We start from the raw sequence: 144,179 nt of genomic DNA, 5'->3' as shown, positions 1-144,179 counted from the left end.
AGAGGGTGTCCATAGGGTTAGTTATTTTGAGGAGTTTCCATCACAATTCCCAGCTTGATTTACATAAACAGAAGATGCAGGAAGTCTGTCCTCTCGCCCCCGATCTTGTTGCTGTGCGTCTTTCTAGACCGCCTTTCTTTCCCCCTTAATCAGTTTCTCCAGGAGGGCCTGAGCTCCGACGCTGTTCCCAGGACGAAGGAAGCCCTTGCGCAACGGAGCGCGGTTGGAGGGATGTAGTGGGTGGCGCGCTCCTCGCTCCTCGTCCTCTCTCACGCCTTCTCCTTTCCTCTCTCCCTCCTCAGCCCAAGCACAGTCCAACCTGCTGGGCAAGTGCCGGCGGCCCCGCACGGCCTTCACCAGCCAGCAGCTGCTGGAACTGGAGCATCAGTTCAAGCTGAACAAGTACCTGTCCCGGCCGAAGCGCTTCGAGGTGGCCACGTCTCTCATGCTCACCGAGACGCAGGTGAGTGTCTTGCTGGGGAAGGGAGGAGGAGGAGGAGGAAGAGAGGAGGGAGCTGGATTCAGCACAGGAGGGGGATCACCTGCAGAGGAAGGGGCTTTTGCCTTGCTGGGTTCGCTGCGCATCTTCCGCAGGCAGGAGGAACCTGCGTAAAGAAGCAAGCCCCCTTGAGGTCCAATCCGCTCACCACCAAGTTAGCGCTCGGGTCCGCATTTTTGAGTCCACGGCTTTCCTTTCTCATTTCAGCCAAAATATTAACATGGGGGAGCAGAATAGTGCTTCGTTTCGTTTCTGTTTACATTACAAACCCCCCACCCTGCCATTCCAGTGCTCCAGGCCCTTTTCGAAACTTGGAAATGCAATAAAGGTTCCTGGCTGGTAGCCAGATTCTGCACCCAGATTTGTAGGCACAGAATAAAATAGCTTACTAGGGAAATGCTGAAGTCGCCATTTGGGGCGCCTCAGGGTCAATTTTTATGGCAGCCCAAATCTCAGTTGTACGGGTGTATGTATATATCTCAATTTTAACTTATGAGCTATTGCTGCAATCTGCTCTGATTGTATATTTTATCTTTATGAACGCTGTTTTTATTGTGTTATGCAAGCTGGTCTTTGACCGTAATAAATTATCTATCTATCTATCTATCTATCTATCTCAATAAAGGCTGCAATCCTATTGTCACTTATCTGGCACTGAGTCCACTGAATTCAACAGGGTTTACTTCTTAGGGGGAATGTGTAGTATTGTACTGGGTGCTATTTTGTGGGGGGAAGGCCTTGAGTCAGTGGTGGAGCAGCTGCTTTTCATGCAGATGGTCCTCAGATCAATCCCTGGCACCATCTAAAATCCTGGAGCACTGCAGCCAATCACTGTAGACATTACTGAATGAAATGGACCAATAGTCTGACTCGGTGTAGCTTACTATGTTTCTCTGTGTCTCCCTTCCTTCTTTAAATCTAGGGTGGGTTTAATTTAAAGGATTCTTTTAGAACAACACACAGGCAATATAGGAAGCCTCTGGACATTATGGGAGGGGGGGAAGGCATAGGGATTATAGTTGCAGATCATAAATGGGAATCAGTTTGGCACCACCCATCCCTATGAACAATTTCTGCCTGTCTGCAGGAGGCTTCTCTCAAAATTATGTTTTGCTGGCACTGGGCTCCATCATGTCTAGCCAAAATAAAAAAACAGCATCTCCCTGCTGTGCTGGAAAGGCTGTGGAGAGATAGGCTCATGTTTTCATGCATTTGTGGAGTTGTACGTTGCGTTGGTATACTCCGTTTTCACATAATTTCCACAATTACACAGCAACGCCTCCCACCCAAGTTGGCTCTTGCCTTGTTATCATTAGACTCAAATTTAAAAAATAACCTTAGATGCTGAAATTTAGTATCCCCCCCCCCCCCGGTTACTAGGAGCCCTATTAACAATAGCCCAATATTGGAAACAACCTATAGAAATCCCCAATGAAATCTGGTTAAATAGTATTTGGAATGTGGCTCAGTTGGAATAATAATAATAATAATAATAATAATAATAATAATAATAATAAATTTATTATTTATACCCCGCCCATCTGGCTGAGTTTCACCAGCCACTCTGGGCCGCTCCCAATCAAGTATTAAAAACAATACAGCGTTAAATGACTTACTTGCCACAAAAGACTTAGAAGCACTTCAAGGACAGACCCTTTTGGTGAGATTCGGTTTCTTTTCTTTTCCTTTATAAATGAGACTGAAGATACTGTTATTCCACCCTCAACACAAGAAAATCTATGGGGAGGCTACTTGAATTGATAATACATAAACAAACAAACACATTGCTTGTGTACTATGTACTGCATATGAAGCTTAATGATGTATCACTGGACAAGTTACTGTAGTTATATGTTGTTTATTTGAATGGAAAACAATAAAAAATATGGGGGGGGGAATGGGAGTCTGTGCCCCCCTAGCAGTTGTTGAACTTCAACTCCCCCAGCCACGACCAGGGCTGGATTTAGGTTTGATGAGGCCCTAAGCTACTGAAGGTAATGAGGCCTTTTATATGTCCATCTGTCCTTTGTCAACAACAAATTGTCGCTGTTTTTTGTGTGAAATATATGCTATATTGTAATTTATGGACCGAATAGGTATCTAAAGCCATTTGCGCATAACAAAATATGTATTTTATCAAAGTAATTGTTGAACTGAGATACAATTAAGAAGTAGTATATTAATAGTGAAATACAATTAAGAAGAAGTATGTTTTGTGGAGGCCCCCCAAGAGAGTGGGGGCCCTAAGCTACAGCTTGTTTAGCTCATACCTAAATCTGGCACTGGCCATGACCAACATAACCTGTAATTGGAGATTATGGGAATCAAGAGTCCAGCAACATTGGGGGGGGGGGGCACGTATCTCATAGGTTTCTCATTCCCACTCTCATAAATTGCTGAAGGTGGCCTATATGGAGTTACTCCATTTTCTCCCTGTGGGTGGAGGTGGTGAACTACCCCAAGGTCACCCAGTGAACTTCCTGGATTAGCAAGGACTTAGACCCAGATCTCTCTCTTCTAGATACACTTGTGACTATCCACAACACATCATGCTAGAGATCTTTGCCTTTTGGTTTTTCTTATTGCCAGCTGTTGTTAAAACACACAACAGCCGACTGATTAGTTGTGCCATTTGCAGCGTGCGAGGTGGTGCTCTTCCTACCCCATCTTTAGGAGTCTGGGGCGCTGTGAACCAGGAATGCCCTGGCTCAGATCTAAGTTCTATCATAAATTTTCCAGGTGGCCTTTGGGAAGCCACACTCTGCTTTAGCCCAGGGGTGATAAAAATGGCTCTACTTCTAGGGCTGGTGTAAGGATTGCTGACATCATGTTTGTGAGTGACTTGGGACACTTGAGAGGTAATCCCACTACTGCCACTAGTCTCTTGATTAGTAAAGTGCCCAAACTCATGCTGTCTTGGTAAATGCAGATGCCGTGTGGGAGCCTTCACTTGATAGATTTATTAAAATATTTACAAATTATCTTTCCAGTTTTTTCATTCTTCAAACAGTCAAAGCTGGCAGAGAGAAATTCAGAATCAAAGGCAGAAGCTGAAGCGGGAGAGGATGGAGGTCAAGAGGCAGAGATGAGTCAGGCTGGTGAAGAGTCCTGGGTGTCTCTCCCTCCTGCTGCAACCAACTCCTCTCCCCATTTGTCTCCCAGAACCAGAATGGGGTTGAAACGGGCAGAGCAGTGACAGGCTGTATGCAGGCATAGTCTCTGATTGCTTGGGAAAAGCCCTGGAGAGGAGGGGACTTAGATGGCTGTAGGGTACCAGGGACTTTCAGTCTCAGCAGCTGATTTTCATGCAGTAAGGCCACCGGGAATTAGCTTCTGTGCTTGTCAGGCCTGACCCTCAACCAAGTCTGTGGAGATTGTGTTTTTGCTAAGAAAGAGTTGACTCCAACTTTGAACGGTGTGATTTACTGCCAGCTCATTCTATGACAGACCTTGTTCCTCATGCTATAGGTCTGATCCCATGTATGTCGCCTGATCACATTGTGTGTTATTTCCACCCTCTCCTCTCCAGGTGAAGATCTGGTTCCAGAACCGGCGTATGAAGTGGAAGCGGAGCAAGAAGGCCAAGGAGCAGGCGGCTCAGGAGGCGGAGAAGCAGAAAGGAGGCAGTGTTGGGGAGGACAAAGTGGGGGATGAGGTGCTGCCTGCAGGGGCCCCAGAGAAAAACAATGGAGGGCGCCGCTTGCAGGAACTCAGGGACAGTGACCGGGAGGAAGAGGACGATGAGGAAGAGGATGACGAAGAAGAGGAGGAGGAGGAAGATAGGGCCGGACACTGCTGCCCCTATGGGTCTCCCGACTGCTCTGACGGGGATGAGGATGGGAGGCAGCCCCATGGACGGCATGGGGGAGCCCACCCACAATTGCCCCCCACCTCGGCTCCCTGAACACTTGGATCCCAGAGCCAAGAGCTGCCTTCCTTGCACTGGTTCAGGAGAAAATCCTTTCCCAACCCCACGTGTGTTTGTTGCTCTGTGTGTAAGCTGGTGCCCTGCAGGTGTTTTTGGACCACAATTCCCATCAGCCCCAGCCAGCATGGCCATATGAGACCATGGTGATGCTGGCTGGGGCTGATGGGAGTTGTAGTCCAACACATCTGGAGGGTGGCAGGTTGGCGAAGGCTGGTCTAAAGTAAAATGCTCTCATTGTCCTCCATGCAACTGACTTTACTGGCCCCAATGGCGCTCCATGTGCAACTAACCCTACTCTTCCCAGTTTACACAGTCATGTTCCTCAGTGTCCTGCCTCCCCCCCCCCCATGGGCTCAGGCTTAGTGTCAGGGCTCGAGTCAAATGTGGGTTAGCATGTCTGTGCAGTTAACAATTCAAGGAAATGGCATACAACTCAGCAACACTGCCCAGTAGGTCTTGCCCCTATGGAACAGTAGGCAGAACTGAAGGTTCTCTGCCTTCCAGTCTTTCTCCTCTCCCAGATGTTTCACAAACAGTCTCAAGCTGCGTCTACACACCTGTGGCCTCTTTCCTGCTCTCCTCATTTATCTGTGCATTCTTGGGGACCAATGGGGAGGGGAGGTTGGCGCAACAGGAGAGGGAGACTCCCTGGAGTCTTCAACAACCTCTTGACCCCCCCTCCACTGCTTCAGTCTCGGAGTCTGAACTGCTCCTAGTCACAGGCTCTTCCTGATCACTTTACCCTGTTGCCCCTTCAGCATCCAGCCCCTCTGACCTCTCTTCAGTGTTCCATCACGGATTCCTGGGCTCTGAGCCTTCCTCTTCTGGGGTTTCCCTTGAGGATTCTTGGCTGGTGCCTTCCACCATTCCTCTTCGCCCAGCCAGTCCTTGACACTTAGCACATGAGAGTTCTCTTAATCTAATTGGTATTGTTTAAAATTGACTTTTAATAATTGTACGGGCTGCTCTTTGAGAGCTTCCCCCGACACATCTTGCAAACAGTATTAAGTCACAACAACATTGCAATATATAATAAATAAAACCCTTCCGTGACCACGCTAAATAATTCCAACAGCCAGCAATGAAACATATTTTTTAAAAGAATCAAAGGCCCAGCATGGTTGTATAAATAGTATAGAAGAAGAAGAAGAGTTTGGATTTTATATCTCACTTTATCACTACCCGAAGGAGTCTCAAAGGGGCTAACATTCTCCTTCCTCCCCCATAACAAACACTCTGTGAGGTGAGTGAGGCTGAGAGACTTCAGAGAAGTGTGACTGGCCCAAGGTCACCCAGCAGCTGCATGTGGAGGAGCGGAGAAGCGAACCCGGTTCACCAGATTACGAGGCTACCACTCTTAACCACACTGGCTAGAAGCTTCTGGGCCTTTAAGGAAAAGGGTTGACAGTTCACTCCTGCTTAATCAGCCTGTGGCTTGACCTCCCCATTTTTGCCCTGCACTATTCACTCCTTTAGCTCCTCCTCAGCAATGCTCAATGATCAGGAGTGTAAAACCACATTGTCCTCTAGTGGTTGGTTGGGAATGTTAAGTCGCCAGCTCTTTGTCAGAAGAGCCAACCTCCAGACCTGGTAATGTGTCTCAGTGAAAAAATTCAGTTCGCAAGGCACAGCTGATGGGCCCAGTACACAACCCAGTACAGATAGTACCGAAAGCTAGAGTTGTCTCCTTTCTGCATCCCTGATTAATGATTCCCTCTTCTATTATGTCAGTGCCACCGTGTTGAAAGCTGACACTGGACATGTGGCTCTTTGGACACTTTGCCTCTTCTCTTCGACAGTATTGAGAGTTTTTATGCTTTATAAGAAGCAATCTGGGAAACCTACGACCACGAAGCTTGGAACTGCTGGGAATCTTGGGAGGACTGTATTGTCTTTATTTTTGTACATTGTATTTATAAAAAGAGTTAAAGAGAAATACCTCTACTTATGCATGCTAAGTTATTAATCGGCTTCTCCCAATGTCCCAAAGGTTATGTAAAATAAAACGGTTTTGTACTTGAGATCTGCATGGATTCCTTGAACCAAAGAGTTGGCTTTAAGGCTCTGTGTGTCAATTTTTCCTAGGCTTTATGCTCAACAAAACCAATTCACAACTCAATTAAAATGAAGCAGATAGAATTAGGATTTCCAGGTTTTTTGTGCATGATCCTGTGCCTTAAGAACCGTAGGTCAGGTATAACGTCAACCAGCGATGACATTCCTAGTGCAGAGGTTGAGGGTTGCTAAACGGCTTCATATCACAGAAGGCTGAGAACCTTAAGTAAGGAATTTTCCCTATTATAAACACACAATTCTTAACTCTAGCTGGATCAGACTAAATGTCCCTTTGTGTTTGATTTTTAGCTGGATCAGGCCCATTGATTTTAATGCTGCTTTCTTTCATACTGCATTTTAAAATGGGGGCATTGATCAATATTGATCAAACATTGCATAAATGCCTCAAATTAAATGCATACATATACTGAGTGTGCACCGAAAATGCAACTCCAAACTTCTGAGATACATAAAATCTATGTTTTTATAGTATTTCAGTGTTAGAGGGCTGTATGCAGGCCTTTAATTTTGCAACTGCAACCAGTTACAACAGACTGTGTTTATTTCCTGTGCACTGAACTGTGTTGCTCACTGTACAGCCTGGGAGCCGTCTGGAGAGAAAACAGAGTGTAAAACTAATGTGTGGATATTTTGAACTAGCAGGAAACTTGCCATTCCACCCCACACCAGAGGCCAAGGGAGCAGAGAAAACTGATCTCTGCGCATCTCACTAGCTGGATCAGGAACTGCAGGCGTAGATCAAATATATGCCCAAATGCTGATGCTGCACTACTTTCAGCACACTTGACTGTCCTTCCCCATTCAGATTCTGTTTCTGAGCCCAGATAATAAAAAAAAACCCTTCCCAGCTCTCTCTGCTGCATTCTAAACTTGTATTTTCTTTCTGTATTACCAAATGGAAAAAGAAATATTGAAGTAGATGTAGGATTCAGGATTTTGCTGCACTGTGTAACACTGGATATAGAAACACAGAAATGTAGAGATGGAAGGGACCCTGAGGATCATCTAGTCCCACTCCCCAAAGTGCAGGAATATGCAACTGTCCCATATGGGGATTGAACCTGTAACCTTGGTGTTATCAGCACCATGCTCTAACCCCCCCCCCACACACACACAGAAAGAATGTCATAAATGGACCAAGCAGTACAAGTTGTATGTGACAAGTTGTGTGCAGAACATATTTCATATTCTTTAAGAAGTACGTTTGGGTAAATAATTAAAAATCATTCCCTTTAATAGCGGGGTTAGGTGGTAATTGTCCATAGCTTTGAAGCAAAAACAACGAGGTCATTGAGAAATAAGAGAATAATGTCAGGGGACGGACAGGGGGAACCCTCAGGTTTACAGAAATACAACAAACTTTTTCGCAACACCAAGACCTCAGGGGTCAGCCCCCCAAGCAACTCAGTGAGGTTAGAAGTCCATAGCTGAGGACTGCTGTGTGTCAGTTGGAAAAGAAAAATGGAAAACCTGGAAAAGGGGATAGAAATACTTGCCTTTTACTTTCTGAAGCACCAGGTGCCTACACTGTAATATTAAGCTTGCAATCCTAAACACTGGAAGGAGGAAGCCCCAGTGCAATCCTAACAATGTCTACTCAGAAGTAAGTCCTATTGAATTCAAGAGCACTTGCTTTCCGGTAAGTGGGGTTAAGAATGGAAGCTTTGTTCTGAGTTAATATGCACCCTGATCCGAATAAACAACCCAACTCTTCCCACCACGCTAGAAAAATACCGCTGAAATCAGTAGAACGCCTCTGGAGTAAACGACTTCAGGCTAATTAAAAGCATCTTCTTTCTCCTCTCGGGTCAATCTCCGATCCTAAAACTCCCTTCGTCGCGCCATAGAAATCAATAGGTATTTGCTTCCTATCAAACATGCATGCAGTGGATCTCAAAAAGGAGCGAGCGTCTTCAGCACCTTGGTCAGCGGCAGCCCTTGGCAACGTGGCGCCCTCCAGACGCTACTACAACTCTCATCTGTCGGCTGGCGCTGACGGGAGTTGTAGTCCCAAACATCTGGAAGGCGCCACGTTGCCAACTGCTGGACAAAGGACTCGGATTTGTGCAAAACCCAAACAATCTTCCCTGGCATTCCGGCTCAAGTTCTTGATGGATCGGCCTCAGGCTTCCCAAGTGCAGTCAAGCACAGGGTTGCTGGCTCCCCCGCCCCTGTCTTAATTTATATATATATTTAAATTAAACGTCTTAGTCAGCAAAAGCATCCCCGCTCCAGCCCCTTAGCAGCCTTGGGATTTATCTGGCTAATAAATTGAATGATCAATTCCTCCTTGTCAGCGAGGCGCTTCCCCAAATCAATTATGGCAGATTCAAATATCATCACCGGCTCATCGATGCTAACTCTGGGCCGCCGCTCGCCATTCATTGCCCGTGCCGTGAATTACTGCCGGTCGGCGATCTGGCCTCGGTCTCCCGCCATCCTTCACAAGGCGCTTCTGGGTTCAAACGAGCCGGAGCCACTGCCACCGAAGAGGCGACGGAAAGAGGGCCCCGCCTCCCTGAACGTAGCGGAGTGACTCCGGATCTCCGGATTGACTCCAGGTGTGTGAATGAGGGAACTCTCCCCCCCCCCCCAGGTTGTTGTTTCTCTTCTACAACCCCGTTCAATTATCCCTTTTAAAAATGGATAACAGCAGTGATGTAAAAGAGGGACAAAAGTGGACTCACTTGCGGAGTTGTTGTAAACCAAAGAGGCAAAAGACGCACACTTACTTGGGGTAAGCCCCATTGAAATGAATGGGGCTTACCCCTGAGTAAGCACACACAGAGAGGCAGTCTGCAAGGACGTGATTGAATTCAATTTATTTATTTATTGCACACATACCACCTTTCTCTTAAGAGAACTCAATACATGATTCTCCTTCTCTTCATTTATTCTCTACAACAACAACAACCCTGTAAAGGTTAGACTGAGAGGCCCAAGGCCAACCAGTGAGCTTCATGGCTGAGTGGGGATTCGAACCCTGGTCTCCCAGGTCTTAGTTCAACACTCTAGCCACTACACCATGCTGGCTTTACTGCTGAGAGAACCTCCAGACTGGTGTTTTATTGCAGATATATTCCTGCAATGTGTTTTTGACATAGTAATAGTGCACTGAGATGGATGTGTCTGTATTTAGTTTGTTCTGCGATGCTTTCCTAATGCAGCCACATTATTACAATAGAAATAGGGGGGAAATAGAGCATTTGTGGCATGAAAAGTTACAGGATCTCAGCAGGAAGTTATGGGATGTGCTCTCCTAGGAAATGAAGCTTTTGCAGGCAAAACAGTGTTGAAAACAGTGTTGAAAATGGGTTCGTATGTGGCTGCCCTGATAGCATCGTGAGTGCAAATCATCATGAATGTGCAATAAGGAGGAGATCTGGTGAATAAACACAGATGGTCGCAAGCAGTGAGGTGTCAGTACTTCCCTCTCAGAAGTAAGGTTGTTCTTTTTTTGCTTGCTAACCATACAAACAACACCTTACAAATACAAATGTAGAGAGAAAGTCTCTACAGACTGATTTTCTGTCCTTAGCCATTGCATATGTCACAAGCCTGTATCCACTCTGTTTGGCATTAATAGTCTCCTAAACTTTTAGTTGCCAACTTTTTAAAATACTCTGCTCCTGTGCTTTTAACAGCACTTAGATTCATTTAAAAAAATGAAAAAAATGTTTTAAATGTTTGATATCTTATTATGTCTTAATATGTGCTGCAAGCTGCCCAGAGTGGCTGGGGAAACCCAGCCAGATGGGCAGGGTATGAATAATAAAAATTATTATTATTAGAAAAAGAGCCAAATGAACTTTTTAATGGCATAGAACAAAAGGGGGTGGGGAAAAGTGCCAGGAGTTTTAACATCTGTAACATCAGGCAAAGGAACAATGGGAAAAGTTGTCAACCTTGAACCTTGCATCAAAGTCAACAGAATATAATCTGTGTCTGTCTGTCTGTGTGTGTGTTTGTCCTTGGATTGTTCTGGTCAGTTGGGAACCCTTGGAATAAGGGAGGGATTTGAGGGTTGCAATACAAAAAAAAGTGCTACACCAATGTAGTTTTAAAATGTAAATAAGGTTCCAGCAAGCTGGAGCACCAGTCTTCTTATGATGCAATTCTCCTGTGTGTCTCAAGAGGTGTGTGTATTCACGTGTGATTCAGGACTGTAAATAAGACTGTAAATAAGACTTGTAGCAGCAGGCCACAGGCTGCAATGGCAAAAGCCTACCAGTGTATTGTGCCTTTTGTATAACCTTTATCCCTTTAAAGCCTTCCCTGCGTGTCCCAAGAATGCTTTCAGCATGCCAGATTACTAGGGTAAATATGGTTTTCAGATCCCACTTTTTATGGGCGGATTAAAGTTCATTTTCCATAATAGGGCACCTCATAAAAACGTATAAAGCGCTGTCAGTCTTAGCAGCTGGCGGCCTCATTTAACACTTTCACTTCATAAATCATTGCATGGCTCTCCAGGTGTTTCCAGAAAGTGGGAAGTAAACAAATACTACCCCCCTCCCGCAAATGAAAAAAAGTTGATCCTGGTTGATAAAGATGTAAAAAGGAGGTTTATTTGGTTTGTGGGTGTGCAAACTATGCAGGAGAGAGAGGGAGAGAGAGAAAAGGTCACCAAGGGGGCTGCTAGAAAACGGAATGTGTAGCTTTTTAGATAAGATTTCCATCCCTGGAAGGAAGCCATGGAACATACTTTTCACTTCTGGCGCAGAAATTAAAGTGATTACAAGGGAGTGATTACAAGGGATCCTATTAACAAATGTACATTGGAGGGTACTTGCTTGTAGATGATGATAGACCCTTGCAGAAGGCACACAGGCTGCAGCTGCTGCTGTGAGTTTGATTGTGTGTCAAACACTCAGAAGTTCTACTCTCCTGAATATCCACAGACTCCTCGCTGCCACCAGCATTTGATATTGAGGCCAGGGATAGAGAATCTGTGGCCCTCTGGATGTTGGTGGAGTCCAACTCCCCTCTACCCCAGCCAGGTTGGGCGTGGGGGGGGGTTGGTGAAGTTCAGCAGCATCTGTCGGGCTGCAGGTTCCATACAGCTGCATTATACAATTGGAGCAGTATGATACCACTTTAAATAGTCACGTCTGCAGCCAAAGAATTCTGGGAGCTGCAGTTTGTAATATACTAATGCTAATGCTAATTTATTCAGATGCCACCCATCTGACCGGGGTGGATCTACACACAGGGAACCCCCCCCCAACTATTAATAAGTCAGAAATTAAATCATTATTAAAAAAGCGCTGTGTAAAAATCTCATAGATTTTTATTTGCTCTCTTGCGCCATCTGGTGTTGCATGTTTACAACTCATTCAAAACACTGTTGTTGTTTTACTAATGTAGCTGAGTCCTGGACTACACCAGCCACTCTGGGTAGCTCCCAACAAATACAACAACAAACATTAAAAACTTCCCTATACTTAGGGACAATTAGGGATGCGGGTGGTGCTGTGGGTTAAACCACTGAGCCTCTTGGGCTTGCCGATCAGAAGGTCAGCGGTTCGAATCCCCGTGATGGGGTGAGCTCCTGTTGCTCGTTCCCTGCTTCTGCCAACCTAGCAGTTCGAAAGCACGCAGTGCAAGTAGATAAATAGGTACCGCTCCGGTGGGAAGGTAAAAGGCGTTTCCATGCGCTGCTTTGGTTCGCCAGAAGCGGCTTAGTCATGCTGACCACATGACCCGGAAGCTGTATGCTGGCTCCCTCGGCCAGTAAAGAGAGATGAGCGCTGCAACCCCAGAGTCATCCACGACTGGACCTAATGGTCAGGGGTCCCTTTACCTTTATATCTTCAATTGTCTTCTATATCTAAGAGAGTTATTTATTTTCCTGACATCTGTTAAGGGTGCTTAGAGGTGTTAGGAGACCTCTATGCCCCTACGTAGAACTACAGTTCCCAGAGTGGCTTAACAGCCAATCCCTCTTCACAGGGAACTCTGGGAATTGTAGCTCTGGGAGGGGACTAGGGTCCTGCCAAAAGCTGAGCAAAGCATAGCAGACAGTATTGCAAGGTGGGCGGCTTAACCAAGCGGTCCCTTAGTCTGCATGAAACTCTTGTCATGTGCATCCTCTGCTCTAATCAAAAGTTAATGCATGAGGCACACTTCCACCTGGGGAGGGGGCGCTCCACCACCTGCATCCATTCATTTTCCTTTCCTATTTGCTTAAGGTACATTTAACCCCTCAGTAGCCTCGGCTTGCCTTGAAGTCAAACAAGAAGCAGGGGAGGGGGGTGGAGGTTCCCTCTCAGACTGGGATTGTTCAGTAGTGGCCACCCAACTAAAACACAGGCCTGGTTTATATGAGATTTAGCACTGCCCTTGCAACTTATTTTGGTTTACTCAGCTGGAGGGGAACAAAGGTCCTTATCTTGCTATAGCCCCCAGCTGAGTCCTGCCAACTACCTTCTTGGGGCCAATAGGGCAGAGTCAACACTGGTTCAAGCTAGAGGTTCTGGAGACAGCAAGGAAACAGCTGGGTCTGGGAAAGAGCCTGGCTCAGAGGGGTCACAGGGGAGCTTGCATGCCCAGGAAGAAAGCAAAGCCCCTTTATTTAGCTTTCCTTGGTGTGAAAGTGTGTGAGCTTTCCTGTTGCACAGGCTTCTTCATTAGGCACCACAGAATACTGATAACCCTTAAAGGCTTGGGTTTGCAGCCCATTGGTTAGAGAACTGTAGCCTAAGATCAGAAGCTTCAAATCCCCCCCTTCATAATTTGGCATGACAAAGTGACCTGTGCAGCTCTAAAGCCTGCATGCACTTTGAGCTGCTCCAGAGCAGCCAGTTTGTGGGCTACACACGGCTATAAAAAGTTTGTGGGTGATTTATTAGTGTTAAATAAAAATGCTGAACAACAACATTTCTGTCTCTTCTTTGGTCTTGTAACGTTAACATGCATACATAAGTCCGTGCCTGTAACCTTACACTTTTGTTTTTAATGTTCATGATCCAAAGACTTATCTAAAAGTCAATAGATAACAAAGCCTTTAAAAAAAGTTTTTTGGCACTCTGCTGGAGAGGCAGTGAGTAGGAACAAGGATATAGTGTGGCCCTTAACACCACCAGATGAATGTCATTATGAACAGTCTCATAAAGATTAAGGGCTATAACAAATAAGCCCAAATAGGATCCATGTGTTCTAAGGAAAACTGTTCACTGATGAGAAAACCCTAACACATAAGCGCTAGACCCTTCTGTCTTGGAAGCCCTGTGAACAGACAGTCTTCATAAATGAAGGGATCATCACAGAGCCAGCTCCATCCTGGAAGGCTCCTTGTTTCGTGCTGTAGGTCTGCTCCATTTGTCTGGCACCTACTGCCTAACACCGCAGTCCTAACTGTGGGATTTGCTCCCACAAGGAGCAGTGATGGCCTCCGACCAGGATGGTTTTTGAAGAGGATTACAAGGCTGATTGCTGAAGAATTGATGCTTTTGAATTATGGTGCTGGAGGAGACTCTTGAGAGTCCCATGGACTGCAAGAAGATCAAACCTATCCATTCTTAAGGAAATCAGCCCTGAGTGCTCACTGGAAGGACAGATCCTGAAGCTGAGGCTCCAATACTTTGGCTACCTCATGAGAAGAGAAGACTCCCTGGAAAAGACCCTGATGTTGGGAAAGATGGAGGGCACAAGGAGAAGGGGACGACAGAGGACGAGATGGTTGGACAGTGTTCTCGAAGCTACCAGCCTGAGTTTGACCAAACTGCAGGAGGCAGTGGAAGACAGGAGTGCCTGGCATGCTCTGGTCCATGGGGTCACGAAGAGTCAGACACGACTAAACGACTAAACAACAAAGACAAACTCATGGCTGTGTCAGTGGTTACTAGCCAGGATGGCAATGTGCTCTCTCCACTGTTGGAGGCAGTATGTCAGTTGCTGGGAATCACAACTGGGGAGAGTGATGCTGTGGTTCTCAGGTCCTGCTTGTGGGCTTCTCAGAGGCATCTGTTTGCCCAATGTGAGATAAGGATCTTGGACTAGATCAGTGTTTCCCAAACTTGGGTACCAGCTGTTTTTTTGGACTACAGTTCCCATCATCCCTGACCACAGGTCCTGTTAGCAAGGAATGATGGGAGTTGTAGTCCAAAAACAACTGGAGACCCAAGTTTGGGAAACACTGGACTAGATGGATCTTTAGTCTAATCCAGCAGGGCTCTTCTTACATTTTAACCATGTCTGCTCAGAAGCAAGGGGACGTGGGTGGCGCTGTGGGTTAAACCACAGAGCCTAGGGCTTGCTGATCAGAAGGTCAGCGGTTCGAATCCCCATGACGGGGTGAGCTCCCGTTGCTCGGTCCCTGCTCCTGTCAACCTAGCAGTTCGAAAGCACGTCAAAGTGCAAGTAGTTAAAAGGTACTGCTCTGGCGGGAAGGTAAACGGCGTTTCCGTGCGCTGCTCTGGTCTGCCAGAAGCGGCTTAGTCCTGCTGGCCACACGACCCGGAAGCTGTACGCCGGCTCCCTCGGCCAATAAAGCGAGATGAGCGCCGCAACCCCAGAGTCGGACACGACTGGACCTAATGGTCAGGGGTCCCCTTTACCTTTACCCTTTACTCAGAAGCAAATCCTATAGAATTCAGTGCAGCTCACTCCCAGGTAAGTGGGGTCACGATTGTGGCCTAAGCCCCCAGATCCCATATTTACTTGTTAGCTGATGCCAAGTTGCAGAACATCTGGTTTCTCTTTTGACCAGGATATATGAATTCCTTCAGGGCTATATCATGAGACAATAAAATGGATGGAGTTTAACCCTAGACTCCTGCTGGCCTTTGGATGGGTGGTGTGGGCTACTTTTTCAAATGATTAGTAACAGGATACAAGACCTTTCATGGTCAAGGAGGTCAAGAAGAATTCAAATGCAGTTACAGTTACCTTTGGCTCCTATATGGGAAAGGGTGGCAGCCAGCCAGCAGCCAGCTATCCAAAGCCACACGTTCTGCCAGAATATGCCCAACAGAGCTGGACCGCTGCTAGGAGGTCCATGCTGTGTGTTTGTGTGTTTATGTGGGCAGCAGCCACCTGGCTGTCCTATACCATCAGACCATTGATCCATCTAGCTTAGCACTTTTCACACTTGTGGTCACAAGGGGTGGCTCCTAAGTTAACCTGCTACCCTCAGGTTGAGTGGTAGATGCTGTCCTCATCATCACTAGTCAGATTTATTTGCCTGCTCAGTTAGCTTCTTAGGTTGGCCCTGCCTCCTTAACAAGATAGACACATGTATTCAAGCACTTCTCTTCTTGTGTTTTGGCCTCTGGAGGAGGCAGCTAGTGTACTCACCAATGGGTGAAGTAGCCACGTCCAGCGGTATTAACCAGTCTGCTGAGAACTTAATAAAAGTCCTGCTAGATCAGGCCACGGGATCCAGCATACTCTTCTCTCAGTGGCCAGTTAGCTGTCTCTAGGAAATGTGAAGCAGAACCTGAGTGCAATAGAACTTCCCACATTTGTGATTACCAGGAAGGCTTCAGGAGTAAACTCTGAGGAAAAACCCATAACTGCTGCATTGCAGGACATCTTTAGGAGAAGAAAAAGCTAAGGAGTAAACACTACACAAATCCAGAGTAGAGTCCCTAAGGTGGAGCCTTGTACGCCTCCTTCTGGCAACTCCTGCAGCCCAGCTTTTGCCAAATGTATTACTCTGCTTTCCTTTGGACTACATCAGCAAGGTTGAGAGGGGGGGTCTTGTGGTCTGGGCAGCCCAGGACCTCCAGACACACTGGCCAGGCTTGTACCCCATAGAGGTCGCTTTGGTGCTGCTAACACCACAAAAACACCACAGGAGGCAGCAGTTACGAGTTATTGGTCTCTGCAGCCACAGCAGGTGCTGTGATTCTCCAACGGTATGACTTCATCCCCGGAAGTGCAATCCATTGTCTCTCAAGACAGAAGGATGCCAACAAACAAATACCCATTCATCTTTAGTGATGACTGAAGAACAAGGGACAAGCAACCAGGTTTCTATTAACTTCTTTTACGTATACAGCAAAATCTTTCCATGTCTTCCGTTATCGAAATCAGACCGCATTTGAACTTGAGAACAAGCTCTCCTTCCCAAACCAAAGGAAATTACATTACTTGCAGGTCCACCCTGTCCACAACCAGTCACTGACTATCACAGACCCAAAGTATAATCAAGTTTTGATGCTGGACTGGAACTGTGGTCATTATGGTACGTTAGTCCTTCTAACCATCTATTTTGCTGATAAAGTAAGTCAGTTTGGTTATCAGCTAGAGCAGCCAGCCTTGGCCCTAATGTATATTTTATTTATGTGTTTCAGTATGATTCAAAACATGAGCTATTCACAGCACAGATATTCTCTGTGGACAGGATAGGGCAAAGGCGGGGAACCTTTGGCCCTCCAGACATTGCTGCACTCCAACTCCCATCAGTGCCAGTCAGCATGGCCAATGGTCAGGGATGATGGGAGTTGTAGTCCAACAACAACTGGAGGGCCAAAGGTCTGCTGTACCTGGGCTAACCGCAGGCTCCTTTTTTAACAGAGCACTTTATCTGCAGGAATTAGCGGGCAAAGCTGTTCACTTAATAGATACAAACATCACCTGCTAGTTTTTGTAGATTAAAATGGCATTTAAGTCATTGTAGCAGAAGCTTACTGAAAAGTTGGCAACTCTTGGGGGTAAGCACCCAGATCGATGCTAGAGGGAGGCTACTGTGGCATACTTGCAGTTTCACTTAAGTGAGAATGCAGATCCTAGCAGGTTTTGGTGGCAGAGTAACTGTTTTTATAGAAGCAGGTGTGATTCATATGCCTCTGGGGCGAGAGGTAAATTAAGCTTTATGGGAAAGAAGGGCCTTTAGGTTTAGGAGATCTGAAATTGTGAGAAGTGACAGCTGGTAAAAGAGTCCCCTACAAATGGTAAGCCCCATCTATTGGGGCAAAAAGGTGGTTGCATCTGTATTTGAAATATCCACAAACCTATCTGATGTCACAACATTGAACAATAATAATGTGATTTTAGACCATGACCTCCCCACTTGCCAGATGTTGCTTGGTTTGTTTTACACTACAAAAACGAAAATACAGTCAAGTGCAATAATAGGAACACCATTTCAAAGCCACCTTTTAGAACCGGTGACTTGATTACAACCAGGCCACGCCCCCTTTGGGACCCTGTAAATCAACAATACTATATTAAAATAAAAAACAAAACACCCATACCTTTGTTCTCTGTGGGCTCAGGGCAAATGCTTGATCACAAACCATACAAACTGGGAGACTGTCAAAGGCCTCTTAGAAATAATATGCCACGCAGTGGTAAGGGCAAATGCTTGTGGTCTGAAGTCAACAGTGCAGCCATTATTCATGCTGGGCTCTGGTGACCTCTGCTATTTTGGACTTAAGAACATAAAGAAGAACTTTGCAGGATCAGATCAAAGATGAACCAAGTCTGGTGGTGTGGGATCTGTGCCCCCTCCAGAACTTGTTGGACTCTCAACTCTCACCAGCCTTGGTCAATGACCAGAGATGATGGGAATTATAGTCCAACAATGCTGGGAAGGCCAGAGGTTCCCCCATCTAAGCCAGAGGCCATTATTTCTGCTGTGTGCATCCTGGTTTTTAATGTACCTATTAGCTAATAATTACCTAATTGTAAAGGTCCGTATAGTACAGTAAAAGCTATGGTTTTCCCAGTAGTGATGAATGGAAGTGAAAGCTGGACCATAAAGAAGGCTGATCGCCGAAGAATTGATGCTTTTGAATTATGCTGCTGGAGGAGACTCTTGAGAGTCCCATGGACTGCAAGAAGATCAAACCTATCCATTTTTAAGGAAATCAGCCCTGAGTACTCACTGGAAGGACAGATCCTGAAGCTAAGGCTTTGGCCACCTCATGAGAAGAGAAGACTCCCTGGAAAAGACCCTGATGTTAGGAAAGATGGAGGGCACAAGGAGAAGGGGACGACAGAGGACAAGTTGGTTGGACAGTGTTCTCAAAGCTACCAGCATGAGTTTGACCAAACTGCGGGAGGCAGTGGAGGACAGAAGTGCCTGGCGTGCTCTGGTCCATGGGGTCACGAAGAGTCGGACACGACTTAACGACTAAACAACAACAACAATCTAATTGTAGCCTTCTGTTACTAAGCACTTTTGACATTTTGTAAAAATATTAAATACTTTCAGCCCTTAGCGTTACTTCTATACAGAAAGCAGTCGCAGAGTTGTGGCAAAGTCCATTCGGATACCATGTCACGAATGAGGGCTTTTGCGGAAAGAACTATATACGTTCTGGAATCCAGTGTGGGATTGAGATATAGGGAATGTTAGCGTTAAACTGAACACATGCATCTTCCCTGACAATATGTATTTGATTGGCACTGTTTGGACTCCCAGCCTCTGACAGTTTAACAGATCAAGTTCTCTTGAACAATGCAAATCAAACGATTCCAGATGTTTCGAGGACAATATTAAGTTGCCAAGGCAAAGCCTGGCTGTCACGCCGACGCACTTGCACATTTGTGGAGAAGTGCTGATATCGAACTCATCCTCCCCCTTTCATGCAGCACAATGGAAAAAATATAATGCTAAAGAGTTCTGCAGAAACTCAGCTCTTTTCAGGTGCTGCAGCGTTAAAGCTCTGCCAAAGGGGATTGTGTGTGATTTATCCACGTAACACTTTCTCTCAAGCTACAAAACAGACTTCTTTGTGTTCTCCTGTTAACGCTGATCCAAAAACCAGAATGGTGGGTTTAACATCTCATTGCCCCGACTTTTAAAAAAAGCTACAATCCACGACAATAGCTCTGTGTGGAATGTACGACTGACAGCTGCACTATGTCTTTAATCAAACATTATGCTTACATCCTGGACCAGGTCTGAGGGACACTTATTATTTGAATTAAAATGGGTAGCATAAAATATGGCCCTTGCTTCCCAAAAGGTTAGTTTCACAGAGGAGGACAACTGTTGTGCTTCAGCCTGAGTCTCCGTTCACTTGTGTCCTCCAAAGTATCAAGGTATAAAGGCAAATAAATGCATGGTGGCACAACATCCAAAAGCAAACGTTTGGAACCTTTTATTTCATGGAAGATAATGCTACCAATGGCTACTAGCCACGATGGCTATGATCTGCCTCCACGGTCAAAGACAATTAATAAATGTTGGTGCAAGTAAAAAATAAAATATAGGAAGAATAATTCCTGGATGCCAAGATCCAGCTTGGGGCAAGTACTCTTTGGTGAGGAAACCCCAGCAGATTTAAAATCACAAAATATTTTATTCTGTGAACCACCCTGAGATTTTATGATGAAGGGCGGTATAAAAACTAGTTCCCCCCTTCCTCTAGCATAGAAAAAAAGACCACACTTTGGGTAAGTTAAAAGTGGTTTACTTACAAACTCTCCAACGGTCAAATTCATGTGCCTTCCCATGAAGGATTCAGAAAAAGTTGCAGAGGCAGTAAAACTTGGCTTAGTTCAGTGATAGCCAAACTTGGCCCTCCAGCTGTTTTGGGACAACAGTTCCCATCATCCCTGACCACTGGCCCTGTTAGCTAGGGATGATGGGAGTTGTAGTCCCAAAACAGCAGGAGGGCCATGTTTGGCCATCACTGGGCCTTAGTTACAGTGGTGCAAGTTCCTAAATTATTGGTAAAGGACAGGGGTCAGCAAACTTTTTCATCAGAGGGCTGGTCCACTGTCCCTCAGACCTTGTTGGGGGCCGGACTATATTTTGAAAAATATAAATACCCTGCAAACTGGTCCCGCAGCTGCCTCAGGACCTGGAGGAGGAATGCACTCTGCACATGCTCAGGAATGCGTCTTGGCGCTGCCCACTCACTGGCGTTGTTGACAAGCAGCAGCTGCTCCATTGGCCAGTCCTCACGGAGCTCCCAGGCAACGTGTACTGCTGCAGCCCGCTGTCCACGGCCAGGTTGGCGGGCAGGTTGTGCCTGCTGACCCCGTGCTGGGCAGGGCAGTTGTAGTCCCTCCAGCTGCTCCAGCGCGGCCACCGAGCGCGCCACCAGCAGCAGCTCCGAGGTGGGTGCCAGGCGCAGGGCCAGCAGGCGTGCCAAGCCCCGGCTGAAGCCCCATGACATGCCCGTCACGATGCCCATGGCACGGCCCAGACCTGCCACCCGCCCGCCGGCCTCCCTGTCCATGGCCATGCTGGGTTTACCTCAGTGCGCGGGTGGCGAGGCTTCGGATTGGCTGCAGGAACTTCCTGCAGCCAATCTGAAGCCATGTTAGCAGTGGCACCTGCCCAGAGGCATCCACGCTTCAGATTGGCTGCAGGAGCTTCCTGCAGCCAATCCGAAGCTGCGCCAGTGTTGCCGCCCACACAGAAGCCGTGCCAGCATTGTGGAAGTCAGTCCCCATGCGGTGAGGCGTCTGCAGCATGAGGGGACTGACCAAGTGGGTGGCAGGGTCAGATTTATGAGCCTGGGGGGCCATATCTGGTCCCCAGGCCGTAGTGTGCTGACCCTTGGTATAGGAACTGAAGAGTGTCTTGTAAGAGCCAAGCAGTCTTAAGTTGCAGCAGGCAGTCAAGGCCTCCTCACACCTTGAGCTTCTCTTTTAGATGGGAGGGTGAATAAAGGCTTGACTACCTAGTCCCTCCCAAGGTGAGCTAAGCCTGGCATGACAGCTTACTCTATGGTTTTAACCCCTTCATACATTAATTAGACTTAAGCATGTTGGTTATGTGAGGCTGGCTATCCCACAATAAATACCCTGGAAAGAGAGATTGACTGTTAAACCACTCTGGAAACTGGAGCTCTGAGATGGGAATAAGGGTGTACTGAAAACCTTCGGCACCCTTGACAAAATACAGTTCCCAGGATTATTTGGGAGAAGCCATAGCTATTTAGGGTGGTACGATACTGCTTTAAATGTGTTGTGCAACTCTGGTAGTTAGCTCCTCATTATTCTTACAATAAGTCTCTGAGACAGGATAGACTGTTGGGTCCAGGGACATATAGCAAGCTTTACAAACATACAGGGATTTGAAGCCACATTTCCCTTGGCCACAGGGAATTCTTATCCATAGGGAGAGCCAACCTGATGTTCTCCATATGCTGTTGGAGAACAAGTCCCAGGGTCCCAGGCAGCATGGTTGATGGTCAGGGATGACAGTTACAGCCCAAAACAGTTACAACCCATCTCTTCACCCCACAATAGGAAATATAAAACTGAAGTCGTACTGCAATTCTATATTTAATTCCATCTTTTATTTTTGGTGCCTGCTGAATACTTGCTTCTTTAACAAGACCTGTCCTTCAACAAGACTTCTAAGTACTGAATCTTATCTTGTCAGTATCTGAATTTATTTGAAATTGTTTTTATATGCATAGTTGTTTTGTAGATGGTTTTTATTGTATTTCAAGATTAGCGTACTTTGGCATGCCTCATTGAAAGAGATTCATAAATGAGTTGCAGTTCAATGACATCTAAAGGGTTAGAAGTTCCACACACTTGTTTCATAGTATACACAAGACAAGCGAAGACCTAATTTTTGTTACATGGACATTCAATTTACCAAATGAACTGGTTGAGCGATTCTTTCACAAATACTCCAAACAATGTATTGCCTTTTCTTATCCTGTGTTTGGAAGGTCTGGCAAGATACACTGACTCATGAAACTTAAGTGACAATGTAAAGCATTGGTTCTTTTTGGGTCACAAACCCCTTTTGAGAATCTGATGAAAGCTATGGACCCCAGAAAAATGCATATGCACATAAAATTCTGTATACAATTTATTTAATCCCAATGGAAAAGTCATTTTTTTGCACCTGGTATATGAACCCCTAGAGATCCATGGACCACAGGTTAAGAACCCCTGCTGTAAAGTAAAAAATCCACTTGGCTTGCTTATTATTATTTTACTCAGCTCGATTTGATGAGGTCATAGATTTGTGGACAGTAACCAAAATCAATAATTAGTGGCACTTTAAAACTAATAAAGCTACTGCAGCAAAAAGCTTTTGTTTTGCACACACAATGAATTTCATAGTCTTTAAGGAGGCACATGTTTCTGTTGCTTTTGCTGCATGGGGAAAGTGTGGCTACCATTTTGATTTTTGTCCTTAAGAAGCTACTCTTGATCAGCTTCTGTGTAAGCACAGGCAGAAGAAAATGCAGCAAATGGACCTGAGAACTGTGACGCCCTAGCAAAAACTTCAGTTTAAGCAAATGTAATCCATAAGGTGACAGCCGACATTTGCCCTCATCTTACATTTGGCTTCTATGGAATTTAGTAAGGGAAAGTAATGGGGTTTTTTTGTATGTATAAAAAGTGTTTGACTACATAGAAAGGAACTTTCAAGGGGGGGGGGACTTCCAAAGTATTTGGAGTGGGTAACATGGAGTAGCAATGTTAGTTTCTGCACTGATTTCAATAACAATAGTGAATGGACTGTCAGAGAGACATTCAATGTACTGTTTGCATTAGCTATCAAAATTTTAGTAGAATGAATTGGGGGAGTGGGGAGTGACAACCGACTGGCATGAGAATGAAGAATTTAAATTAGCACTATAAACATGATGTGGCAATACCACCCGCATAGCTGAATTTTTAAAAAGAAGTTCAAATGCTACATTAAAATGCAAGGGTACAAAACTTTTATTTTCAAAAATACACTGTATAGATAATAATAGACTTCACTAGTGACTGTGTTTTGTCTTTTAACAGAAGGATAATAAATACTAGCCAGTTTGAATATCAAACCTCGTCCAGCTCCACATTATTGTGAAGGAACTGATCAGAACATGAAGTCTGCTGTTTATGAAAGACCATCCAATTCAAGTCATTCCCAGCCCCCATTAAGTCTGCATTTCCCATAAATAAAAATTATTGGACCTAACACTATAATTTTAATTTAGATTCTTTTGCTTTCAAAGTCCTAGTCAATAGTTCAATTCTCTCTTTTAGCAAAGTGGCTTCTTCAACATTTTTGTGAGCTTGATTATTCTTCAGCAAGAAATGGGTGAGGAAAAGCTTCAAGCCTTCATGCAGCATTCCCAATTTTGGGTTGTCAGCCAACCTGGAAAAGCACAAAGAACTGCAAGTTAACCAACCCTGTGTTTTCTTTAGGGCAATGTTACATCACTAATAGGGTACAGCCAGGCAAGCAGGATAGAGCCTTACAAAATATTCTGGGGCATTGTATGGCTAGGCTGGTGACACCATAAGGAAAACCACATTAGGGCTCTGCAGCAGAACTGAAATGTTCCAGCTTCTAGTTCCAGTTAAGCTACAATAATGGGGAGAAAAGACAGAACCCCTTTTTGACAGTAAGGTGATGGTTTGACAAATTCTACCTGAGACCAGGGTATGTGGGTGGCGCTGTGGGTTAAACCACAGAGCCTAGGACTTGCCAATCAGAAGGTCGGAGGTTCGAATCCCTGCGACGGGGTGAGCTCCCGTTGCTCGGTCCCTGCTCCTGCCCACATAGCAGTTCAAAAGCACATCAAAGTGCAAGTAGATAAATAGGTACCGCTCCAGTGGGAAGATAAACGGCGTTTCCGTGCGCCGCTCTGGTTCACCAGAAGTGGCTTAGTCATGCTGGCCACATGACCCAGAAGCTGTACACCGGCTCCCTCGGCCAATAAAGCGAGATGAGTGCTGCAACCCCAGAGTCGGCCACAACTGGACCTAATGGTCAGGGATCCCTTTACCTTTACCTGATACCAGTGTTTGAAACTCCCATTCTTCAAGGTGCATTTTGCGACAGGGAATTTCATTAGCGCAAGCAGTTTTCTGAGCTCTGGGAGCAGGACTACACCTAAGATTTCAGATTAAAACTGCAGAGTGGAAGGAAAGGAGGACCTTTTTCTGCATCCCCACGTCCAGCTACTCTTTGAAGACTGGAGAAGAGACCCTCTTAAGAATATTGGGGGGTGGGAAGGTGAAGGACTAGACCATGTGGAAAATGAAGATACTATTTTAGCTGCAGTTCATTCACTTTCAGCTTTGTATTCTTGTTTTTAAAAAGTGCACCTAGACATTCTGTTGTTGCGCTCATATCCTAGGTATAAGGTGCCGTTTAGCTCCCAGCTTTCATATCTTAGTTTCTAACACTATCTGAGACAGAACCCCTTTTATCATTAAAATGATGGTTTGGCAAATTCCACCTGGAACCCCTAGGATGACTTACTTTCCAAAGATGTGGTTCAGTTCTTCTGGATCTGTTTTCAAGAACAGTGCAGACAGTACTTGTCGTAAGAAGTGGACTTTTGGCTTGTCTAATTCACTGAATTCAATTACCTAGTTAAAAAGCAATGAAATGTCAAAAACTCTTAAGACACTCTCAAGCTATTAAGCTGTCATGAAAATGCTAATGTTATTAGTATTAAATAAATCACCTGTACACTATTACCAAAAGAACAGTCATTAATAATTCCAGAGAGCTCAGCTCACAATGGGATCTAAAGCTTAATTGTGAATTCAACGCAAAAAGACATCTGTTTATTGCACATACTGGCCAATTAACAAAGAAGTGGGAAAGATTTCATGAAACAGCATCACCCTGGGTACTCCTGCATGGATACTGTTGCAAACCGAGATTTCCCCCCATAGAATAACCATTTGCTTTGCCTTGCTTGTTAGGTGACGTTACATACCAAAGAACATGCACATTATGCACGAGTCCATCAGGAGATCTAAAAGTAGAGTTTTTCAAAACAACAACAACAAGAAGAGTTTTGCTTACCTTGAAAACAGTGAGGGACAGAGACTTAGTCTTCAACAGATGAGCCAAGAGATTAACTAAATTTGATACAGCAGTAGTGGACAGGTTCCCCAAATCTCTTATTTTATCCCACATACTGAACTGGAATGTCATCTGGTTTAAAAAAAATAAAAAAGAGAAAAGCCTGTTTATTAACAATCCTATTCTCACAGGTAAGCTGCTTGAGGGCCCTCAAAAGGCAATCTAAGTGCTGCTCTGCAAGCAGAGAGGAAGGTAACACTAGCAGGTTGACATTTGTATCACTGGAGGACCCTGCCCTGCCTTCAGAAAGCTTACGAGGTAAAGCGGGGAACGCTGGGGTGGGCACAGGGGCACTAAATCTAAGCCTCTTTATTTCCCCTGGACATGTCCCAGAAACTGGCACAACCCTATCCCAGCTCAGGGATTGGCACAATTCATTCTCCTCCACTGCAATCAAAGCTACCCACCTTCCCCAAGGTATTATGGCAGGTCACAGGATATGGTGCTAGCTTCACCAGCTGACCTCCCCCTCCCCACCCCAAATCATCAATATAAGGTAGGATCACTTTGTGCAGTTAATTACTTGTTGCAGCATTGTAAGTTATGTGCAGTACATTCTGACAGGCCAAATAGTGATAGCCTCTGACTCCAGAGAGGAACTTTTAGACGTAAAGTAGTTGGAGGATCAGTAGTGGAAGAGAGTAGGGTACAGGAGATAGATCTTCCCTTTTTATCTCCCCCCCCCTTTTTTTTTTTTTTTTTGCTTTTTCTTCTGGTCTGGCCTCCTTGGAAAGGAGGAGAGATCATGCAGACCATGCTTTGCTAGAGAATGGATTTGTCCTCTCCCTGACGCTTGCATCATCAGTCATTCCTTCCCTTGCAGTTGCTTCAAGGAGAAAGAGGACAGAGGGGAGAGGGAGGGTAATTTGTGTGAAAGGGCAGACAGCGTCTCTTATGCCTCCAGCTACAGGTTCCTGCCTTATGGTGCCCTTGTCATGAGAGACTGTCCCTTACTAAATACAGAATTGAGGGTTAATTTAAACACTGGAGCACACTGGTCCCAGAATGTGTATTTGCGCGCTCTCTCGCTCTCTGTCTACTTTCATGTGTTCCAAATCATTTAAATGGATATGGCAGGGAATGACTCTGAAATATTTCCCATACAATCCATCACTAAGCTGTGGTTCCTTTCTGAGACAATGCTGTTGTTTGGCTTTACAAGCAATATGGAAGGGTTATGGCTCCCCTACCCGAAACGTATTTTCTACATAAATGCAGCTATTACATTTAGCAGTCATGTATTTAACTACCATATATTACCATTTGATAACACCACTTTCATTCCCAGAAATTTAAAAGGTGCAACCAGTAAAGAGAAAGACAAGTTCTCAGCTTACCTGGAATCGCTTTTCATATTCGCAAAACTTGGCAGACAAATATGCATAGAAGGGGTTATAAGTCTTCTCTTGCAGGCAACAGTCTATGAGGACATGGACAATCTCTCTCTCCTGCTGATCTTTCAGCCTAAGCCTAAAACATCAATTGCCATTATGTAAATTCCATTTCCTGAATGTTTAGGCTGAACTACCATAAAATGGAAGAGTTACTGCCACCCAATTCATTCTTGACTCGAACTCAATCCATTACGCATCAAGTTAAAAAAAAAAAAAAGGATCTAAATAGTTTATGCCAAACCAGTTTCTTCATTGCAGTGTATTCTGCATAATGATTTCAATAATATATGGACAACAAGATCCATACCGTGGGTTTCTGGAAAAGAAAGCATTCTTGACTGTGTGCTTTGCATAACATACAGTTGTGGAACGATTACTAATTTTTTTATAAAGAGAAAAGTCTTGATAGGAAGGGTAGGTAGGACTACGATCCATCTTTGAATGCAGTGGTGTGCAAAGGAATTGGGAGAGGGCATCCCTTTGTATGACAATATGTAGATAGCTCAGTTGTAGATAGGAGTGTGGTGCTGCTAACAACAAGGTTGCAGGTTTGAATCTCATATAGGACAGTTGCAAATTCCTGCATTGCAGGGGCTTGGACTGGATGATGCTCAGGGTCCCTAGCAACTCTACAATTTTATGTTTGGCCTCTGTTTTACAAAAATCTGGGTTATCTACAACCAGATGTCCTTCCTGGGGCTGATGAGAGCTGTAGCCCAAAGCACCAGGCTGAGGGGAGGCCAAGCTATTCTGAATTAAGAAATTGCTAGTGAGTGACCGAAGGAAAAACTACCCTCTCAAGTTTTTCCAATTCCTAATTGAGGGTGTTGGGGATTTCAACCAACCTAATTACAAAAATATAATCAGCATTAATGAGTTCCCACTGGCTGTCTCAGCAAAAAGTCTGGCAGGACTGAACGGCCTCCTTACTCACAGAGCTGGACCACGCAGAGGATTAAGACGCTGTTGGCAAGGAATAGTCTTAACTTGTGCTGTACCTGTTCTGTCAAATAAGTCTGATTTAGATTCCAGAGCTGTCAAATGCTTGGCAGCACTAAAGCCAATTAAAATGAAAAATGCTTAATATTATAATGCAGAGAGTGTCAAGCACAAAATTTGCATCCTTTCAAAATGAGGCTTTCATCTACATGGCTGGGATGGCCTGATTTTGCTAAGGTATAGATAAAATGCTTCATTTTACACCAAGCCACTTTTCAGTGAAGTCAATGGAACAATAATGTGCAATTTGTAGCAAACAATGCCACTGATCGCCCCACAAGATGTTATTAGTCAAGAGGATCAGAAGTAATGCAACTAATTTCTGTAGCTAGCGGCAAGGGTCACCAATGGTGCTCTCCCTATCACATGAGACCCTCCCTGTCACACACCACTCCCCCGCTGAAATTATGCTTGAAAGAAGCATCCTTTTGTAGCCAATATAATAAATTGTGCTTGGTTGAGGTGCCCACAAGTTTCTTCAGTTTGCAGGTGTGCCCACAGAGTATAAAATATTGGCAATTCCTGACCTAAGAGCTGAGAATGAACATAGGGAGATATGTGGATGCCAGAACACTAAGGTTCTCATATATTTATTCCACAGGATTTAGTACCATTGTTCAAATGTTTATGACAGGTGGCCTTTAACCTGAAGATGCAGCTGAAAGCCCACTGAAATCCATGAAGTGAGTACCTCACATTTCATACACAACAATGATTCATAGCTGAATTTAATTTTAGATAGTGGGGTCTATGGGACCTCCCGTTACATTTGTGCACATATGCTTGCTTACAGTAATAATGTTTTTGTAAAAAAAATTTGAGTTTAATTTAAGCCACCTGCAGCTGAGATGGTTAGTGGGTCTTAAATTTTCAAGAAACCTCACAAGCACACAACAAGGGTGCATAGAAATGTGTTCCTACTAGGCACTCTCCAACTAAGAAACTTGATTGAGCTTCCATATTCACTCTTTCAAGTGCTTCATTGTTTGGGCTTTCTCTGATTGGGTTTAAACAGAAAAGGATTCCTTCACTTGGTAAGTGTGCTATTTGCCTATAATTTAAGGCAAAAAGCAGCCTCTCTCTCACACACCCTTTAAAGAGATATTTTGCTTTTCTGAGTGGCAATTGTTTCTCATCTTTTCAGACGTAGGGTCTACTCCTACATCAGAATCTTAAATAATGTTGCTGCCTACTTGTTCAAATGGAAGATTCTTGCCGCTTTCTTGAGCAGTGATAAACTCTGGGACCAACATTACATATGAAAGAGCACTGGAGACTTGTGTTGTGTCATTATAGTATATGTTTTAGTTAATATACAAGCAAAGCATATTGGACAGTAACAGGCAGTCCACTGGGCAGCAAACCTGCAAATGTTGCATCAGATCCCAGAGAGCACCTCCTTCTGAGGCTTTATCTCAATTTAGACAACTCTAGCTAAAAATCCCAGGTCTCATCTCTAAATTCAAATGACCTTTTCTCTCCCACCCTCCCTCATATGTATACACCCTGCGGAGTCCTGGTTTTGGACCCCACCCCCTGCAGGTAGATTGCCCATTCAAGAGAACATTCATAGCCATTATAGGAACATTAAGGCGCTTTTGTCAGATCCCATCAGGGGACACTTTAGGGAAAGCCATAAAGACAGACCATTTACAGTAATCAGATAGATGGACAAACTCATACCATCCCCTCTCTCAAAAGTGGTTCAGCTACCATTAAATAGCTCCTGGCTGAAAGTTCTCTCGGGAACAGAGAACTGGAGAAGTTAGCAAGTAGCCAAAAACATACAAGTGAACCATGATTAGTTATTTACATAACAGAATATTTCCACACCAATTATATTTACTTCTCTAGACAAAAAAGAATTTCCAACCAGTAACAAGGCCCCCAGAGCATTCCTACACAGGCCCTCGTTTGGCTCCGTTTCTCAGAACATGAATCATAAAATCCTTAATCATAAGCAGTTCCTCCTCTGTCCTCCATTACATTAGGAAGACTTCTGAGATGAATGGCATTTCAGCAACAAAAGCAGGGTGAGGTTTACTCTTGCTATTTACCTAATTTGTCAGTGCACTCAAGCACCAAAAAGTGATACCTACCTCCCCACCCGAATTGAACAAGCAGCTTGGCAGCTAACATTTGTAAAGCATTTCTACCTAGGCACCCCAAATCCCTGAAGTAGGGAAGATACTAAAACAGCTGATTCCAAACACACCACTCTACTGACACAACACACCTTGCCCAAGGGCTCCATAGCACTCAAATGTCTGTAGCTTTTACGCCTGCTTGGCAAGCCATTTCTAAGCATGCTTCCATAAGGAACATGTGAATGTCAAACAGTCTCGCAGTGAATAGTTCTTTGCCAAGAAACCCCTGAGTTGTTCAGCAGGAATTGTAATGGGCCAGGCTCATGAATCTCCTGCAGATTTGTTACCCCTTCCGCTTTTTACTACACATGCACTGAATCCTGTTCCATTACAATATGGCTTTATCTAGGAGCAATATTCCACTAAGACTGACTTCGCTCCAGGGAGCTGCCATGAAATCTTCCTCTCCTCCCATGCCCCCAGTGGTAGTGGACAGGATCTCTAATAGAGGCAGATAAGCTTCTCCATGAGGACCGCGGGTGGCACTGTGGGTTAAACCACAGAGCCTAGGACTTGCCGATCAGAAGGTCGGCAGTTCGAATCCCCATGACGGGGTGAGCTCCTGTTGCTCGGTCCCTGCTCCTGCCAACCTAGCAGTTCGAAAGCACGTCAAAGTGCAAGTAGATAAATAAGTACCGCTCTGGCAGGAAGGTAAACGGCGTTTCCGTGCGCTGCTCTGGTTCGCCAGAAGTGGCTTAGTCATGCTGGCCACATGACCCGGAAGCTGTACGCCGGCTCCCTCAGCCAATAAAGCGAGATGAGCGCCACAACCCCAGAGTTGGTCACGACTGGACCTAATGGTCAGGTGTCCCTTTACCTTTACTAAGCTTCTCCATCAGTTTACTTCCCTGACTTTCAGGCTTCTGAATTATTCCCACTGTATGGTGTTGCCTCTGGGGTGTGCAAATTTAAGGGCCTGGTCCAACCCATTTAAACTTTCATGGCACAGAGAAGAGGTGATAAGAGGCTTAAGAAGAGGTTGTTCTTGCTCATGGCTGAAGGCTCCTGCTGGTTTCTCTGCAAACCACTCACTTCCTGTGTGGAGAGCATTTTATCTTGCACAACTGTGGCAGAGCTTTTCCCCAGCAGCTTTACTAAAAGTTTCCAGCTTTTTTATTCTCATCACTGCTGACAGGCTCCTGAGCAGACAATCCCTCAGCTGCTCGTTCATCCCACCCACGACTAAGAGCTTTAAGAAGCTGGATTTCTGGGTCAACCTTGACCCATTGCAGCTGATGATTACTCACGACCCTCATCTCCTGCCATGCAACCTCCAGGCTCACTTTCAGGATTGCCTCACATTCCTTGGGAGTCTTGTTCTTCTCATGTTGGTTTGAGTTACACTAGGTCCCAGTTTGTAATAACAGCTCATATTCCAGACCCCAGTGTTAATGCACTCTCTGCTTTGCGCATGGCAAAAGTTTCCAGGAGCGGCACAATAGGGTTTCATTTCATTTTGACAGGGTCCAAGAATCAGTTTGTCTTACCGAGAAACCTATTTGTCCTCACTATCAAGTACTCGAGTCTTCTTCCAGGCTTGAGGGACAGGTCCCTCACTTGCACAGATATGTACTTAGAAATTTATTTATTTATATTCAAGCTGCTGAGCAAGTGGAGCCTGTTAAAGGCATCTGCTAGCCTTTCTTGATAAAGGATAAAGAATCCTTGACCCAGCAAGTGTGGGCACCTGCCTTTGGATGAGAGAAATTTGTGATTTTTAAAAAATCATTTAATTTAAAGTTTACAAAAAGAGCTTACGGGAAACAGGCAGACAGCAAGTCCATCAGACCTCAGAAAGCTGTCAGCGCAGCCACACACAAGGCTGCTCCAGTTTAGCTCACCCAAGCTAAAACTCTCCTCTTCAAATTCAACCTCTCACTTTCATGCTGTCCCCTTCACCCTGCAGAGCACTAGCTTGAGATCCCACCCCCTGCAGATAGATTGCCCATTCAGGAGAACATCCACAGCCATTAAAGGAACATTAAGGTGTTTTTTTTTACATCCATCAGGCAACACTTTAAGCAAACCATCAAGACCGGCCATCTGATTTCAGTTAACAGGCCTAAATTCACAAAAAGGTGCAAAAAAATTATTTTCTCCCTCTATGAAGCAAGCTCTTTTTCAAAAATGGGATTATATCTTAGGTTTCAATACTATGCACAATTACTTGAAAGTAAGATCCATTGAATATTTTACTTCTGAATAAAAATGCATTGCATTGTAAGAATGTTTCTAACTGTTTCGGGTTTGCACCAGGCAGAATGTACACTTGCTCCAGCTAGTGACTTTGCCAGTTCTTATGCACAAGAAAGGTATTTCACATCCAAACAGTGGCTTAAGTTTCTGAAATCATCCTACCCTGGTGACTACTTACTTTAAAAGTTTTTCAAAGGCATCCAAAAAGTCTTCGCTAGTCATCAAGATACAAAATATATTCCTCCTAATATCTGTGTTCATTCTTTGCTTACGAGCAAGCTCCAGAATCTTCGAACTCACCTGAGTAGGGGAAAGGGTTGAAAACTTAACATTTCACAAACTCTTAATATCGCGGATGAATTTCGTAATTTCAAACAGTCTGGTAACAACTTCATCAGGAATATGGGCGAAGTCAAATGTTTCGCTTTCAAGCTACATAACTTTCTCAGGAAGTGAAGAAACCCAGGTATTTTCAAAATGTAATCCTCAGGGCCAAACTAGATAGTATGTTATTCATACTTTTTGAAGTGTGATTAAAATGGGTACAGTGGTACCTTGGTTTAAGAACAGCTTAGTTTATGAACAACTTGGATTAAGAACACTGCAAACCCGGAAGTAAGTGTTTTGGTTTGTGAACTTTTACTTGGAAGCAGAACATGTGCCGTTTCCTGTTGAGTGTGTTCAGTTTGTAAATTGAGTCCCCTGCTGCTATGGGAAAGCATGCCTTGGTTTAAGAATGCTTTGGTTTAAGAACGGACTTCTGGAACGGATTAAGTTCGTAAACCAAGGTACCACTGTATTATTGTTTTGAAGAAAAAGCAGCAACAAGGATTTGATCTGGAACTTGCTCGCAGCCCAGCACCAGTTTTCCAACGTGAAGCCCCCTTTCCTACTTTTTTTCATGTTGTAAGCCGCCTTGAGCTTGATTTTAACTATGGAAAGGCGGCATACAAATAAAATTATTTTTGTCTGTACCTTTGAACAGATTTTGAAAGGAATAAATTTCTAAGCACAACCACAAATACCTTCATTTATGCTCATTAAGAATCCCTAGAGCAAGACTATTCTTTGGGAGTCTGTCTTAAGACACACTTCCAGAGTGACGTTAATAGGGAGGGTCACATTTACCTTTCCCACAGTTAGCATTGGTTGCATTTGGTTGCTGGTGCTGTCAATCATTGGCGCTCCGCTCCATGACGATCCAACAATCCACCACCGACCAACTTGTTCAGCAGTTAGGAGAGATTCCAATGACACTCGAAGTTGAGCTTCTTTTCCAGAACTGCTATTATGAGTCTTACAGAAAGGAAGAATGCTATGTCAGAAGATTTTTTAAATAAAGGGTTTTGTACCTAGTTGTCAGCCTAATTAGATGTCATCCAGTTACATCTGGCAGCAGATATGATGGAAACCCAGGCTGTGGCTTACTTGAACTGAAAGTGCTCCTCTTTTTGAACCACTGGTAAACTCAGCAGCCAATGCTCATACTGAAAACCAAACCTTGTTGCGCTAAGACAGTCAACTGTTCTACATAAGGAGCTCCTAAGCCCCAGGATGTTAGTAGCAGCTTTTGCTAATACTCAAGTCTTTGTTCACAGTGTATGGAAGAAACATGGCAATATGGTTTTTCATGGAGTTTACCAGTGTCCTCTGCAGCTTCCTTAGTTTCTCAGCCGGCTCTGGATCGTACCCAGGGATTTTTCTCATGTCATTGTTTTTTAGTGCCAGCATGGTCTCCAACATGAAACAAACCTTTAGAGAAAGACAGTAAGTCTGCATTATTGTTCCAGTACCTAAAACGGCAAAGATCTGTAGCATAAAAAAATGGACTAGAACCAAAGTTTTATACCCAGCGCTAAGACCAATTTTTAAATGTGTCAAACAAAATCAAATGTTTGACTGATTAATTTAGAACTGAAGAAGCTCTAGTTTGTAAGTTTTCCAGATAATGCCCAACACATCATAGCATAGTGCAAGTGGTGTTGGGAAAATATAGGGATACTAAAGTTCCTACCAAACTCTGATTTAGGGTGGTATTCAGTGCTTCCTGTCTGCTGATGGAACAGGGAGAGGGAGGTGATTATTACTATTATTTATTAAATTTGTATACTGCCCTTCATCTGCAGATCTCGGCACAGTTCACAACATAAAAAACACAAAATACATAACAAATGTAAGAACAAAAACCAAATCAACAACCCCCCTTCCCACAACACATTTAAAAGAGAATTGCATGTTAATCAGCCAAAGGGCTGGTTGAAGAGGATTTTTAGGGATTCCTTCCCCCACAGTGCCCCCCAAATCTACTCTAGAGGATGAAGAAAAAATTGTCAAAAAATGTCTCGCCCCTTGTTCCGCTGACAGATTCTTTCCATCCCAGAAAGCATGGGATACCACATTTTGATGAAAAAGTTACCCCAAAAAGGTACTTTAAAAAGGCATTCATACCCTTGACTGGTCCTGGAATTGCTTTCCTACTGCGTTTGCTTTTTTCTGGGCCTCCGTGATAAGTTCTTTGAGGGCCAAAGCATCATCTTTCCTCAAGGAAAAGCCTACATTTTTCAGCAGCAGCAGAATTAGTTCAATATCCTTTTCAGAAAAAGTGCTAACAAGCTTCTTTAAGATGTCGAAGATCAGCAGTGAATGCACTACATAAAAGTTATACAAATGAGCAATTAAGATAAGGAGGTTCTCGCATTCTTTCCCTTCAGCTTCACTTTTGTAGACTTCATCAAATTTCCGCACCACAGTTTCCAAAAAGTGAGCACCAACCTGGAACATTTAACACACAAACATGATCCATGAGCTGCTGACCATTTAAACACTTTAAAACAGAAAGCCAACAATGTATAACTAATGTTGTAGTCCTAAAATTTGCTGACCAGCAATTTAAAAGTCATATATAATAATATATATTATTAGCTGCTGTGCTAGCATAAGATTACTAATCACTGCATTAGGCTGCATTACACAGACAAGTCCTTTCACTCAAGACTGTTTCACAAGTGATATCTGAATGAATTTTAGTTTGGCAGGACACCCTTGCAAATGCTAATGAGCTATATCAAGGTGATTAAGAAAGAACAAGTGTAGCTGTTCAATATAATTCACAGAGAAGCACAAAGTCCACTTAAGCACCACTTTTGAAAACAGCCTTAGATTGCAATGGATGGTGATGCTCCTGTACACAGGGCAGGTCAGTTATTAAAATGAATGTGTGACTGCAGAAAATTTGCACACTGATAATGTGGTGTAAACCACTGAGCCTTGGGCATGCTGATCAGACGGTTGGCGGTTCAAATCCCTGCGACGGGGTGAGCTCTTGTTGTTTGGTCCCAGCTCCTGCCAACCTAGCAGTTTGAAAGCACGTCAAAGTAGATAAATAGGTACTACCCCGGCAGGAAGGTAAACAGCATTTCCGTGCACTGCTCTGGTTTCAACAGAAGCAGCTTAGTTATGCTGGCCACATGACCCGGAAAAAACTGTCTGCGGACAAATATCGGCTCCCTTGGCCAATAAAGCGAGTTGAGTGATGCAACCCCCGAGTCGTTCGCGACTGGACTTAACTGTCAGGGGTCCTTTACCTTTAATGCAAAGGAGCAAGTCACACACCCCTATGCCTTGTCAGGTCTCACCATCCCTAGTCCAACATTTTAGCCACGCCACCGTGCTGACTTTCAGACTGCCAACAGCAGCTTATTGTTTTGTTATAGTAAGTGCCCTTGAGGTCATTTCAAGTTTGCTTTCCTGAGGGAAAAGATGTGATTCAACAAAGAAATACTAATGAACCTCTCTTTCTACAAATATTATTCAATTAATTATGGGTATTGGTTGATTACAGAAAAACTGAAGTGCTCCTTTGTTTAAACAAATGCCCCCTTTTCAGTAAGTAGCTATACTACAATAAGTAGCTATACATACTATTGTGTAGCAAAAACAACAAAGAGCCTTGGGGCACCTTAAAGACCAACAAATTTGTTTCCTTGACATAAGCTTTCCTTGACCATCAGATTCATGAAGCATATTCCTGAAGTTGCAGGTGTGTGTGTGTGTGTGTGTGTGTGTGTGTACATGTGTGAGTCTTTTTGTGGGGAGGTGGGCAGAATTGTAAAAAGTAAGGCCAGAGAGAGAAGTGATTAACTGTGGTCCTTCATAACAAACGCCCCTTTTCAGAAATGGCTGGAAATCAGAACATGCACTCCAGGCTCCTAGAAACCAGTGTCAAACTTCCTATTAGTTTTAATAGAACTATGGCAAACAAATCATTACTACAGAACACACAGAGTGAAATTTGCAAACGTTGCTTTTCTCTGTGGTCAACATGCAAAGATCCTTGGCTTTTTCATCACAAAGTTGTGAAGTACTACTTAATGAATATTTTCTGAAATAACGACTTTATTCATATTCTACCATTCTGCTTAACAGCACCTGGTATGACATTGTTTTTTAAAAAACCAAGTATCATAAAATCTAAAATGACCGAAGCATCATGAAATTATTAGTAGACTCCAAAGGAAAGGCATAGTAGAAAAGTTCCTTTATTACTGTGCTACTCAACAATGGGGAAGATTCAGAAAAATTACCTCAATTCCCACTGTCCGATGAAGGATGCTAACTAAAAGCACATGTTCCATCACCAGCCTGGAAGGCATTGCGGATTCTGTAACGCAAGCACTGATAAGGATATCTGTCAACGTTTCATTCATATCTTTTCTACTGTTCACCATGTAGAGCTCCTCCAACTGCCCACTTATAGAGGCTAAATTTGGTTCACTCAACCTAGCGGAAAATAAATCATATGGAAATAAAGTTAAATGTTAGCTTTAATGTTCTGTTTCATTTTAACATCCAGTCATATGAAATGTATTTCAAAATGTGTGTTCATGGGTGCTTAAAGTATATATTTATAAAAACACTTTTGTCCATTTGAGGAAAAACTGATAGGCCATTCAGCTCAATTTGCTTGCTTTATTTCCTGCCTTTCTTTCCCTAACTGAACACAAAGTGATGACAATAATACTTGGAGCAACAAGTAAAAACTGCAGTAGGGCAAGTTAAAGGTAAAGATAAAGGTACCCCTGCCCGTACGGGCCAGTCTTGACAGACTCTAGGGTTGTGCGCCCATCTCACTTAAGAGGCCGGGGTCAGCGCTGTCCAGAGACACTTCCGGGTCACGTGGCCAGCGTGACAAAGCTGCATCTGGCGAGCCAGCGCAGCACACGGAAACGCCGTTTACCTTCCCGCTAGTAAGCGGTCCCTATTTATCTACTTGCACCCGGGGGTGCTTTTGAACTGCTAGGTTGGCAGGCGCTGGGACCGAGCAGCGGGAGCTCACCCCGCCGCGGGGATTCGAACCGCTGACCTTTCGATCGGCAAGCCCTAGGCACTGAGGCTTTTACCCACAGCGCCACCCGCGTCCCCAGTAGGGCAAGATAGAAGTCCTTAAATGTGCTGTCTTGGCTGATTCCTGTAAGGAAAATTTCAATACTCCCCATACAAACTGTCCTGTAATCATCATTTGAGATACTTCTTCTTGTCTGGAGGTCCAGAGGGTGGCAACAGGCCTTTTCTGAGGTGGCTCCCCATTTGTGGAATACTCTCCCCAAGAAGGCTTGCCTTCATTACATACCTTTAGGCACCAAGCAAAAACATTCCTCTTCTCACTGGTCTTTGGCTAATAAAACAATCTCTGGCCTTTTAAACTGTGTTTGGGGGGGTATTGTTTTTGTTTGTTACTATGTTATATATTTCTGCATTTTTACATTGTAAACCGGCTTGTGATCCTCAGATGAAGGGTGCTAGAGACATTTAATAAAATAACAAAATTAAAATACTACCTGTTAATTAGGCCCTTCAGTGTTTTCCTCAGCCTTTCCAATTCTTCCCTTTTTGGGGCATCTATTGTCTCTTCAGACCTTCGCATATGTGGGGGAATATACTTTGTAGCATCTTGGGAAGGATTCTTTAAGAAGGAAAAGAAAAAAACAGACAATGTATTAATTAAATAATTTAATATTTGAGAAAATGGCTGAATATTGAGATCTCATGTGATTTATGGATGAAAAGGAACCTGTTCTGTATATTTTACTATAATGTAAACCATTGATGTGAACGTTTGGCACACTGATATTGCGAAAGGTGGGGAACAAATGCTCTGTGACAATGCGATAGCCAACGTGGTAAAAATCTTCATATTTTAACATTGGCATCTGTACCTAAAAATGTAAAAGGTGACTGTGACAAATGTAGGTTTCCTAACTTATGGACGTTGGAAAGGTACGCTCATTGGGAAGCTCAGATTAGCTGCTGCTCTCCAAGGGGAAAGCGTGTTGCTGTGCACTTGTTAAAGGTATGTCTTAGGAAACACAGGGAGTTGCCTGATACCAAGTTTGAACATTGGGCCATATAGCGGCAGGCCTCCAGGTGTTTCTTTCAGCCTGACCTGGAGATGCCGGGAAGTTAACCAAGTACCTTCTGATTGTAAAGCAGATGTACTCCCACTGAGCTATGACCCATGTCTATCTCACTAAGTATGGGTACACACAGACCCCCTAAACATCCTCCCAATTTTTTTTTTAAACAGACCTCATCCTGCTCTCCAGGAGAGGTGGGTTCCTCGGCTCCAGACTCTGGGCTCCTTAGGCCAGGGCATCTCCTTTCTTCTTCTTCATTCTCGCTTTCTCCTTCGCCACTGGATTCTCCTGAGCTTCTTGGGTCTTCTTCCAGAGCGAAATCCTCCTCCTCGGCCTCTTCTTCCAGGCCCACCTCCTCATCGTCCCTCAGCCCCTCTCCTCCCTCTTCCTCCGGCCCCATTCCTTCTTCCTCTCCTTCCCCCTCGCTGCTCTCGTACAGGCCGGAGAAGGGGGTCCCTGTCTCCAGGGCTCCCAGCACGTAACCCAACCCGTCCCTGGCGAAGCTGGGAGGCAAGGCCGCTGCCTCCTCCGCCAGCCCTTCCAGCGGCTGCTGCTTCTTCTTCTTGCGACGCTTGCCGAGCCCCAGCTGCCGCTCCAGCCGCCGGATCTCCCGCTCCTCCTCCTCGTTGGCCGCCAGCAAGGCTCGCTTGCGCGCCAGGGCCGAGGCCGAAGGAGAGGCCTTCCCGGGTTTCTTTCGAGGGGTCTCGGCAGTGGCGGGGAGGAGGCGCTTCTCTGGCTCCGGGGCCGGCAAGGAAACCTGCTTCTTCTTCTTCTTCTTCTCCTCTTTCTTCCCAGCTGGCGCTGCCGAAGGAGGAGGCCGGGGATTTTCCACCGCCTCACCGCCGTTCAGGAGACGCCGCCGCCGGCTCCGTTTCAACTTGCGCTTCTCTCGACGCAGCTCCCGGCGGTTCTTGCGGCTGCTCGACCCCGGCGGCTCCTGCAGAGGCGTCGAGGGGAGGCCGAGGCCGCCCTCGGGTCCCCCGGCAGCCGCCACGAACTCCCGCACCGCCAGCCCCAGTTTCTGCAGATTCCCGGCCTTCTGCTTCTGCCGCCCTCGCCTCTTGCCGCGCGCCTGGACATTTGGGGCCGCCCGCTTCATGGCCTCTGCCGGTGTACACAAACCAGGCCTCTCTCCCCCCTCAAGCGTTGCACCTCATGGGCGCCGCCATCTTGGCGCGGCGGCTGTTTCGGGCCTTAGAAACGGCAGCGCCACCTGCTGGACCTTCGTTGCAACCTGCACAAGCTTCGGGACCCTTTGCCGGTTTGACTCGTCCTCCGCAAGGGACGCTGGGAAATGTAGTTCCCTCTGGGAACGGAGCCTCTTCGCAAAAGCCATACAGGAATTCTCTATTTGTGACTGTTTCCCACCCGCCTACCCCGGTTTTCAGAGAGTTATTAGCGCTCCTTTTCCAGACGGTTTTCATTTCGCTGTTCATCATCCCTTTGTTGTAACTCTCAGCAAAGGCTATAAACTGACTATAAACTGAAAGGAAACAGAATTCAGCAATCCATTGCATATGAGATAATATCAACAAAATATCAACGAATGGCAAAATTTTCAGCCTCCCAAAGCAATTACTAATTAAGAATAAGAAAGAGGCCCAGCCTTCAGACTAAAAAGACAGCTCCTAGAAAAGGAAGAGTATGGAGATCAGCTCCTCAAGGCTGCAAAGAACAGCTGAGCTATAAGCATTAATAGATCTGGTTCAGGTCAGGCTGATGTTCCCTTTATGGCGTTTGTTTGGTTATTCTTTCTTTCATAAAATTTACATACCATTTGATTGTGGAAAAGAACCCCTCAAATCAGTTTACAGAAAAAGATAAGACAACGAAATTATCACTAAAGCAATCACAACCCTAATTTAAAACCACAGTAGAATAATAAAAAAGTTAAATTAAAACTCGTACAAACTTTTTAGACGTCTGGGTAGGCTTGTCAAAATGTCATCAGCAGATGCTGAAAAGAATACAGTGAAGGCACCTGCCTGATATCAATAGGCAGGGAGTTCAAAAGTATTGGTGCTGCTACATTAAATGATTAAATGTTATTACTTGATTACACTTGGTGGCTTTTGTTACTTTGGCTCATGGATGGGGCTAGAACAGGGGTCAGCAAATTTTTTCAGCAGGGGGCCGGTCCACTGTCCCTCAGACCTTGTGGGGGGCCAGACTATGTATTTTTTTTGGGGGGGATGAATGAATTCCTATGCCCCACAAATAACTCAGAGATGCATTTTAAATAAAAAGACACATTCTACTCATGTAAAAACATGCTGAGGCCGGATTTAGAAGGTGATTGGGCCAGATCAGGCCTCCGGGCCTTAGTTTGCCTACCCATGGGCTAGGCTACAGCATGGGTAGGCAAAGTAAGGGCCGGGGCCTGGATGTGGCCCAATCGCCTTCTAAATCTGGCCCGCGGATGGTCCGGGAATCAGCATGTTTTTACATAAGTAGAATGTGTCCTTTTATTTAAAATGCATCTCTGGGTTATTTGTCGGGCATAGGAATTCGCTCTTTCCCCCCTCCAAAATATAGTCCGGCCCCCCACAACGCCTGCGGGACAGTGGACCGGCCCCCTGCTGAAAAAGTTTGCTGACCCCTGGGCTAGAGTGTCCTTTCCTTTTCCTTCTAGGGTGCCAGGGCAACTGTTTGTTTATTTGCTTAAGCATCTTTATGTCATCCTTGACAATATGTTCATAGGGTGCTGTACAGCATATTAAAACACATCATTGCATATTCTCAAACCAATTAAACACCAATACAAAATAAACACAGTATAAAAAATACATAAAATAGCAAAGACTACAATCCAAAGCCAACTACCTTTCTCTTAAAGGAGTATAGAGGTGATGTACACCTTGGTTGGAAGATTACCCCAAAGTTTTGAAACTGCTATTTAGAAGATTGGATGGGTTGAAATGGGAGATGGTGTTCTTTCAGATATTTGGCTATTCAGGGCTTTAATGTGTTGGTGGCAAAGAAAAAATAGGTACTGAGCAAGAATTCCTAGATGCCAACATCCAGGTTTGGGTCAAGTACTCTTTGGTGACAGAACCCCAGCAGAGATTTAAAATCACAAAATATACAGCAAGGTAAAGCGTGGAAATATAGACAGACCTTTAAAATATGCCCTTGTGAGTTCCAAAACTTCCCTCTTCCTCTAGCATAGAAAAAGACCACATATTTGGTAAGATAAAAATGGTTTATTTACAAACTTTCCAATGGTCAGATTCCTATGCCTTTCCATACAGCATTGAGAAAAAGTTGCACAAGCAGTAAAACGTTGCTTAGTTACAGTGATGAAAGGTCATAAATTATCGGTATAGGAACTCCAAAGTGGCTTGTGAGAGCCATGTAGTCAGAGTTTGGAGCGAGTAGCTCAAACTTCTTCATATGCTGAGCTCAGGTACATTGGAGGATGAAGAACAGGCTTGATTGCCCAGTCCCTCTCAAGGTGAACTAAGGACAGCTTACTCTATGGTTAGCCCCCTCATGCTTTAGACTTAAGCATGTTGGCTATATGAGTCTGGTTATCCCACATAATGGTCAGCGTAAGTGCTAGGCGCACTTCCCTGGGTATGTATATTTATGATACATGCTTTATTCATAAATTCTTACCTGGATTGGATTTGCTTATTGAAAACATTTCTACCCTTTCCCGTAGAATATTTGAGGTGGCTTACAAACCTGTGTGGGACGCGGGTGGCGCTGTGGGTTAAACCACAGAGCCTGGGACTTGCTGATCAGAAGGTCAGCGGTTCGAATCCCCGCAATGGGGTGAGCTCCCGTTGTTCGGTCCCTGCTCCTGCCAACCTAGCAGTTTGAAAGCATGTCAAAGTGCAAGGAGATAAATAGGTACCGCTCTGGCGGGAAGGTAAATGGCATTTCCGTGTGCTGCTCTGGTTCGCCAGAAGCGACTTCGTCATGCTGGCCATGACTGTCCCTCGGCCAATAAAGCGAGATGAGCGCCGCAACCCCAGAGTCGGCCACGACTGGACCTAATGGTCAGGGGTCCCTTTACCTTTTACAAACCTGTGCCGGCCCATTTACAACCCTTCTCTCACCACTATTCCTTGTGCTTCCTCGTAAGAGCTGTGCAGGGTGTGTGCGGGGGCATTTAGGGAACTAGGTCATCAGTATCTCCCACAGCATCAACCACAGTGTTTGATAAAGTACAGTGATTTATGAAAGCACAGCCAAGCAAAAGACATGTGCGTGTGTGAGAGAGTACATTGGGAGGGTGAGGAGAGAAGAAGGAGCCAGGATCCTTTTATTTTATTGCTTTGTTCTTACCCTAAAGGTGAAAAGGAAACTGAGTCGCTGCATCTGGCCAACCTTCAGCCATATTACTGATAATTGCCAGCAAGAAACCAATTTGCCAGCTTTGACTTATTTGTATCCTCTGCAGTGCCCAGCTAGCCTGGACTTGCTGTCCCCGGGCTGCAGTCCCAAGGCCGTCATTTCTCGTCCTCCTAAGTACTGAGCATATGCATCCAGCTCTGGCTGGGAAACTTTAATAACTCATTAATTTTCAGAAGATGGTTTTTTACCTTCAATGCATTTCTCCATTTTCAGTCATTACATCATGTATCTTAGGTGGCACGAGCCTCAGAACGACAGCTTTCCGCTTCCAAGACAAAAGTCCTTTATGCCTAATGGATATTTCTCCTTCGTTGGCACAGGAGGTCCTGCTGATCTGTCAAAGTATTTAGAGGTTATATTTCTAACTATATATTTATCCCCATGAAGATTCCAAGGTTAAATTGCACTTTACACATGCATAGGAAAACCCCTATGAAATTGACACTTGGTTAGTATTTTGCAGAGGATATTCTGTTGCTAGCATCAGGGTGTGTGGGGTGTTGGGAGAGGGGTAGTACCTCTGGGATACTTTGTCCACCTTTGGTCCCCACCCTTTTGCAGAGCTTGCTCCGTGGTTTCCAGGTATGCAGTAAGCCCTTTGCACCAGTGTGAATTGGAGAAACTTTGGGGGAAAGAGAGAAAACAAAGCCCGACATACAGAGTAAAGAAAGGTGCTGATAAACTGAGAATGCACCAACTGTGGTTGGTAAGACAGCTTTGGCTGTTTCTGGATCAGGATAGCTTAACTGCAGTTGTCCATGCAATGGTAACTTTGCAGTTGAGTTATTGCAATGTGCTATATATGGGGCTGGGGTCGCGGGTGGCACTGTGGGTTAAACCACAGAGCCTAGGACTTGCCGATCAGAAGGTCGGCAGTTCGAATCCCCACAACAGGGTGAGCTTCCGTTGCTCGGTCCCTGCTCCTGCCAACCTAGCAGTTTGAAAGCATGTCAAAGTGCAAGTAGATAAATAGGTACCGCTCCGTCGGGAAGGTAAACGGCGTTTCCGTGTGCTGCTCTGGTTCGCCAGAAGCGGGTTAGTCATGCTGGCTACATGACCCGGAAGCTGTATGCCGGCTCCCTCGGCCAATAAAGCGAGATGAGCGCCGCAACCCCAGAGTCGGTCACGACTGGACCTAATGGTCAGGGGTCACTTTACCTTTATATGTGGAGCTATCCTCGGGGTTGGTCCAAGGGCAGAATGCAGTGGCTAGCTTGCTTGGGGCAAACTATCAGCAGCTTATAACACTTAGCTGCCAGTCTGCAACTGGGCCAGATTCAAGGCGTTCATACTCATATGTAAGACCCTACATAGCTCAGGACCAGATTACATGAGAAACCACCTGAATGACAGTGTGTGTGTGTGTGTGTGTGTGTGTGTGTGTGTGTGTAAAATAATACCCAGTAGATCCCTGGGATCTGCAGTAACTTTTTTTCCTGCAAGTGCCAAATATCACAGAAGCCTGTTCCACAGTAACTTGGAGCAGAGATTTAACCTGGCTGCCCCTGTTCTGTGGAATTGCATTCCTGTCAAGATATGACAGGTGCTCGCTATCTGCACTTTGGGGAAACAATTGAAGACATTTTTGTTCTGGCAGGCTTTTCCAGCTAGATAAATGAGTCCTTGCCATGATTCCTTGTTTTGCATTGTTTTAGATTTCTTTTAAATATATCGGCTTCTTTGCTGTTCTTATTGCACATAGCTTTGAAATGACTGTGTAAATAAAATAATTTTTAAAACCACAGCATGAAAAATTGCTATAACTTAATTCTTTGTAGCAGCAGTGTGCTGACTTTTAAATATACACTGTTTTTCTATAAAAAACCCCAAAATGTTTAATAGGCTTAACCTTTCAAATAAAGGAGGGCTTTTAAACTTGATGTCATGCTTTCAAAGATGAATGGCTTTCAAAGACCTGAAAATTAGCATTAGTGGCCAAATGTATCTAATACATCTACAGTATGTCTGTGATGATGTACAAATATATGAAACTTCTGAAAAAGCATGGAGACATTGATAACCATTATAGCTGCTGTGAGGTTTTGTTTAGTTTTTTTAAATAAGCAGTATATAAATTTCATGCAATAAAAATAGAATACAATAATGTGGATGTTAATTCATATAAGACTTTTCTCCACATGCATCCAGAACTTATTTTCATGTGTTTTTTTTAAATGACAACAAAACCTCCAGCTTTTATGCAAATAGCACAGCTGCCACTGAAAGTGGTAACTGTGTCTTGCTTCCCTTTCCCTATATAACATCTAACAGAACTGGAAAAGCAATGCCAACCTTCTTTGCAATAGGCTGGGTGTGATTGGATTCAGCAGAAGGTAGAAGTGCTGCCAGCGCATTCCTTGCAAGAAGCAATGAGCCAACAGCCCCCAAATGGGGGTATTCCAGTAGGGTGAGGGATAATGACTGAGCTGGCCTTGGATCTGTTGGATACTAAGCCAATCCTACTGCCATCACGTGATGGCATCAAACCCAATGTGGGCCCAGTCACTGTGCCAGCTCCAGGCTGGTGCAGTGATCTGCCTGCCCCCTCCTCACCTTCCTTCCTAGACAGCACTCTCAGCCGGGCTGTGGATGGGTGGCAGACCCTCTCCATTAAGGGCAGTGACATAGGGTTGCATTGTATATTTTCTTCCTCCTGCAGCCAATGATGCGAAGAAGGGTAGGGTAACGCAGAGGTTCACGATTTCACAGCATAGATAAGTTCTGCTGAGCATTATTGTTGGGCATGTAGGAGGCAGCTGTACAGCTGCTGGTTTTGGCGGTAGCTATGTATTCAGTGTAACATTTAAGTTCTTCCCTACGCTTGGCCTGTATGCCAAAGCTTAAAGAACAGTCAAGATCATAGCAGGGGGAGATACTTCCTCTGAAATATGCAAGGGACAGAAGAAACAGATATAACACAATTTCTTAATACAGTGGTACCTCGGGTTACAGACGCTTCAGGTTACAGACGCTTCAGGTTACAGACTCCGCTAACTCAGAAATAGTACCTTGGGTTAAGAACTTTGCTTCAGATTGAGAACAGAAATCGTGCTCCGGCGGTGCGGCCAGGTTCAGGTTAAGAACAGTTTCAGGTTAAGAACGGACCTCCGGAACGAATTAAGTTCTTAACCCGAGGTACCACTGTACACAATAATTTTATTTTCTCAGTGGGAAAACTGTCGGTTTAGAAATTGGCCTTCCAAAGTGTTAACACAATAATCTTCAAGCTACCAATAGGATTGCTGGAAGCATCATAAAAAGTTGTGACAGAAACCTAGCTTTTAAATTAGCTGCTTGTTAAATATCACAGTTCAAAAATACACAGCCATAAATCAGAAGAGCATCATTAATCAATGCCACACATTATAGGACTTTGCATTTCCTTTATGAAATTTATATAATTAATGCGTCCATGCCAAGAAATGTAATTCTTCCCTCTATGAGAGACTTAACTTCAACGTGAAAGTTGACCTAACCTTGGGAACACTTACTTGTATTATATTGTCATTTATAGGGTGGTTTTCATCAAAGCTCAAGTGGTAAATATTTAACAAGGGGACATTTCCTTTTGCCTCTGTCCTTTCTCCATATTTGTTAAATTAATGGCTTTATTTTTAACTTCAAAAAAATGTCAGTCCCTTCTGATCTAGCCCTTGATGTCAGTCGTTATTCCCATTAAACCACAACCATGCCTGTCATTTTCACGCAGCTGTTACTATGTATGATCACAGTGGGGAGAAGAGAAAGTCAAAGTAGAAGAAACAGCAGTGAATTAATTCCCAAAGCTACAAAGACTGCATCCTTCATTTATAGCAGTGCTGGGGGAACCTGCATCCAGCAGGCCAAACTGGGCCCTGTAAGGCTGTTTTTGCAAACCACACCCATCTGTCTCACACCTGACATCATATGTGATGTCAGATGTGGGACATGTAGAAATGCCCAAGTTTTCCATGGGGAACTTACCACTGATCCCTGCTGAAAGTCGGCTTGAAGTCACCATCCATGAACTCAGTGACCCCCTTCCCTATTTATAGGTTTTAATCTCTTCATTGGGACTAGATATGGATTTGATGGCTCATGTAAACAGAAGAGGATGTAGGTTTTTTTTGAAAACAAATGGGAATTACTGTAAATCCTCTATATTTGCTCTGTAAATACATATTTGATGTTCTTAGGCATCTTTTGAAGACTTGTCATCAGAAGCTGTGTCCTGCCTTGACCACAGGGCACAATAGACACTTGGGTGTGATTTCGTCAGCAAGGAAGCTAGTATCAGGCTGGAGTCGCAGGACCTTGGATAGCTCCTTGTTGCCAATTTGCTGTAGGGAAATCTCAAGCTCAGCTGAGCCCCTTTATCCTTCTCAGCCAAATCAACTTTCCCAGACTCCACGCTTTTGCTGAACAGTGTGAACCTTTAAAGGGGCAGTCCTCTGGCCTGCAACCTTGTTCTCAGTCACTTCTCAAGAAAGCTCTCACTTTGTTGCCTTGTTATTGCCTAGAGATGGCAAGGCTTGTGGTGAAAAAGGGGCTAGTTCCTCATGAGAATTGGGTTTTCAAGGTGCATATTGGGAGTTGGGGCAAAAGTTTAAGGGGTCAGTGGCTTGACGGGCTCCTGTGTTGGGGTCTGAGTCTGGGAATTCAACGGCTTTATGGCTTAAACTTCTGATCTCGCTTATCCATCTGGCTCCATCCTTGGCCACTGCCATTTTGTGGCCTTTGCTGGTTGCCTAAATGCAACCTTCCCCAACGTTATGCCCTCCAGAAGTTGTTGGGCTCTTAGCCGGCACTGCCAATTCTCAGGGATGATGGGAGTTATAGTCCAATGACATCTGGAGAACACTAGATTGGGGAAGGCTGCCTTCATGGCAAGTGTATTTGTTATGAAGCCCTGTTAAGTTGAACTGGACTGATGGTTTATGCATGGCTGGTAAGATTGAGTAAGCAGTGATCCCCAGATTGTGAGGGTGGTTACAATACCTGAACAGGGACACAAAGTTCCATAGATGGGTAGGATCCTGAGGTGGGTGGAACCTCCCTCCCTCCACCAACTATGATCAGAGTGTGTAGCCTCCACTGACTGCAGTAGCTGGAAAATGGAACAGATGTGCTCTCTGTTGCTGCAGTGGGCAGGACTAGAACCAATGGGTGAAAATTGCACCAAAATAGATTTTGGCTAATTCTTAGAAGAAATCTCTTCGTAGTATGTGCTGATTGAGGGTGGAACATGCTGTTGCGGGAGCCTCTGGGCCCTTCCTTGCTGGGGGTATTTAAGCAGAGGCTGGATGGGCATGTATTGGGGATGATGTAGTTGTTTCCTGCATTGTAGATCCAGATGAGCTCCAACTCTTATTCTTCTATGATTCTAAGAAGTAACAGGGTAGGGTGCTTTATTCACCATCCCACCCCCTGCTGGCCCCCTGCCATCTCCTGCTGGGGTTCCAGGCTAGGGCTTCCCTCACAATCATGGGACTGGAATCCCCACAAGCAGAAAAGCACTGGTGTGTGTGTGTGTCAGGTCACCACTCTGTCCTGAAGGTCCATTGCAGTGAAGAACTAGCCATTGTGGTTATGTTGCAGACACACACAGCTGCAGTATGTAACATGTGGTTTAGCCCTAAGGGGCACCTTCGTTTCTGAATGCACACTTTAATTGGAATGGCAGTTAATGTATGGCATTCTGGTCCCCATGTATATTCTGCAAAAGGTTAGCATCGTTGCAAAGAAATAATTAGCATAATGCTTTGGTTAATGTAGCTTATGTATTTACATATAAACAAAATTTTTCACTTTTAATGACTTTATTTTACCTTACCCATACCCATAATTCTTCCTGACATCAATATAAATGTTTCCGGTCGGTAAGACAAAACCTTTTCCCTTCTGGGGAGATGCCCAATTCCCTTCAGGAGACTTTCTAAAGAGAAATATTAAAGCAGCAATAACATAATTAGGCAGCAAGGTTAGACTCACCCATTAAATCTCATCTTTCAATAAACATATGCAGATTAAACTGAGATCATGTAGAGAAATCATTGTCAATTGCGTGACGGATGCTCTGCTGCGGGCCCAGAACTTACAGTTCTAGAACAGGCAGCTCACAGCCTCGTAGTGCATCCTCTGGCTTACAAATATCTACTGCTTGGGATTCTCAGTATGGATTCATCATGGGGAAGATGCAAAGAGCGCAATCCTGTGCACACTTGTGTGGGAGGAAGCCCCTCTGAAGGCTTAGGATTGCACTGCATGACTTTGGTAACAGGACTGGAAGGTTTGAAGAACGCAACCTAAGCTATTCCATTTTGTATTGTTTATAAATCCTACACTCTAAAAAACAAAGAAGGGACTGAACAGTCTGGTGTTGCTCAGAGCAATGGAGATTAGTAGCTGGGGGTAAATGGGAAAGGAAAGCTAAAGGGAGCGGGATGAAATATTGTTTTTAAAGGGTGCTGGGAATTGTAGCACTGTGCAGGAGGGGAACTATGGTTCCCAGGATTCTTTGGCAGAAGCCATGTGCTTTAAACGCATGGCATGTATTCAGCAGAGAGTGTCATTTCCTCAGTAGTTTATTTATTGCACCAGTATCCTGCTCTTCAGCCAAAAGGCTCCCAGAGTGTCTTACATACAGTTAAACAAGACAGTCCCTGCCCACAGACTTATAATCTAAAACTACACGGTGCAAAAGGAGAAAGGGACAGGGATGGATGGGGGGAGTTAAATAGTACTCCTTATGTTGACTAGCTGGAATGAAAGCAGTTCAGGGGAAGGGGTACCCTGATGGCACTGATTCTTCAGCACGGCTGATGGAATGAGTCCTGATTCCCATCTCTTCCATTGAAGAGCCAGTGTGGTGTAGTGGTTAAGAGTGGTAGATTCGTAATCTGGTGAACTGGGTTTGCGTCTCCGCTCCTCCACATGCAGCTGCTGGGTGACCTTGGGCCAACCACACTTCTCTGAAGTCTCTCAGCCTCACTCACCTCACAGAGTGTTTGTTGTGGGGGAGGAAGGGAAAGGAGAATGTTAGCCGCTTTGAGACTCCTTCGGGTAGTGATAAAGTGGGATATCAAATCCAAACTCTTCTTCTTCTTGAGGCAGTCTGCTGGAGTGGCTGTAAGTGACTGTAATAGCCGCAGGAGAGGAAGTTGTTCCAGAAGAGCTGATGTTGCTCCTTCCAGGACTGGGGTCCTAGTTTATTCCATACTATATGGGCCTCCCAGCGCCACATCTTCCAGGTCATTCTAAGGAACTGTACTGAGGTTTGGAATATGGTACCATCATCTCCTCTATCAGTGTATGATAGGATTCCCATCTTTTTGGACCAGCTTTCTCTAAAGCTGCATTTGAAGTAGGAGACCTTGATGGTTTGAGCAGGGTTATCCTTGAATCAGAATTGTAGGACTATAGTTCAGAAGATAAAATTCTGAAGATGGCATTTGTGTGTGAGATTTTAAACCCCCCCCTTTATACTTTGGGTAATCTCAGTCCTAACTGCTGTTATCCTCATTTTGGGTCAAGTTCTCCTGACTATCGATATGAAGAGCTGATCAGTTAGATTTGCTGCTCACATAATTACTTTCTGCGTTCTGGAAAAGGAACAGGGCTGCCGATGATCAATCAAGTACCTCACACAGTAACGAGCAAAATAAGAAACATACAAATATTAAATTATGCTGCACTCATAAATATATTTTTACCCCTAACGCTGGTGAGGGCACTGAAAACAGCCAGGCTGTTGAGCTACTTCCAGGAGGTCAACAATCACATCACATCTCTTTCTCCTTCAATAGCTCTTCTGAGTGCTTTGGAATGAGTCAGAATGTGATTCAGATCTACTTTTAGAGCTATCTGACAAGAGGCACACAAGCCTGTCCTTTGCCTTTAGCAAAGTCGCAAAATGTGCCCTGGCAGAAAGTTGTACCTTTCAGAAGAGGAAGCTGTGAGTGCAGGGCTTGCGATGCGGGGAATGTAAACATCTGAACAAACACCAACAGCTTTGAAGCAGTTTGCATTTTGTTTAGGGGTTAAGGTTGAATCATCTGCTCCAGCACTTCTCTGAACGGACCACGTTTTAAAAGCATTCATGCTATGAATATCACGAGAAGACCCTCAACAGTGAGACCCTCAAGATACTCCTAGAATCATAGAGTTGAAGTGACCTCAAAGGTAATCCAATTCAAGCACCTGCTCATAGAATCATAGAATCATAGAGTTGGAGTAGACCACAAGGGCCATCGAGTCCAATCCCCTGCCAAGCAGGAAAACCACTACTCAGAGCATCCCTAATAGATTATGGGCTGCACCATAGCTGCTTGAAACAGCAAAATGTCTCATGCAGGCTCTGACCATTTGCAACATCCTGCCAAGAATTAAAAATTTTTTTTGGAACAAATACTGAAAATGACCTCAGTTTATACTTCTGCATAATTTTTCTTCATCATACAATTTGAGTTTTCTGGTTGAGAAATAATTATGAGTTTGGAAATCTAGGTCTCCTGTTCACCAGTGGCTCTTCCAAGGAGGACAGAAGGACGTAATTCAATATCCCTAGAATCTGTCATGTCCTTGAGCAACATTGAATCCCCATGGTTTCCTCTGCCAGAAGAGTGAACCTATTCATTTTTGTTAATGAGACAGAAGAGGAAGATAAAGATTTTTAAAAATGCCAAGCATTGTGCTTTATAAGCCACCCAATCTAATTATTGACAGGGATCAAGGATGTTAAGGTCCAAAAAAAGGGACTACTTATTATCTGAACACTTTGGAGAGGTATTAAACTCATTTGAATTTAATTAGAAAGGTGCATTCATGATTTAAGAATAAATCTTGCCTCTATTAATTGTAAGAATTAAGATGATTTATGGCCCTTAAGATTTCTAACATTTTTGGGAGGGAAAAGCCTTTAATAAAAGTGTATGGCTTCTTGTCAAAGAGAAAATGGCAAAAAGGGATTATGTAAACCCATTGGGGGAAATATATTATAGTTAAATGTTATGATTTCTGAGTGCAGTATCTAATTGTGTGAGCAGCATGTAATTTTGGAAATGAAACAGTTGTTACATGGTCTTTAGCTAAATCATTTACCTGTGCAAATGTTCTACCCCCCATCATGTTTAAATAAACTCATTTGGCAAGTGTATTTAAGCATGATGGGGAACACTTACTACATGTGATGCAAAGCCCAGACCATTTGTTGATAGTGTTGCCATATTAGCAAATCAGTGACCCAGGTGGATAAGCCACTGGCATACCAGTGCCGAATGTATACCGTTAATATTATCTATAAATTTATATACTGCTTACATGCCAGAATGGCTTCTAAGTGGTTTACAAGTATAAAAATATGCATAATTGAAATACCCAATAAAATAATTCCAGCAAAACATTTTAAAATAAAATGAGGCCATTAAAATGGCATAACAGTTAAAACAGCTATTAAAATTATTTCATCAGGAGGTTCAGGTTAGGAGAACACTTGTCTAAACAGATGTGTCTTAAGAGCTGGTCGAATTCCAATAGAGTTGGGGTTACCAGTATAAAAGACCACCAGTGTTATATGGAGCAGTACTGATGGGAACTGCATTTAAAAGGTGGTGGTGTGTTTGTGGAATACATAGACAGGTAACTCACACTTGTTTTTGCCTTGAGAGAAACAAACTCTTGCAAAATCTGCCCTTCCTTTGGAGGGAACTGCCCCCTCCCAGTTTTCCAGTTCATGGAAGACGAGATCACACATGAGTTTGCTGATCCTGTGCTGCATTGATGATCACCCAGATCAATTGCCACACAAAGACTAATTTGTAGAAGTGAGCAGCTTGGTAGATCATTGAACTGTTTATTTAGCTCAGTTACTGGTGATTCAGAAACTAAATCTAAATACAAAATTTAAGGAATGGAAGTAAAGGACAACAATTATTTTATCCTGCTTCGTGTAGTTGCGTCTGAGATTGCAGTGCTTTTGGCTGAAGAGACGGATCCGGCGCAGGGCACAGAGCCAGAGTTGGACCAGAGCTGCCCAAGACCCCCCCAGAAGCTCCTTCCCCTGAGCCTCAAGGAGCCAAGTACCTCCCGTGCTACCATGCTTGCCCAGTGGCTCAGAGAGTGTACCAGACAAGGGGCAGTGGTGAGAAGAAGCACTCTCCTCCAGTCCAGGTGGGTGGCCCTTTAAGAGCCTAAAGGTTCCAACACTCAAGGCCAGGCATCCCCAAACTCGGCCCTCCAGCTGTTTTGGGACTACAATTCCAATCATCCCTGACTACTGGTCCTGTTAGCTAGGGATGATGGGAGCTGTAGTCCCAAAACAGCTGGAGGGCCAAGTTTGGGGATGCCTGCTCAAGGCAGCAGCAATGTCCCAGTGGTCTCTCAGGAACCTTTTAGCTGTTCAGGCAGGTGGCTTCTGGCAGATGTGACAAAAAGACAGCATGTGCAATTCCAGAAACCTCCTTACAAAACACAGCGCAAGGAAAAGTGCACAAGGCCCTTTTAAAATGTGGCTCTTTTTTGGGGGGGTGTTATTGAGTTGTTTTTATTTTGATTATATATATTGTGGTTTTTCTGTTGATCTTTTATGTGAACCGCCCTGAGACCTCTGGGTACAGGGCGGTATATAAAGTCAATAAATAATAAGAAGAGGAAGCTAAACCTGAAAAGGGGTGGACTTGAGGTCAAGACTCACAAGTCACCTTAGATCACCTCCAGCCTTTGGAGGAGCAAGTTGCTCACCTGGAGCTATCTGTAGTGTTTCAAACACTGGGCTGTTTTCCAGTCTTCTTATCTGGACTAATGCAAGGCGCTCTTCCCTACATTTAAGTGAAAGAGAAAGCCACGGGGCAAGAGCTTTATGTCTGCATCAAGGCTCCTCCAGATCTCCGAATCAGGGGTATGGAGTGCAATAAAAAAAGACAGCCTGCTTCTGTCCCATTGGGAGCAATATGAGCAATCCTGATCCCATGTTGCTGTTGTTGTTGTCGTGTCCAACTCTTCGTGACCCCCTGGACCAGAGCACGCCAGGCACTCCTGTCTTCCACTGCCTCCCACAGTTTGGTCAAACTCATGCTGGTAGCTTCGAGAACACTGTCCAACCATCTCGTCCTCTGTCGTCCCCTTCTCCTTGTGCCCTCCATCTTTCCCAACATCAGGGTCTTTTCCAGGGAGTCTTCTCTTCTCATGAGGTGGCCAAAGTATTGGAGCCTCAGCTTCACGATCTGTCCTTCCAGTGAGCACTCAGGGCTGATTTCCTTCAGAATGGATGCGTTTGATCTTCTTGCAGTCCATGGGACTCTCAAGAGTCTCCTCCAGAACCATAATTCAGAAGCATCAGTTCTTCGGCAATCAGCCTTCTTTATGGTCCAGCTCTCACTTCCATACATCACTACTGGGAAAAGCATAGCTTTAACTATACGGACCTTTGTTGGCAAGGTGATGTCTCTGCTTTTTAAGATGCTGTAATTGCTTTTCTCCCAAGAAGCAGGCATCTTTTAATTTTGTGACCGCTGTCGAGGCGATCTTTATGTGGATACAAATCTGTCACCATCTGCAGTGATCCCATAGAGATACTTAAAAGACAGACATAAGGTCAAGTGTAAGTGTGATGGTACTTTTAGGTTGCATGTTACCCATGCAGGTAGATTGCTGTGCCATAGTTACCTGCGTTATCTATTAACTCACCCACCGAAAGCAAGCAGCTTAGGGGTGTTAATGGGAAGCGCCACTCAAACATATTGCAAAAGGATGAATGAATGACTTAAGTGACAGTTGCAAACATTCTTTTTTTGAACTGAGACCAGAGATTGATTGATCTGTCTTTCTCAAGTTAAAATGCAATTACCACTTTAGCAGCTGCCCACAAAACATGAGACTCTGAAATTATTGCCCTATAAAAAATATTTAATGCACATAATTAGGATAGTGGAGAATAACTCGATTATAATTTGATATAAATTTAAGGTGTTTCCTATTTGGTCATCTTTTATGTATAATTGGGAGATAATTCTTCTTAAGGGGCTGACGTCAAGAATATAGTTACGTGGGCTTTGCCAACCTGGTGCCTTCTAGTTTCCCATCAGACCCTGCCAGCGCATCTGGGGGGTACCCAGTTGGTGAAGACAGCAGTGATGTATTTAAAAATACTGCCCTGAAGTAAAAAATGACTTATCGGAGCCAGTGTGGTGCAGTAGTGAAAGTGTCAGATTAGGGCCAGGTAGAACAGGGTTCAAATCACCACTCAGCCATGAAGCTTGCTGGATGACCTTGGGCCAGCCATTGGCTCTCAGCCCAACCTGCCTCATAGAGCTGTTGTAGGGATTAAATAAGGAGGGGGAGAAGCATGTATGTCATTTTGAGCTCCTTGGAGAAAAAGATGGGATATAAATGCAATCAGGCAATCTATCAAAAGGGTATCTTCTATACTGCCTTTCAAAGGAAAAATTGAAGCAGCTCACAGCATAAAAACTTTATAAGCAATAAAAATCACCCAATAGTGAAATCAATGATTTTATTATCTGCTTGTCTGTCCGTCCGTCTGTCCTTCCATCTGAGTTCACACCATAAATATTCAATAAAAAGCAACAGTTGTCATCAGCTGAACACCCACAATTTATGGACACCGGGCACTGCTATTACCTGTCAAGCAAGGGCTGAGTAAACAGGTTGTCTTCAATTGATGATGGAAACGCACCATTGTTAGTGGCCCCTTGAACTTAACATATCTCTAACTGCGAATGTTGGTTGACTGATATTTGTCCACCTTTGATATTGTCCACCTTGGCTGATATTTGTATGCAGAAGGGCTACATCTGCTTTGGATGTGATAATTAATCATCTTATTTGTATGAGCCTTTCCAAAGTTAAAACCATGCTCAAGGCATCTTATATTAAAAAATTACGCAACTACAAACATAAGAAAAGTAGTCATAAATAATAAACAAAACATTGAAAACTACACAATCAAATTGAACAATTGCCACATAAATAATAAAAAAATAACATCAACAACAGCAATGCCTCCCTCTAAACAATATCCCAGGCCAAAAGTCTGTTCAGCAGCCTGAGCTTTTGTAGTGGAGTCAGTCAGGGTCCCACCCTCCCAAGGCAGGGAGCAAGTTTTCCAGGACTCACAGCCAAGATCAGGCATAGGCAAACTCGGCCCTCCAGATGTTTTGGGACTACAACTCCCATCATTCCTAGCTAACAGGACCAGTGGTCAGGGATGATGGGAGTTGTAGTCCCAAAACATCTGGAGGGCTGAGTTTGCCTATGCCTGACCAAGATGGTCTCTGACCTCTTCAGCAGCCTTTTGTATGACCACAGTACACACAGGGACACATTTAATAGGAAAATAGTAGATGGGTTCCATCTCTAATGGGTGTTTGAAAGGTCCCACATCTATGGCTTAAGGCAAGTTTTACTTATTGATTACACTTCTATCTCCCCCTTCTCTAAAGAGCTCAAAGTGTGATACCTGGTTCTCCCACTCCCTCTTTTAGCTTCACAACCAGCTTGTGGTCTAGGCTGAGAGATAGTGAATGGCCCAAGGTAACCCACTGTCCTGCCTCACACCCAACACCCTCCTCCATAATGCCTTCCATGTTCCTGAAACTTAATAGTCATTATACAGTTTCCCACCACAACCCAGTCTATTTTGCCTAATGAGCGTTACCTGGCAGGGCCAACCTAGCAAGACGCATTGCCTCATCCCTGCCCCTGCAACGGATATTAAAAGGACATTGGTCAACTATGAAATAAAACCTGTACACAAAGTTAGCTTTCCACGAACTTTAAACCATTAGAATGGAATACATCCAATAACCCGGAAATTAGAGTGATTCAAGACGGACACTTCCCAGAATGGCTCACTCTGAAAAATCCATACTCCCACATTAAAAACATGTCAAGAAATACCCCAAGCTCATAAATTATTGGTCAAATGTTTTCAACAGATCTGCCCAGTAATTCACAGTGACTGCTCTTCCTCAGATCACTCCCCTTTGCACTTTCAAAAGGATGTTATCTGTGATTTATATCATAACGTATTTCTATTGTGGCTGTTATTGATAGAGAGCAGGAGAACCATGGCATGCAATGGAAATCCAGAACAGTTCTGAAAAAAGAAATCCTGTTTCATGACACATACTATAAACCTCACATTTTGCTGTACTTCCTGTGCATGTCATGGTGACTACGGGGAATGGTATTGGCACTTCTACCTCCTCTTCCCTCCCCACTCTCAGAATCTGTTCCAAAGCGTTGGGGCAGTGGCGTAGCGTGGGTTGTCAGCACCCGGGGCAAGGCAAGTAATTTGTGCCCCCTAACCCGTGGATTGGACGCGGGTGGCGCTGTGGGTAAAAGCCTCAGTGCCTAGGATTTGCCGATCGAAAGGTCGGCAGTTCAAATCCCCGCAGCGGGGTGCGCTCCCGTTGCTCGGTCCCAGCGCCTGCCAACCTAGCAGTTCGAAAGCACCCCCGGGTGCAAGTAGATAAATAGGGACCGCTTACTGGCGGGAAGGTAAACGGCGTTTCCGTGTGCTGCGCTGGCTCGCCAGATGCAGCTTGTCACACTGGCCACGTGACCTGGAAGTGTCTCCGGACAGCGCTGGCCCCTGGCCTCTTAAGTGAGATGGGCGCACAACCCTAGAGTCTGTCAAGACTGGCCCGTACGGGCAGGGGTACCTTTACCTTTACCTTTAACCCGTGGATTTGCGCCCCCTAACCCCCAGATGTTGCGCCCGGTGCGGCCGGCCCCCCTGCACCCCCCACGCTATGCCACTGCGTTGGGGGGTGGGTTAAGGGGACAGGAGAAGAAGTTCCATTATGTGAGCAGAACTCTGCACATGGTTGGATTCAAGCTTAGATCTCTTTAGAGCTTTGCAGTTAGAATTAAGAGAGTATCTCCAGGCCATGTTTAATTCATGTGTGTACAGATCCGTAACATGCATTTAATGAGAACAAACGGAACATGTCAGGGGACCTATGGTTCCTGGGAGGCTGCCTTCCGGAAAGAACATCACTGCAAGCAGGAGACCAGTCTGCCACCATCCATTGCAGCAGCCACAAGGCAGGTCGCTTTCACAATCTCTGCATGAATGAATGTTTAGCCTCAGTCGTCACTGGCCCTGGGACTGCACAAGAAAATGGAAAGGACATTCTGGCCCCGTTCACCAGCCAAAGGAACAAAAGACATCCACTGCTACTCAAGCAAGAACACCAGCAAAGCTTCTTTTCTCCCGGCTGAAGATATCCAACTTTTTCAGCCTTTCCTGATTTTGTTGGAATATCTGCTGTAGTGCTGATTCAGATGCTTCTTCCACTAGTGATGTAAACATGTATATTTGCAGAGATGATGAATCCCAAATCCTCACATCTGTACAATATCCATCCATGCAGATTGGTTGATTCCCTGGGCTGGGCTGGTAAAGCATGAGAACACAATGAATAGCACACAGAAATCAGGCTGTTCTAAGAAATAAGAATATACATTTTAAATATACAATTTTTAGTGCAATTTTGGTAGAAGGTATTTATTCCAGATGCATACGTCTAGCAAAAGTGAACTTGAAGATTTATAGGTGACCAATGAGTGAGAATGAATTAAAATAGATAACTATAGATAGTTTGGGACAATGAATTGTTACCCTAGGAACAATGATTCTATCACTGAGTTAAATATCACGTTTTGACAGTTTTAACATTAACACATCCATGGTAGCAAAGTGTAACAAATATGAGCTAAATGAACTGTTTCAAATCATTTGTTAAATAGCCCTTAGCAGTGACTATCAAATCTATCAAAATACTGGTGATGTGTAATGGAAATGATGTCAGTACTTACAGTCTCTTTAAGTAAGTAATGCTATTACAAATGTACAGCTAAATAGGAATCAGCGTCATCTATCTGCTAAATGTAAAAATGATCACAGACCAATTGTGAGATTCTTAATTAATAATTCTTGTTGGATGGTTATCTAGTAACTGAAAATCAAAGCCGAAGTAATTAGGAACATAGGAAACTGCTGTATAACAAGACAGATCCTTGGTCCATTTACCTCAATATTGTCAACACTGACTGGTAGCAGCTCTTCAGGGTTTCAGACAGGGGATATTCCCAGCCTTACCTGGATATGTTGTGGATGAAACTTAGGACTTTGTGCATCTTAAACTAGAAAGAGGGAGCAGCTTGGTTCATCCTCTCTATCCTGCAGCCATAAAGGAGTCTTCCTTCCTAATCTCTGTAAATGTGCCAAACTGCAAGCCCCTTATTTGCTTTCAAATAATGAGAATGAAAAATACTGTTTTCGTTTTGCTTTTCGGTTCCATAGGGGCCAACTATTCAGTCATAAGAAGAATGTGGTTGATTTATTACAGACACAGGCTGACAGAACTTGATGGACGCATGGCAATCAACATGGTAAGAATGCAGAGGTATTAAGAGAGAGTTCTTTAGCCTTCTTTGGATGTGTCATTCCTACGGATGTGTCATTGGTGTTACTTAAAGAGTTTTTTGGACTCTGGTTCAGACTAAGTGACTCATACTAAGCAGTAGAAGCACCACTTACTGGACTGTACCATTTTAGCCTGCAGGATGGGGGAAATACCCGTGTTCTTTCGGATATAAATTTCCTATACAGTGGTACCTTGGGTTAAGAACTTAATTCATTCTGGAGGTCTGTTCTTAACCTGAAACTGTTCTTAACCTGAAGCACCACTTTAGCTAGTGGGGCCTCCCACTGCCGCCGCACAATTTCCGTTCTCATCTTCAAGCAATGTTCTTAATCCGAGGTACTATTTCTGGGTTAGCGGAATCTGTAACCTGAAGCATATGTAACCCGAGGTACCACTGTACATGGAAAGCTAGAACATCAGGGGGGGAAATCTTGTGCTACCTGTGGATCCTGCCACTAGAGGCCGTCGCCTCACCTCAGAATCATAAAATTGTAGAGTTGGAAGGGGACCCGAAGAGTCATCTAGTCCAGCCCCCTGCAACCTTGCCTCATGGGTAGGCCGGCCCTGCAGACAAACATAAATTTCCTGTACTGGGAAGGCTGATCGCCGAAGAATTGTTGCTTTTGAATTATGGTGCTGGAGGAGACTCTTGAGAGTCCCATGGACTGCAAGAAGATCAAACGTATCCATTCTTAAGGAAATCAGCCCTGAGTACTCACTGGAAGGACAGATCCTGAAGCTGAGGCTCCAAGACTTTGGCCACCTCATGAGAAGAGAAGACTCCCTGGAAAAGACCCTGATGTTGGGAAAGATGGAGGGCACAAGGAGAAGGGGACGACAGAGGACGAGATGGTTGGACAGTGTTCTCGAAGCTACAAACATGAGTCTGACCAAACTGCGGGAGGCAGTGGAAGACAGGAGTGCCTGGCGTGCTCTGGTCCAGGGGGTCACGAAGAGTCGGACACGACTAAACAACAACAACTGAGAATAAGTATGCACCTGCTGCGCCGTGGCCTTTCCGCTTTTAAGAACAGCAGCGCCTGCGCCTCCTTGCGGAATAGCTACACTGGCTCCGCCTATTTCGAACCCCGCAAACCTTTCCTAAGCCCCGCCCTACTTTGCATCTTTGGCTCCACCTCTTCCCAATGTCTCGTCCTAAGTCAACAACTCCGCAGCCTCGCCCACTCCCGCTGGCAAGCTCCGCCCTCGAGAGGCGCGCGCGCTCTTCGCAGCTTTTGCTCGCGCCCCGCAGAAGAGGCGGCGGTAGCCACACCCTCGCCGCTTAAGCCCCGCCCTCCTCCTCGAGCGCCGTGGTCGCGGAGGCCCTGCCCCCTGCCCGCCCTTCGCGCAGGCGGGCCCCCTGCCTCGTCTGCGCAGGCGCAGCGTCATCCTTGAGCGAGGTACCCCCTCAGAGAGGCTGTCCAATCCGCCCCCCTCAGCCGCAGGACGGTGTGTGACAGACCCCTTGGCGAGGGAGCGAGGAGGCGGCGGCGGCGCGCGTCGTTAAGTGTCGCGTCGTGCCCGCGCCTCACTCCAGCCCCCTCCGCCCTCTTTCCCTCACCCGCTCCCCCCCAGGTGTCAGGGGCATCCGCCGCCGCCCCCTGCCATGGTCCCCCGCCCGTCGCCCTGGAAGCAGGAGGAGCTGGGGCGGCGGCCGCCATTGCCTGAGGGGGCTGCGAGGCGGCGATGAGAGGATGGACGCGGACGAGGTGACCATCCGCGAGCAGAACTTCCACAGCCAAGTGCGGGAGTACACGGTGCGTAGCCGCCGGGAACCGAGGGCCCTTTCGGGGCTGCTGGCACCGCCTCCCTCGACGGCCCCCTCGCCCTCCCTCCGAAACCGCCCCCTACGGTTCTAACGTGTCGACCCCATTCGCCCCTTCAGGATCCCGCTTGCTCTGCCCCCCCCCCCACGAAGGCCCGCCTACACCGCCCCCGCGTGCGGGGAGACGGCGCTGCGCTCTCGCTTTGCAAGCGGCGCCGAGCGGGCTCGTGTGTTTTGCACCTGCGTTTTATGCGCCCGGGCAGTTGGTAGACGCTGCTGCTGCTGCTGCTGCTGTTTTTGTAAAAAAGGACTTCCCTTGTGGTTAAGTTGCACCCTCCTCCCTCGCCTTCCGCAAGTCACGCTTCGCCTTTCAGTTTAAAGAAACTGGTCCACGTTTTTCCGTATTTGTGTGCGTGTTGCCTCTACTGTCGCTGCTTAGGGACTAAAGCCAGGCTTTTAAGCATTATGTAGTACAGTAGTTGCGAAGGCAAACATGTAATGAGACCATTAACCGCGTTGCACTTTTGTGCAGCTTTGGAAGTGTGTGGTCATAGTTTCTGTCTCCAAGGAGGATTGGCCTAAAGAGTTTCTACACCTGCGCAGGGTGTCTATTATTATTATTATTATTATTATTATTATTATTATTATTATTATTATTTCTATAATTCTTTTGTTCCCACCATAGGCAGAGGAGGTAGAATAATAAATAGCACTTTACCACCCTTTAACAGCATCATTGTTCTTAAGAGTCTGGGATGTCTCTGTAGACAGAGTTCTGGGTTTTGCTTATGTCAGGTACTTGCTGTAAGTTGGTTTTATGCTCTGTGACTTTAAAACAGCATTGTGTTACTGTATTTATTACTTGCTGTATATAACACTGGGATCCCTTTCAGGTGAAGAACAGTTTAGAAATATAATAAATATGTAAACAAACATGTCTGAAATATATTAAACAAACAAGGTGATGTGGGTCAAATGTGTTCATGGGATACTTTTGCACTCTATTGGGCATAAGTTATGTGGGTCAAATGTATTCATGGGACGCTCTTGCAGTGACCTTTCATTTCAGCATATAAAGTGTTGACTGACTGACACTTAGTTCACAAAGATCTTTTCACTTGGAAAAGCTTATGCTCATATGACTGCCCACAGGATGGGTATACAGGGTAGAGAAAAAACCTTTACAGTCAATATAAGTGGTACAGTATGTATCATACATTCCTGAAGGAGAGTGTCTTCCTCATTCTCATATAACCCTCTCCCCAAACACAGCCCATACCAAGTACGGCAGCTGTATTGACTGTACCACACACACTGTAGCTGTACTCTCTAGTTCTGATTCTCAGTACAGTACCTGTAAGTAAATTATATACTGATTGATTGTAATAAAACTTCTCAGTGGTTTCATTAGTTTCATTGGTACTAATTTCTGAGTAAAATTGAAGCATTCAAAGTTCAGTCCATCACCTTTTGCACAAGTGATGTGTTTTTGATGTATCCAGCTATCCACTGCTTTTACCTCCTGTGCTGAATGTGGGAGTACATTCTACAAAGAAGCTTATGCCATTCTGATTTGCATATAAAGTGCTTCCTAGCTCCAGATCATAATCCAAACCTTAACCCAAGCCTGGAAGTATATGGTGTCACCACAGCCCTTCTATAAATACCATCTACTACTTTTGCCTATCATGTACTGAGCAGGTGTGCAGGATTGTTGCATATACAGTGGTACCTCGGGTTACAGACGCTTCAGGTTACAGACTCCGCTAATCTAGAAATAGTACCTCGGGTTAAGAACTTTGCTTCAGGATGAGAACAGAAACTGCGTGGCCGCAGCAGGAGGCCCCATTAGCTAAAGTGGTACCTCAGGTCAAGAACAGTTTCAGGTTAAGAACGGACCTCCAGAACGAATTAAGTTCTTAACCCGAGGTACCACTGTATTTCCATCTTCTAGAACAGATGGGAAGCCTCAAGCCTCGGGTGCAAATGTGACCCTCCAGGCCTCATTATTTGGTCATTGGGAATTTCCACAGGTCATGCTCCTCATCAGCTTTTTACTGACTGGAATGTGTCCTTGAACTGGGATAATGTTTCTTAATTGCCAGAGTAAAGCATAGAGAGATGTATGTGCATAAAGAAACACCCTACTTTTTGTGTGTGGTCATGCCTATTGTTCCACCCAGTTTTGTCTCTAGTCCCACCTAAACTGGCATGCCACTCCCATAAAGTTGCCAATGGGGGAATACAGCCCTCATGCTGAAAAATATTCCCCACACATTTATAGATGAATCTCTAGAAGTCATGTTGTTTGCAATTGACTACCATCAACTTTTGGAAAAAAAAGTTGTAACTCACTTTGCCCCCAAAGGAGCTCAAAAAGTGCATGGATCCCCCACCCCACTATACTTCATAACAACCCTGTGAAGTAGGTTAGGGTAATGGGTTTAAGGTTACCAAGTGAATTTCATGGCCGAATCTTTCTAATGCTGACACACACTGTTGAACATGTGCCAGTCAAGTACAAGAGTACATAATTTGTCTAGCCTCTCCACATCAGTCCTGTATTAGCCAACTGCCTCGTAAGTGCTATGTACTTTGTGACTGTACCCACTAAAGTTTTGCTTTTCCCTACATCATACTAAATACTATACTCAAAGCATTCTTCCCCAACCTGTTGTCCGCCCCCCGCCCAACTTTGCATAGTTTCATGCTGGGTACATTCAGAGATACATAATTGTCTGTATGGCCTCTTCGGAGTTGTCCACTTTGGTTCTATCACATCTCCCCACCCCCGCAAATACAAAAGTGAATCTGCACGTCTCCCCATGAAGTGATGTGCCAATTTAATACTGAAAAGTTGGATGTGTGAGTAGATTGTACTCCTGCTTATTTATTGCCTGATGCCACCTTAAATTGTTGTGCTGTAAGGCATGCCCTCCATATGAACTTGCATGTCATGGACCAAATCCGAATTCAATACCCCCCAGTGTAATATTTTACATTTCTCTCTCCTTCAGCTGATTTTAATGTTAGATAAAGACAGTACTTAAAACCACCATGTTGCTTTGTAAATTCCATAGGCAAGTATGGGGTGGCTTGTTGCGTTCCTTCTTTCCTTACACACGTCTTTCACACTTTCTCCAGACTGAGCATGGCATGCATCAGAATGAGGGAATATGTGGTTAACACCTCAGTGTCACAGGACTACGTCATCTCCTCTACACAATACTTTTGGTAATGGATTTTATAGTTGCTCAGCCTGTGTTAAATGCTGTTCTTAACCAGAAATAGAATATATAGTCTTTCTCTAGGAATGTTATGGTATACTTCCCCCAAACTGTGTTTTCAGTTTTGGCCTCTAATTTTTTATTGAAAAAACTGTAACAGGTTAGATAAAATTAGTGTTCTTGGAAGCTTTTTGTAACCTGGCATCCTTCCTTAATTGCTTTTTTGCACTACACTATTCCCGGAATCAGGCTGGTTCCTGTGGCCTGGGACACATTGTTCATTTAATGCATGGAGAATCCTGCCTTTCAGAGTAGGAGGAGACCAGATTGTTTAGCTTGTTGGTTTTGATTATAGTGACCCTTCTTGTTTTGCTTGTTTTATTAGATCAAGGTGTGAACAACTGAGAGTCTGTTCTCATTTCTGAGGATTTGTTATACTCAGCTTTGGTCTTTTATAAAACCTTTTTTCCCCTCTTCAGTTGTAAGCTGATATTTTCAGTAAAGTGAATTTTAAGCCCTTCTCAGAAATTGCAGCCCACACATAGCACAGCAACACTTCTGTGTTGTGCAAAAGTTGCATAATAACTAATACCTTAAGTTAGCCTTCTGCTTTTTTCATAATTCTCAGTATCTTCTTACTGTTGGTCCAATTCTCCTGGTGCTATGAACCTAGTTTGCATTTTGAATAGCTACAAATTTAGTTTGTGAAAGTGGACTTGGCAGTCATACCATCCTTTGTTATTACCAAAGAATAATACAGTAGTCAGTTTCTTGTACCCATGTCATCATGCCATCATTGTTTGGATTCAGCTTCAGATAGCTTTCCTCACCTAGTCCCTTGCTTCATTGAGACTCTGAATAATAGATTAATCAGACTCAAAATACAGATAAACATCAAACAAATTGTAACATTTTCTTAGCAATATATGAGAAAATGGACTTTCTGGAAGTGAAATTGCACCATGGGTGCCTTCACTTCCTTTCTATTGAATTATAAAACTCCAGTGTGGAATTTCTTTTTATAACATCCTTTTCAGTCTTTGAAGTGATAGCATTCAGGGTAAATGATGGTTGAGATGCACCAAATATGCCAACTTAGCATTTTTAAAGGCTATATGTTTATAAATAATGCACAATGCATTTTCCAGAAATGAGATGACTTGCAGTTTAGAAAGTTTGTTGACTGATTCATGGAGATCACAACTCAATGAAAAGAAAAGAGTTATAGAATTGTAGAGTTGGAAGTGATCCTGAGGGTCATCTAGTCCACCCCCTGCAATGCAGGAATCTCAACTTGCAATCCCCATCCAATTGAAACCATATCAGACCCTGCTTAGCTTTACAAATGTGCCAGCAGCTTTATTGCTTCAGTTTTAACATGTTGATTGATGGCCAGTGATCAAGAGACATAACTTTTCTGGGTGCCTTGCACCAGACTCCTATGACCCTCTCAGTGCTGAATGCATATACAGTGGTACCTCGGGTTAAGTACTTAGTTCATTCTGGAGGTCTGTTCTTAACCTGAAACTGTTCTTAACCTGAAGCACCACTTTAGCTAATGAGGCCTCCTGCTGCTGCTGTGCTGCCGCTGCGCGATTTCTGTTCTCATCCTGAAGCAAAGTTCTTAACCCGAGGTACTATTTCTGGGTTAGCAGAGTCTGTAACCTGAAGCATATGTAACCTGAAGCGAATGTAACCTGAGGTACCACTGTATATCCCTCCAGAAGCTCCCAGACCATGGCAACAGTTCTAAGGAGAACCCAGTTGAACAAATGTGAATGATATTAAATTTATAGTTTCGATGATTTGTGTGTAGAATTTAGGGTCTTCTTGCAAAAGTTTAAAGGACTACTCATGGTGCTATTGTTTCATGAAAATCTTAAATATAAATCCTTAATTAGTTTTCTGGAAAATCTGGAAACAATAATTAAATACAGTTTTTTCATCCTCAGTGCTTATTTACTGTCTAAGTAAATGGCATTCATTCTGCTTTATTGAGTGAAATTCCCTGGTATAAATTAGATCCTCTGGGTATTTTTTCCATGTACGTGTGTTAAATAGAATATGTTGCATAGAGGTAATTTATGGTTGTTAATTCATGGTTTCTCTCAATCCCTTCCCAGAGTTCATTTGTCTACTATGGTGGGAGTGACTACTTGACTACTTTTGTCTAAGAACTAATTATGTATGGCAGTTTTTAGTTTCCTAATCCAATCAAAGGGCAAATTTATATGGATGAAGAACGTTAACTTGGCTCCTAAGTTGCTCCTCTATTCACATAAGGGGGGAGATATCAGCCAACTCCCCCCTCTATCTGCAGCCATGTGCACAATATCGCACACCATTCCCAAGGGTCTCCAAACCCAGGAGAAGATTATTGGGTACTGCAGAAGGTAGGGGGAAGTGAGAAATCCCTCTTCCATGAATATGAATTTTGTTCTGTTCACAGGTGGGGTGTTGTGTTTATGGCCCCTCCTTCAGTCCAGATACAGTAACTGCAGTAGAAAAGTCAACAGTTGCATTGATAAGTGTTCCAAGAGATGAAGGGGGCGGGGCATGGACTTGGTTTCACCTGCTCCTACTCACTCCCGTTTCTCTGCTGAAGGTAGATATGATTTTCTGATAATAGAACCCCAGAATTGTAGAGTTGGAATTGACCACAAGGGTCATCTAGTCCAAACCCCTGCAATCCAAGAATCTTTTGCCCAATGCCTAGCTCAAACCCACAACCCTGAAATCAAGAGTCTTATGCTGTGCTGACTGAGCTATCAGGTTGTGTGCTTACAGTTAGATTGGATCCAGTGTTGTATGTGGCTTCTAAAAATTAAGGGAAAATGTGGGTACTCAATCACATATATTTGTGATTTGGCTGCTGCCCTTTTTTCTTAGTTTTTCCACACAAACTACCAATCAATATCTGTCTTTTAAGTAATTTTTCAATGTCTCCTTGGAGATGCTATTTTCTCTTTGGCTGGGTTTGTTCCTACTGTTAGACCATAGTTTAAAATAAATTAATGTGCACAAGTGCTCTTCTCCTACTCTGCTCTTTACTGTGCCAATGTGGGAGAGGAAACATGCCCAAACCAATACAGAACCTGGCTTGTTGTGAAGTGTGAAACCAGGCTCACAGATTTGTTTTCTTTCCAGACAAACCATGAATGGAAGCCAAGTATTAACGTGAATGTGTTAATGTTACAAGAATGTGATAATGTTAGGATTGAAAGCTTTTTCTCTTCTCACTATAACTCTTGATTAATTGGCCTACCTGGCATGTTGCTGAGAATCTTCTAAAGAACAGTACAATTGGTCCTTTATTTGACCTGTAGGGCTTGCATCACAGACAGTTGTTTTCCTGAGAAGCTAAAAATGGATAGAAATTTATTCAGCTGAGTTCAAGGTGAAATGTATTCTCTTTCTGTGTGAATGTTGACCAGAGTGGGTTTGAACTGTTCAGTCATCATTGTTACATTTTTCCTTTGGTTACTTGAAGCCAAAGCAGCAGGCATGTTAGTATTGCAGTGCCTGTTTCACACACTTATAAATCCGCATTTATTTTGGATTTTGGTAGTTGGAAGTTGAGCGAATCCTGGTGGACCATGCCTCCCCATGCCTGCTGGGCCAAATTTGGCAGGCAGGTGGGGTTACTATAGTCACTATAACAGCAGGTGATGCACTTTGTAGCCCCAGTTATTGGGACTTCAAAGAGCAGTGTGGGCTGTTTGCAAAAGGACTTTTAAACAGCCTACACTGAAACTGTGTCATGTTTGATGTCAGAGGTTGGGCATATGGGCATGCCTTGCCCAAATGAGGAGGCTTCGTAGACTAATCCATGATTTGTTGAAATTTGATTATTTAAAATTATTGTTCAGTATTGTCAGTGAATATGGCAATGTAATACAGTCCTGAAGTTTTGAGGTTGGATCTGGGAATTCTGTTGGCTGGGCAAGAATTTGAATGGTTCCCCAAAATCCAGATTCCTGCTCAGCTAATAAACTTGTTCTATGGTCTTTGGGAAACACCAGGTTTTTCAGCATTTATTCCTTTTCGCAAATATTTTTGCAAATATTTGGTAAAATGGTACGATCTACAATAACTAGAGAAAGCTCAGAGTCTTATTTTAATATTTGCACCTCATACTTTCCCCATGAGGTTAACTGTGAGTTTATTATTAATTAGTTTAATTTATTAATTCAGAGGTTTTCAACCTTTTTGAGTCCACGGCTCCCTTGACCAACTACATTCTTTTTAGCGCATCTGTGTGGGGCTCTGGAGTGCAGCTATGTCCCCCCTTGCCTGCAGAGCTGGCAGCCTCTCATCCTTTTTCAAATACCCTCCCTTGTGGAGTGTTCCCTCAGCCTCCTGATGCCCCCCTCTTCTCCTTGGGAGTCCAGCTGCTGCTGCTCTCTCTGGTCTCTGAGATGCCCTCACCCTACCCTAAAGAGAGCTGCCTCCTTCAGGCACCATTCCTTTGCAGAGCTTATAGCCAGGGCTGCAGCAATAAACAGCTATGCAAGCTTGGGGTAGGCAGAGATGTGAGAGGGCATCAGAGGAGGGAGGGAAGGAAAGAGGGACAGAGGCTAGTGTTGCCCGTGGCACCCCGACCATCATTTAAGGCACACTTGAAAACCACTGAATGAATTAAATTTCTATATCACCCTTATTCTGAGAATTACATGGTGCTTTACCATGAAAAAATGAAATATGTATCATAGTAACAAATCGAAACAACACACCTCCCAGTTTAAAAGGCCATAGATTGTTTACGTGGCCAAAGGCCTGGGAGAAGAGGAATGTTTTTGCCTGGTGCCTAATGATACGCAACAAAGGTGCCAGGCAAGCCTTTGTCCCAATGTCACCAGTGCAACTTGTGGCTGAGTGGGCATATGAACTTGCATGTCATGGACCAAATCAGAATGCTTTAAATCAGGGGTGAGGAACCTCCAGCCTTCAGGTCAGTGTTGGCCCACCAGGCTTCCCCATTTGGCCCCTGACTCCATTTTGGGCAACTCACATTCACCTGCCCTGTACCTGACCTGACATCATACTGATAAAAATTGGGCTTGATCAAAGCCTGCTTTGAGCAGCTGCCAAAGTGCTTGACAGCCAACTAGTTGTTGGGAGCCTTTGAAACATTAAGCAGGAACCCAGCATTCAGCAGGATTGCTCTCCCGTCACATTAGCCTATGAGAAGAGGGAGTGATTTGCTTGGTTTTTGATTGTTGGTTGTTGATTTTTGCTTTTATCCAGTTGTGTTAGGAAGTAATATTCTGCTGTAAACAGAATAATATGTTTTTAGTGACTCCAAATCCTTCTGTTTGTGCTTATATTTTGTTCATAAAAGCTTAATGCTAGTTTCTTATTTATTCTAAGGGGAGGAAAGTACTGGTTCTAATTTAATGCTTTTGTAGAGTATTATAAATCTGTCATATCAAAAGTATGAAAAATCAATACATTGGGATAAATTTTTATGAGTTATAACTCTTAGCTTCCATGAATATGCAGGTGTGTGGATGTAGTTCTATACTAAAAAATATCATGAATAATTTGATATATTGAGTTTTATTTATATAGTTTATTGTAAAAGTGCCACCTTGGAATTTTATTTATTTTATTTAACAAGATTTATATACTGCTTGATTATAAATAGAATCTCTAAGTGGTTTACAAACAGTAAAACACATTAAGTTCTCAAAAGCTTCAAACATGTATTCCAAACAATTTAAAATATAAATAAGATCAACTTAAGCTAAAAACGGATGCGGGTGGCGCTGTGGGTAAAACCTCAGCGCCTAGGACTTGCCGATCGCATGGTCGGCGGTTCGAATCCCCGCGGCGGGGTGCGCTCCCGTCGTTCGGTCCCAGCGCCTGCCAACCTAGCAGTTTGAAAGCACCTTCGGGTGCAAGTAGATAAATAGGGACCGCTTACCAGTGGGAAGGTAAACGGCGTTCAGTGTGCTGCGCTGGCTCGCCAGATGCAGCTTGTCACGCTGGCCACGTGACCCGGAAGTGTCTGCGGACAGCGCTGGCTCCCGGCCTGTAGAGTGAGATGAGCGCACAACCCTAGAGTCTGGCAAGACTGGCCCGTAAGGGCAGGGGTACCTTTACCTTTAAGCTAAAAACATATTAACTTGTGCCAACAACTTCTTTATTTTCAAATTTTCTTCTACATGCCTATGCCTAGAACAGTCAATGTAGAAGAAGAACATACACCTTTTTTACCTTCTAGCATGGGCAAGGAACCTTTTGACCCAAATGACCAGATCTTTCTCCATCCTCATTCCTGACTGGACAGGTGGGTTGTCCCTTCTGCAGTGCTTCCCAAGTGTCTGACAGCTAACTGGTTGTCAGGTGCCTGGGAACACCAGTGCAAGGGGCTTTGCAAGGGGAACTCTGTTGTACAGATGATTCAGACACACCATTAGGTGCCCCACACTTGACATCACATAAGATGTCAGGTGTGGGGCAGATGGGCATGGTTTGGGGAAACCGGCCTCGAGGACCAAATTAGGAACTATGGTACCCCAAATTTGGCCCATTGGCAAGAGGTTCCTCACCCTTATTAAAGGTGTGTTACAAAAAGCAGCAGAAGAGAACTTGATATTGTTGTGGCTTTATCATACTGCCCTTCTATTTTAATTGGGGACTTCATTTTTAAAACCAATAATAATAAGCTAAGACTTGAGAGTATGGAAAGTACAGTCCTTTCAACGTTCTTTTCTGAAGCAGCGAGATTGATATTATCTAGCCCAGGGGTCTGCAACCCGCGGCTCCGGAGCCGCATGTGGCTCTTTTACACCTTTGCTGCAGCTCCGGGGCGGATACTAGCGAGGGAAGGAGGCGCATTGTGCGCCCCGACACTCCCCACTGTGGTGGGCACTATACTGGCTGTGATGTCGCATGGGGGCGGTGCGTGCGTTAGTCACGCACCGTCCCGACGTCACTTTCCCACCCGCCCACCCGTTACATTGTAAGGGGCATGTACGCTGGTCACTGCATTGAAAGGGGGCATGTACGCTGGTCACTGTTTTGAAGGGGAGTGAAGAACACACACACAAAAAAGGTAACTTGTTAATTTAACGTTTATTTCTATGAGGAGGAGTAATTCTGAGGGGTCAAACAAAGAAATAATAAATAAGTGACAAAAAAGTTATTTTTATAATGACGAGTTTTGCGGCTCCCAGTTTTTTTTTCTTCGGAAACGGGTCCAAGTGGCTCTTTTTGTCTTAAAGGTTGCAGACCCCTGATCTAGCCTATTGTTCCTTCCTCTACAATGGCAAGAATTTCAGAGATCAGTGTGATGGACCTAGGTTTTCTGAGGACATTGCTATGGGTGGATGATCTAGCAGGGTTAACAGACTTGACTTCTTTATGTTGTTATGCCAAGTAAACTTTGGCTTCCAGGCATTGAAAATTGAGGTAAAGAATGCTTCTACACTCAGAAGCTACATTTCATAGAATCATAGTTGGAAGGGATCTCAGGGGTTATCGAGTCCAACCCCATGCAGTGCAAGAATCTCAGCTAGATTCATCCAACCTCTATTTAAAAACCTGCAAGAAAGGAGAGTCCACCGCCTCTCATGGGAGCCTGTTCCACTTTTGAACAGCTCTTACTGTCAGAAAGTTCTTCCTGATGTTTAGTCGGAATCTTCTTTCTTGTAACTTGAATACATTGGTTTGGGTCCTAGCCTCCAGAGCAGGAGAAATCAAGCATGCTCCATCTTCCATGTGACAGCCCTTTAGATGTTTGAAGATGGCTATCACATCTCCCCTCAGTCTCTTCTAAGGGGAGCCCAAGCTAAGCATATCCAACTCCTTCAACCATTCCTCATAGGGCTTGGTTTCCAGATCCTTGACCAACTTTGTCTCCCACCTCTGTACACATTTCAGCTTGTCAATATCCTTCTCAGTAATCCTTAGGACAACCCTATATGATAGGCCATCGTTGTTGTTATACTACAGATGGGTTGGACTGAGAAATTCTTGAATGATACCATCATTCTTAAGGTCTTCCAGGCTCACCATTCTCCTAAGGAAGATGGATAACTATTGTCATATGAAATAAATTGCTGATGCTCTGTTCACCTCTTTAATTGTAATCAAAGCAGTTCATGAGCAAAGGCAACTGACAATATTATGCCCCCACTCCCATTTCCATTTTTTTAAAGCATTTCTGAGGCACCAAGGAATGCAAATAAAAATGAAATTTTGATTTGATATTCTTTGCAGAAGTCTGTGAGTGGCATATCTTTATTTATGATGCTATTAGTACTTTGTTTAGTTGCCAAATGGCCCTGAAGGACACAAGCATTTCCTTATGGGAACACTCTTGCATTAGAATCAGTCTGTTGCCACCTGCTGTATAGAAGAAAGATTGCTTAATTGTAATTATATTCACTGCTTTCAATTTGGGAAACTGTTCTAAATTGTTCTAAACCTTTTAATGTGGTTTACAGTTGTAATGCTTTGCAGACTCAACAGTAGTACCACTGAGAAAGATAGTTTAAGGAAGGCATTGCTGTCGATTCTATGCATTTGTGTTGTATCATGAGTCCTAAGATAACCTACAAGATACAGTGGTACCTCGGGTTACATACGCTTCAAGTTACATACGCTTCAGGTTACAGACTCTGCTAACCCAGAAATAGTGCTTCAGGTTAAGAACTTTGCTTCAGGATGAGAACAGAAATCGTGCTCTGGCGGCGTGGCGGCAGCAGGAGGCCCCATTAGCTAAAGTGGTGCTTCAGGTTAAGAACAGTTTCAGGTTAAGAACAGATCTCCGGAACGAATTAAATACTTAACCTGAGGTACCACTGTAACCAGTTTCTCTATCACTAAGCTTGGAAAATATTGGGAATTATAAAATATTGGGAATAATTAAAAATTATTTTGAGGGATCCATGGTTGTATTTGCAATTATGGCTGTGCTTTTTTGAGCACATGTGGAAGTGGTTTTACATGTTTCAGCTTCTTCCCACTTCATCCTGGTTTCAACCTCATGTGTTTCCATGCAGTCATCTATCCGCATACACATTCAGCATTTTTGGATAAACTTCCATTATCCCTGACCACTGACCATGCTGGCTAGGAGCGATGGGAATTGTTGTTCAACAACACCTGGGGACCCAAGGTTGAAAAAGGCTGCATTATGGCCTTTCCAGGTTTACATGCAGTTCTGTATCAGCAATTTGAAGATGATGCACAAATGGTTATATTTCCTGCTGCTTTTATTCAAGAATTAATATACTTCAGGGCATTAATGTGGACTGCCTCTCACTTTTTGGGTGTTTATTTGCTTGCTATGAGTTATTATAGCTTCTTGTCAGACCTGCATCATTTGACCCCCCCCCCCTTTTTTTTGGTATATAGTATTTTGCTGTTGTAGAACCATCTCTTGAGTTGGGGTTGGGGGAACCTAAGGAATGATTTAGGGCTGTATAATCTCCCCCTGCCCCAGATTTTAGGCCTTTAAAAAAACCCCCCAAAACCACCAACCTTTTAAGTACAGTGCCTGATCACTAAGAAGTTCTAGAGCTTAAATTCAGTTACTTTTGCAAGCGCTAGCCATGAGAAATGTTGGTCCTTGGACACAATATGCTTGGAATGTGATAATAACATTGCCAACCTTTCTTTGCCCTATTACAGAATATATGGTGTGTAAACTTCTAGGAACTGAGAGTGGTTAAACCACTAGAATGAAACATTGTATGTAAAAAGACATGGCAGCTGCCAGTGTATCCTACTGACAGTTAATTTCACTTGTATCATTTTGTAGTTTGGTTGGTGGAGTCTCAACCACTAGCCAAACAACAGAAAGATACTGTGCAAGTGAAATTAACTATCTGTAGGGTATGCTGGTAGCTGCCATCTCTTATGTATAATGTTTCATTCTAGGCGATTTCTCTAACCACTCTAGTTCCTAGTGCCTTCATCTGTAACAAAACATGTCCCTCCTGTATCGGTCTCTACAGCCACAGCAGATGCTGTAACCCTCCAATGGTTTGGCTTCATCCCCAAAGGTGCACTCTTCCATTGTCTCTCGAGACACATGGGTGCCAACCATGTTGGTTAGTTGTAGATCACTGGATGAGGTTTAGCATGAGGAAGAGGTGAGGAAAGGATATACTTTTGATTATCCTCTATAGCATCACCTGACAAATTGTTTATAGACCCATTTCCTACTCTATCCTAAAAATACACTTTGAAGATCACTGTGATGAAATTATGGGTAGCTGCAGTTGGAAGTCAGAAATTGATTGCATGTGCAAATCCCTGCATGGCGTTAGGTGTTCTCTGCAAAAATGTGAACTACCTTTATTCTGGCTTTAAATCACACTGATTTAATTTGGAATAATAGATCTCTCGCTGTGGGTTGGAAGTACTGTTTCAGAATTAAATATGACCCTGCTTCCAGTCAAACTGAACTTGGCAAAGCAAGCCATTTTTAATCCATAAGTGTTTTTGCATGAGAACGTAAGTGTTAGCCAATTAATTGTAGATAATGTATTTTAAAATAGTCTTTGCATAAACAACCCTCTAGTTTTTTCATTATCTCCTTCCTGAAACCCTGAGAATGAAGGATAATAGAAGCACTCTGCAGGGTTTTAATGACAAGTGCTGGGTAAGATGAGCTGAAGCAGGAATGGGGTACTATATGCAGACAAGTGCTGGCCTGGAGAGTGCTGATGTGTCCAGTCATTTGATATAACTGGTTATTGGCATTTAGGGATAGCTAATTCGAGTGAAAGCACAGTGAATAAAGCCAGAGTCCAAAGAAATTGCAAATTAATATACTGTTCAGGTACAATCCAGCTCAGATTAAGTCCTGACACATGCATGGGGGGAAGGGAATATTCTACTTCCATCCAAATATACAGTCAATCTTCTTCTCTGGCGATCACTCACAGCTGAGTAAGATTGTCTTCCATGAATATGGTCTTAATGGTGTGTCCGTAGGCAACTGTGGAGACCAATTTTGGATCCAGGTAGGAGTTGATCACGGCGAGGATATGCCAAACATGCCTTCGTCTTAGCTCATTTCTCCCTTTCATCCTGAGTTCATTCTTCTTCCATGATGCCTTTCAGTCAGTATTTAATGTGAAACTCGACTTTAAAGTTAAAGAATATTTTTATGAAGAGTTATTTTTGTTGTTTTATTAATCTCTATTCTTCTTTTCTACTCAGACATTTAAGGCACAGTTGTGCCTTTGTACTTTTAGTATTATTGTTAACTACTCTTCTTATATACGTAATGCCAAACCATGGTTTGGTGTTATTCCTAATCCAGCATACTGACTACTAAACATGATTAATAGTAAAATTTGTGTACGTGAGGAGTGCAATCTTTTGGCCATTTGCTATCCATGGGCAACATTACATTGCATAGACTCTCATTATTAGAGGAAATACTAACTTTCATGTTGCATTTTTATCACATTTTGTATCAGAATGTTTCAATTATGGTAAGAGTCAAGTGGGACCTGCAACAGAATGTTGCAGCGTAGAATATTCCTATTCAACCACGGCAGCCATTCTTTCTTTCTAGACACTTGATTCCAGGGGCAGCCATCTGGTCCCTTCAGGTTCTGTGAGCTACAACTCCCATCATTCTTCATTGTTGACCCTGCTGTCTGAGGCTGGGAGTTGCAGTCCACAACAGCTGGAGGGCACCACATTGCCAACACTGTTGTATTCCATTCTCCTAGTTTCTATTAGTATGATGATGATGATGATTGTAAGATATTTTTTAATGAAAAAGTTCAAGGTCTGACAGGATATAAAAGAATAAATCAGGTTAGAAAGATACATTGCTGCTGATTTCCACTGATCACTCTGTTCAGTTGCCAGTCATTGTAGGAAGGAAGACATACAGTAGTAGTTGTTTCCCATGTAGCGCAAATTGCAAACTTTTTACTTTGTCCTTTGACTTGAGATGTTTTGTGCAGCCCCACAGTCTGGAGTCTTTGCTCGCTGGTAGGTAAGTGTACATAGGATTGCAAGCCTTAGTCAATTATCGGTAGAATTGGGGATTGGCATCCCATAAATTATGAATTTGAATAGTTGGGTTTTTAGTGTCAGATTGTGGGGCTACTACAGGAAGTGTAATGGTTTAAAACCTTTAATTAACTTTCCATTCATTTTGTTCCTACTTTATTTCTAACATATCTGGCTTTGTTTTCCTGTATTATATTCTGGGGACAGTAGTTGTCTACATGTCAGTGGTTGAAAGAAATACAAATGATTAGTATAAAGTTCAACACCATTTTAATGCATAGTTTATTTTCTCACAAGCCTGATCCAGTAAAAAATACCTAGACTTGTGCAATGAATTAGCAGACTTCGTGTGTTGCAGGAGTGCTGGAGTGCCATTATTGCATCCTACTGGTGTTCTGGGTCAGTTGCCAGATTATATCTTCAAATGTGTTGTGCAAGCAAAACTGAAGTTTGCTGGCATGCTCACTGGACAATAAGACTGGCAGTCATCTTGCGTATTAATACACATTGTTCCTGAAAAATGATGGATTAATTCCTTTGTAATCGGGCCTTTTTAATATATCTTGACTAGTTATGAAGATATAGTGGTGAATTTTCTTATGTGTGGCCCTTGAAGCAGTAAAATTGGTACTTTGGAAAAGCTACAAAAATATCCAAAATAACATGAGCGTTGCATATTAGTAATTATACTGTGGGTATAATGTTTTCTTTCTATTTATTATAGGTTGTGTCACTTTAGTATTTTTGAAAACTAAATTGCTGCTTGTTATATGATGTGAATCTCTTCACTCTGTAACTTTCTTTTTCAGATCTGTTTTCTTCTGTTTGCTATTCTCTATATTGTTTCCTACTTCATTATCAGAAGATACAAGAGGAAAGGAGGTAACTGTTTTTATAGTCATATGTAGACTGCAGTCAAAATGGGAAATAGATGAGATGCTCTTGATGATATTGGGGCACAGTGCCAAAAAGGTGTTTGGGTGATGAGGGGAAAGTATGTGTTTGACCAGAGAGCCGTACTATTTTACATTATCTCTTTGTTGTATTTGCCCAACCTTTATTTCTTGCAGTGTGAGTTTCCCAACTTGTTAGGACTTTAGCTCTTAACTTGTGCCTGTTTTCTTCATTTATAATTTTGCAAGTTGGTTAATAGAAGGTGAAGTTTGTTTATTTATTTAAATAATTTATATATTGCTTCTGATAAAAGAATCTCCAAGTGGTTTACCATCTAAAATTCCAATATTAAACTGTTAATATGTATAAGAACAAATAAGTACTAAACTATACATACAATCTAAAAAATAATCAACAATAAGTAAGTAATGCAACAGCCCCATATGTAAAATGGGCCAATAACTAGTGGGGCAAAACCTGCCCAAGCAGATGTGTTAACAGTCGTGGAAAGCACCTTACTGCGATTTCCAGAAAGAAAGCTCATTCTCTGTGCCATGCTGCCACCTAGCTACCAAATGTCTACAGACTGCATGGTGGCAATCTTCTTCTTTGGCGATCACTCGTAGCCGAGTAAGATTGTCTTCCATAAACACGGTTTAACAATGAGTCCACGTGCAATCTTATTAAAAGTTGCATGACAGGGATCCTAGTGATACAAATAGCAGTATGGTTGCAGTCTAAATAAATATGGGTTCAGGATTGCTAATTTAGTTTATCATTACTATGTCTGTAAATGATATACTATTTAAGGGTTTGAGATTAAAGTTTAATTGGAGGGCTTATATTGACTTGTATTTTTAATGTAAGATCCACGTATTGATGGTCAGTGTATCCAATATGCTATGGTTTACTATTACTGTTAGTACTATTTTTCCTGTTTTTCTTCTTCTTTACTTTATTCCCCATCTTTTCATGATATTTTCCTCCAATTCCTTGTTAAATCTGCAAACTGAAAAATTAATAAAACATAAATAAACTTAACATCCAAATTTATTTGTACTCAGTTATGTTATTATAGACAAATTAATTGACGGCAAGGCTATCCAAGACTACTGGCCATGATGGCTATGTTCTGCTTCCACTGTCAGTGGCATTATTCCACCAACTATCAGTTGCTTGGAATTGCAGGTGGGCAGAAGGCTGTTGCGCTCATGTCCAGCTTGCAGACTTCCCGCAGGCACCTGGTTGGTCATTTCTTATCCGTCAAAAACTAAGTTATACTTGGTTAAGGGTAAGCTTCTGGTGGCTTGCACCATCAAGCCATCTTGACATTTTTCTTCACTTTCATCTCTAACATTGTGTATATTTATAAATGTAGCTTCGTGAAAATTAGTTCCTTTAAACTTTCACATTTCTCTTTTTTGTTTAAACATTTATGAAATACAGTACTTTTATAAAGTACAAATATGAAGTATGATAAAAAATATGAAGTTTGATTTAAAAAAAACCTTACATAATATTTTGATTACATTTTCATTTCTTTTCTGACAATATTTTAATGGAGCTTTCTAAAGTTTCAAAATTCCAAAACTGTATTTTTCTTTTTTTCTCTTTAAATATGAAATTTTGCACTGATTTGTCAAATCATATATATAAAATTTCTTAATACAAATCCTAATAACTAATACGGTTTCATATTGTCTTGCACCTTACAGTTGGAACTTTTCAAATTAAACCTCTTTTCAATCTGTATCTCATTTCCTATCTACCCTGAGTTGTTTTATTTTGGGGTTGAGGGGTTGTTTCTTTTCTGCCAGTTAGGTCTGGAGGGCAGGACAAATGCTCCTCCTGGAAGAGGTGGCAACAGTCTTGAAGACCCTGCCTATCAAGGCCAGAGGGGGGACTCATCCTATTCAGAGAATGTCTGCTAGTCCAATCTGTAAATACAAATTCATGGTAGAACACAGAGGAAGCACAATTTCCATTTTCCATTTTCTTTAACATTGTTAAAGTAAAGCCAAAGTGCTAAGAAGTAAAGAAAGTGTGATAACAAATTAAGAATTGTACATACAGTCATACCTCGAAAGTTGAACACAATCCGTTCTGGAAGTCTGTTCGACTTCTGAAATGTTTGACTTCCAAAGTGCAGCTTCTGATTGGTTGCAGGACACTCCTGCAGCCAATCGGAAGCCACGGAAGCCCCGTCGGATGTTCAGCTTCCAAAAGAACGTCTGAAACTTCCGGTTTTCGATCTTTCGGGAGCTGGAACGTTCGACTCCCAAGGCGTTTGGAGCCGAGGTATGACTGTATTCTAATTTCCCCCCAAATTATGTGCAATCCCATCTACAAATAAACTTTTTACCTATGGTTTCAAAGTGCTTTGAGATTTCACTTCTCTTTATTAATGGAATTTTATTGTTGAGGTTATGCTTTGCAGTGCCGTGGTATGCCTTTCTTAATATTGGTGGTGTTTGCAAATAAAATAAGCATAAGATGGCCTTAGGACATTCTACCAAAGCAAGCAAGGGAGGAAACTTAAGTCACTTATGCTTCCTCTGTTGACATTTCTGGGTCTCATTTGAGGGTGAAGGGAGAGATGTTTGTTTTGTTTATGCACTGGATAACATGGACTGTGCATTTTGCCACCGAGATGTGTCTCTTGCCTATGTAAAAGTTTAAAAACAGCCATAAAGGAAGCATGAGTGACTTCCTCATTTGCTGCCTCATTGACTGTCCAAAGGCAGTCAGTCAAGAACAATAGGTTTTGTAAACTGTGATGCAGACTCAAATGCTGAATTTGAGATTAGTGGAGGAAAAAAGCTTGTATATAGGAGCATTGTACTATGGACAGTGCAAAGATTGGGCTATCTTGCTGGGTAGGCATCTGTCATTAAGGCAAAGACTAGGGCAGTCTAAACAAGGGTTCACTGATTTGTAATCTGTGCATTTTGATCACTTTAACTTTTTTATATATAAAAATGTTGGAAAAGAAGTAAAAAGCAGGCAACAATTGTCTTGGAAATAAAATGTAATACAAATATGCATTATTTTTCAGATGAGCAAGAGGATGAAGATGCTATTGTCAATAGAATTTCGTATGTATATGTTTGTATGTATATGTATATCTTATTTAGGCTTTCATTACCTTTCCGGTGCTATGCAAATATAGGTCTGGCTTGTACATAACGCTAAACCCACAGACAATCAAATGAATCATGGATTGTTTTTCCAAAGTTTTATTTGTTTTCCAGCTGCTCTTGCCCCATGCTGTTGTAGTTTTTCTAGAGTTGGGTGGGCAAACAAACTGTGGTTAAAGAAGGCTGTTGGGTTCACACGTAACACCAGGCCAATGTTTGGTGAACCAAAAACAAACCATGGTTTCAAATCACTGAACAAACCATAGTTAATTTATTTAGTTTTAGTGTAGTTTTAATTTATTTTAAATTAACTGTAGTTAATTTATTTAGTTTTAATTTATTTTAATAAACTATGGTTTAGTATAATGAATGAATGAGGCCAAATAAGTGTTTTTTAGAAGAAGAATACTCTTGTGCTCTCCAAGCACAAAACTAAAATATATGCTGCTTGCATAGCTTTTTAGCTCTTAGTTTTTGACAATGGATACCGTGTTTATGAATCAAATAGCCTGATGAAAGCAAAAACTGAAAATAGAATCTGCATTCCCCGTATTTAAATTTTCTTTAAAACTTAGGTGTCCACTGAGAATTTTGACTTTTTGAATAGCTTTTATAAGAACTCTTATAAAAGTATCATTATCATAACTTCCATATGGCATGGGAGCTGCAATCTGACAATTCTCAGCCCAGAGCCTCCTTATGCATGCCAATCTAGTTGTGTTGTTCTTTGGATTGTGGCATATGTGTGTGTTTCCTTTTTAGTATTCATCTGCAAACCAAAATTTGTTTGAATTTGCTCCCATGCAGAGCTTTTCATTACTTCAGCAGTACTAGACTTTTACAGCAGAGGGAGCACTTTCATTAACCTTGACAGATGTTTGGTTTTCTTTAACACATTCAGGAATAGTGTTTTGTTTTGTTTTGTTTTGTGAGGTATAAGGAAAGATAAGGAAGTGAGAGGATGGTGTGCTAATTGAACTGCTTAGAGGCCATTTTGGTATGTGCAAGACATATATAAATTAATAATAATAGCAGCTAATATTTGATAGGTCTTCATTCTGTTTTTTTAAAAAATTAAACTTTGCATGTTGAATATTAGCTCTGGTGCCTGCAAAGCAGTGGCAGTTATGCATTGAAGCTCTTTTTAAGCTGTTTTCATTAACTTAACAGTTTGAACTGTTGTATTAGCAGTAACAATAATTATTCTTTTTGATTTTCAGGCTATTCTTGAGTACATTTACTCTTGCAGTTTCAGCTGGTGCTGTCCTCCTTCTACCTTTCTCAATAATCAGCAATGAAATCCTGCTCTCTTTTCCACATAGCTACTATATTCAGTGGTTAAATGGATCTCTAATTCATGGTTTGTATTATTTTAATATTGGTACTTGAATTTGAAACACAAAATTGTCTTAAGTGTACCAGCTATGCATCAAATCAGAACCATTAGGGTACACAGATTACCTTAGGAAATATTTTCCATTCTAAGTAGGGGCATTCAGTAAACTGGGCAGGTAATCTTACCTGCTTTTCATCTTTAGAATGCTCTTTTTTCATAAGGGCTCTCCAAATCCTGAACTTATGCATCTTCTGCAATTGATGCAAGATGCTTTTAGTCAAACTGGCTTTTGGTGGCAAGGGACATGGTACAATAATTAGCATTTTCTTTTCCACCCTGAGCTCTTGGGACAGGGTGATTCTAAGTCCAGTTAAAACAACAACAACAACAAAACAAACAAACAAACAAACAAACAAACAAACAAACAGGACTTCCATTGGATAGATCAACTTAACTATTTTTCAGACGGGGTTGAATGCTGTCTTTTAGACACTCCTCAATTATCTATACTAGATTTGTGGGATGTGGCGGCATCCCCAATTAGTTGTCATTCTGGTTCTGTGTGGGAAGAATGAAACTTGGGAAGAGTGGCTGCTTTGTTTTCATTATAGAGTTTGTTTTTATGAGGTCAGAGATGTCCTGCGCTACTTCTGTCCAATATTCAGATTAGTATTCTGAACCGCACAGAACTGGCGTTCCACAGGTGATAACACAAGCAGTGTAGCTGAGAGTCAGCACTGAACGGTATGTGAATTGCAGTCTGATGACGGTCATACATTCAAACCTGGGGTAACGGTTCAAAAGCAGTCTAAAGTCAAAACAGAGGGAGGCCCAGCAAATAGTTAGGTAGACAAGGATAGCTGGTGCAAAGACTTGAGCCTTCAGAGCCCCACCAGAGCACAGCTTCAGACCATCCATGTTTCCTGAGGAATTTGTTTGTTTGGGAAGAGTAGCCTATTCAGGAGTATTCTTTTACTCCTGAGGAGTTCTTTTTCTTCAGGAGTGTACTATGGTGTCGGGTGGCCAATGGAGGAAGTTGGGTTATTGTGCCTTCTGAGGGCCCCAGATGCCTCTGCTTTGCCTCACAATTCATTGACAGGCAGCTCCTCCGTGATGTTTGCCTCAGGGAGCTCCTGGTCATCCTCCAGCACGCCAATAGCAACAAGCTGCATATGAGAACCCACATATCCAACTGTACGATGAATTGATTTAAGGGGGCATGAGATAAATGAAGATCATCAATGGTAACTCTGCTTTGAGAGACTGATGTGTGGGAATGTGTGTATAAAGGCTGCCATTCTTCAGTTTGCAGTGCAGAAGCAAGATTATTGGCTGTGCAAGACAGGAATTATCCCGTTTCTTTGCCTTGAAGATGAGAAAGGTAGCGTGGTATAGCAGTTAGATTAGGATTTGGGAAACCCAGGATCAAATCCCCACTTAGCTATGAAGCTCACTGAGTAGTGCTGGACCAGACACTATCTCACCTGCCTTATGAGGTGGTGGTGAGAAAAAAACTTGTGTGCCACTTTGAGCTCCTTGAAGGCAAAATGGAATATAAATTGAATAAATAAATTAGTGGCGTGTGAATAAAGGGTCTGTGAAATAACGACATTGAAGTCACCATTTTTTTTGGGGGGGGGGAGTAATTGAACAGGTGGAGTATACTGCTTAGTCAGCAGCTTAGAATCTCAGTGTGATATTGAATGTCATATACAAAGTTATACAGTGGTACCTCGGTTTACGAACTTAATCTGTTCTGGAAGTCCGTTCTTAAACCAAAACCGTTCTTAAACCGAGGCGCGCTTTCCCTAATGAAGCCTCCTGCCTTTGGTGCCCTTCCACTGTTCGGATTCCATTCTTAGACCGAGGTAAATTTCTCAAACCAAGACACTATTTCCGGTTTTGCGGAGTTTGTAAACCAAATCGTTCTTAAACCGGGCTGTTCTTAAACCGAGGTACCACTGCATTAACTTTAGTTAGCTGCTGAATTTGTGTGCTTGGGGGTCCTCAGTCATTCTGATGAAGTTAAATTGTGGTATTTTTTATTAAGCGCTAGCATGGATTGTTTTAGATACTTAATATTTTTAATTCTTGCACTAGAATGTGTTACTTCCCTTGAGTCCTACATAGAGAAATTGAATTAATAAAAATATATTTGTGTATCATCTGGTACCTGGGGGGCGCACATGGTAGTTTAAAACCAGAAGCTCCTACATGAAGTTTGTTTATCTTATTTTGCATAGTAATATCTGTAATCTACATGTAAGCATATAATTTTGCAGTCTATTCCTGTAGTAGATTCCTTTATAAAGGGTGTTTAATTGAATTCAGAAATCTTTTGAAAACTTTGAAAATGCATTGTGCTTGATACAAACATCTAGGGAATGCCAGGTTTATTACACTTAGAATCCTAGAATTGTAGACTCAGAAGGGACCCCAGTGATCACCCAGTCCAGTCCCCTGCGATGCAGGAATATGCAGGTGGAACATATGGAAATTGAACCCACAACACTGGCATTACGAGCACCACACTCGTAACCCAACTGAGCTAACTGGAATAAGCTAGTGATTGTAGTTCCGTTATTCATTTGTAATGATTCTGAAAGCCAGGGTAGATAGCGTTTTAAAGTGAAAACAATAATTTTAAAGTATGTCTAACACCAGATAAATTTAGCTCAATTTCAAGACTCTTGAGATAGTGGAACTTAAGTAATGCACAAAATGAACATGACAAATGTGAGGTTGTTGTTATCTCATACGTGTCCAGCAGATGGGGATAGAATATAGTGAAAATTCCACCTCCACACAATGCAGGACTTGCATTCTATTCCACAAGTACTGTCGGCAAGGGTGAGGCTTTATCAGAAGTGGTAACATGCTTGCTTAATTGCAGTTTTCTTTCACTTAAATGCTTTAACATTTAGATTGTATCAGTTAAGCTGGCAAGGTTTGTGTGGGTTGCTCATAAAATCCTTCATACATTGTAGTTTGTCATCAGCCGCATTAATGCTTAGGGTGTGGTTGCTCACCCCATGCTTTGCGCACCCAGCCAGTTTACCCCCTCCCCAGACAACCTTTTGTTCCTCCTTTATGATATCCTCTCTTTGGGGGGGTTAAAAGAGTTACCGGCAGTAATAGGCCTATGCTTCTTCATACATATAAAAGCAATTTTTGGCATACAAATATTTGTGGACAAAGTAAGTATAGGAGAACAATTAGGTGTGCATAGCAAAACATTCCAAACATATTTTCAGGGTGTAGTTTGATTCCCTGCCCCCCTTGACGAAGATCTTGCACAAGCTGCTTGCCTCATAGGTTCTTCTAAAGAAAAGAGGACCAATCTTTGAATGGATGAGGTTGAGTTCTACGTTGCACTGCCTGCAGTAATTTTTAGAGAGCAAGAAAACATGTGGCGTGTAACTGAGCCACTTCAGATGCCAATCATTTATTTATTTATTCATTTATTTATTTGATATACAGTCTTTCATCCAAAGATCACAGGACAGTGCACAACATAAATATACAAAACAAAAACACAAAATGGATTACATAATAACAAAAGAAATCACCCCGTAAAAACACAATTTAAAGGCCCTAGATTGATCAGAAGGGACACGGGTGGCGCTGTGGGTTAAAGCCTCAGCGCCTAGGACTTGCCAATCGAAAGGTCGGTGGTTCGAATCCCCGCGGTGGGGTGCGCTCCCGTCGTTTGGTCCTAGCGCCTGCCAACCTAGCAGTTCAAAAGCACCCCCGGGTGCAAGTAGATAAATAGGGACTGCTTACAAGCGGGAAGGTAAACGGCGTTTCCGTGTGCGGCTCTGGCTCGCCAGAGCAGCGATGTCACGCTGGCCATGTGACCCGGAAGTGTCTCCGGACAGCGCTGGCCCCCGGCCTCTTGAGTGAGATGGGCGCACAACCCTAGAGTCTGGCAAGACTGGCCCGTACGGGCAGGGGTACCTTTACCTTTACCTTTTTAGATTGATCAAAGGCCAGGTATTATAGGAACATTTTTGTGCAGTGCCTAAAGATATGTCATGAAGGCACCAGGTGAGCCAGAGCCTCCCTGGGGAGAGCATTCCACAAATGGGGAGCCACTGCAGAAAAGGGCCGTTCTCATGTTGCCACCCTGCAGACCTCTCTTGGAAGGGGGCACATGAAGAAGGGCCTCACATGATGATTGCAGGGTCTGGGGCAGTTCATATGAGGGGAGGCAGTCCTTGAGGTATTGTGGTCCTAAGGCGCTAAAAACGCTATAGGTCAAAACCAGCACTTTGAATCGGGTCTAGAAACTGATTGGCAGCTCAGAGGATTAGAGGTCAAGGAAACTTAACAGGGACATATTTCCCCATCTCTCCTCATGACAGAGGCTATCATACAAGCAGTTTCTGTGCCAAAACCAGGCCCAAACCCTGATTGAAATAGATCCAGAAAATTGTTTTCCTCCAAGAAGAGGAGTCTAGTTTTCAAACTAAGTACGGTGGTACCTTGAATTACAAACGCCTCAGGTTACAAACACTTCAGGTTACAAACTCCGCTAACCTGGAAGAGTTACCTCAAGTTGAGAACTTTGACCCAGGATGAGAACGGAAATCGTGTGCCAGCGGCGCAACGGCAGCAAGAGGCCCCATTAGCGAAAGCAAGCCTCTAGTTAAGAACAGTTTCAGGTTAAGAACGGACCTCCGGAACAAATTAAGTTCGTAACTAGAGTACCACTGTACTTCAGAGTAGTGAAAGTGTCAGTGAGCATTATATTTGGGTTCTGCTTTTAACACTGGAAGGTAATAATTAAGTGATATAGTGGTCTTTCATAAGCATATGAGAATAAAGTTGAGCAGTGAGCTGAATTATGGACAAACACTTTTGGTATGAATAAATTTCACAGAACCAACATGTTTATTCTGAATATTTCACAAATCTGGCCTTTTTTCCTACCATTTCTCATGTTTGCTGACTGGGTAGCTGCTTTGGCATACTGTATTTTTAAAAAACAGGATATCTGTGCAATATAGCCAGCCAGGGTTCATACAACCAGTGTACTGATGTCACGCTGCCACGTAGTCATTCAGATTCAGCTACAAGACATCTGAGAAACCAAATCAAATCAGGGCAATGGTGCCCTGTTTTACATGTCTCCCAAATTGACAGCTCGGGGAAGGGGTTTTGCAGGATAATATCCCCCCCCCTTTTTTGCTAATTTCCCCAACCACTTTCAGCTATAGTAAACTTGAAATCATTAGAAATAACTGAGCATGTTTCTTCACTTCAGTGATGGTGTTGTGGAATAAATGATAGAACTCATTTTGTGTTATACTTTAAAGGTTCTGCAGTTTTCACAAGTAACACATACATTTTGTTTTTCTCTAGGCTTATGGAATCTTGTTTCTCTCTTTTCCAACCTTTGTTTGTTTGTACTGATGCCCTTTGCTTTCTTCTTTCTGGAGTCGGAAGGCTTTGCTGGCTTAAAAAAGGTGCGTGGGTATTAAATATATGTGAATGTGATGGTTAAAATACTATGAGCAGCCAGCAACGCTATATATACAAAACTAATGGCCATAGATTTTAGAATCTATGCTAAAACAAATTGTTGTGTGTTAAATGATGATAGTAATTGGCGTTGGCAATAATTATGTCTAAACCTGAGTAATAGGAACTTAAAAATATATTATAGTAGCAACAAAACTCTTGGCTGGTCTGCATTCAGGCTAGTCCTCTTAACATATTAGGTTTGATAACCTTGCTATTACAATAAAACAAATAACACAGTACACAAATAATATTTTTGAAGGAGTATAACAGGTGAGTGAGTGAGAGATTTATTTAGGGAATTTATATCTGAAATACATTATGAATCTATGAAATATAGTACAGTAAAATTATATATGAATTATGCATTAATAATTTAAACACGGTTTATTAAATAACAAGAATATTCAGTGTTGAATGTGACTTAACCTGAATAGTTAACTTTGTGGCATGCTTGCAATTGACACAAGGGACTACTATGAAACTAACGAAGCTTTTTGGTTTTATATATTTCAACAATCCCAAAGTTTGAGAGTCAGTAGCACAGTTGTTGTAAAGGTACAGTGATCTGTTGTGGAACAACCCCATTGAAGAAAATATCAGTGGTTACCCAGACATTGCTGGTTGCAAATGGTCCTCCATAACTGTTGAAGCTTCAGGGCCACAAAAATACAGGTCCACCATTGGGCTGACACTTAAAAAATTGAGTAATATTTTGCACCAGGCTCACTGTGACAGCACTCTGGGCCTTCCCCTCAAAACACATTTCAGACACCCCTATTTACAAGTCCTAGTCGCAAGCTCCCAGAGACTGCAATCATCTAAATAGAACTGCTGCTGACTGCTAACTCCTCCCATTGTTTGGTATGGTCTCCTTCTTAGTCTTAGTTTCCTTCTGCAGGTTATCCTCCACCTCTGCCATCTGAATTAACCCTTTCCTCTTCATGTGGAGTCCCCATAGATACCATTTAGAAGTCTCCTTTGTATTCCTGTTCAGACAGATTTATATTTTGAAGCCCAGACAGGGCAAAATGCATATGACAGCGTATGAGCATGAAAACGGTTCAGATATCCCAGTGATCCTGGAATCTGCTAGTCAGGCCATTGGTCGATCTCGGTCAGTACTGTCAACATGTTTGACTGTGGCTCTCCAGGTTTTTAGATAGGAGTCTTTCTCACCTGTACCTGGAGAATTGAACCTGGGGCCTTCATCATGCAAAACAGATGTTCTACCATTGAGCTGTCGCCCTTCACTGAATATCTGATACCTGCATTGCTTCACAGGTGGTGGTGTATGAAAATGTACATAGCATGCCTGCAGAGGAATTTTTGTATCTGTTTTGTGTGTGTGTGTGTGTGTGTGTGTGTGTTTATGAAACTTTCCTGCACACACAATCATACTCCTCAATAAATGAAATGGAAATAGGTTTTTCCAAAATAATGAATTTGTTTTTTACTATATAAAAAATGTAAATAAAGTAGAGCTAAAAAAAATGTAAATGTGCTTCTGGATAAATTGATTAAATGTAGCAACCTGAATATAAATAATTAAAACTCTTCACTTTTTCTTTGTATATATTTACACCATCCTCTAAAATGGCAAATTTCAGGGAGCACGATTAGGTGCTCCCAAACCATGTGTTAATGGAAGTAGGTGCAAGTTTCTATGAGGATGTAAGTGATGAAGTGAGTGAATTCTGAACTATCTAATTCAAAGAATGTGAATTGATGTTTGATATTACTTTATGGTGAGTATTTTTATAGCATTTGAAAAGCCATTTATCCTCCCCCCCGAACAAGTCTTGAGGTTCTCCCATTAGGTAGGACTACAATCTGTATCTGATATCTGAGGCCTCCACAGATGTAATGATGTTGTTGTTTAGTCGTTTAGTCGTGTCCGACTTCGTGACCCCATGGACCAGAGCATGCCAGGCACTCCTGTCTTCCACTGTCTCCCGCAGTTTGGTCAGACTCATGTTTGTAGCTTCGAGAACACTGTCCAACCATCTCGTCCTCTGTCGTCCCCTTCTCCTTGTGCCCTCAATCTTTCCCAGCATCAGGGTCTTTTCCAGGGAGTCTTCTCTTCTCATGAGGTGGCCAAATTATTGGAGCCTCAGCTTCAGGATCTGTCCTTCCACTGAGCACTCAGGGCTGATTTCCTTAAGAATGGAGTGGTTTGATCTTCTTGCACTCCATGGGACTCTCAAGAGTCTCCTCTAGCACCATAATTCAAAAGCATCAATTCTTCGGCGATCTGCCTTCTTTATGGTCCAGCTCTCACTTCCATACATCACTACTGGGAAAACCATAACTATACGGACCTTTGTTGGTAAGGTGATGTCTCTGCTTTTTAAGATGCTGTCTAGGTTTGCCATCGCCTTTCTCCCAAGGAGCAGGCGTCTTTAATGTAATGATACCAATCCCCTAATCATCTTTATGGAGCTGGGATCCAGCTAAGGAATGTGCCTTTTCTTTAGAAACACACATTGTCTCCCCTCAGTCCCTGCTTCTTTCGACATGATTGATGTTATCTCTGTGCTGATTTTGGAAACAAGTCTTGGATAGTGTTCACCATGGCTTTGTCTCTGGACCATAGCTATACTGCCTTTGATTAAGGCTGATGGGAATATGTATTTTCTGTTACCTTTTCGTAACCCTATTATTATTATTACTATTACTGTTTATCTGAAGAAGTGTGAATGCACATGAAAGCTTATACCCAGAACAAACTTAGTTGGTCTCTAAGGTGCCATTGGACATTTTAAATATATATTTTGACCGTGTCAGACCAACACGGCTACCTTCCTGAACCTATTACTACAGTTAAGGAACAGACAGTGTTAAATTTGCAGTTATGAAAGAAAGTCTTCTGACTCTTTTTGGGTACCGGCTGATGGCTTGACGGCTAGAACTTAACCCCCTACCCTAGTGCAATATATTGTATAATAAATTATGACATATTTTGATAATGAAAAGTAGGCCTTAGTAATGTTTATAACAACTAGACTAATATTTTCTGTTTGTTTAAAAAAGATAAATCCTCATCAGTACCACTCTTTGCTGCTTGCAAATTTATTGTGAGTTATTCTGTTCTAATTGATGGCATTCATTCTCTATGGCATATGGTTCCTCTGGAAGGCTCCCATTGATTCCCTTGGGCAAAAGTTGTTTTTTTTAAACCACTTCCATATTACACAGAGATACAGATACGGAAATTGGCCACTCACCACGGATGGATGCAGTGTTCTGAAAATCAAACTAAACACGATTCTCTGTCTAGGGTTTTAATTAAACCATTCTGTTAATTCAGACAGGATATTTTAGGCCTAAGGGGATTAACTCACTGCTTTTTAAAAGGGGCTTAAATGGCCTTTTCCCTTAGTCCACTGTTACATTTTTTTATTGGGTCTGCAGTTTTCTCCATATTCTTTAAATTGTAAATCTAGATAGATCCGTCTTCACTCTGAAAGCTGGTTTTCAGTACTTACATCCTTGTTAAATGTCTTGGAGTTCATTATTGCCTTGATAGTAAACAAACATAATTGTTTTAGTTACCCAAATTATTTCACCTAGGCTTCCTTTTAGAATCTACTTTTTCACTTATTCACTCATTGTGATACACAAAGCATTAAAAGCACATAAGAAGGGCAATGTAATTAATTTCCTATATTTTAATTCTTGATTTTTATTTTACCCAAGGAGATTTTGTTCATCTGCTGCTTGACTTTTGTTGTTGTTGTTAATGTGCAGCTGGTGCTTCAGCTGGTTCTTTTTGGAATAATTTACCTATTATGTGAATTGGTAGCTTCTCTGCATCATTGTGTTAGAGCCAAGCTACACTTTCCTATGTGGAAGGTGTCTTCTGCTTGTGGAAGGACTATTTTATGCCATGCACTTGAGCACTGCGTCAGAAAAAGGAAGCTGAATCATGGATGTTCTTCTGCTTGCGCAAGCAGAAGCATGAGAATTGTTACAGCGCTGTGTGATGGTCTGAGGAAGCTCTTCCGCAAGCATTTCCAAAACAGCAATGGGAGTGTCCTTCTTTCCCCTCATGGCTCTTTGGAGCTAGTGTGGTGTAGTGGTTAGAATGTCAGACTAGGGAGACAAGGGCTCAAGTCCCCATTTGACCCAAGAAGCTCAGCGAGTGACATTGGGCCAGTCACAGTCTCTCAGCCTAACTTCATAGGATTGTTCTGAAGATAAAATGGAGTGGGGAGAACTATTACACCACCTTGAGATATAAATATAATAGAGGCGCAGGTGGTGCTGTGGTCTAAACCACTGATCCTCCTGGGCTTGTCGATTGTAAGGTTGGCAGTTTGAATCCACACATGACGGGGTGAGCTCCCATGGCTTCGTCCCAGCTCCTGCCAACCTAGCAGTTTGGAAGCATACCAGCGTGAATAGATAAATAGGTACTGCTGCAGCGGGAAGGTAAATGGCGTTTCTGTGTGATATGGCATTTGTCACGGTGTTCTGTATGCCAGAAGTGGTTTAGTCATGCTGGCCACATGACCTGGAAAAGCTGTCTGTGGACAAAGGCCGGCTCCCTTGGCCTGAAGTGAGATGAACGCCATGCCCCAAGGTTGAATTCAACTAGACTTAACGGTCTAGGGATCTTTTACCTTTACCTTTAGCTATAAATGTAATAATATATACTGTACATACATGCATAAATAAACAAAACAAAACAAAAAACACCATTGCCTTCTGAGCCTGTGATCCAAAGAACTGTGGAATTAGTTCTTGATAACAAGGACCTTTAGACATGTTCTTTTCAAGATAGCACCCCCCACCCACGAACACAAAAACTCATGAGTTTTTAAAACAGTTTGTGACAAGTTTATCAGCAACAAAATATTACAGTATATCTTCTAGAATATTATAACTTGTAAGGAGCTTACAAGTGGTCTTCCTCTGATGCGGCATTCGGCTGCACAGTTTTACATCAGGTGCTTTGATCGCTAGCACTGCAATTGGGACCCGTCCAGTTGGGAACCATTGTGGTATGTCCCAAGCAAGTTAATCCCTCGTCAACTTACAGAAATACGGTAATTCTTAAATTTCCATGTTCCATGATAAACCTTTTGCATTGGCTTAAGGAGCTATTTGGATTTTGGCCTGTATGTTGAAATCTCAGCTGTCAGAGTATGTATGTATGTATTTTATTAAATTTCTATCTCTCCTTTCCTCCCAAAGGAACCTAGGGGAGCAGTGCACACAATGTGTACACAACGCCATAAGTTCAATTTGTGTTTATTCTCAATTGAAAGATAAATGCTGTTTATATGTGTTCATAACCTAGCTATAGTGATGCTTCTTGACATATCATCAAATGTATTATCATAGTAAGAAGGGCTTCTGAAGGGGCATCATTTGTATTTTACTGAAATGCGAAATTTGAAACATGAATAAAAAACACACACCATAGCATACTTTCACCTTGGGTTTTTGTGTGTGTGGTTTTTTTTTGCCCTTGAAGTTATGACATAAAATTTACCATGAGCGACAGCAACATCCTGACCAATTATGCAAAGTATCCAGACATCTTCATGTTTGAAACACAGCACAAGAAGTCTGTGGATTAAGAAGTTAACTCTGAGAACATCAAAAGAGAGTGCTTGATAATAAAAGCAAATGGTAGAAAATTTTGAGGTAACTTCCTTGCTTAATTAATTAGGTAGGCCAGGTGGAAGTGAAGAGGCCAGTGTTGGTGCTCTGAATATCTATAAAGCTGAGCAACATGACAGCACAATAGAGGAGGAACAAAGATTGCTTTAATATACTTCTATCCTGTGTCACAGTTTGAAATTGTCCTGGTTTATGTCCCTTTTGGCAAACTTACATAAAAGTGACCCTGTACTGTATTTTATGACCAGATGACTTTCCCCCCCTCAGTGGCTAATTTGTATCAGGCCCCCAATGTTAAAGAGACAGAGAAATGAGTAGGAAGTCTAAGCCAGTATGTCTCAAGGACGCTTCATTGCGTTCTTTCATTATTTTTGCTCGTTTTTTTGCCACTGATCATCCATAAATTGTTGGAAATAAGTGATTAAGGAAGTGCTGCTTAGTGTTAGTGGCACATGGATGTTCTTGGTGAGCCGTTTTTTTTGTGGGTGAAAGGAAATCAAGCACTGCGAAAAACAAAAAGGAAGGCTCCTGCTGGGAACCTTTCAAGGAAATGTAACTTGCATAATGTTTTGATCTTGGTGTTTGTTACAAAAAATAGAGCAATATTTCACCAGCTGTTGTGTGTCAAGTAGTAACCCCATCACCACTTCCACCTCTCCCTCTCTAGCATAGAACAGTTGTAATAAGAAAACTGTTTGAAAATAAAGCAGGCTTAGCCTTATTTTTTGTACAGATATGAGTGAGAGATCGCTGCCCAAAAGACTTTATTTATGACAGCTCAGTGCTTCAAGTTATGTTAAGCATTTCTGTAGTTCTTCAAATTGTTTCCTAAATTTTCAGCAGTGAGAAACAATTTGCAACAAGAGACTGCATAGCACTCTATAGATAATATGCAGGGGGGAAAATCTATAAAACTTCAGTTAAAATAATTTACACCTTTGTGGTGATTTTAGGTCCTATATGTTTTTTAAACAGAAAAAAGCAAATTAGTGCTGGCTATTTAATATAGATGCCTGATATGCTGTGACTCCTTAGTTCACAGGATCATTCCTGATAGATTTTGGAGTTCATAAACTACGTTATTTGAAATTTCAGCTATGCCAAGAATAGCAGGTTTAGAAATTGATGGAGCAGCCTTACATATAGGTTTAATGTTTGATTTTTTGGCACAGAGAGAATCTTATTTGGCATCATCTTTGAATATTGTTTAGTACAAATGCTTTAGATCTTGGCTTTCTTGCCAGGTATCTTAACACAGTTTTACATGTTTTAAGAAGTAAGTGCAGAATTATCTTAACTGTGATGGAATATTTGTAGTGCATCACTTAGAGGATTTGTTGTTAAAAACATTTTGTTCCTCTAAAAAAATTCTGGAATAACTTTAATCCCTTTTATTTCTTGGTAATACTATTAAAGACGAGGGCAGCTCTTCACTGGGGAATCATCTCTTGATTAAACTCTTGCTTTTTTCCAAGCAGGGTTTTCTTTATAGCTTCCCAGAAAAATTGTTAATGAGAAGAGAGTTCCTTTATATGACAGAAGCCCACTCTATGCCTGCTTAAATATCTGAAGTTTGGGATAAGCACAAGCTACTGTGAATATTGGCTTTCCAAACAGAATAATGGAATGTGGTTAGGAGTGTGTGTTTATTTGGCATTTACTCTCATATTTATTTGTCTATAAAAATCATTCATCATAGACTGAAATTTTAGTGCTCTGATCTCAGCAAAATGTTTACTGGTATGCAGCTGAATTGTGCTGCACTATATTACACCCCATTTACTTTTTCATTACCAGAACTAGAAGCAAAAGTTATTTAATCAGTGACATCAAAGGCTGTCCAATGTTTTGACATGTGCTAAAATCTTAAGTTAATATTTTCTTTAAAATTCATTTAAAGCATACTACTATAGGTGTTTTGTTTAAAGTGGCATCCTCGCTGGCTTAGGGCTTTCTTTGCAACTAGTGGCTAAGGCTATTATTAAACATAAATTTGAAAATCCTCGAACTATAAAAGCCACAATATAGGGCATTTGATACTGTGGTTGCTAATTAAAACTGCAGCAGCATTGGTGACTTCAGGGATTTAATCAGTACAGATGATGGGCAAGTAATTTGGGCCATGTCTACACCATGCAACAACCCTGCCCATTCCTTCTCTGACAAGAATAAATTACGTATGTGAAACAAATGAATTTACATATTTTTGCCTCATTCATTTTTGCCTCATTTTTTATTTTTTAAAGTTCTGGAGTGGTATTGGAATGCTAAATTATTGTGCTAGCATTAGAAAAGAATATTTTTATCAATATTTTCATCCTAAGTACAGCTCCTAGAAAAAGAATTAAACAGGTGTTAAAAGTTCTGGTTGGGTCTGTTTCATGGATGTTTCTCAGATTTGCCAGTTGCATAGAGGGCAGTGCCATAAAAAGTAATGTCAACATACATTGCAAGAGGCCAAGATGTTCTGCCAGAATTGTGTGTTAAATCCTGAGTTCTGTAGAATCATGTCAGCTTATTGTCCAGGCCTCTCCTCTAATTTTTTAAAAGGAATATAACTGTTTTAACTTCATTGATAATTTAGTGTACTTGAACTCCTGCAATGCTGATTCAGTTTGTTGAAATACCGTATTTTTCGCCCTATAGGATGCACCACCCCATAGGACGCACCTAGTTTTCAGGGGGGGGGGAATCAAGGAAAAAATATGATTCCCCCCCCGCAGCTCTGGGAGCAGCGGACAGGCTGCACGCAGCCTGTGCGCTACTCCAAGACCTTCTCCCTGCTTTTGCGGGAGGTGGCGGAATTCCCCCACCTCCCGCAAAAGCCCACAGGAGCCCCGCGTGACTCCTGCGGGCTTTTCGACCAGGAGGGAGAAGGGACTGAAATGGCCAGTCAGTCCCTTCTCCCTCCTCGGGGAAAAGCCCCCAAGAGCGGCACACTCTTTAAAGGGTGCGTGGCTCCTGCGGGCTTTTCTAGGAGGTGGGGGAATTCCCCCCCCCCCCGTAGAAAAGCCAGCAGAGGCTGCGGAGCCCCTTTAAAGAGTGTGCGGCTTTTGCGGGCTTTTGCGGGCTTTTGCGGGAGGTGGGGGAATCCTGTATTCCTATTTGATGTTTTGCTTCCTTTAATATATGTATATATTACTGCTGATAGATAGCACTTTGGGGCAAGCATTGTAGGATGTGTAGGTTTCCACCAGCCTACCAAGTTCATTCATTTTAAATTCATTCATTTTTAATGAATGAGAGACAACAATTTTTGTTAGCCAGTATGAGGCTTTTTTATGTCATCCATCCATGCATCTTTTATCCTGAGTATATTCAAAAATTGTGTTGCTCCCCTTCCATTTAGGTCTGCTAACTGATTCAAGTTTCTTGACTCTCATGTCCCAATAGTGAATAATTGTAACAACAAAGGCAGCTTCTGTGATTTTCACTAATTTAATGAGGACACTAGCTACAAATGCATATTAATGTAAGCCTCAAGCATGACTTCAGAAAGCTCCAAATCTAGTATACCAACCTAACAAGTCAGGCTTTTCTCACAATTAAAATAAATGTTATCTGTAGTCTAATACACACTGTCTTGACAAGACTTGATAATTTTCATTTGATTCTGAGTCTTAATATTTCTTAGCCAATCCATATAATTGTATGTGTATGGTAGCCTGGTGTGTTTTCTGCTTCTACTTATTCCTGGAATTTTCCAAAAGTACAAAATCTGAAAATTTTAAGTCAAAAGTTAGATCCAGAGTCAACAGGGAACTGTCATCAGAAACATACACTTCATGAATGGAGAGAAACTACCCTCTAGGTATAAGTTGTAAACACACTTATTGAGGCATGTCTTAATGTGTTTCAATTGACATAATAGTAATCCTCTTTAATACAGATTTATTAGGGGAGGAGAGAGGGCTTCTTTCTTAGTAATTATGCTTTGTGGCTTCCTAGTCTCTCATTGCTTCAAGACTGTAAAGTCAGCTGCCATTCGTACATGAGCTGAAAAGTTACTTTACAGGCATATTCTGCTTTTTAGAAGAATTAATTATCAGGTCCTTTATGCGCCTCTGCAGGATGGCTGTAATCGTGAAAAGAAATGCGATAGACATAGGGAAATTGGAAGTATAGAAGGATTTTTGAAGTGCTTTTATGAAAATGAAGCTAAGCTTTTAGAACTTGCAACCTTCTCTTCCTGAATTGAAATTGGCCCTGTGGGATTGCAGGAACTTTAAAGTGAGGATCTGGGTGTCTGGCCCAGGAGAAACTGATGTGTGTTGGGCCATGTTTATATCAAACCCAGCCATCCCCAATAACTTACATGCGAAGGAACTGGTATTGCATCTCAATGTGTAGTTGTGCTCTTGGGGGTGTTCACATTGCAAGGGACAGAGCAGAAACCATTATGGTGGAAGACTGTGTTTGGATTGGCACATTGTACTTGAGCAAACCAATGCCGGCTGGATTACATACCGCACTTGGCTTTCCATTCCCTTGACTGGAACTGTAGATAACATTTGACCAATATCCTTTCTCAGCTGAGGGACTTAATAAAAGCAGTTTGTCATTTGAAAATGCTCCTGTGAAAATACTAGGATTTATGGGATAAAATGGTTAAAAACTGTGATGCCAGTTAGTAACTGTAAACTGTTGTCTGTGGCTTTAGAAGAAGAAAGTCTGGTTTAGGCTCTCAAAAGTCGCTTATAGGAGGAAATATATGGTGATCAGCTGTGTGTGGGTCAATATATATTTGTGTGTGTTTTAACTGCAAGTTATTTTTTGTTACAGGGGATCAAAGCACGCATTTTGGAAACTCTTGTTATGCTCATTCTTCTTGCACTGCTTATCCTTGGAATCGTTTGGGTGGCTTCAGCTCTCATAGACAATGATGCTGCGAGTATGGAGTCTTTGTATGGTACGGACGTCTTTATAACATATTCTGTTGTTTTCAAAACATTGATATGAATAACTTGCAGTTCCAGGTTCTAGCCACTGCGGCGAACAGAAGGTATGGGGAGTTGCATTTCTCTGCTCAGCAAGAGTCTTAATTGAGGTTAAGGCAACTTGACAAATATATGTATTCATAGGATAGATTTGTCCATGTCTTCAGTCAGCCACTGTTAAAGTGTTAAAGTAAATGTTTGTGGTCCAAAAATTTGTAAGCGTGTAGTATAATTGTTTACTAAGACAGCAGCAGAATGATTGTACGGTGATCGGCATACTTTTTCCCATGTTACTGCCCAAATGAGACAAAATAGTGTACAAGCTGAATCCATTTTACCTTTTTTATTTCCAGATCTTTGGGAATTCTACCTCCCTTATTTATATTCCTGTATATCACTGATGGGATGTTTATTACTTCTACGTAAGTCTTGCCATATATACCAGAAGAGGAAGTAATGCATATGTAATTATTTTTGACGTTTTAGTATCAACACCTTTATCCTTTCACCCCTGGCTATTGGTTTTTGTTAGACTAGTATTAACAACATTTGTTTATAAATGCGCTCACTAGTTGTGAAAACTGAAAACTTCATACCCCTACTAGAGTTTCTGACTTAGAATGTCTATCCTGCATGGCAACAAATTAAGAAACTATTGGGCAGAATGGAGCTTCTCTTGCTATCTACAATTGCTCGTTCCCTATATTAATTCTTTCAGATTCTGTTTAATGGAGACTAGAACTGTGTTATCTTGTGTTTTCCTCCACAGTATGCACACCAGTGGGACTTTCACGAATGTTTACAGTGATGGGTCAGTTGCTTGTGAAGCCAACGGTAGGTGTTGCCTGCTTTGATGCAATAAGCAAATCCAAACAGGTCCCAAGCATCGAGGTGGGTGGGTTGAGATCAAGTAGGAGCCTGGTCTGGCCAGGCTGTAACCCCATTACCATGAGGGGATAATGAGGCTAAATTGTAATCAAATAAACTCATATGTTCTATATTTTGTTCAGTCATAAAATACTTAACTAGGCCCCAATAAACTGGAGGAAACTTCTAAATGTCTGTTTCACACATATCCTATAGATATTTTAGAGACATTTCCACCTGAAAATAAATATTCCAAGTCCACTTGGAAAAGAGTGTGAAGTATCATCACTTACCTTAAAGGTAAAGAGACCCCTGACCATTAGGTCCAGTCATGGCTGACTCTGGGGTTGCAGCGCTCATCTCACTTTATTGGCCGAGGGAGCCGGCGTACAGTTTCCAGGTCATGTGGCCAGCATGACTAAGCCACTTCTGGAGAACCAGAGCAGCGCATGAAATGCCGTTTACCTTCCCACTGGAGCGGTACCTATTTATCTACTTGCACTTTGATGTGCTTTCAAACTGCTAGGTTGGTAGGAGCAGGGACCGAGCAACGGGAGCTCACCCCTTTGCGGGGTTTCGAACCGCCGACCTTCTGATCAGCAAGTCTTAGGCTCTGTGGTTTAACCCACAGCGCCACCCGTGTCCCTATCACTTACTAAAGGATATTTACAACAAAGAACGGCAGTTAGTTTTCAGTGAAGTGTGCATAGCCCTCCATACTTTTTGCACATTGCCAGGCTCTCTTTCAGACACTGAAATAAGTGTAAGCAAGCTTGCACTCATCAAAAGCTGCAATTATGGCACCTGGCTATTTTGTCGGTCAAGGGATCTAATGAGAAATTGATTTTTTTGGAAAACAATCCATGATTTTGCAAAGAAAAAGTGCAGAAAGATAAAGCTGTGAAATGAATCGATTTATTCGTAAAACGTTTGCTGCTGTGTTGGTACAATATGATAAAAAAAGCAAAACATTATTCCCTTTATTAGGACCATTATTTTTTTACAAAATAGTCAGCAAGCTTTGCAGAACTTTCATTCAGGCTGGAATTTGTATTCTAACAAAATAGCAGAAATGAGGAGTGTTTGGGGGCATGGCAGAGAAACCTCAGTGTGCACCATGGTGCAATTTCAGAAATGTATACAATTTAATTTCAGAATTAGAAAAATTTCTTTTATGATAACATGAAATTGTATGTATGGGATCATGGCAAGAGTGTGGAGAAGGCACATGTTAACATGTTTGTAACAGGCCCAAAAATATCATGCTTGGGACCTGAATCCCAAACTAGAAAGTAGCTTTACCTAAACAGTCTGTGTTTGACCAAGTTCTGTCAGAATCACAGATTCATAGAATTGGAAGGGACCTTGAGGGTCACCCTGTCCAACCCCTACAATACAGGGATCCTTTGCTCAATATGGGGCTCGAAGCAACGACCCAGAGATTAAGATTCTCATGTGCTACTGACTGAGCTATCTCAGGCCAGGTGACTTAAACTGGAAAACTTTTCTAGAAAAAAATATTAGGTCTGAACAAACTTGAAAGTTTTTGTTTCATAGTCTTTGTTATAGGAAAATGCTTTTATGTTGTAACCTGGGTCCTACATATAAATAAATCTGTACTTGTGTATTTTCAGAATTGTGATCTTGACCTGTGTCGTCAACTGAACATTTTTTAACAAACCTTCTCCATATGTAGACAACATGAAGAATTTTGCTCATCACATAGGATCAATTCTATATGCACAAATTTAAAATTATCCACTGTGTTTGGGAACCAAGAGAAAAACCTAGGAGAATGCCAGAAGCATTGTTATAAAAATAAATGTTTCCATTTTGGTCAGCTGAGGGCCAGTTCACACTTGGCCCAGCAGTATAGGTTGTCCTCATGCCTAGGCTCCTATTCTCTCTAGGTTCTGCCATGTACATGGTGAATTGTGTATGGACTACCTGTAATGCATATTTATCTAGTATCTAAATTTCTGACTTAGATCCTTGAAGACTTGGATGAACAGATATATATCATCACCTTAGAAGAAGAAGCTATCATGAGGAGGCTAAATGGTAGGTATGTTTGATACTTACGGTGGTTCGTCTTGTATCTGGTTGTATAAGGCGGCAATTTTTTGTCATTTCTACAGAAATGATAAGCTTTACCAGCTGCCACATTTGTTTTCGATCCAAACCTGCCTTTGCTTAAGGACAGGAAGTGCTCCGAACGGATTGTGGTGTAGGCAGCCATTTTAAATAAAGGCAAAACCAAGATACATTTCCTTGTATGCCTCCTTCCGGAAGCTGCTGCAGCCAAGCTGGTGCCAAATGCCCTCTGCTTTCCTTTGGACCACATCAGCGAGGACAAGAGAGGGGGTTCTTATCATCTGGGCAGCTCAGGACCCCCATACACACGTCCCAGGCTTGCACCCTGGAGAGGTCACTTTGGTGCTGCTAATGCAGCGATTTGACTTCAGAACCACTGGAGGCACACTCCTTTGCCTCTCAAAACAGATGGATGCCAACCATTTCTTTACATGCTATGCATAAAACGTTACAGGGAACTCACAGAAAGGAATACCACATTGTCCTTTTCCATCAGAGGGTATGCAGATGCTGCTGGATTGTGGCCCAGGTGTTTGTGTACTGTGCTGGCAGTATAGAAATGAAGGTGCTATCATAAGAAGAAAAAAACAATAAACAAATACAGGGTGGCAATTACAATGAAGTGACATTGTTTTGAGGGTGATCTGGCTGTGACATCTGTCACTCCATTGGTCGCCAGGGTTGATTGGGCCCTTCCTCCCTCACTGCTCCATGTGCATCCTTCCTGAAGCTGCAAGTTCGGTGGAAGAGGATGACTATCTCAGATAAGAATGAATGCACCGTTCTTCGGCCAAGGGTATATGATAGCTGTGCTGCCCTGCTAGAACCTCCCTGCTAGAACCTCCAAATGAGCTCAAGTCATAATGTAATCATTATGTAATGTACCGTAATCATGTCATAATATAACCATAGAGAATAGTTTTATTTGTATAAGCATCTAAAATACAGAGAATTATAGTTGGAATTTCAAAGACTACCCTGAGATTTTTAGAGCAGAGCATCTGTTTCATTGAACAGGTTTATATGTTACCTTTAGCACAAATGTCAGTGAATTTCTTTGAAGCTACAGTGGAGTAATTATTTTTTCCCCTAACTACCAAGCTGGATGTTATGATGGAACTGCACAATAATCGTTGCTGTGTATTTCATTATTGTTTCCTTGGTGCTCATGGAATTGTCATGCCCCCCCCCCCCCCGCTTTCTTAAGAGAAATCGTGTTTTGACACGATTGGTTTTGAATTCTGTCCTTTCAGATGGGAAGACTAAAATATGCATTTCAGTTGCTTAAATGTTTTACTGTATAGCTGAGAAGCTTTGGAATACGTCACATTTCCTTTAGTTTGACTATTTTCAACTTTTTGTGGACAGATGGGCCTGCTACAAAACGTTGCAGTGCTGAGTGCTTCTGATCAGGGAGTCAGCTAGTTAGCCAACCGTTGCGAAGCACCATAGCGTAGTGGTGAAGCGTCTGTTCCACATGCAGAAAGTCCCTGGTGTCCTGTGATAACAGACTGGTATCTCCAGGTAGGACTGCCTGAAACTGGAGAGTCGCCACCAGTCAGTGTAAACAGTAATGAGCTGGATGGACCAATTGTCTCATTGGGTAGAAGAAAGCTTCCTATGCTTCCTGCACTTCACCCAGCAATTGCTGGAGATACTGCCCCTATGACTAATCAGGACTCTGTGGGGAAGGGAAGTTAACCCTTTCTCCCATGCCAGTCCTGATGAAAATCCCCTCTCCCTGAAGAATTCCAAAGAAGAGCTTTGGAGTAAGAAGCTGCAGTTCCTGTTTATCCACAGTTGCAACAGTGTAGGATCAGAGGTGTTGGAACTGCAACCACAAAACAGGAAATGTTCTCCTCGGTTTCTTGAATAGGTTAGTTGGTTTGTGTGTTATAAAGCATTGTACATAAAAATTCCCTGGGCTAAACATGGAACCTTTTCAGAATCTTCCTTTGTCTGTGGGGCAGTCAACACAGTGATGCTGTGGACCTTCGCTTGTCCCACTCATCTATCCAAGAAAAACATACACACCTGTTGAAGAACCGTGTCTTTGTATGCTAGTGAGAACTAACAAATACTGATCAAGGAAGTATTGAGCACCTGTTTGCAAGTGTGGACACACATAGAACAGATGTTAATCACATTTTTGGCAGAAACTCAGGTACTAGCATAATGAAGGGCTATGGAACCTGCCTCTAATCCTGGAAAGAATGAGAAACTTTGGTAGCTATAATCTTCATAATTTCCTAGACGGTGGGATCTGAATCAGCAATATTTTTACTTCGGTTCTGGCTTAGCGGAATGCTTCCAGGAATCAAACTGAAATTAAATTATTATTAATCTTGTGTCTTTTAAAAATGCCCTTTTAAGATAATGCCAGTCATTAAAAACACTTATAATTTATAAAATGTGAATTTTATATAACTTTATTTTCCCCATATGCTTTTTTTTGGTGGTGAGGAAATCATCCCTGCAATGGATGATCTGCCTAAACTTTCTTGTTGTGAAAGAGACTGGGTTGGCAGCAGTGTTTCTAAGCATATTGTATTTCAATACCCACATCATTCCTACACCAAAAGAATAAAGCTAGGACTTTCTTTATATTAAAAGGGAAAAGTTGCCTTTAGCTATTAGTTTTCCTGAATCCAAGGAGACGGGTGGGGCAGGATCAAAAATGCTTATTTGATCAAAGTTATTGGCTCTGAAGGTATTCTGACCTATGTAAGAAAGATGAAAGGTGTTGTTTTTATTGCGCACTAGTAACAGTGTAATTTTGAACTAATTGGTGTTGAACTGCCAATCACCTACAGGGAATGCAAATAGATACTCCTACAATTTCCTTTGAGGTACTGAAATATTATGTTGGGACTGGAAGAAAAACAAAATAATACTGTTAAATTGACCTTAAATGAGCTGCTTTGTGGTTTTCTTGGAGAATCCCTTCTAATTTTTCATGACTAGTCTGGACATGTTCTGTCTACCAGTTTGATTTATTGGCTAGACAATGCAGACATTAAACTTTTGTGCTTGTTTGAAATGAAGTTGAGAGGCTGTAGTGCTTTGAATAGTTTGTGCTGTCTTTCAGAGTTCTGATGTGATTGCTCTAAAATGTTGCCTTGCTCTTTGGCAAAATATTGGGATTAGTGTTGCCTTGTTATCATCTCGGAGGAAGTTGTAAGACCTGTCATTTATGCGTCAGTGTAAATATTAAAGATTTGATGTATTTCCCATTAACACTGATGTGAAAATTACTGCAGATGCAGCGAGATTTGGGGAGCATCCAAACACCTGTATTGACAAATAAAGCTTCCTTTATACAGGGTAGCCCATTATTTAGCTCACTCTTCTCTGCTCCAAGGGGCAGCTGCTCTTTGAGGACTTTCCTAGCTGTGCTCTTATCCTCATTACTGGTTATGCCAGAGGTTGAACCTAGCACCCCATGCCTGCAAACATTATGCTCCACCTGTGATCTATGGTTCTGTTCCTGATGTAAAATGGTTAAAGAGGTGTTTGCCTTTTTCCATGTGGAAGCAGAGGACAGTTTATATTTTTGCAGATGGACCACTGCAGGAAAGGCGCATCCTGGTTTCTGCAAAGAAAGGAAGGGCAATGGAAATGCCAAGGACTAGAAAAGAAGAAAAAAGCAGGAAGGAGGAAGGAAAACAACAACTCTTTAGGATCCCAGGGATTCCGATAGTCTGGGATTCAAACAACTCATCAGTCACAGTTCTGATTTAACTCATTGGCTGCAAACATCGCTGGCAGCAGCCAGTGTGAGTCTTCTCACAGAAATCATTTAGAAGGTTGCTTGCACATTTTGCTTCATAACTTTCCTAGCAGCTTCAGCTCATAGTCTTGGGCCCCTATTGGCATGGGCCCTGGCGCAATTGCTTCTTTTGCACCATTATAATCCAGCCAGGTTTGTTTTAGTAGTCCTAACCAAGTGGCCATGTCTTTCTTCTTGAACAGGGATGTCTTCACCAGTGGAGTACAACACAAAGCAGCTGAAGCAGGAACTAAGTAATGTGAAGAGTATGAAGACAAAACTGGGTAATTACATCGGGCCTTTTCTGTGGTTCCCTGTGTGTGTGTGTGTGTGTGTGTGTGTGTGTGTGTGTGTGTGTTAGTTCAGTTTAAAACTGTTTCTGGGTGGTGTTAGAAATGTGTGTGCTTATCATATCAGGTGTTATTACCAAGACGATCTCTTGTGTAAATAGGTTTTGTTAACATCACACTTCATGGCGGGAAACCCTGCAGTCCTGTAAATGGGTTTTGATTTATTTATGCCCTGTGTTTTTCCCTGATGGGACTCAGTAAATAAGTACTTAATAGCTTTCAGTTGTTTTTTAAAATTAAGTATCCCATCTGATGGATGGATATAGTCACACAAAATAAGGAAATAAGAGCCCTACTGGATTAGACCAAAGACCTGTGTAGTCCAGCACCCCGATTCCCATAGATACCTCTGGGAAACCCACAAATAGGTCATGAGTGCAGTAGCCCTTTTCTGCTGCTGTACTTAACCAGCTGGTCTTTAGATGCATTCTGTTTCTGGTCCTGGAGCCATCATAAGCCTTATCCTTCCATGCATTCGTCTAATCGCTTTTTAAAGCCACCTGAGTTGGTGAGAATTGCCACCTTGTAACAAATTCCATGGGTTGACTGTGCTTTTGGAAAATTATATTAAAAGAGGAAATAAATCACATATACATTCTTCTGTCAATGGGATGTTAGCTCTTTTTGATAAGCTTTTTGCATGTGATGTAATCTGTATTAAAAAGGGTACCATTGCAGACTCCATAAGGTAAAGGTAAAGGTACCCCTGCCCGTACGGGCCAGTCTTGACAGACTCTAGGGTTGTGCGCCCATCTCACTCAAGAGGCCGGGGGCCAGCGCTGTCCGCAGACACTTCCGGGTCACGTGGCCAGCGTGACAAGCTGCATCTGGCGAGCCAGCGCAGCACACGGAACGCCGTTTACCTTCCCGCTAGTAAGCGGTCCCTATTTATCTACTTGCGCCCGGGGGTGCTTTTGAACTGCTAGGTTGGCAGGCGCTGGGACCGAGCAGCGGGAGCGCACCCCGCCGCGGGGATTCGAACCGCCAACCTTTCGATCGGCAAGCCCTAGGCGCTGAGGCTTTTACCCACAGCGCCACCCGCGTCCCTTTACAGCGCCACCCGCGTACAGAGAGCCAAATGTTTGAATGTTCCAAGTACTTCCTCATATGTGAAGCCAGATTGTTGGGGAAAACATTCCAGAAAGATGGGTAGGTGGTTGATGTCCCCAAAATGACTCCTTCCACTGCTTTGCCTGGTCATGGTTAGGGACAATTTAATAGTACTCAGAGTAATGTGCGTGCCACTTATTGCTTGGCAGGGCAATATAAATGACCTACAAATTGCTCCTGAAACCAGAGGTAGGCTAGGAAGTTGTCATTGGAATTCCACAGTAGTCTTGCTTACAATATTAATCTGGGCTGATTTTAGTTAAGTGTGGTGGATCTATATCTTAGAGAACTTCTACTTTCAGAATAGGAAAAGATGTTTGTCTCTAAACACCCTAATATAGCAAGTTTTCTTATTTTTCTCTTAAAAGAACGACGGAAAAAGGCTTCAGCTTGGGAGAGGAATCTTGTGTATCCAGCTGTAATGATCCTGCTGCTAATTGAAACTGTAAGCTGTAATTTCCTTCCATTGCTTAAAACCCACCTGTCCTTTTGAGATTAGTGATCTTTTTCATGTACGTGTGTGAGCTGAGTAACAAAAATAATAAGGAGCTGTTTTTGTTTTCCTAAGCCAGTGGTTCTCAAACTTTTTTCTCTGGGCCTGGGCCACACTTCCAGAATAAAAATTTGCTTGTGCACACCAATTTTTTATTGAGAAGAAGTACATTGGAAAACAAAAAGAAACAACTTCTATTCGTGCTTGATTTATAACATAGAACACAACTACTTTATAATATGATTGTGGGACAGCCAGAGACTATAAAACAATTATATTGATGTGATATGATACTATACTACACTGAAATGTTTAAATGTTTCTTTGATTGTCCTTGAATCTTCCACACTTGCCACCCTCTCCTGTCACACCCTGTGGGAACCACTGCCCTAAGCCATTAGCACTCAGTTTTCCTCTCCAGTACAGAGAAGAAATGGTAATCAGTGTGAAATACAGCAAATATTTTTGAACCTTCATGACTTGATGTTTCTTTTTCTTTTTAAGGCAATCTCCGTCCTCTTGGTTGCTTGCAATATTCTTTGCCTGCTGGTTGATGAAACTGCAATGCCAAAGGGGTCAAGGGTAAAGTGTTATTCTTTTGTGATATTAACACCAGCAAAAGGCACATTGACAGCACAATCTAATACATGCCTACTTGGAAAAGTCCCATTGAATTCAGTGGGCTTCAGGAAAATGGGTATAGAATCGCAGACCTGTGTTCAGAAGTATGAATTCTGTCCCTGACTTTGAGTTTAATAGCAGTCACACAACCTCAGGTTTTCATATTGTGAAGTGTGCTTCGCACATTGTTTGGCATGTGGGACATATCTAAATAGAATAAAAGGAACAATCTCAATAATCAATGTTGGAAGCAGCAGCAGATGTGTACAGGTTAATAATGGACAGAGCTGTTTGTTTGTCACCATTAACACCACAGCTGGTGGGGAAAGCTGTTTAAAGTGGCATGGGATCACATCAGCAGCAAGACTGAACAAAGCTCCAGTTGTGTACAGTCACCCTTCTTTATATATATCTTAGTTATATTGTGACTTTTCTGTATTACTCTATTTACACATGGAGCATGATTTAGAAAGAGTTGCATTTACTGTTGAGACTGCAGTAGCCAGTAAGGCAAGCTGCTTTACAATTCCCCTGGTTTCCCTTTATTTGCATCAAATTATTTGTGCATTTCAGTATTCTGAATGTGCACACTGGCATTCTAACATAGCTCATCTGGATGGAAAATAATTACGTTTTGGAATGTCTGGCTCATGTTTTCAGCCTTGATAGTGTGCGATTATTAAATGCTAGTGATTAGCTTAGTAAGAAGATTATCAGAAAATGATGCTTCCTAACTCTTCATTTTTAGTACTTCTGTCCAATGCGCTTGAGATTTCATGGGCAGAAAAATAATAGTGCTCTCTGTGTAATACTTTTGTTTCTTAAATCTTGCAGGGGCCTGGCATAGGAAATGCCTCTCTGTCCACATTTGGTTTTGTGGGAGCAGCACTTGAGATCATTTTGATTTTGTATCCTTTCTTAAAGTAGGCGTTCTTGTCTGTTAACAAGTATTCTGTCTAATTTTCTGGGACGCTGTTAATTTACTAAGACACTTGCCTAGAAGAGAGAAAATGACAGGCCGGTCATTCCCATGCACTCAAAAGTGGCTGTTATTCCTCTCTCTCTCTCTTTCTCTCTCTGCCCCCCTTCCCTTTGTGGTGCTTAAGTCTTCTAGGAGTCTGAAACCGGCATTCTTTAGTGGTTCTTTTATTCCTTGATTCTCACAGCTATCTAATGGTCTCTTCGGTTGTTGGCTTCTATAGCTTACGCTTTTTTGGAGATTTCACTCCCAGAAAGGATGACACAACGATGACAAAGGTAGGTTAAAAAGTCTGAGGTGGTGATGTCTCCCTACTCTTGCTTGCTGCCCATTTCTTCCACCCAAGGCAAACCTGACTCCCACAGATGGTAATTGCTCTGAATGGCTCATTTGTGGTGATTAGTGTTTGTAAGTTGCGTAAACAGACTAGAAGTTTTTTTCCAGGCCCTGAATGGTCTTGAGGGGGAGGGGAAGGAAGGAAAAGCCTTGTCCTGTTTAGTTTGGATGGCGTCCATTCACTTGTAAAGTGCTGGAATGGCCAAGCTTGTTAACTAGCCATAGAAAATCTGTTGAAGGGTTCCCTCCCCCCCCTTGTATTGCTAATGAGTAACTCTGTGCAAACTGTACTTTAGGAGCTTCTTTGAAATGCAAAGAATTTGGTTGCTACAAGTAATGCAGGCAAATTAATTCAAATTGAATAACTAAATCAGAAGTAGTTTTATTCAGCAACACTTTTTATTCTGAGGCTACTTTGACTTTTCCAGAACTTTATAGTGGCTTTAGAAGAACTAGTGCTGGGGTGTACACATTAAAAAGTCATTCCCACAAACAGAGCAAAATTATTTAAACTGAAAACCTACTGTCCATTAACTTCTGAATTTTTGAGACCCCCTTTCTCCTTCTCTCCTTTCTTTTTTGTATTCAAAGAATTGGAGGAGGGGGGAAATATTTGCTTTCATCTTGCAAGTAATTCTTGAAACAACTATAGATGATCCTTGATTAAAAATGTTGAGGAATCCCAATATATATGCTCAGCCCCTTCACATACAGCATGTTAGAAAAATGCTCATCACATATTTATGTAACCCATGATTAATGTGTGAGTGTCAGATTCAACTACCCACTGCATAAACGGAAGCCAGTGTAAGGACTCCCTCTGGTGCAGTGGGGCTTCCCCCCTCCTTACCCCTGTGCCTCCCTCAGATCTGCTCTGGAGACTCCAGAGACTCCAAGAACAGTGTGAAGGAGAAGGGAGATGATTCTGCCGGGCAAGGAGAAATATTTGCATTGATGGAACAGTCTCCTGGATGCTGTGTTGAATTACCCCCTAAATCTTGAACATGTAAGCAAGTGTTTCTAGAAGTGGCCTTAAATGCCATAAAAATAAAAATAAATTTTTTTTTTTTAATATCCCGCCCTCCCCAGCCGAAGCCGGGCTCAGGGTGGCTAACAACAATAAAATAAGACAACATTTTAAAATCATTTCATTAAAAAATTACTTCAAATCAAATTGATGGCAACCATTGGGTAGAGTTCTGTGAAGATTGCCAAAGGAGGGAGTCAGGCTGTGCCCTGGCCAAAGGCTTGGTGGAACAGCTCTGTCTTGCAGGGCCTGCGGAAAGATGTCAAGTCCCGCAGGGCCCTAATTTCTTGTGGCAGAGCATTCCACCAGATCGGAGCCACAGCTGATAAAGCCCTGGCTCTGGTTGTGGCCTGGGACCTCCAAGATGTTTTTGTTTGAAGATCGTAAATTCCTCTGTGGGACATACCAGGAGAGGCAGTCCTGTAGGTACGAGGGTCCTAGGTTAAAACCAGAACCTTAAACCTGATCCCGTACTCCACCGGGAGCCAGTGCAGCTGGTATAGCACCAGGTGAATGTGATCTCGCAGCGAGGACCCCGTAAGGAGTCTCGCTGCAGCATTCTGCACCCACTGGAGTTTCTGGGTCAGTCTCAAGGGCAGCCCCACATAGAGCGAGTTACAATAATCCAGTCTGGAGGTGACCGTCGCGTGGATCACAGTGGCTAGGTCAGGGCGAGAGAGGTAAGGAGCCAACTGCTTAGCTTGGCGGAGATGAAAAAATGCCGCCTTTGTTATAGCTGCAATCTGCACCTCCATGGAGAGGGAGGTGTTGAAGATTACACCCAAACTCTTAACGGACGGTACTGGCACTAATTGCGCCCCCACAAGAGATGGGAGTTGCCCCCCCAATCCCATATCGTCCTGACCCAGCCAAAGGACCTCTGTCGTCGAAGGATTTAACTTCAACCTGCTTCCACGTAACCATCCAGCCACAGCTTCCAAACATCTGATCAGTGTCTCTGGGGCCGAGTCAGGATGGCCATCCATCAACAGATAGAGTTGGGTGTCATCAGCATACTGATGGCAGCCCGACCCAAAACTCCAGACAAGCTGGGCGAGGGGGCGCATAAAGATGTTGAAAAGCATCGGGGAGAGTATCGCACCCTGAGGGACTCCACACACCAGGGAGTGGCGCGATGACAGTTCCCCCCCCAAGCGCCACCCTCTGTCCCCGACCAGAGAGAAACGAGCGCAGCCATTGAAGGACTGTGCCCTGGATCCCCACGTCGGCAAGGCGGTGGTCCAGGAGTTTGTGATTGACCATGTCGAAGGCTACTGACAAGTCTAGAAGAATCAGCAGCCCCGACCCGCCTCGATCCAGCTGCCTGCGGAGATCATCTGTTAGGGCGACCAGAGCCGTCTTGGTCCCATGACCAGCGCGGAAGCCGGACTGGAATGGATCCAGAGCCGATGTTTCATCCAGAAACCTACCAAGCTGTTCAGCAACCGCTCTCTCAATCACCTTACCCAGGAACAGAAGATTCGAAACCGGGCAGTAATTGGATAGATCTAAAGGATCTAATGATGTTCTCTTTAAGAGTGGGCGCACCACTGCCTCCTTCAATTCCCCTGGGAATGTCCCGGTGCCAAGGGACAAATTGATGATACCCCCTAGGGGGGCCCGCACCTTGTCTGGACACGCTCTAATCAGCCAGGACGGGCACGGATCAAGAGGACAGGTGGTGGGCTTTCCAGCTCGGAGGAGTCTGTCCACATCGGCTGGGGATATCCGGTCAAAGTGGTCCAATACTGGACCCGAGGACAGTCGAGGGGCCTCCAGTTCCGTTATTGTATCCAAATTGGCAGGGAGGTCACGGCGGAGCAACAGGACCTTCTCCGCAAAAAAGCTCGCAAATGCCTCACAGCTGTGTGCCAAATTGTTATTTAAATTTAAATAAACTATACAGTGATTTGTATCAGCCCCCCTGCTTCAGCACACAGAAGTATGCCCATTACGGTTTCATCTCTTGATCTGCAGTGGTTCTTACCAGCAAAGAACCCAAAGAGTCCTTTGGGACCAAAAACAGCAGCAAGTCCAGCCCTTCTGCTCATTTCAACACAGAGACCAAATGCCGTTCTGGATGCACAGAGGCTGGAATCTCTGTATGTTAAAAAGCATCTGTGGCAGAAATAGGGGCTTAGTATGCCGTCTTTGTGTTTGTATGATACAGTATATGCCAATATCTAAAGTCCCTGTGGTCTATATAAAATTTTTTAGAGGAGACTTGAGCAATATTGGAGAAATGCAGAGGAAACATTAACCTTAGGGATGGGCAGACTTTAAAATCAAATTAGAAGAAGCTGGGGTGTGTTTTCAGTGCCTTACTTGGTAGACTTAGAGCTCATCAATCATATTGAAATCCTTTTGTTTTGTTTTGTTCAAACAGATAATTGGGAACTGTGTTTCGATCTTAGTCCTCAGTTCAGCTTTGCCAGTTATGTCAAGGACACTGGGTAAGTCTTATTTCTGTTTTTTAGAGAACTCTTTATTGAGGTGTGTGTAGTTTGTTGTCATTGCCTACAGCTCAGTAAATGGTTTCAGTCATATTTTCAGGAAAGAAAATCTAGGTACAACTTGAGTGTCTTATGAAACAGCTTTCTGAACATGCTTTGCTGGAGCTCTTAAGCCAGTGCAGACTCTGATCATTCTTCCCATGTCAGCGCCATACTTTGAGCATTACTGCTGGGGTTCCAGAAACACAAGCAGCAATGCCTAAGTTTCCTTGTAAGCCTGTGGCTTGGGTGGTAGGCCCTCTAGGGACAGAGTTAAGAGGAAAGATCCTGGGAAAAGTCAGCATATATTTGCTTAGTAGCACACCCTTGCCTTCTGTGTAGTGTAAGGAGGAAATATAGACAGTAAGAATCTTATACTGACAAACCCTGGGATTTGTGTGTGTCGATGTGTGCACAGACTTTATGGCCTGATTTCAAGCAAATTGTCCTCCAAGTGTGGCTAGCAAAGATTAAAAATAAACCAAGGCATAAATATTAGCAGTAAAAGGACAGGGCAGCAAAAGCCTAAAACACAGCTGTAGTCTAAATTTCACAGAGCTCAGTGGTAGTTTCCCACTAGCACCTGAAATCTGCCTCTGTGATAGGAATGGAGCAACTGATTCAAAGTGCCCCAGTTCTGAAGCTGAGTAGCCTGCCCTTGATTGATGGTATCAAAAGCTGCTGAGGGGTCTAGAAGTATTAACAAGGCCATACCCCTGTGTCCTTCAGGTGTCAGGGCAACCAAGCTAGTTTCAGTGCTAAAACTAGTCCTGAAGTCAAATGGAATGTAGACCATCAGGTTTGTCCAATAATGCAGTCATGCAGTTTAGAGGCCAGTGTAAGCACAATGGATAGGTCTGGGGTTGGTTGTGGAAAATCCAGATTCAGGTTTCTTCATAGCCACAAACCTCAGTGAGGTGGTCTTGTTGAAAAGCCACACAGACTGTTTCATAACACAAATGACCTTGTCATTGCGATAATAGGAAAACAACTGCGGCCACAGATAACAAAACTAATATACTAGGGCCATTACAATGGGCTGTACATTGTGCTGCCTTTTGCAGACAGTCTGGAAATTTCAAGTAGCTCAGGTTACAGCTGCAAGGCTAACTGGGGTGGGTGGTGGGATCATAGTCCCCTGTGCTAGACTGGCTGCAATGGTTCTCAATCTTCTTTCTGAGCTCAGTTCATAGTCTTGGTGCCCATTAAAGCCCTTCATGGCTGCAGTGCAGTGACAGAAACGATCATTTGTGAGCTTCCGCTCCAGATTTCCTTGCGTTCTGAGATGTGGTGGTTTATAACAGGACAAGAGCAGTTTTAGTTGTGGGACCACACTGCCCTCGTTTTGTAATATCCTCCTTCAGGAGACTTGCCTGGCACCATATTGTTCTTTTAATGTTTAGATTCTGAGGTTTCTGAAGACCATTTCAGAAGTGCAGGATACAAATAAGAACTCTATAAATAGTTAGCAAATATGAGCTTTTCCGTCATAACTACTGATGATACTCACTTGCTAGATAAGTAGAGAAAAACGAGGGAAACCAAAGGAAAGTTAGCATCAACAACCTAGAAAGAGCTACTTGAGGAACTCTCAAATGTTTGATCATGCCTAGAGGCATATTTTCCCTTTAATGGAGCAAGCCCCCTGTGCTATTCCACAAACTGCTTTTGAAAGCCTCATCAATTTAGCAATTTTTCTTAACTTTTAGTACACATTTATTTAAATAATGAAGTGAGTAATTGCAGCCAATAGGTGTTTCAGCCTAAAAAAATGTGAGGGGTAAAAATAGGTCTATAACCTTTTGCTGCTGAGGCTTTCTAGGGGGGTGGGAAACCTTATATTCATTGTCAACTGGTATGAAGATGACCTTCTTATAGAAAATATAATCAGGAAAAAAATGAGTGTGCCACATGCACACAAGAGGATGTGTCATTGCTGCTACACAAAAAGCAAATTAAAGGCAAGACTCCCTAGTTCCCTGCTGAGGGACACAAATGAAATTCCTATATTGTTTGCCATAGAGATAAAAGGAAGGCTAAAACTGCAAAGATGAACAGTTAAAACACAGCTAACAAAATGCACATACACAGCTGTCCAAACAGGATTAGTGGAGTGCATTAGGGTACAGTGAGTCATGTGGTGCTTTGCAGAGTCTCAAAACGCACCACATTGGATGCTATGAAGCTTTTCATAGTATGAGTAAAGCAGACTTCTGGGTGATAAAATGAGGAGAGCTCTTGTCATAATGGGAATGGCAAATGGGAAACTAAAATTATCTGTATTAGAACATTCAGTGACTTTCACCCCACCATCAGCCTAACAATGAACCAATCTATGCAAGAAATACATATTCTGGACACTACTATAAAAATACAGGATGGGTGCATAGACACCACCTTATACTGAAAAGCAACTGACCAAAAACGTATCTACATGCTTTCAGCTACCATCCCAAACATACCAAACAATAAATTGTATATAGCCAGGCTCTACGTTACAGCCGCATCTGTTCCAACTCTACAGACAGGGATTCTCACCTAAGAGATCTACAGCAAACCTTTTTGGAACTAAAATCTCCGCCTGATGAAGTTAAACAACAGATCAACAAAGCCAGACTGATACCCAGAGAGAACTTGCTGCAAGACAGACCCAAAAGAGAAAATAACAGAACACCACTGGTAATCACATACAGCTCCCAAGTTAAAACAGTTCAACGCATCATCAGAGATTTACAACCTCTCCTAGACAACGACAGTTCTCTTTCTCAAGCCCTGGGAGGAAGGCCTTTCATTGCCTACAGACAGCCACCCATCTTAAACAACTCCTCACCCACAATAATACAGCAACCAGACTTTACATGGACACTGGTACCAGAGCCTGCAATAAACCCAGATGCCAACTTTGCTGCCACATATACCCAGACAACACCATCACTGGACCCAACAACATCAAACATACCATCTCAGGCCTATTTAATCGCTCATCTTCTGACATTGTGTAAGCTATCAAATGCCAGCAGTGCCCTTCAGCTCTCTATATTGGACAAACAGGCCAAACCCTACGCCAAAGAATAAATGGACATAAATCTGACATCAGGAATCACAAGAGAGAGAAGCCACTAGAAGAACACTTCAATCTCCCAGGACATTCAATACAGGATCTCAAAGCAGCTGTCTTATTACAAAAGAATTTCAGAAACAGACTTGAAAGAAAAATTGCTGAATTACAACTTATTACTAAACTGAAAACTATGGCGAGACCTGGTCTGAATAGAGATATTGGATTCTTGTCTCATTACATATGCTAAAGCTATTTTTGGTCATCTGCATCCTATCCCTTGCTTTTTCCTGTAGGACTAATTGCAGTTGTTAACAGTCGTCAACAGATTTATCATATCCATTGAGCCAATCACCCATCTCCTACTACCCTTCTGAGAAAAACCCCACCCCACCCTCCCACTATATATAAGGGTCTGGTGACTTCTGTTTCAGTTTATCTGAAGAAGTGTGCATGCACATGAAAGCTTATACCAGAACAAACTTAGTTGGTCTCTAAGGTGATACTGGACAATTTTTTAATTTATTTCGATTAAAGTATTTGGAGGTCATTTTTCAATCTTAGATATCACCCTCATTCATTTGCTTTTCTGAATTATGTCACATTCTCTTCTCCCTGCAGGTATTACTAGGTTTGATCTCCTTGGAGATTTTGGAAGGTTTAACTGGTTAGGAAATTTCTACATCGTGCTATCCTACAATATCCTCTTTGCCATTGTGACAACCCTGTGTCTGGTTAGAAAGTTCACCTCTGCAGTTAGAGAGGAGCTTCTCAAAGCATTAGGTAACATTTGTTCTCTTTCTTTTGATAGTCATATTGTACATAATTTGAATGTAAACTATCCCTCTAGAGTTATAGGGAAAGTAATTTGCCTGGTGTGGGTTTCCAGCTTCCTTCATGTGGTATAAAAAGACATATGTGGTGAGTGGTTCTGGGTTGAGTTCACCTAGTTTATTCCTTTTAAGAAAACAATTTATTTGTTTGATTTTATCCCATCTTTCTGTCAAGTGGTGCTCAAGGCAACTTATAATGAAGCAAAAGTAAAAATAAAAACAACTAAAACAACTAGTTGAGCCAATTGTTTTGCATACTTAGTGTCCATAGCAAGCCAGCTTATGAAGCCAAAAGCCTGTTTGAGTAAAAGCTTTATCTACCATCAGAATGTAGTAATAATAATACTAGTTATTATTATTATTATTTATAAAAATAAAAAAATATTATTATGTTAGTTATGATCTGCAAAAGCTTACACAATTTTCAGGCCAAGTAGTTCTCTGGCTTGTCATTATTTAACAGCCAGTACTTTTGAATTTTCCCTGGCAGCAGACTGGTACCAAATGAAGTTCTTGTAATGTGGGAGTTGCATGCCACCTACAGCTTGCCTTGTTCAATAGCCTGGCTGCAATATTCTGAAGCAGTAGAACTTTCACTGTTCAGTCAGCATCATGAACAGCACATTACAGTAGTTCAGATAAGATGTAACTAAGGAATGTGTTGCCACAATCAAATCCACCAACACTGAGAGTGGGCACAGGATATTTCTTATCAGGTTTTGACATGCCAATTGGTTTGCATTGGATAATGATGCAAAAGCTGGGAAGCTTTGAGGTGGAAATTTAGGAATTGCGAATTAAAGACCACCAGAGACTCATGGACAGAGATGTTTTGAGTAGATGAATGTTCTGTTCTGTTTTGCTTTTCAACTGCATGATGTAGTTTATTGTTTTACAGTTTTTGAGGTTTATTTTGTTACTTGAAAATTTAGTAATAATGAAATTGCAGATGTATGGATTCAACTTCACATTAGAAATCAATAGAAAAAGCCATGTAGAATGTTCAGTATTTGTTGTGTGAAAGTAAGATGTGATGGAAAGCTCACATACAGCTCCCCTTCCCTGTTCGACAGTGGAATTTGCTGCCAAGGAGTGTGGTGGAGTCTCCTTCTTTGGAGGTCTTTAAGCAGAGGCTTGACAACCATATGTCAGGAGTGCTCTGATGGTGTTTCCTGCTTGGCAGGGGGTTGGACTCGATGGCCCTTGTGGTCTATTCCAACTCTATGATTCTCCTCTGTAATGACTGATAGAATTTAAATTTGTATGATGCCATGACATTCTGCTTCTCCCGTCAGCAACCAAATATTTAGACCTGGGGAGAGGAAATACCTCTTATTATGACTTTACAGTGTTTGCAAGTTCTACTAGACAGTTGCAAGGGGCATTTAAGTTTCACAGATGCTGTTCTTGTGCCATTTATAATCCTGTCTAGTTTCTCATGTTCTCAGATAAGGTCTCCACAGACAAAAATCTTCAATTTATTTATGTATTGGAACGAAGACTAATGTGATTTTGAAAACACCTATACTTGTCAGAAGTGAAAGAGAAATTTAAATGGACTGTCTTTTGAAATGTTTTGCAGGTTTAGACAAGCTTCACCTCTCACACAATGCAAGAGACTCTGAGGCTGCAAAGCCATCTGTAAACGGGCACCAGAAAACACTGTGAAAAGCAGGTGGTGGAACCGAGCCCTTTTGACTTCATGACATTCCTGTCACTTCATAGCACTTGTTTTTGTATTGCTTTTTCTTGTTTGTATATTGGGTCCAAGTTGATAACAAAAAAAAATTGCACCCAAGAAAGCTGGGTGTATCAGACTGTACTCTCTTCTTGCTCAGATTGATCCATGTTAAATTACTGTGTCAGCTGGCGCAGAATTGTCTTGAAACCTGGAAGCGGAAAAGAAAACTCCATTCCTCTTTGGATCCACCTCCATATTGATCCATCAACATATTAGGCCAAGAATCTCCCGAGCATAAACCCTTTGCTGAAGAATTAGGCTGGGTGTCTGAGATGAGCCTTGCAAGTTGAAAATGGCAAATCCTTTACTAGAGTTGCTGCTTTTTCAGTAAAATTGCATTATGAAAACGGACAACTTATAGAGAATATGGTAAGATCCAGGATCAGTACATTCATTGTCCGTCTGATGAGTTTCCACTGTCATTGTGTCTTAAGATACCAGCAGTTCCTGGTTCTAAATAACCAACTGGCCTACAGTTATCACTAAAGGTAACTTCCACTGAGACTTATGAATTACACAATAACGTAAGCCTAGGTTGCAGTGCTAAATTGTAATTTCACAGACCTCTGATTGTTGTGTACATAATCATGCATTTTAGGGCAATCACACAACTCCATTAAATGCACAGAGAATTCTGTTCATTCCCTTCTGTGTAATGTGTCGCCTTATATGCATAAGCAGTGAGAAAAGGATACAATAGCACACAACTTCCACAAGTGTTAAAACCATTATCCCACTCTAGGTGCCCTGGGTTAAGTGTGCAGTGCATTCTAGTTCATTAGAATAGACCATTTTTTCATTATTTCCTTTGTTGATCTATCTTTTTAAAAAACATGGAGTAATCAGGTAGCAGATTATAAACTCCAGTTTTTTAAATATGAAAATATAGATTCCAATTAAAGCATGCAATTTTCATTGATATTGTTACACTTTAGCAAATCTTGTGTGTAACATATGAATCTGAAGGAAGTTAGCATACATACTGTGAGTAGAGGTAGGTAGATTGTAAAGGCTAGCATGACATTTTATGAAACTTTGCTGAAGGTTTGTAGTTCTTGGATTATGAAGTGACACTGGCCATTCATAGATGAGCACATTTTATAAGTTAGATCCCATAAGGTTAACTGGATCTTCACAACTTTAATGTTTTACCTCACTTTGAAAATATCAGTATTATATTAATCTCAGTAAGTCCAAAACTGGGTTTTGATGTGTTGTACAATGTTGAAATAATTCTGCAAATTATCCTGCTTTTTAAGAAAGTTCAGAATGTTACTAGATTCATTTGGGCTCACAAGCATTTTCTACACTGTTTGAAATCAGTGTAGAGTTCCTGGATAATAGACACTATTCTAAGTTTCATATGATTTCTTATGAAAATTAATCTTGCATTAAATTTTGGAAGATAGCATTTATAGTAAATACATTATAGAATTTTTTCTAATATTGTCAGTGGAAATGACAACTAGAGCAGATGCAGGACAGAACTTATTTTCATAAAACTGTTTCTGGGAACTGGAATAAATTGTAAACTGGGGGCTTTTTGCCACAGTGGAAGATGTAGAGAAATCGACTCACTTAGTGACATTGTTAGGGTATTCAGATTAAGCCAGGATATGCACAAGTGCTGTGCACCACATACAGCACCCTGCACATAAGTGGGGAAAGAAGCCAGGAAGCTGTAGTTATGAGTTAACTATAACTTCACATCACATGCAAATGGGAAAATTAATGGCTTCTGAACCAGCCAACTTGTGGATAAGCTTGTTTGGAAGCTGTTAAGCAAGGGAAGTTGCAATGAACTTCTGCTTCCTGACTTGTTTTTCCATTCACATTCACAGCATTTGATTATCTGAACCAGGCCCGAGAGTTTAGATATTGAGACCCTGTATCTCAATTTGAAATGGTAGTAATTGGTTTTAGAATTTTTAGTGTGCTTGGCACCTCCACTCAACACCACATTGAAACATAATCGTTCATGTCATAATAGTAATATGCCTACAGGAAAAAAAAGTGGATTCTGTATAGTAAAGGTACATCAACAGTATGCTTATTACCATAGCTACTGCAGTCAACATATAGATGGATCCAACTGAATTTGAAAGTATTTGTGATTCTGTGGCTATCATGCTTTGGACAAAGTTCATACCAAATTACTGAGAATTTTAATCCATGTTCTTCATAGGTAGAGAGTTGACTTAGACAAATTTGCAAATTAAACATCAAAGACAATAAATGCAGATGGCATGAGGAATCTCCGTAAGTACCTTAATAAACTTGGGTTAGTTCACCTGTAAGTGCTCTACTGTACAGCCCCATTCAAATCAGGAGCTGTGCAAGAGGAAACGCTTCCTTGAAAATGTTGCCTTTGGTTATCCTGGGGTGGTTAGCATTAATGGTACATGGTATGAAACCTGCCCCCATCCCCAAAAATCATTTGATTAGTGAAGGCTCCATCTCAATTCTTATAATTTCTTAGGATCAGGTGTGCAACTTATCCTATGTACTGGTTTGCATCTCAATCAGGGGTGGGGTACTTTCTTTCCCTCTCAAGGGCCATTTTTGGGACAATATTTGTGGTGCTAAATAGGCCAGTGATGGGTAGGACCTCTTCCTCCCCTTTCATTCCCTGCCCCTTCCCAGCCGCTTGCATGAAATTAGGCCAAAGTCTAAGCTGCCCCCTGTAAAGTTTTAATGCCTTTGGCACGAAAATAGGAGGGATTTATCTAGTAATGTGACCAGTGCCATTGCAGCAAATCATTGTTTCCTGCTGATACAAGAATAATACAGGCCATCTCACCCTGTGAAATTGAAGTATAACCTGGCTATTGCTGCCTCCCACTTCCAAACTTACACAAAAATCCACAATGCACCACTCTGGAGATGCATGTGAAATAAGAGTCACTGGAAGGGGGACAGATTCAGCACCTCCCCCCATTATAAATATATGTGATGGTCTCCTGTTCCTTGACTTTGTCCATGTGAAATTGTTAAAATTGTCATTTTATCCCTCAGTTGAAAATTATTTTACAGATGAAGTTCTACTTTCAAATATAGTGATAAAAATTACATATAAATACTTAAAGTTATAAAGGCTTAAATGTGTTTAAGTAGATGGTATTAGTAATTCTTTGATGGATACTAGTAATGTATTCCTAGTGGTTTGACTCGTGTAGTCAAGTGTTTTGTACCTTTTTTTTAAGGTACAAAAACCTCTACTTCAGTCATAAACCATCTGCCTCGTTATGAGGCTAAAGCACAAATATGCTTTTCTTGTATGAGCTAGATGTTTATCAAATCAGACCAAAAATGTATGCAAGTTAAGTGTCTTAAGTGCGCCATTGTTTGGCTTTCTCCTCCACTGGTACACTGTGTTAACACAGCGTGACAGAATTGTTGTTGCAAAGTCTGAGCACATCTTTACTCTCTAGCTTTTTAAGCTAATGTCAAGCAGACATAGAGGGGTTATTTAGAAGTTGGCTTCACTAGGACACTTTGTTTACAGATTGTAATGTGACGTTTACCTTCACCTCTTTCTCCAATCTCTTTTACACAGTTGCCTGTTTTACAGTGTCAATTAAAGGATTTGACAATATGTTCTTCTACAGCTTACTTGGTTCATTCAGCTCAAGCTTCATAATGGTGCACCTTGTCTTCTGTTCACTTAAAACACTTTGACATTGTGTACAGCCTGGTATTGAGAACATCTCACAGATGTTCTGCCTGCACTGAGATTTTTCTGTTCTCTTCTTAGGGAGCTTGTGAATTTTCTTCAGAAGAAATGGGGAGTGCATAGCAATGTATGTAGTTGTTTGTATGGGTGAAGTTTATGGACAAGAAGATACGCCACCTTTACAAATGTTTGGGATGTACCATTAATGTGCCCAGGAACACTTTTTAAATAGAGGATGGATGAAAGCACATCCAGATAGGGGAAGACATACATCCCATGATTTGAAAAGCTGACCACAAGCAGAATCTTGTAGAAAGCTCTGGAAGACTAGGAGTGCTGGTTCCTCTCCTCACTCCTGTACAATACCTTTTTGATGTATGGTGTAAGGAGATAAAACCAGTGTATTCCTACTTAGTTCCTTTCTGGCTACTCAAGAAGGAACCTCTTTACACAAGAGGTTCCTTCTTGAGTAGTCAGAAAGGAACCAAGCAGAAAGACACTGGTTCTATCTCCAAGTGAGTTGGAATTCTCTTCTAGCATTTCCTCATTGCCTTTAAACTGCTGCTGCTGCTTTTCTAGCCCCAGTCTCTAGCCTGCTGTCATACTCACATCATGGTGAGTGTAGGGAATAAAATTCTTTTGAGTGTATTTGGCTTGTGCCTCACTCACCTGGGCAAGGAGCACATGGTCAAATCTTGCAAGTATTGCCAGAAATGAAAAAACAACTTGCTGGCTTCACACAAAGCATTTTTAGCTACTGAGAACTGCCTCAATTGTCTCTTTACTTGCTTGCCTCCTATTCCCATCTCTTGGTGAACTTGTTATTCTTCCCATTTGAAACTCCGCAGAACCCACAAGCAAAAGTTACCTTCCTGTTAACGATCCTTCAAGTGGCTATCCTGTGGGATAAACACAACAATTCTTCTACCTTGTGGGTTCTTTTATATTTTGCTGAAAGCCGCCCAGAGTGGCTGGGGCAACCCATCAGATGGGTAGGGTACAAGTAATATAATATTATTTCTGTTTTGTGAGGAACTGACTTTATGGGAGAGAAAAGCTCTCTTCAGGGATTAGGATGGTGGTTCTGTAATGTGACTGCCTGCAATGTGGAACAATGGGAATGACTCACGAACGGCAATTGCAGCAGGGAAGTTTTTAGAACCCTGTTCTAAAAATAGGAATGGTGATGAGATGGAGCTAGCATGTATTTACATCCAACTAGTGAAACGCATGAAATGACCCCCCAGGTTGCTTACAGATTTGAGGGTTTGAGCCTTTCTTCCCAGTTTCAGTGCTTACTCCTTGGCAGGAACGGAAACCTCTTTCCTGCTTGGGAGTCTGTGGGGGACGAGATTGAACATGGTGGCCTAGTTGCTACTGCTACCACACTTGCAGTGTCCTCTGCCTTCAGTCTCTGGTTTCGAGAAACTGGATGAAAGGGATGTAAATCAATGGCTATGTTTTAATTAAGGCCTGGTAAATCCTTCCCCCATAAATCTGACATCTCTTCCACCCCTTTCCTGATTATGGGAAAATACGCTGTACCCAATACTATAAAAGTCCATCCCACTCTGAATTGCCAGAAGGCCTGTGACAGCAGTCTTTGGTTATTGACATAAACATATGCACAAAGGAAAAACTTGTGTGGCAGCTCTTGCTGAAAATGGCAAGTAATTCATATATACTTGAAATACATTAATATTTCTATAATACACATTCAACTAAGGCCTACTCAGAGTGGACCCATTAAAATTAATGGACTTAAATTTCAATGGGTCTGTTCTAAGGAATATGACCAGCATTGGATACAACCCAATGCCTTTTTTCAGTTGCCTTGAAAAATTATATTAAAACATTAGTTAAGTATTTTCTTCTGATAATGGGAGCGGCATAAAGGACATATGGGTCTTTCTCCCAAGGAGAAGTCTTCAAATGCTTGAACACAAGTACTATGAAACATGTGGGAACAGGAGAGCAGAACGGTCTTGCTGGAGCATGATGAGTAGCTGGCTTGGGGAATTCCCTCCTGCAGGTGAGTGGGGTAGATGAGCGGCATAATGCAAATTGGGCAGTCAACTATGTCTTGCCGGAACGCCTGAAAGAAAATGGTAAGCATAGAAAATACTGAACTGGCTTAATAGCAACACTTTGTATTCATACACAGTGGAAAATGTGGAACGCGGGGGGGGGGGGGGAGAAAATTGGCTTTGAAATCATCATTTTTGCAACAGCTCTTAAGCTGACAGAACAGTTGAAACTGGAATTATACTAGACTACATCAACTTTTGCAGCACTAAAGTCTGTCAGTCATTTCTGGTCAAATAAAAAAATACTCAAAATGTTTCACTGATGAAAGATGGAGAAAATAAATATTTAAATGTAGGAAAGACTTATAGTGGGTTTGTAGGGCAGGGCAATATCTGGTTTTCAACATCACGATATATCACCAGCTAAATATCACGATAAAATGTAAGGAAGTAGATTTAATAAAAATAAACTCCCATGGAATATATTTAATATATTTTCAACTTATTTAAGAGTAGTTTAAGTGATTTACTAGTCAAGTTGCATCTGCTTCCCCACTCGGAGGTCTAAGTGCAATCTATGCATGCATAAGCCCAACTTCTACTTTCCTGGGAGTAAGTCTCAGTGAATTCAGTAGGGCTTGCTTGTGAGTAGGCACTCATTTGCTTGCATTGCTTACAGACACACTCCCCATCATTCTCACATAGTATCCAACCTCCCATTTCAGCATAAGGCAGGCAGCTAAATCTTCTCCCCTCCATCCCCCTCCACAGAAGGGCTCCCCCAAAACACCCATACTACCAATCTCTCCCTTTTTACCAAAGGGAGGGAGGGAGGGCAAGCAAGCAAAAACTGTCTCCTTTACATCAATTTTTAAAATCTTCCTTTTTAATATGGAGGAAAGTTATTTAGGGGAAACCAACAACATAAACACCACCAGAAAATAAAAATGAAAACTCTACCCCCTCTTTTTTTCCACCAGTGGGGGGTGAGTGTGAGGGAAGAAAGAAGAGCTTTCCAGTTCTTTTTTTACATTCTGTCTACTTTGCTGCTGGATCTTTGATTGTCTAGCGGGGGGGGGGGGGGGGTTGTTCCTCCTGGACTGTTAGCAGGCTCTGCATAATTAGCAGACCTCTTGGGTGAGAGCAGGAAGTTAGGCTTAAAGAGTTGGTTTGTGTGTTTGCAAGGGGTTACCAACAGCCAGCCACTCTCCTTATTTCTCAGTGAGGTTGAGTGAGAACAAAGCAGAGAGAGATGGTGTGGAAGATACTGGTTAAGCTTAAAGAGTTTGCTGGTTTGTGTGAGGGGTTTGGAAGGAGTGAAGAGTGAGAGAGCAAACAAAGCAGGAGAGCTGATGCCTGCAAAGTATCAGCTGAGCTACCCTCTGCGTACCTGTCAAGTCTCCACCTTTTGTTCTCGGTATATTGCCTTGTTGAAACACTTATCACGATGTCATTTCAATACCAGTATTTGAGATGGCGATTTATTGCACAGCCCTAGTGGGTTGTGACTATTAAGATCGGGTAAAGAATCTCTGGCCCACAAGCCTAATTTCTGCATTTATAAAAGTATTTCTGTACCATCATATAAAATATCATCGTGGTGCTCAACTATAAAATATAAAACACATTTAAAAACAATCCTTAAAGTGACTTGCTAATCAAATTAAAGGTAAAGGTACCCCTGACCGTTAGGTCCAGCCGTGATCGACTCTGGGGTTGCGGCGCTCATCTCGCTCTATGCGTCGAGGGAGCCAGCGTTTGTCCACAGACAGCTTCCGGGTCATGTGGCCAGCATGACTAAGCCGCTTCTGGTGAACCAGAGCAGCGCACGGAAACCCCGTTTACCTTTCCGCCAGAGCGGTACCTATTTATCTACTTGAACTTTGATGTGCTTTCAAACTGCTAGGTTGGCAGGAGCAGGGACAGAGCAACAGGAGCTCACCCCATCGCGGGGATTCAAACCACTGACCTTCTGATCAGCAAGTCCTAGGCTCTGTGGTTTAACCCACAGCGCCACCCGTGTCCCTAGGCTAATCAAATTAATCAACTGCAAATACCTGTAGGCATGATAAAGTCTAAAGCAATGATAACTGTCGAATCTCTGCTGGAAAAATGTGCCATAGCATGGTAGCAGTGACAAAAAATACCCAATTTTTAGCAGAGACTGGTTGGGCCTCTGAAACATGGACAGCAACTACCGTATTGGCCTGAATATAAGCCTTACTCCCCCCCCCCCCACATTCTGACCATGAAAAGTTAAAATGCAGCTTAAATCCATAACCTTACAAAAATTGGCTTTTATGATATCACTGCTGAAATAGACATATGGTAAAATGGAATGGGTGTGAGTGCCCACAGAATTTTAAGGGAGCAACTTATATTTGGGTATTGTCCCCCCCCCCCCCCCGATTTTTAAAGGTGTGGCTTATATTCGGGTGCAGCTTATATTCAGGCCAATACGGTAACTGCTCCTTGAGATGATCTCTCTGATCAAGCTGGGGTATAAGGGTTCAAGAGGTCCTTAAGGTACGTTCATGCCTCTGAATTTGGCCTATTCTGAGCGCACATACTTATCTGCCAACTGACCTAATATGATCACAAAGACCTCTATTTCCAAGTTTTGGTGCTAAGCACTACAACTCTTAAAATCGGAGATTAGCCTGAACTTGTTCCTGGCGTGAAATCTGAATTGCCTGATCATATGATGTAAGATGGATAGCTCTCTCAAAAATGGCCCATGGAGGGTGGGTGAGTTCTGATCAAGCCCCAGCAGTGAAAAATGGTTCCCTGAACTTGCTCAATGGGTTAGATCACTAAGATGCCAACAATGAACAGGATGAAGGGATAATGCAGCAAATCAGGTAACTACGCTTTGTGCTGGACAGGTGGTAGAACTCTAAGGTAGATTATGTTAAAGTTTCAAGAACGAGTTGGCATTGGCAACCACCAATAGCTGGCTTTGCTGTCTGAACAGGGCACACTGATAATTCTCTGTGCAGCGGTGTATAGTGGAAGCAGTTTTGGACTTGGATCAGAAAAAGTAGTCCACCACTTTGTTCAACTCCTAAGCTCATAGATAATGATGCAGGTGTAGCCCAGCCAGCCAATCCTCCCTCATGGGAGTAGCACATGCACATCACAGGAAGAGGACAAATATGTAAATAATAGGTACAAAAAAGGCTGCTCCCAGTCAATTAATACAAAGCACAGGAGGCAGAGTCAGTCTTTTAGCTAGGTTGAGGTAATACACATTTTTGTCTCTGAAACCAACCTGCATCTGTATCTTTTCCCATTCAACTTCATCTATGCCTGGGCCCAACTTCTTGTCTAGCTGCTGAAACAAGTTTTGACTTTCAGCTACGTTAGAATCAATCTCGGAGAAGAGCTCATCTATGCGGGTGTCGTATGAATTCAATAATCGTTGGCAGATCTCTGAAAACTGAACGGTAAGACAAAGATTTTACTCCCACTGTAATAGGTTGCAAGCAGATTGGAAGAGTATATGAAGCATCAGTGCCAGGGTTGCCTCCATTGCAGGGAGTTAAGACACACCCTTATGGCTTAAATAATGAATCCTATTCCCTATGCACATTACTAGCTTTGCATGTGCTTCTCACCCAGAATGTGGGGCCACAATCCAGAAGGTGCTCCCAATCAGGATTAGGACCCTTTGCCTGTTTTCTACCTAAAACTGCCCCAGGCTATTTGACACTGAATGAAGTTTCCGAAATATTTTTATTTATTTTATTTATTCCATTTCTATACTGCCCTTCATCTGAGGATCATAGGGCAGTTTTCTTCCTGTCACTAAGACCAAAGTCAGTGTTTGCAATTAATCTATTTTTATTTATGAAACATCCCAAAGTGTTCAGCAATAAAAACATTTAAGAAAACAATTTCAAATGTGATACTGATGAAAAATCTATAGTTAAAAGGCTTGTTGAAAAAGGAAGGTCTTCAACAAACACCAAAAATATAAATTTGTAATGTAAATTGTATTAAAAAATAAATTTGGGGGGATCCTAATGTTTTCCTTTCTGGACTGAATAGAGCATTCCCACGTCTCCTTCACCCCGGAACTTCCCCTCCTGGGGGTTGGGGAACTTTTGGGGATGGTTTGTGATATGGTGGTGTGGGCTGAAAACAAAAGGAGAGGTGGCAGAAACCACCCCTTTCACTTTACATGAATGGATAAACAACTTAGGATCCAAGCAGTTATATGTTTTCTTCAAAGGAAAGGTAGTTAATTAATGGATAAAAGGAAAATATCCTGTTAAAAAACTGGGATATCTTTGTTTCCCAGAAAAGCTGTCTCAAAAAGAATGCTATATTTAAGAAATTAATTTTGTATCTACTTTGTGACCTCTCTGCCCTTCAACTTGAACAATATGACAAAGTGGAGGCATTCTAAATATTTTTATCAATATGTAAAGCACCATCAGTCACAAGTTTTAGGCAACGCCCAAGAACAAGATTAAATTAAAGATGCACACAAAAGCATTGAGGTGAACTTTGTCCACCCAAGGGGAACCCTTTTAAAGCAATCCATCTTTATGTCAGCAAATTGCTTACTAATGTGTTGACTTTAAAGTAAAATGAAAAGACTGGAATTTACAGCATATCAATGAATCAGTTGATAAGCTTTTACTGGTTTAAAATCCTCATAGCCTTGCTGCCTGGAGCCACATCAAGTTAGCAACAGAATGTTTGCCATCTCTATGTGATAAAGGAAGTCAAATGGCTAAACAAACTCATGGACCATTATGCTGTTTGGTGAGATTTAAATTAAAATCTTTGGGAAGAAGTCACATGGTGGGGAAGGAGGATACTAGAACAAGCTGCACTGTTTTACAAATAATATACCTAGCTTCTTAAACAATTGTCTGCATTTTCAGCTAAGTTTAAGATAATGCATTTGAAAAGATTTAATTACAGCCATAAAATATCTTACTTCAATTAGATGACATATACAAGCAGAGTTCTAGATAAGGATCAAAGAAATTCACTACCAAGCACATTGAATTCTAGGCAACACTTCACTCTGTGTATACATTGGTGTTAAAAATTAGCATAGCTTGGTTGCAGTAACCTTTTGCAACCCCTTTGATGTTTATTAGTAAAATCTTGAATGGATTAATAAAAAGGCTACTGTGCCACAGTCAGACAAATAAAATACATTCTACTTAGCAGTGACATTTTAAACACAAGGTCTAACTGTAGAATTTCTTTACCAGTACAAAACCTGATCCTTCTTTTGTGTGTTACTGCCAAAGGAAGTCAATATATATTTTAATACATTTTACTCAGCCATCTTTTTGTAGCATTTTTAACTGTGTGGTTCTTTAACTTTTGAAAAGGTAAGACTTCCATATTAAAATGCTTTTTTGCAATCTAGAAACACCAGTTTTGGAGGATCACAGGGTGACATTAAAATCTTATGCATGTTTACTCAAAACTAAGGCATGCAAGGATTGACTTCTAGGTAAATGTGCAGACTAAGTGCCTTAAGAAACTGATATTTACAGTGCAATCCTATATGTTTACTCAGAATTAAGCCCCACTGATTTGGATGGGACTTACCGGTACTTCTCATGTAAGTGTACTGGATAGCTTTGAACCTAGAGTGATTAATAGCGTGCAGAACTTTCACTTGCTAGTAAAATACTACAGTATTTTTGTATATATCTAATGGAAATCTGTGTGCATCTTCATGGGTGCTTGAATTTTAAATGATAAAACATATGAATAAACCATGTTTCTCTTTAACTATGAAAGCCATCTTGTTGTTTCTGCAGGCTATGTTTGTTATCTTCGAAGTTGCTGAATCTATCAGTAGGTACTTGTAGATAAGTAATGTGAGCAACACAGATGATGCTGATAAGGACACATGCTCTTGATTTGTGTCATTCTTTTGGTCCTGCATGAATGTATCCAACAATGGCAACATCATGATTTCATGGAACAGATTAAGCGGTAAGGGACTGGGAGGGGCTGGTTGGAAGGCAGTAAAGGTAAAGGTACCCCTGCCCGTACGGACCAGTCTTGCCAGACTCTAGGGTTGTGCGCCCATCTCACTCAAGAGGCCAGGGGCCAGCGCTGTCCGGAGACACTTCCGGGTCACGTGGCCAGCGTGACATCGCTGCTCTGGCGAGCTAGAGCCGCACACGGAAACGCCGTTTACCTTCCCGCTAGAAAGCGGTCCCTATTTATCTACTTGCATCCGGGGGTGCTTTCGAACTGCTAGGTTGGCAGGCGCTGGGACCGAGCAGCGGGAACGCACCCCGCCGTGGGGATTCGAACCTCCGACCTTGCGATCGGCAAGCCCTAGGCGCTGAGGCTTTTACCCACAGGCAGTAAAAAGGTAAAGGTACCCCTGCCCGTACGGGCCAGTCTTGCCAGACTCTAGGGTTGTGCGCTCATCTCACTCTATAGGCCGGGAGCCAGCGCTGTCCGCAGACACTTCCAGGTCACGTGGTCAGCGTGACAAAGCTGCATCTGGTGAGCCAGCGCAGCACACGGAAACGCCGTTTACCTTCCCGCTGGTAAGCGGTCCCTATTTATCTACTTGCACCCGAAGGTGCTTTCGAACTGCTAGGTTGGCAGGCGCTGGGACCGAACGACGGGAGTACCTGTGTTTAAATTCTTGTATCTTTGCATAAGTAGCAGATATATGAACAAGTCTTGTGTCCCCAAATACAGCCACTTCACTCCCCCACTTTTGTGAGCAAGCAAACATACCAGGAAGTCATCAGTTAATTATTGTTTCTCTATCCATTTTCTATATCACTTTCAAATCAGGAAACTACAGTTAACTGCTTTGGAAAAAGCCAAAATATGAAGCCAACTTCAAAATGCAGCTTGATATCCTAGCTTGCTCTAAAGCCATTAACTATAGATTTTCTGACAGAAAGGAAAATATAATTTACCAATGACTTTCTGGTATGCTTGCTTGTTGACACAAAGAGAGAAGAGCATAAGGGGGCACAAGGCTTGTTCATAGCTTTGAGACATATTGTATAGTGGAAAGTGGGGTTCAAATCCCTTAAATATATTAATATTAAATATTAAATATATTAATAATATATAAATAGCTAAGTTTATTACACCAATTGTCCATGTAGAGGATGACTGGTTATTACTACCTATCTGTCCATCAAACCTAGCAAGCTGAATGGATGGAGCAAAGTGAGTTGCAGGTGTTTCATACTCCACTCCCGGCATAGCATTAGGTCCATGAGAAAAGAACTGTTCATATATACAGAAGATAACAAATTACACAAATGCCAACTTTCCTAGTCTCAGGAGTGTTGCTGGAACACTCCTTCATTTTCTCTTGTCAACTGAATTCTGCTCTAGACCAGGACAGAGGGGGGAAAGGGATGCCTTCTCACTCTTTGCTCAAGGACAGTGTGTAGACCATATTCACATTGAGGGTATAAAATACTGTCCTGCATTCTGGTCCTCTTAATAAGGCCTTTCCCCCCACAAGCAGCCCATGGATCAACTGCAGTTCCTTCCATGGCTATTTGCAACTTCCTGAGAACTTCCTGGCTGTGCAGAGAGGAGGAAGAATGTGTACTAGGACTGAGGAAAAAATAAAGACTAAGAAAAACAAATTAAAGAGTTAACCGTTACAATGTAACACCGTTAATATAATGATGCTTCCTCTTATGTACAAGGCATCTGAGTGGTTTTAGTAGTGTGCCCCTGTGTTAGAAATAAGCAGCAAGGATACGGCAACTAAGGAAGAGTTGGTATGGTTGATCAGATTTTTTAAAATAATGAAAACAGAAGAAAATCTGTAGAAGGAAACGGTAAAGTTTACTTTATTGAGAGTCTGATGGGCCTGAACACCTATTGTTGTGTTTTTGTTGAAATTAATATGAAAGCTTCCGTGTGAGCTGTGTAGTTCAGTATTTCTCAGCCAGGAGGCATCCCATCTCCAGGGGCGTATGAAGATATTCTGTGTGTGAGTGTATTTCAATATATATATATATATATATATATATATATATATATATATATATATACACACACACACACACAAGTAAAAAACTGAACATCATGAAATTTCCATCCATTTGAACATTAAAATAAAATAATTAGGAAAGTTGGGTTTGAAGTGAGTGGTGGGATTTCTGTATTAGCTAAAATGGGGCATCAGTTAAAACAGGTTGAGAAGCACTGTTCTAGATCATGGCCAGGGACTATGATTGTGCAAGCTGTGGCTCAGCCAACTCTTCTTTATATTTAGCTTTCTACCTTTAATTCCATAAGTGCATATTTTCAAGTTGTACAGATTGCATTTTAAGATTAAGACTGAAGCTTGATTAACATGTTACGTTTTGATGTGATAAAGTCACCTTGAGGTGATTTCCCCATATCAGTTTTGAGAGGCAAATATATTGTTTAAATATGCCCTCACATGGTGAGAGCTAGTAATTACTGTGACACAGTAAAGCATTGAAGCAATTTTTTTAACTAGGTGTGGGAAGATTCAAACCACGCATCTTAGATTGTAACTGATGCAGTAAAGTCAACTCAGAGTGATTTTGCTGCATTGCAAAGCAACATGATTGAACCTGAAAGGTCAGAAAGACAGAGAGCATGATGGGTGAGAGGACATGGCTTCTTATTGTCATAATCATTATTTCCTTTTGTTACAATATACATATGCTCTTAATATCCACAACTACTTTGTGTCTCTAACACTGGAATGACCGCTGTTGTTATTCTACATAGAAGCGATATCCATAAAAATAGATACTATGTGAATGATTTTTGGGAACTGAATCATATCATTAGAAGGGCATTGAATATGGTTTATGTATCAAACATGACTTTGTCTAACAATTAATCATTTGAGAATATAATAAGAAAATCCCACAAAACTGCAAAGTGTAAGATTCCCGCAGAACTAAGAATAACTATTTAAAATATTTGAAAAACATTTTTGTTTTCAGCTATTGAACTATGAAAGGCATTTGAAATTATTCCACATGGTAGTGTCCCCAACATATTTCTGTGCAGTGGACTGCTACACAAAGTGGAGACCTTTTCCCCAACATATTTCTGTGCAGTGGACTGCTACACAAAGTGGAGACCTTTCCCCCAACATATTTCTGTGCAGTGGACTGCTACACAAAGTGGAGACCTTTCTTCTCACTATCCCATAGTTAAAGGTCTAAACTAAAACTGAGATTAAATAAGAAGCACTGTAGCTATCCAGCTCTTCCACCATGTACTGTATAGGAGAAAAAACAAAAGAACACCTACCTGCAAGTTTGACTAAACATAAAATGCATGCAGAAGAGAATCTCCAGGAAAAACCCAGAGTCATTATATACTTTTTAAACATTATCAAGGTGTATTAGGTTTCCGCTGTATAAAGTATTAACTTATTCTGAACAATTTAATAAATGCCGGACTTGTTTTGTTTTTATAGCACTATAATTTGAGGTTGAGGAATCTGGGGAACATTGTTAAGAATTAAAAAATGCTACACATACCTTTTCTTCAAAGAATTTTTTTCTTAATTTGGCATCTTTTGGAGGCACTGTTTTTCTTAGCTTTTTATACCATTTCCTAACAATATGCCCCCGCCAAAAAGCTTGAATTCTGCAGCAAGAAAAGATACAGATTAAAACACCCAGAATGAAGGCTATAAATAGGGCTTTGCGATCTTTGGTGGCTCCTATCTTGGGACTAACAAATAGGATGAAAAAAGAGCTCATTTCTGTCAGCGGTGGCTACTTTAGAGGAATGGCTCTCTATTAAATGGAGCCAAAACTGCTAAGCAAATTTATGTGGCCACCATGCATCCAGAATGCATTTGCACCTGTTCTTTTTCGTCTTCCACCACTACTGTAACATGACAGGCTCTCCTACAGCAGCAAAACATAGCCCTTGACTGCGAGCTCCTGACTAGACACTTCCATTTTTTACCATTTCACACCAATTATTGCTACTACAAGTTAGAAAGATTTTCTATAGGTAGAAATATTATTATGGTCTTTCTTTTATCTTTAAAATCTTGCTAGCAGGTCATTTGGTTTTGCATACATCTACCATTAAAAGCAGTGGTGTCCAAACTTTTTTCAAAGAGGGCCAGATTTGATGAAGTGAAGGGCCGTGGGGGCCGACCAAAGTTGTTGCGCTTTTTTTAGGATTGAAGTTGTTGAGCTTTTTAAATTTCTAGTAGTTTCGTAGTAACTACTGTTCCATTGCGCCAGTAGAGGCACTTGCATGGACCACATGGTCTGGAATAAGCCTGGAAAATGATTACACATTTTCTGAGCAAAATCAACCTTAATTTAGTATCTGCCTCAAAGTGAAAATCTGCATAGAAGCTTTGCATCTCTGCTTAAATATGAGATGATTAAATTGTAAAAATTAAATGTTAACCATTAAAATGTAAAAAAAAAAAGGTTAAAGTATCATTCTCTAGCTCTGGTATAACATTGCACCCATCACTGTGTAGTGTCTTCTGTGTATGCAGATCTTCCAATAAATGTTTCTCAGTGAAAACAGTTTTGTCATTTGCCAGTCATCCTTACCTTGTAGCACACTTTATTTTAAATAGGCGTGCTCCATCATGAATTACTCGGGTCTGATACTGGATCTTTCTACACATTGGACAGGTCTTTTTACCTGCAAATCTTTCAAAAGCTTTCAGGCATGCCTAGAAAAATAACATTCAGTTTTACCTTTAAATCTGCTTGAAATGTGTTCTCCCCCACCATCTTTATACATATGAGTTTGTGGGTACAATTTATGCAAAGCTTGCACAGGAACTAGCATCAGGGGCAAGTGAATGTACATGATGCTAAAATTGTGGAAACGGGTTATTTCAAAGTAATGGAATTGGAATGGGGAGAGGAGTTCCTACAATTCCTGATCTGTTTCTGTTCTTCCTATACTTCCATGTTGTCTAGGCACTTTTTGCCATCCTTATTAGAGCACTACTCAGACTGCCAATTCCAGATTTACTTTAATAAACAGTGTTGGCTCTTTAAGAGGAATATCAGAATTTTAATAAAACTACTGTAATAAAATAACTATGAAGCAGCTAGAGTAAATAAAGAGCCACGCATAGTTAAATCTTGCAAATTGTTTATTCTTATACACAGTTAAATCTTGCACACTGTTGATTCTGATACACTTAACTATTAAATGGAATGCAACACTAGGTCCACTGAAATAACTAGAACCTCAAGAGTGCATAACTACATGCAATTGTGGTACGTTTGCCTTTATATATATGAATGATAACATTTCACAATAAGATAAAGGACACTGATCCATCTCGCATGTAAAGCTAAGCCAAACTATGGCTTAGTGTGCTCCTCTTGGAGAACACTTCGTTCTCCAAGAATGAACTTTGTTCATTCTTCAATGCTACCATGGAGAATTAAGCCATGGTTTAATTCAGCACATCATCTGAACCTGGGCTCATGGTTTATCTTGCTTCAGACAAGCTATGCGCTGTAAACCAAGATAGATTCATGATTTACAACATGCCATTGTTGTGTTGAGGAGACAAATCATGAGTCTGGGTTTGAGCAACACACTATGTTGAACTGCAGCTAAGCTTACAGCAGCAGCAGCAGCAGCAGCAGCAGCAGCAGCAGGAACAGAGGAGGAGCAAAACAGCCAGAATCTTTTCTCCAGCAGTTCATGTATTCCTGCTAAACCACGGCTTGGCTTAGTGTTACAAGAAAGAGCAACCATCTCAAAACAGTATATCCTCAAATTATTTCAACTTGTGATTCTTAGAAACAAAAGCCTGACTTCAACACTTTAAATTCACATTAGTTCTACAATGTACAAGACTGCTTTGATGCACATTTCACTTTTAATAAACGTATGGTTTACTTACTTTGTGAAACACATGAGAACATGACAGCAACACCTGTTAGGAGAGAATAAAAACATCTTGTGAAACTTAAAAGTTCAAAAAATATATACTACTCTTGGTATAACTAGTGAAAATTGCCAATGGCATGTCAGATAAATAGCTTTCATTGAAGAAATAGAATATTTAGGGCTCAATCACAATTTGTAATTCTTTATCTAGCAAAACTTACATTAACAATTTGGGGGATTTGGCTAGAATAACAATCTGCAACTTCAGATCAAGAACAAAAAGTTGCAGTAACTACTGTGAAAAGTTGTTTCCTAACCTATATTGGCTTTCCCTTTCTTAAAAGCGTGATTGCAAGCAATTAAGAAATTCTACCTTAGTACAATCAAAATTCCTAAAAATGATCATGAACTCTGCTCAGGAAATGGTGGTGGTGGTGATAATAATAATAATAATAAGAATAAGGATAAGAATAAGTTTTTATTATTGACTATAATAAATAAACTTAAGGATCTTCTTCTAAAGTTTTTCAACTCCTGTGGCCTGCTTCTCTCTCCTCCCCCCCCCCCCCCCGGTTTACAAAAATGGTGCAACTTTTGAGCTATTTCACAAAGCCTAGACCTGAGCTATTTATAGTAGCTACACAAGGTACTCTGTATTAAAGAGCATGTTCCAGCTCTTTGTTGACAGAAGACTACTTGGGGAAGAGGAATTCAATGCTTGCTCAGGAGTAGCAAACTATTCCATTCTCTCAGAAACGTTGGGAAGTGGTCCAACTTTTCCTATGCCCAACTTCAGCATACATTCTATGAATACACATTGATACAAAAAGACCCTGTGCAGTGGCAAAATGATATAATTTAAGTTTTGCTATCCTCTCCCAACGCTTTGACTGTGATTTCAGTCCATATTTCAACATATTCATAGGATAGCTGACTTAATGCTAAGACAGACAAAATACCTGTGGCTGAAGTGCAAATTCTTCTCTGCATATGGCACAAGGTTGAACTGAATCTCCTTGTTTTATGGATCGTTGTTTCACACGCTCCCATTCCTCAATGGTTAGTGGCATGGCAGGAGGTTCCACCAACCCAAGTTGCTGAGCTATAGACACAAAGTCCAAAATATGGTAATGACATTAACACACATTAAAGCTTTTTCCTCATGGAAGCTTTCCCCCTTCTCTGTATACAAACATGCATCCATATACCATGCCAGCACAGGTTTGAAAATAATGGCTCCGATGAAAGTAACAGAATAATAGGCAATCAGTGAATTAAACTTTATTTGTCCCTTTTTAAAATGGAATTCTGTTGGACAGCGTTCTTTTAGACAGTGTGCAGGCTGGCTTTAGTCCCACAAGAAACCACCAAAAATTAATGCTTTGTGCATGTGCACATATTAAATTTATTACTAATCTGAATATTAAAATCTACATTTAAATGAAAAATTAATTGATTTGTTTTATGAACCCTTAAGTCTCACTTATTCAGAGTGGCAGATGTGCCATCTGAAAGCAGCACTATAGTTTTTTCAGGCAAGCAAAACCTCTGACAACTCTTCAACTAAAGTTACTGAGAGAATATGTGCAGTGCAGGGTGCCAACAAACAAAATCCTGAATCAAAAATAGATGGTCAGAACATCTTAGTTTGTAGACTTCAGATCCCATCCCTGTATGTATATTTGTATTTACCTACAATAGCACGGAAACCATTCCATGTTATGACTCACAGAAAGTGCATTGAACAATTAAACAAATGCAGACTGATCAACTGATTGTAAATTTCTTGGAACCTGGAGGCTTATTTGTTTGAACCAGCAGAAGGTGTGATTCACCCTTCCCCTTCCAACTCTACAATTCAATGACCTAGTATCTTGGTCATCAAGCCAGTTCAATGAAGTGTTCTTTGAAGGCAGTTATTAATCCTTTTTGCAGTTCTGAAAGATGTAGCAGGCTTCAATGTTTCTGAGAAATCCTTTGTCATATATGAATTGACTTTCCTCGTATATTGCCCAATAGTGGCGGCAAGCCCAGTTTGGGCCTATACAGCATGACTGCGCCAGAGATTTGTGTGCATGTCCAATCTGGATCCCTCCCAATTCTGATGGCTTTTTATTTGCATGGGCATTTGCTGTGCAGCTTAAAGGTGGGGTGCAAGTGCTTTAAATACACAAACAAATGTAAGATGCTTTTAAAAAAATGCAGTTGAGATATTAGCAGAAAGAAAGCTGCAGAAGAGGTCCAAGATGTAGGATGATGTACGGAAACCAAGATCTTAACAATTTTTGGCAGGGTTGAACTATGAAGTCCCTTTGCCCAGAGAGTTATGTGATTGCATACCTACATATCTTAATGAGCTTCCAGTTGCAGATTTCTAAACATACCTGTAAGTATCTAATGTGCTTGCAGGATTAGAGTGTTAAACCTCTGGAAATGCTTGAGTCACATTTTTTAAGTGCCGGGGGAAGGGATTGAAAGGGAAAGAAAGGCTAAATGCTTTTCTATTATTGGGTTAATAAGAGTGTGCTAGAAACTTTAGGAGTCAGGAAAGTGTAGACATTTGAGCTGGGCAGGCCTTCCTGATTGCCAGATAATATAACATGTTATCTCATGGCAATATTATGTGTTGCCTGTGCAACTCCTGTTTCCTGAGGCAGGATTCTAAGCTTCTGCATCCATGTGTTTTTATTATGAGACACGTCTGCTTCTTGATTTGAAGTGTTTAACTACAGGCATTATTCATGGGTTTGCCCTAAAATCATTATGAAAACATAACTTGTAAAGTTTTGAGCAAGGGGTAGATAAAGGTTAAGTAAAAGTTTTATGCCCAGACTAGTAACTGCCTTTTGAAAAAGCAATAGTTGCCCAAGTGCTTATCCCACCTGCAGTAATAATGCAACTCTAGATGGTGCTAATACAGTTTAATTGCACTGTATTTTCAGTTCACTGATATAAAGAACTCTCTTTCAAAAAGTTATTTATTCTGGAAGGATTGTCTTTTGCTATTCTTTATCACAGTGGCAATTTACATATATGGGTGAGGAGGAAACAATATATTCTTTTAAAGACATTGCCCCTTAACCCACAGCCAGAGCTACTATTTTAAAGGATGAAGTCACACAGTATATTATGCATGCAAGTATGTCATAGCCTTCGTGAGATACCTCTTTATGTTAGCAAACATAATGAGTGAACACAATGATCAAAGATATAGTCAGCACCTTATGCGGTTTCCCCCCTCAACCACTGTAATTTATTACATTTCAACTGAAGGTAATCATAGCCATATCAATTCACAAATTAGGTTTTCACATCCCTACCAATTTTTTTTTTTTACTCTAAGTCTTGAAATGAATTAGCCTTGGTCTTTAAAAGTTTCCTTCTACTTATCATATTTAGAACCTCCATGTTCAGAGACAGTATTTTCTCTGAATAGTAGATGCTTAGGCAAACCAGGTCAGGCTATCTTTGTGCCCTGCTCATAAGCTTCCAAACAGTGCAGACTACATGGGTCTACTTGTAAGGACAAGTAGGACTCTTCTTCTGCTTTGTTGCAATATGGAAAAAAATACTTATTATAATTTAATTAATATTCTTTCAAATAACACATTGTAACATAATTTACCTAACGTGAGAGGCTGAGGACAAGGATCAAGAACATACTCCTTTTCTGGATCTTCATTTTTTTGTTGGTGCCTGCTTGTTTTCTTTAGTCCAGTATCAACTACTGCTCTGACTGTCTCCTTCTTCACAGGTTTGTATGAATTCTTTTTACTCTGTGTCTTTGACTTAAAAGGATCTGCTAATGAAAGATTCTGCAGCTGAAGATTATGTAAAATGTGATCTTGTAATGCCACGGCGGTAAGTGCTACAGAGTCTCGTTTGGAGGAACTCCCCTAAATAAAGTTTCATAATTATTATTATAAATTACTTCTGTATGTGTACGTTATGTACTGCATATTAAACAACAAAAGAAATTCAGCCCTTAGCCAATGATGATTTTTTCACTTGACAGAGGCTTTATACTCTTACAACTCCCATGCTTGAAGTCTTACTAATATACAATTACCATAATATGAAACATAAGATTGATGTTTGACACATCCTAACTTTTACTTATATAAAGGCAAAAGAAATCTTTGATTTATCATTTATATTAAATAAAATAGCAGCAATTTTTAAACTTTTAATTACTGAACCCATAATTATTATGTGCAATAAACTCATTATGAACTATAAAAGTTTGACATGCCTAAACATATTTTGTTTCGATGTAATTAAAAACCAAACCTTAGGCTACTCTTGCCTTCCAAAGCAACTACACATTAAAAAAACCCCATGTCAGTAGATAATATTCTACATACATCAAATGGGCCTATTTATAATACCTTATTGTAAAAGTTACAATTTTTAGCATGTTTTACAACCATACAATTCATGCACCTTGCTATACTTTGTTTGCATCATGGAACTGGAGGCAATGATGATTTCGTTATCTTCAGTATGGAAGGATGCTTCACTGATCTAAACATTTGATAGAACAGACTGTCAAAACTGTGTCCTAAAACAACAAATACAAACACTAGAGAAGTAATTGGAATGATAACCCAAAATATAATGTGTATGTAGCACAATACATACAAGACCAAACTGCGGGAGGTAGTGGAGGACAGAGGTGCCTGGCGTGCTCTGGTCCATGGGGTCACGAAGAGTCGGACACGACTAAACGACTAAACAACAACAACAATGTAGCACAATGGCACATGTTGAAGTTGCTCTATGAGACAGGTGGGGCCAGTCTATTATGCCATGAGTCAGTTTCAGCATCACAGCTGAATGCTATAAAACAGGCATGCCTATTTCTGGTGACATATGTGGTGGACAAAAAGTATTCAGAATATATCTGGAAGAGCTGACCTCTCAAAGACTTAAGTGAGCTCTTATAAAATACATTTCTCAGTTCTTCAATTGTTCCAACAGTTTCCATGTCACAGGTTTAACGTTATTTTTCATTGTTGCTTGGCCGTCCTAGATGGTTGACCAAAACCTGAAGCAAGCTGCTTTCTTCTAAAATGTTTCAAATAGTCTACATTTTCTATTACATAAAAAACAATTTATTAACTTAAGATTTCCTTTTGACTTCTTCTTTAATAATATTCAAAGCATGACTGACTAGATGAGCTACTAGTTCCTTTATTCTTCCACAATATAAAAAGCTTCTTTCTCGGTCATCTTCTGTTTCTAATTGTCTCCCAGTACTACCTCTACACTCACTTATGGTATCTTCTTATTAATCAGAAACCTTGGCCTGCCCATTTGCTAATCTTTGCTGTAACCAAAAATCTTACTTTTTTTTTTTTTGCAAATTATCTGTAAATATGCACCACATTACTATCTTAAGGATATAATTCCAAGCATAGTTACTTGAAGTAATTATTACTTTAAATCAACAGGACATGCTCCAAAGCATGGACAGGACTGAGCAGCAACATTTAATTAGACAAAATCTAGTAAAAGATAATTGCAACTAAATCCCTTTGAAAGCAACGGGATGTGAGTTTGTTGTAACTAAGCTAAGCATCATTTCTTTTAGGGGGACTTCAGAACAGACTGTTAGTGGATTGTGTGATTGCGTCCATTGTGGTTTTCCCTCTACTGGCACCCAACACCCCATAACACTGCTTTATTTATGATTCCTACTTTGATCACCCCCCCTCCACTTCTCTTTATATACAACCTCTTAATCGTATGTACACATAAGATGCATTAACAAGAATTCAATTTTATCCTGATTTTTTAAAAGCTCAAGTACTATGTAGCTCTCCTCCAACTGTCACTAAACTGACCAACAAAAATATTGTCTGGCAGGTAACTAGTATTGCATTGTGCACCTGCCAGACTGGCTGGGCCAGGCTCTGTTCAGATGAATGCTGAGAAGCCAATGGCCTTCTAAATATTGGTGTACTCTCACTCCCACTATCCTCACTCTAAAAGGCCTATAGTCAGGGAAAATGATAATTGTAATCCACAACATCTGTAGGGCAATAGGTTTCCGAGCTGTGCTCTATACTACGTCTACCTGTTCATATTTTTCATCACAGCCCTTTAATCTACATCTTCCTACTAAGCCTAAATAAGGACATCTGAAATGGATGTGTAATCTTCCTTTGCCATCTTCCTCTTCTATAGCAAACTTTGGAATACAGTATGTAACTTCCTTGGTGCAGGGGACTCTTCATTTTACTATGATACCAAATAAAAGTTTGATTTGCTTTTTATAAAACTGATACTTTCTCTGGGTTCCTCACTTGGATACCATAATGCCAGAAGGTTTTGCACACTCCTCCCAACTTTTCCATCTTTTAAAAATTAAAAATTAAATTTAAATGTTTTTACTCACTGATCCCATCGGTCCCCGGCTCTAATACTGTGGTGCTAAAAGGTTTTTGTTTTGTTTTTTAAAACCCAGTCCTCTAGAATCTCTCCATTTAAAAAAGGTCACTGTGATGCCAATCTGTGTTGTGAACTGTAGCTCTAAATTTGTCCTTTTCAAAATAAATCAAGAATTGGCCCTGTGCATTTTGACACACAGCCTCTGGAGTGCTGGCCATGGGTGCAAAAGGTTATCCACCCCTGGTTTAACAGCTGGTTGTTTTAAATCAGGGCTCCCTCTGGTTGTTGTTAGAATTCAACGCCAACCAACTTTCAAAAAATAATGTGTCTCACCCCTGATTTGTTATCTCGTCATTTTTAATCAGGGATCTCTCTAGGTGTAGTTGGACACCACCTCAGCTAATGGTGAGGGGAGTTGCAATGCCCTTATAAAATGTGTTTTTTGGGGGGGGGGGACTAAACTGGCTTAGTTTTTATTTTTATTATGTATTTTGTGGTTTTATATCTTGATTTTATTCTGTGAACTGCCCCAAGACCCACAGGTAAAGGGTGGTATATAAATTCAATAAATAAAAATAGAGGGCTACATATTTTCGCATCCCAATTTAAAATTATTGTAAAGCACTCTGAGCACGAATCGCATAGCATAAATGAAACAGAAAAACTTTACAAAGAGTCCAGTGGTGTCATAGGAGCAAACTCCTAGGGGTCGAGGGCCCATAAATTGAGGGGCCCCTCCCCCTCCCCAAGTTGATGGGCATTGCCTTTTGAATGGTTTGTGCATGCATCGTGTCAAGTGATCGAATATGCAGGGCAGGGCTTAACTGCCCCCCCCCCCGCAATACTGAATTTAATTCAAGTTCGCACCCCTGAGCTGTTAGTTAAGAGGCAAACTAAGGCCCAGGGCCCGAATCCGGCCAAACTGCCTTCTTGATTCGGCCCACGGACAGTCCAGGAATCAGCATGTTTTTACATGAGTAGAATGTGTCCTTTTATTTAAAATGCATCTCTGGGTTATTTGTGGGGCATAGGAATTTGTTCATCCCCCCCCTCAAAATATAGTCCGGCCCCCCACAAGGTCTGAGGGACAGTGGACCGGCCCCCTGCTGAAAAGGTTTGCTGACCCCTAGTTAAGAGTGTCCAATCAGGGCAAGGGAGACTGTCAAACTTCCACCATCGGCCAAGCAGCTCACTGATGGTGACCAATCTGCCGAAATTACCTCACAGGCTTTTCGTTAGGATAATGGGGAAAGAGGACGGTGTGCGCTGCTTGAAGCATCTTGGAAGAAAGGCGAGATGTTGGTTTTATTTAACGAATTTTTACCCCGCTCTTCAGAAAAGGGTGGAGGGAAAGGCTCCAGAGCGGCTTACAAACGGCTAAAGAAAAGTCCCTGCCCTCAGACTTTTGCTACATAAAAGGAAAAAGGATTAAGAGGGAGGAGGAAACCAGAAAACTCTTGGATATGAATGATGTAATAAACAGATTAACAGTAGTTGCCCCGCTCGAGATTTCCCCCCTCAGCTTGCCTGCCTCCCGCGACGTTTCTCTCCCTCGCCCCTCCAACACACCGACCTGGTCAACCGCTCTTTTTCCCCCCCTCAGGCTCGGCCACGCGCCGGTTGCTAAGCGACCAGGCTCGCCCAAACAGACAGTGTGCCCGCGCGCGCGTGTTCTAGGGAAGAGCGCGGCGCGCGCGCGCGCCCACCGGCGACGGAGACGGTTGAGCGCGAGCGAGAGAGATTCGTTGTGATTGGAGGTTTCAGCGCGCGCGCGCGCGCGAGAGAGAGCGCGACTGAACGAACGTCTGCGGCGCGCGGGAGAAGACGCAAAGCGGCGAGGAAGAGGGAAGGCGCAGGCGCGTACGCACCTCTGGCGGTGGGCGGCTCAGGTGGATCCGGCGCGTGCTTTACAGTGAACGCTGCTGCTGCTGATTTTGTGAGGAGACCGCAGTCGAACGTGTTTCGCTTGGAGACCCCTCATTCTCCTAGTTAGGAGTAGCCAGTAGTGAGCACCTGCTTTGTAGACGCTCCCTATTTCTGTTTCCTCAGGTTTTTAAAAGTTACCAAAGTAAGCATTTTAAGGAACATAGGAATCTGCCTTATACTGAGGCTGTATGCACGCGCATCCCTCGAGGACCCCGTGGAGAGTCTGTGTTTTTGCTATGTAGTTTACCCACAGTCGAGAGGTATAACATATATTTTTTTGGCCCTGAAAAGCGCTTCTTGGAAAACTGATTTCATTCCGAAAATAAAACCTCATTGCAGACTGATTCTGTCTTATTCTGCAGTGGGTCCTCTCGAAAGTCTACACTGCCTGGCTGTGACATCCTTCAGGGTTTTCAACTGGGGTCTCTTGGTTTGAACCTGGGACTTTGCGCATGCAAAGCAGGTCCCCTGCCATTGAGTTATGGCACGTAAAGCTAAAGGGACCCCTGACCATTAGGTCCAGTCGTGACCGACTCTCGGGTTGCAGCGCTCATCTCGCTTTATTGGCTGAGGGAGCCGGCGTACAGCTTCCGGGTCATGTGGTCAGCATGATTAAACCGCTTCTGGTGAACCAGAGCAGCGCACGGAAAAGCCGTTTACCTTCCCGCCAGAGTGGTACCTATTTATCTATGGTACTTGCACTTTGACGTGCTTTCGAACTGCTAGGTTGGCAGGAGCAGGGACTGAGCAACGGGAGCTCACCCCGTTGCGGGGATTCGAACCGCCAACCTTCTGATCGGCAAGTCCTAGGCTCTGTGGTTTAACCCACAGTGCCACCTGCATCCCGGCACTTAAGACAATTTAATTTTACTCTATTTGATTAGGTTGT

The 144,179-nt window shown here is 42.3% G+C and overlaps 4 protein-coding genes and 1 pseudogene across 7 annotated transcripts in view; 3 read left to right on the top strand and 2 right to left on the bottom strand.

The window, feature by feature from the left end:
• The window catches only part of MNX1 (motor neuron and pancreas homeobox 1), a 12,094-nt gene extending 5,646 nt beyond the window's left edge, over positions 1-6,448 (top strand). The window contains exons 2-3 of the mRNA XM_028751118.2: positions 303-463; positions 4,029-6,448. Of these exons, the coding sequence (XP_028606951.2) occupies positions 303-463; positions 4,029-4,403 (536 nt within the window). The 3' untranslated portion in view covers positions 4,404-6,448. The remainder of the gene's footprint in view (positions 1-302; positions 464-4,028) is intronic.
• Positions 6,449-23,087: 16,639 nt separating this feature from the next.
• NOM1 (nucleolar protein with MIF4G domain 1) lies at positions 23,088-39,610 on the bottom strand. Its single transcript, XM_028750137.2, has 11 exons — positions 38,576-39,610; positions 37,828-37,952; positions 36,574-36,769; positions 34,439-34,762; positions 33,632-33,742; positions 33,119-33,286; positions 32,169-32,290; positions 26,592-26,724; positions 25,195-25,326; positions 24,640-24,749; positions 23,088-23,526 (listed from the first exon to the last, which is right to left on the bottom strand). The coding sequence occupies exons 1-11, from the start codon at positions 39,500-39,502 to the stop codon at positions 23,349-23,351; spliced, it is 2,526 nt and encodes an 841-aa protein (XP_028605970.2). The 5' UTR covers positions 39,503-39,610; the 3' UTR covers positions 23,088-23,348.
• Positions 39,611-60,564: 20,954 nt separating this feature from the next.
• LMBR1 (limb development membrane protein 1) lies at positions 60,565-121,013 on the top strand. The gene is made up of 17 exons (XM_028751379.2): positions 60,565-60,952; positions 76,988-77,060; positions 80,128-80,167; positions 81,430-81,569; positions 86,910-87,013; positions 97,482-97,608; positions 97,990-98,058; positions 98,406-98,470; positions 100,492-100,564; positions 104,570-104,650; positions 106,195-106,271; positions 106,824-106,901; positions 107,775-107,848; positions 108,107-108,197; positions 111,669-111,735; positions 115,454-115,615; positions 117,248-121,013. Exons 1-17 carry the CDS (start codon positions 60,890-60,892, stop codon positions 117,331-117,333), a joined length of 1,470 nt encoding a protein of 489 aa, XP_028607212.1. The 5' UTR covers positions 60,565-60,889; the 3' UTR covers positions 117,334-121,013.
• LOC144329332 (uncharacterized) lies at positions 113,999-115,474 on the top strand (annotated as a pseudogene).
• Positions 119,553-143,071, bottom strand: RNF32 (ring finger protein 32). 4 transcript variants are annotated; one of them, XM_028751384.2, is made up of 9 exons: positions 142,938-143,070; positions 139,415-139,495; positions 138,597-138,867; positions 135,931-136,073; positions 134,985-135,017; positions 133,663-133,787; positions 132,616-132,724; positions 126,378-126,545; positions 119,553-123,174 (listed from the first exon to the last, which is right to left on the bottom strand). In XM_028751384.2, the coding sequence occupies exons 2-9, from the start codon at positions 139,436-139,438 to the stop codon at positions 122,935-122,937; spliced, it is 1,113 nt and encodes a 370-aa protein (XP_028607217.2). In that variant the 5' UTR covers positions 139,439-139,495; positions 142,938-143,070; the 3' UTR covers positions 119,553-122,934. The 4 variants fall into 4 exon arrangements, with proteins under 4 accessions (XP_028607217.2, XP_028607214.2, XP_028607215.2 ...); XM_028751381.2 differs by having other exon boundaries at positions 142,892-143,069; XM_028751382.2 differs by lacking the exon at positions 142,938-143,070 and adding an exon at positions 142,585-142,859.
• Positions 143,072-144,179: the final 1,108 nt, after the last annotated feature.

This window comes from Podarcis muralis, chromosome 12 (genome assembly GCF_964188315.1).
Source record: "Podarcis muralis chromosome 12, rPodMur119.hap1.1, whole genome shotgun sequence".
Taxonomy (NCBI): domain Eukaryota; kingdom Metazoa; phylum Chordata; class Lepidosauria; order Squamata; family Lacertidae; genus Podarcis; species Podarcis muralis.
This window is presented reverse-complemented; position numbering and strand designations above follow the sequence as displayed.

Bases quoted from the DNA above. Each gene is read 5' to 3' on its own strand.
- NOM1 (XM_028750137.2), bottom strand. From the start codon at position 39,502: ATGAAGCGGGCGGCCCCAAATGTCCAGGCGCGCGGCAAGAGGCGAGGG. The intron at 33,743-34,438 runs GTATGAATGCCT...CTTTCTCTAAAG, and splicing joins AATTCCAGGACCAGTCAAGG to GTTTGTTTCATGTTGGAGAC. The intron at 33,287-33,631 runs GTAAACTCCATG...CCTTTCTGTAAG, and splicing joins GGAAGCTGCAGAGGACACTG to ACTCATAATAGCAGTTCTGG.
- LMBR1 (XM_028751379.2), top strand. From the start codon at position 60,890: ATGGACGCGGACGAGGTGACCATCCGCGAGCAGAACTTCCACAGCCAA. The intron at 60,953-76,987 runs GTGCGTAGCCGC...TTTCTTTTTCAG, and splicing joins GCCAAGTGCGGGAGTACACG to ATCTGTTTTCTTCTGTTTGC. The intron at 100,565-104,569 runs GTAGGTATGTTT...CTTCTTGAACAG, and splicing joins TATCATGAGGAGGCTAAATG to GGATGTCTTCACCAGTGGAG.
- RNF32 (XM_028751384.2), bottom strand. From the start codon at position 139,438: ATGATGCAAACAAAGTATAGCAAG. The intron at 133,788-134,984 runs GTAAGTAAACCA...TTATTTTTCTAG, and splicing joins GTTCTCATGTGTTTCACAAA to GCATGCCTGAAAGCTTTTGA. The intron at 132,725-133,662 runs GTAAGGATGACT...TTCTTGCTGCAG, and splicing joins AAAATAAAGTGTGCTACAAG to AATTCAAGCTTTTTGGCGGG.